At 27.5% G+C, this 121,896-nt stretch overlaps 4 protein-coding genes and 1 long non-coding RNA gene across 8 annotated transcripts; 3 read left to right on the top strand and 2 right to left on the bottom strand.

Annotated features, from left to right (window-relative positions):
• Positions 1-12,653: 12,653 nt before the first annotated feature.
• On the top strand, positions 12,654-71,177 carry LOC119685755 (DNA replication licensing factor REC). Of its 3 annotated transcripts, XM_038100133.1 has the most exons (6): positions 12,654-12,842; positions 41,811-42,673; positions 42,739-43,365; positions 43,434-44,039; positions 47,038-47,149; positions 70,799-71,177. In XM_038100133.1, the coding sequence occupies exons 2-6, from the start codon at positions 41,824-41,826 to the stop codon at positions 71,166-71,168; spliced, it is 2,565 nt and encodes an 854-aa protein (XP_037956061.1). In that variant the 5' UTR covers positions 12,654-12,842; positions 41,811-41,823; the 3' UTR covers positions 71,169-71,177. The 3 variants fall into 3 exon arrangements, with proteins under 3 accessions (XP_037956061.1, XP_037956063.1, XP_037956062.1); XM_038100135.1 differs by lacking the exons at positions 12,654-12,842; positions 70,799-71,177 and adding an exon at positions 47,266-47,358 and having other exon boundaries at positions 41,535-42,673; XM_038100134.1 differs by lacking the exons at positions 12,654-12,842; positions 70,799-71,177 and adding an exon at positions 47,257-47,339 and having other exon boundaries at positions 41,535-42,673.
• LOC119685756 (nose resistant to fluoxetine protein 6) lies at positions 47,168-62,542 on the bottom strand. The gene is made up of 11 exons (XM_038100136.1): positions 62,372-62,542; positions 56,296-56,588; positions 51,713-51,875; positions 50,365-50,514; positions 49,907-50,282; positions 49,372-49,537; positions 49,234-49,313; positions 49,064-49,177; positions 48,668-49,008; positions 47,449-47,591; positions 47,168-47,383 (listed from the first exon to the last, which is right to left on the bottom strand). Exons 1-11 carry the CDS (start codon positions 62,448-62,450, stop codon positions 47,279-47,281), a joined length of 2,010 nt encoding a protein of 669 aa, XP_037956064.1. The 5' UTR covers positions 62,451-62,542; the 3' UTR covers positions 47,168-47,278.
• On the top strand, positions 58,754-59,274 carry LOC119685762. Its single transcript, XR_005252828.1, has 2 exons — positions 58,754-58,937; positions 58,996-59,274. It is a non-coding gene; the product is annotated as an uncharacterized LOC119685762 (long non-coding RNA).
• A 10,938-nt stretch (positions 71,178-82,115) lies between the features above and the next one.
• Positions 82,116-87,919, bottom strand: LOC119685752 (alpha-mannosidase 2). Of its 2 annotated transcripts, XM_038100129.1 has the most exons (7): positions 87,758-87,919; positions 87,149-87,685; positions 86,991-87,083; positions 86,030-86,927; positions 83,688-84,671; positions 83,103-83,631; positions 82,116-83,038 (listed from the first exon to the last, which is right to left on the bottom strand). In XM_038100129.1, exons 2-7 carry the CDS (start codon positions 87,614-87,616, stop codon positions 82,303-82,305), a joined length of 3,708 nt encoding a protein of 1,235 aa, XP_037956057.1. In that variant the 5' UTR covers positions 87,617-87,685; positions 87,758-87,919; the 3' UTR covers positions 82,116-82,302. The 2 variants fall into 2 exon arrangements, with proteins under 2 accessions (XP_037956057.1, XP_037956056.1); XM_038100128.1 differs by having other exon boundaries at positions 87,149-87,919.
• Positions 87,920-90,303: 2,384 nt separating this feature from the next.
• LOC119685760 lies at positions 90,304-91,674 on the top strand. The gene is made up of 3 exons (XM_038100139.1): positions 90,304-90,817; positions 90,924-91,256; positions 91,318-91,674. Exons 1-3 carry the CDS (start codon positions 90,457-90,459, stop codon positions 91,611-91,613), a joined length of 990 nt encoding a protein of 329 aa, XP_037956067.1. The 5' UTR covers positions 90,304-90,456; the 3' UTR covers positions 91,614-91,674.
• The last annotated feature ends 30,222 nt before the right edge of the window (positions 91,675-121,896 follow it).

Genomic DNA, 121,896 nt, shown 5'->3' with positions numbered 1-121,896 from the left:
TGATTAAATCAATTTTGTTGGATGATTATTTTAATAATTATATAGAAATTAAATATAATTTTATAAAAAAAACATTTTTCACTCATTCATAAAACCTTCAAATGAATAAATTTTGATTGTAAATCTTTAACAGACTATATATTATATATTAATAAATTGTTTGTGAATATTATTAATATTTACTCTTGGTTAATATTGGTTTATTGGTTTAATTCGCAATTTTACATAAAAATCTAAGAAAGTATTGCCTATGAGATAAAACTTAAATTATATATAGGTAAGGCAGTATTTCTGAGAAATTATTTTAATTTCAGAAAATTAAAACAATATTTTTTGACATTTATGCGGTGAAGAGAAATTAACTCTATTTTTACTCAATTTTTCTTGAAATGGCAGTAATTTAAATTGAAGTTATTTCGAGTGCTCGTGTGAACACCATATGAGCCCTTCATTTCAATTATGTACAATCCCATGAATGCAGTATATAAACCTATTAAATTAGTATTAGATTAATGTGAAAATATATTTAATCTAATTTAAAACTTGTTTATATTTTAATAATTCTGTTCCTTTACTGCATATTTCACAAAAGATTTTTTATATGAAAAACTAATTAATATAACATGATATTAGTCACAAGAGCCAATTAACCGAGTTCCATTAATAAGAGGCTATATGAATTAAGTATTTATCTATGTTTTGTTAAGAGAAAAAATTAAAAGCAAAATTATGTCAACTTGAGAAGCTGTTATAAAATAAGTTAAATAACAGTAGAAAAAATAATGTGTATTTATGTAGGCAAAAACGTTTACGGATGCCAATCATTACCCATATTGAAAAAAGATTATAAGTATTAGGTTAATTTATAGGAAACCACGAAGTAAGAAGCAAACAAAAAAGAAAAAATTGGCTTGAAAGAAACTAAATGAACTTAACCGGTTCTGCAGAAAATTACAAGAAAAAGATACACGAATTTAAGAAGAAGAAGAAATCATGTGTTTATTTGGTTAGTTTAAGTCAGGCCAGCTGCCGTTTGCGCAAACTCAGAAGTTCTTTTACAACAACAAGAAATTCCTGACTTAAAATAATTTTAAGTTCATAATTTTTATAAAAATTTTATGATGTCATTTACTATAAACATTTCACTTTTGTTCTTTTTTTTTTAAAGATTGAAAAAATTTCTTTTTAAATAAATAGAAACTTGTTTCAAAAGAAAAAACTTGTTTTATTTTAAAAATAGTATAATGTATATTATTAAATATATATTTTTTTTATTTATTAAATAAGTGCAATTTGTATTATGCCTTTCGAACCGTTAGTTGTAGCACGATTTATTTATTTATTTTTTTTTGTAACGAATTAACATAAAAGTTTATTAAAGAAAATATTTCCACACAAATCCACAGAAAAGGCATTAAAAATATCCCCACACATTATTTTTTTTTTTTTTGTTTGTGTTTTTCAACTCACAACACACATTCAAAGAAATATTTTAAACAAAAAAAAACCAGATAAAAAATCACTTGACGGTTTTTTTTGGTTATCACGCCGAGTATTTCATTTACCGCTTACAACCGTCTGCATTAAAGCACGAATTCCATTGAACTGAAGTTTTTGGTTAAAATCGAGCGACGCGCTTTGGTAACACCACGATCAGTGAACGATCTTTCTGAAGCGGGATGTAGTCAAAATGTGCGCTGAGATTGTCTTTGCTTTTGCACAAACAATTTGTAGACTCCAAGCCAAATCATTACGCCGCTTCATTTACTCACCACGCTTTTAGCCGCGAATGCAATGTGCTCTCATTACATTTTGTTTTAAACCGCAATCAGCAGTCACGTAAGACACATATTTTTATTATAACACAAAAAAGACTCATTGCAATAACAAATATTTCTGCTATACAAGTAGACTGAAGCATGTATAGTATGTACAATGACTAACCAACAAACAGCAGCCAGCCAGCGTTTGGTAAAGCAAATCAAGGCAAAGACAAAAAACTAGTTTACCTGTGCTCTTGCAACTGTGGTGAATATAATTCTGACAACTGAGTGTCTGAGTGTTATTTTACCTTGAGAGTGAGAAAAACCCAAATACAGGTGAATAATTTATGAAAAGGTTGTGGGAGAGATTATTTGAATTGTTAACATTTTACTTTTTAGTGTTTTTTGTTTGTGTTTGAATGTGTATTTGTGGCTTTGTTTTTGCATTTGCTTTTACTATTGCTACGGTTTTTGTTTTCAATTTAATTAAATTTTGTTTTATTTTAAAATATTTTGATGTAACAACAATAAAATTATTGAACCATAAATTGAAATGCATATCTACATACTGATATATTACTTAAAAGTATTTCAAGCATACCACAAAAATAATTAATATTACTAAAATAATTATAATTTTATAACAAAAAAAAAGATTAGGTAAAATAAAAATAAAAGCAACTTTTATTAAAATTGATTCTTTCAAATAAGTTTTATTTCAATTTTCAAAAAAAAAATCAAGCAAAAGGAATTTATTAGTAGATTTTGGAATGAAATTGGACACTATCTGATAATAATAATAATGATTATCGAAACTGCAGTGATGAGAAGAAGAAGGAGATTATTAAACAGCTGGAGAGTGCCCAATATATTGCTAATATTTCTTTACCAAAGTTATGACGGTTTGTTACTCCAACACAACAATCCAACAAAAGTTGAATGAGTTTTAGGTCCTACTCTAAATTTACGTGATACTACAACGGGCGAATGTCTTTAAGTGTGTCTACTGCTGAAATATATGTCGGGTCCTGGTAGATATGTGCGTCTCTCAGACGCTAAGCTGGAAGCTAACGACTATACTTTCGAATCTGTCAACGATTATATCTATCTTGGCACTACTGTAACAAACAACAACGATGTTAGCATGGAGATAGACGAACAATAATTAATATCAATAGGTATTGCAATGGGCTCAATAGGCAACTGGAATGTAGCGACTATACTTTCGAGTCTGTCAAGGATTTTATCTGTCTATATTATCCTGGAGATAGGTATAATTAATGATAATAGGTACTGTCATGGGCTCAATAGACAACTGGAATGTAGAACTCTGTCTTGACAGATAAAATTTACGCTGTATAGGTCGTTTTCTTACCGATTCTTCTCTAATTGCATAAACGCTATCAGAGAATGATGAAGCAGCACTAAAAGTTTTCGAGACAATATTTGTTCTGAGAAACATATAGATACAGAAAGGAAAAGAAAGTTTGCTGTCTAAGAGCCGACTAACGTAGAGATCGAATGTACTCGAAGACCAAATAATTACGCGGAAAATAATAAACTAATAGGACTAATAGATTGAAATTCAATGCTCGCAATCGCATATTCTGCATATCCTTAACCTTATTACATGGTTCATTTCTTATTAAAAAAGCCAATATTGGAAAGATAGTCAGTTAGAGGAACTTTATTGTAATCGTCAAAAAATCGATGTCAGACAAATAAAATGGCAGAAGTTCCATAGATAAAGTAAATACTGCTGAGCGTTTGATGCTTGATCCTTGATTATCAATACGGTTTATTTGCAGTTTAACATCTCTTTTATTAGATCAGCAAACTCTTACTGATTGTATTCACAACAATGTGGAGATTATTGGATGTAAATAAATTCGTATATGCAAGTCAATTTTATAAAAATAATGGAAATTGGGAAGCTTAATTAAGAATTCTACATTAAGTCGAGTAGAAGTTTTTGTAACCATTATCAGAATATTCACACAATTCTACAAGTGTATATTCCACTATCTTTCAAGTAGATAAATGCATTAACTTTAACTTCCTTAAAGATTTAAATGCTTTTTACCGCTACAATCGATTTATACTTCAATTTTTTAAATTCATTTAATATATTTATAATTATGACTTATTACTATAGCAATTACAGCAAAGTACTATTTTATTTCTTAACAGTGGTGTTAACAGAAACCATACATTCAGGCAGATGTAGGGATTATTGTCTGATAGTACAATACTCTGTCAAATTTGAGTGTATGAGGTTGTTACAAATAATCTTCTTGAAAATTTCTTTTAGGAGAAAAACTTGAAGTCTGAAATGATAATTAGTATTTATATACATATAATAATATATGTAAATACTATAATAATATTACTAAGTAAATAATTAACATGAAAATGATTCAGAACAGATTTTACTAATAAAATCCGGATTGTTCAATTAACAGTCAAGTTATTTTTTAACTTTTTGTAAGGCTGGAAATAATTCTTATATATTTATATTATATTTCTATATATGTACATTGTTATATTATTTATATTACTATGTTACTATAATCAATAAACTTATATATTAAGTAATATATACGTATTAACTCAAAGCAGCTGTTGCTATTTAATTAACATTATTTAAAAATATTAAAGTCAGTCATTTTCTCAGTTTAAGAAAAAATTAGCATATAATAAATTATAAATTTATTATTATTTTATTTTTATTTTTTCTTTGTTTTTATAAATTGTTTTTTTGTTTTGTTTTTCGTTTCTGGTCACATGAATAAAAAATATTTTTGGCACGTTGTGCTTTGACCATCAACAACCGCCAAAATTTCAATTTTTAAAAATGGCAGCTGCAATTCTCCTTCAACTTTTTGTTTTTTATTTTTTAAATTTAAAGTAAGCCATGTTATATATCTGAAAAAAAAACTGAGGTTTCTACAAAAAGTCATCATACCTTTGTAAAATATTCACTTTTAGCCGCTACTCATTGTTCAGTTTTTTGATATTTTTTTCATATTGCAATGCAGTTTGCGAGTTTTTCCATTGACTTGCAGAATTGTGAAGGCGTTGCGCCATGTTTTGACTTTAAATGCATAAAACTTGAATAGAGTGACTGATGTCTACAACTAGATTAAATTTTATTACGGCACAAATACTTATGTAAAACTTCAAAAAGAATAACAACACCAACAACAAAATCTTACAAACTTTAGATAAAAATGATTTGCAAGCAACCTTAAAAATAATTTCATGCAGCCCATAATGCAACAGAAATAAATAACAATAAAAATAAAGATATAAGATTTAAACGAACGTTTTAAAAATATTTTCATATACAATTCATAATTAAAATAGTATTAAAATTGTATATAACATAAAAAGTATAAAAAGTTTGAAAGAATTAAAATTTGTGAATATTATATATTATACTATGGATTACCAATATCCGCTGAATGGCCGGTATTGGATAATGTATGCTATTTGAGTGGATGTGTTCACACTGATATGAAATTCAATTAAAAAAATAATTAGTGTGATATTTTATGGAGCCACAGATAAGCAACAGATGAGTTTCTTAATAATTGAATAAATCGATTGATATGTTTTAAATACCCTCTATTTGAGTACCAGGTCATTGGTTCATCAAAAAACAAGAAAATCTAATAGTTTAAAAAGGTAGTAGTCGCACTAATATGTATTAGAGAAATTTGAATAGAATCTTATGGGATTAGTAAGATATTTTTTTGTAAAAATAAACAATATTGACAAGTATTCCAACTAGGCATACATAAAACACTTTTCAATCTTGTTCTTTATTGAGGATCCAAGTATTTTTTTAACTAGATTTCTAAAATGAGAACACAGTAATATAATGCACTTGTTTCTGATGTATATTCACGGAATTTAAATACATTTATAAGATTTAAAGTAGATATTGGTTAAATTATGTTAAATCTTAAGTTTCGCAATTAGAGAATACAAAATAACTGAGTATGCTGGAGTACAGATATCTATCTTAGAAATCCCATATATTTAATTCAGGAAAATTCCTGTTAAAGAGAGAACATAAAATTATGGACCAATAAATCCCGAAAATATAGTGGAAAAGATTAGAGCGAATCCAGAGAGCTGACGAACAATAGAGTCATATGTGATTGAAGTCCTTGAAACGAAGAAATTAGACCTAGAAAGGAAAAGCAGAAACTAAAATAATAAAAAATGCAGACACCAACAAAATGCGGTGAAAAACTGAAGGTCTCAACCCAAATAGAAAATCGCTTGAGCATGGTTTCTTGTGAGTTTTTTGTTCCAAGGCGGAATAAGACGCTTCGAAGAGAAGATGATTTAGTCTGTATATAACATATTAATATTAGGGAGTCGGGCACACCATTCCGATGACGGTCGTTTTGATAGTAGGATATGCAATAAAGCATTGCACCTTTTACCACAACAAAAAAATATCTATATTATATAATTAGTTGGTTGATTGTAGTTATTTCCTTTATAATAATTAAGTTACACTCTTGATTAAGCACTTAACGGAATACAGCTAATTTTTTCTAATAATTACATATACTTACACAGCCTTCTATCTATAATTTACCGAGCTAAAGCATAATAGAATAGATTTGTATTATCTGATTCTTAACTCAGGAAGATATCTTTTATATAAAAAAGAAGTTAAGCTTTCAATATTATATGTATGTAATATCATTATATCTCTAAAGCATTTGTAAAGTAAAAATTCTGTGTAAAGTAAAAATTGAAGTGTTCGATTCAAAGCAATTTATTCTCGTGATATGGAAGTATTATATCAAAGCATTTTGCTTCCATTTCACTACACTCTACTCTAATCTTTTTTGATAGTAAAAAAGATTTTAAATATAAAAGATAAATTCTTTCTTCGGTTATAGTTCTAAAGACCACAAATTCTCCTACAACGGTAACTATTAATAGATATACTTTTAATAGTAAATGTTAAAAATTATACTTACACACACTGTATTTTTTTGGGAATGCGGTTTCGATTATGAATCGTTACTTTGGTTCTTAAAATGTGAAAATTTTGCAACAAATATTATCTTAACCCAAAGTTACGAATACAAAATAAAACAAATTATAATGCATATCTTAAAAATGTACAAATAAATAATCTGCTTTATGCAAATCCAACGATGAGTAAATCAGAAAAATACGAAAATGAAGAAGCACCCAGTACTAAGAAACGGAAGATTTAAGCAACAAACTTGTAACAGAATTTTGCAATTCACACAAAAACAGCAAACATTTCAAAGACAAATCTACATTTTTATTGTATTTCGTTTTGTGTGTTTACTTTATTTTTAACAAGAATGAAACAATAAATGTCAAATTTTTATCTATAGTCATTATAAAAATAATAAAGAAAAAAGAATTACTTTAGGTTGCTTGCCTCGTCATTAATATTCAAAGAATAGATCAGTATCTAATGAATTGAGTATCTTAAAGCTCAAAAGGTATGCAGATAAATAATAAAAAGCACAAAATTATTTCTTCATGTAAAAGAAAAAAATGGTCTCTGACTGATGACATCATTTTTGCTGTTAGATTTTAAAAATAATAATTTGAAATATTTTAACTGATTTTGAAAATTAAAATGTTATAAAAAATATTAATTGATCCGGAAAAAGTATATTGCGTACGTTTTCTTTGAAAAGTGTTACTGAAACGTGCGGCTTTTCTTTTTAACTTTAATATTCAAATTTGACATTTCATGTTAATTTATTTCTTAATTCATATTTAATTTTATTTAATTGCTACTTCATGAATACATTTCGAAAATTTCTACATATTTCTGCTGTTCAATCCGCCATTCAATCAATTAGTTTTGCATGTATCTGACAAGAAAGAGCATACGTACATTGACTCATTTTGTATTGACTTTATTTGTTTACAGACGCCTTTACTTTTACTTTCATATGCAACTGGTTTAAAAGCATTTTATATTCACTTTTTATTTCAATCTTTGTTTGTATCTAAAGTTTCAGGAAAGTGCGCCGACATTGTGAACTTAAAACTTTAAAGCATCTTTGTATAAAATGTCAATCAAATGTTGATTTTCAAATGAAAAACATAAAACTACTTTTGGTATGTTTTTTTTATTAGATTGTATCGATGTTTTGTTAACAGTCTGTGAACTCAATATTTTTTAATTAAAAGCTAATGATTTCATTGGAATACATAAGTTGGTTCAACAAAATATTTTGAAATAGAGTGCCTAAAGGTTTCAAAAAAATTAGATTTGCTCATATATTTTACACATAGTTTTAACTATTGATATAAGTATTTTATAATATCTAGATATCTGTTTCGATATTCAAGCTTTCAAGCAATAAAAGTTAAAAATGAAGTATCATTTATGGTTTAATTGCTTTTGCCATATGTGAATTAAAAGATTTATTTTAATTTATGTCTTTGACTTCTGCATATACTATTTTAAATGTAGTTTATGCAGATGACATTAAGTAATTTATGGGCAAATATATTTCTTTTTTGCCAATAATAAAATTTATTTAAGATTCGTTCATTGAAATACCAGGAGCTACTAAATAGATACAAAAATGAAGGCAAAAAGATACACACAGAATTTACTACTGAGTTTAAAGTTGTTGCAATTTTTAGCATTTGGATATATGATAAAGTAAAGATTTTATAGTTCTATTTCGTTTTAGTTTTTTTAATTATATAACCATTAATTTTTAATTAATTGTATTTTAGAAAATATAAATTTTAAATATTTTTTGTCAAATTATTTTGATTTTAGCATCACCTCAAAAGAGTATTAAAGTACTTATATTTAAGGAATCAACTTTTAGTAAACGTAAAAATTGATTACAATAAATATTTTGTTTATACATATAATATTTCAGAAATAAACAAAAACTATAAAACGAAAAATAAAATTTTTAATTATTTTATATAGTTAGATGGATGTTGACATGGTTGATAGGATATGGTATGAAATAAGTAAGATGTGGTATGAACTATTGTCATATTAATTTTTCTCTAAAGTTTTTACATAATTTTTACCTATTTGTTTGGATATTGTTACTAATATCATTTCAATTAATTCAAATTTTACAATTCTAATTTTTTTATTGAATCCGTTTTGAAAGTTCAGATATACATTTCGTAAGCTCACGTGCGAAAATGCATTATGTCTATTATGGTGTCTTATGGTGTCGTACATAATATATATACAATATATATATTTATATATATTTGATATATATATAATATATATATATTATATATATATGTATATATTTTTGATATATATATAATATATATATATTATATATATATATATGAATATATATATTATATATCAAAAAAAGCAAAAAAAGGGGCAGACCTGGATACACTTGGAGAAGGCATTGATATGAAAATATCACACATGCGGAAACGTTGCTAAGAGTTCAAGCTACTAGCCAACAATCATACTGTAGTAATATAAGTATTATTGTAATTAGATTTATATAAGTATTATTGTAATTAGATTTAAGAGATACTAGACTTAAGGGATTGTAAATAGATTTAAGAGAGTGTATGTGTATTTGCTATTTTGTAAGCAGCAAATATAGCTGCAAGCAGATACAAAGAAGTTGAACAAGTCAGTAATAAATTGTGATAAATAATGCGAAGAAGTTTGTAATTACTCCCTACAATACTGAGTGGAAAATCATTTAACACCTAAGAATGAAATGAATATATACATATATATAAATATAAAAATATGTAATAAATATAAAATATAAATATAAAAAAATATATAAAACTTATAAAAAATCTTGATTACTTAAATATATTTCTGCTTTTGACAGCTTCCAGATCGTTTTTATATTTAATATTACATTAAATAATATAAAAAAATATATAAATAAAACCACCTTTTTGTTTTGCTAATTTAAAACAAAAATTATAGTTTATTTCTTATTTTATTAATTCAAATATTGTTTTGATTTTTTTCCAAAAATACGTAAATATTAAAAATTTAATGGAAATATTAAACTTGTTTTTAAATATTAATTACTTAATATCTTTTCATATAGTTAGGCAAAAGTCTGTGCTATTAGCTTTTTTTAGCTAAAAAGCAATGTTAAATTAGCCGTTTTAAGGCCAATGAAGTGAATCAAGAAACCCACTTCATTACTGTTTTGGGTTGAATATATAACCCTAATTTTAATATTCTACATAACTGTAATCTATGTATAAGATGTTGACCTCCTAAAGTAGTAGTAATTTCCATAATGCAATTCGTATAAATCGTTTCAACGTATGGTGTTCACGTTGGATTTTAGTAATATGTTTTCCTAATATCTGATCAGTTTAAGAGTTCATTATTTAGTTTAAAATTATATTTCGGAATACTACTCTTAAGACACTCAATAAACTATTTAAAAACAATATTTGTGATAATAGTACTAAGCTGCTCGTCTTTAATGCTCCAGCAAATACTCATCATTTGAATATACATACTTGCATTCCAATAAGCTTTTACTACTTGCATTATATATGCTTTTACTACAATCAAATAAGTAAATCAAGTTAATTTTAAATGCGTTTAAGATTTCCTATTAAAGCTGTAATACTATGAAAATTATTCAAATTAATTTAATTTAAGCTACTGTAATTTTAATAACAATAAAAAACGAATAAATTTTTACCTTATCTAATGTGTGAGGTTTTCATTGCATACGCACATATATATTACTTATGTATGTATTACTTAATTTTTATTATGTAAGTTGCAACAGTTAAACTTATTATGTTAAGACTTGCACCCACGTAATAATGCTTAAGTTGTTTATATAAAAAAGTAGATCATTATGCAGATATAAGAAGATAGAGCAACTTGAATATTTTTACGTATTTCTCTTATATAAAACCCAAAATATATTAATTAACCCTACATTTTAAAAAAATAGATTAGAGTAAGTGGAATATTTTAAATATTTTGGTTATATATAAAATCTAAAATATATAAAGGGTATTTATTTCCTGATTTCAGTGACAAACAATATATCAAACAGAAGTATCATTCAAGGCATCATATATTTAGTATAAAGTTTGGAATATAGATCCATTAACAATAGTTGAACGTGTTAAAATTGTAAAATTTTATACATTTTGAACTTAAAATTTACTATGAAATATTCAACTATATTGTCTTAAGGACTTCTACCATTAGTTATAGCGATATGCATGCATTTCTATGCATTTTTGTTATAATGCATATCTATCTAGTTGATATATATCCAGTTGATATATCTATCCAATTAAATCAAGAATTTGATTTAACTGAATATCTTATTAACGAAATGATTTGGTACTATAGCATCTACCTAATTTGTGTTAAAACACTAAAACCTACCTATAATCAAATCTATTTGGCCATTGAGTAAACCGATTCTTCGTAAGCAATCGTAACATACGTACATGCAACAAATAATTAATGAAAAATTGAATAACACCAATTTATACATATATATATGTTATTACTAAATTACGATTAAGAGAATACTGACATCAACTTGAAAGAATCAGTAGAAAAATATTAATTGAAATCTTTACTAATTATATCATGTTCTCACTGCAACGAAATTAACTTATATTTATTAAATTTAGATTTGGTCGTTTCTATTGACTGAAATTGAATTACGCATGTGAAAGAGTTTTTATATGTCAGAAATGTTTGTGAAGGTTCTAGGAGAACTTTTATTTGTTTGCTTTTCAGTTGTTATTCAACTAATATGAATATTTTTAGTAAATAATATATGATATTGTATAATAATATTAAATATATATATGATATATAAACTCATTTATATACTTTTATAAATTAATTATATATTTTATTTATAAAAAACTTGACTTGTGTCAAATGTCAAATTTCCCTTTTGGAAAATATATTTTCCAATGTTTCATTCTACATTTTTGATGTCATTATTATTAATTGTTTCGTGTCAAACATCAAATTTCCTTTTTGGAAAATATATTTTGCAGTATTGCATTCTACATTTTTGATTTAATTTCCCTTAATAAATTATTAACTAAGTTGGAAAGCACGAATGCTCTTTGTACTGCTAATCAACTTAATTACTCACCTAAATCTAATAAAGTGCTTTAATTAAGGCAATGGGAACATACTATTATTGTCTACTTGGCAGATATGTTGTCAGTTCAGACTCGTTACTACTTAATACTTAGATATTTCTTATCTAAATCTATAAGTTTAGACATATGTGGTCTAAAGAAATCAACAAAAAACTTAACAAATGATTTAGCAACCTAAAACGAGAATACTGGGCTCATATAATATACTAAAAGACAATTTGCTACAAGTTGTCTCCACATAACCTAACCTATTTCGATATTTGTAAGATAGGTAATGTAAAAAAATCAATTTATTCCAAGCAAAAAATAGTAAAAGTTACTCGTTAAATAACAATATTCAGCAATGGTAGATAATGAAAAGATTACGTAAATATGTTTACTGAAAACTAACTTAAGTTGCAAATTATCGCATTACCCAATACAAATATTCTAATAACATTTATTTGTTTTATAAATTAAATTCAATTATATATTTTTAATTGAAATTTATTAATAATTTGTATTCAACAAATTTTAATCTTCTCTTACTAATTGCTGCAAAATCTGTCATTGCTGGACGACTTTCCCGTCTACAACTCCACCGCGTGCCATTAATTCTGTACTGAGTTGTACCCAACAAATCCAATCTAAGCAAATTTTAGCACGAGCTTATTTCCAAATATATTTCAATCTTTTGTATTTTTTTTTATACTTTTTTCAGTGTAAACGAGTTAACAGAATCAAATTCCAAAGTTGCTGCTAAAGTGACAATTACTCGAAAGCCATTAAAATAAGAAGTGGACTACCTTCAGAGCGGATTCTTGTTTATCGGGTTCTTAAACCGGCTAACCATAAATTATAAACGGCGGCCACAATTACAACAACATATCTCAACACTAATTTCTAAGACACGAAATTTCTAATCTAACTCAAGTGAGTACTGAAATAATCAATTAAAAATTCTTATGTGGGCAAAATATCGTAAAAAGTAACCGAGTTTTATTGAATTTTTTAATTTATTTTATTACTGTTTTTATTGTTTAATTTTAAATACCGTTTAAAGGTAAACAGAACAGTATTTGAAAAAATTTTTAATCTTTTAATTAAATTCATTTGAAGAATTTAAGCGGTACAGACTGCAGTTTTTATTCACAATTAATTCAAAGAATTGTCTTATTTTTCAATGAATTTATTAACTTTTTAATAATAATTGATTTCATTAAACCAACATTATTTTACGTAAATATCCTGTTTGCCTTGAGTAGTAAATAAGTTCCTGCAGTGGGTTGTGCTTAATAATACTTAGCCGATTTAACCGTTCTAATGTGTTCAAAACTATAAAACCACAAATAATGTTAAATACATAATAACACACAAAAGTGATTGTTTATTTTATATAAATATAATGTTTATACTCATATTGTATAATTAACTTATGGCTACTATTTATCAGTGCTTAGTACTTATTTCAGTCACAGTTTAACATACTAGTATGTGTATTACTCTGTTAGACAATTTAATATTAATTTTCTTAATCTTATTAAATAAAAGTTAACCATATATGCGTGGTCTATATATGCGTGGTCTTCAGTGTAGATATATATCACTTGTCTTATAAGTAAACTATGAAATTTAAAAATTTATATGGAGAGGTTTGTAAAAGTGGTTAACTACAACAACAAAAATTCTTTTTATATTATTTTAATCCATTGAATTTTTGACTAATAATACACTACTTTTCGAAACCTGTATACCAACTATGCTAGTTTCTATGAAATATAATAGTCACTTCCGTCAATAAATTACAACTTACCATATGTTAAAAATTTTAATATAAGATAGGAAAAGAGCAATATTTCTGAAATTCACTTTTTTTTGTAATAATGTCTGACATTTATGGTATGTAGGTATAATTTACTGATAATTTTATTATATTTGGAATCCGGCTAGCATAGTATGCATATATTAATACCTTTTATTGAATTAAACTACGTAAGCTCTTATAATATCGCCGCTGAATTCACTGCAAATCTTGTGAATCTGCAGAGAATTTATCGAATGAAAGTTTAACAAATTTCAACTTTTCAAATTTCTTTAATTAAATTTACTGAAGATCCTATAATCTATACAGTACAAGTTATTATCCAGTTCAAATAAATTATTTCCAATACCAGTATTTCACTTAATTTAAGCTCCGAATTATCTTCTAGTTTCAGCTCTAATTAGATTTACTGAATGCCTTGAGATATATATATGAGACGTTGGTAGCTTGTTTGTTCAATTTTATGTTATTTCTTTAAATTATATCTCCTTTCTGCCTTTTGCTGACCAATCGTCACTAATGGTGACTATTATCACTAATATAACTTAGTGAATATATCATCATCTGCTTATGACAAGTTGCCAGTCAGTTTAGCAAGCTATGTGCAATTAGCTTAAATTTATTATCTTTCATACCATTTATTGTATTTTCACCGTTAACTAATTACCTTGAAATTTGCCTAAATCTAAGTTTAATTGTGTCTTCATCAAATCTTTTATTGAATTATATCGCAACAGATCTCTTGACTCAAGCTCAAATTCGATTCACTGAAGATTATGGGACAAGTCGACAGCTTACTTATACAACCCAACATTGTTAGTTCAATTTATTCACAGAAAATTTACTTTTAATTTACTCTTTACTGTGATGAACTGTTATTATCATTTCTTAAAATGTATATCTTACACATTGATTATTCTTCTTATTAACAATATATAATATGTTCGTTGCTTAATGACTCAAGTTCTATTGAGATAATTTCGTTATTAAAAAATCAACTTTAAAACTAATGCAATAGAAATTACCATTTTATGAAATAATATAAATTAATATGTGTTTAATAATCCATTGCTTCCTAAATATATGCTGTGCAAAAAGTGTCCAGTAGTTGTAGTATACATTAAGACCGAAAAGTTTTCGGAAATTCTCATTTAAAATTCGCGCGCTGTATATTTTTCGATATTTTAAGTTTATGTAGTTTGGCAGCAATTAAGGACAATTACTATGCCAAAAATGAGAGCGATCTGTCAGACAGTTAGTTTACGGCAGCTGTTGAAACCAGTTCACCTCAGTAGTGCGTTGCGAAAAAAACAATGGAAAAAAATATTGAACAAAGAGTTTGCATCAAATTTTGTGTTTCGAACGAAATTTCGTGTGCAGAATCGTTGCGAATGCTACAAAAGGCTTATGGGGAATCAGTTTTATCGAAAACTCAAGTTTATGAGTGGTACAAAGCCTTTCAGGACGGTCGTACGACCGTCGGAAGACATTTCGCAACGCACTACTGAGGGTGAACTGGTTTCAACAGCTGCCGTAAACGAACTGTCTGACAGATCGCGCTCATTTTTGGCATAGTAATTAAAGACAGTGCTGCCAAACTACATAAACTTAAAATATCGAAAAATATACAGCGCGCGAATTTTAAATGAGAATTTCCGAAAACTTTTCAGTCTTAATGTAAAACACCCGCGTAAAAACTAACAAGACAATAATAGCACCGTCCACTTCTTTTTCTACATTGAGTCGCTTTTAAGACCAGTTTATCACTGTTCCATTAGTTCTTGCTGTTGTACTCAGGCCACTTAAATTACATTATCACTTGTTTCAATTGGGTTGATCTAGCAAGAATAGTGATTTGGATTTTTTTAAAGTCAGGTCTCCTAACATGATACTCTTCCTTGGATTTGCTAACAATTCTCATATATCGTATAATAAAATTTGAAAATTATTTTATTCCTGATTCCTTGCTTCGGGGTAAAATATTTAACATCTATTATGTGCTTCTTATGTGTCCAATTTTATGGAGTTTTCGATTGGTAATCATGATAAAATCTTGAAGTCTACTTTTTTTTATTTTTGCTAATGATATCTATAACATCTTCATCTGAAGATTCGTCTTCAGATGGCAATGCATTTGCAGTCAAATGACTATTATTTTGATTTTATTTCTTTTTTTAAAAAGACAGCACATGCGGAAACAAATCACATATGTGTTAAATATAAAACAGCTGTTAATTTCAGGGTAATCTTGCTGTTCTGGCAAAAAATCTAGAGTGTTATAAATTAATCTAGAGTGTTATACATTCGTCTCGAGTGTTATACGGATTTACGAATCGAAAATCAAAATTGCATTAAAAGTGAATCTCGATTATAGAAATTACCCAAGATGGACCAGTCGAAAACTTCATTAGAGTATTTGCTCATTCTAGAAAATAGTTCAATACTAAAAAGTAGATGAGGTCGATCGACACTTCGATTTTCGATTGTTTAGTAAAAAGATTAATTATTAATTATTGTAAGACTTTTACCTCATGCATATTTTGTAATATTAAATTGTTCTATTTGTTAAACATACGAATAGTAATTACTTTAATTTAACTAATAACCAATTACCAATAAAGCGAAAGTTTTGATTTCAATTTGCAAAATTTGCAAAAATCTATCAGCCAAAATGACAGGAAGTGAAAAATTGAAAACTGGAAATAAAAACAAATTTTTAAAATTTATTACTTTTACCAAAAATTAAATTATATAAAAAACGTTTACAAGTTTAGCGAGTTGGCAGCTTCGAAATTGTACAAATAAGATAATAGCAAGTGTATGATACAGACAATCTCTAAAACTGCTATTTAAAATAAGATTACATTTTGTGAATAAGGAAGAGTGAGACTGGTAGAAAATGGTGCAATACTCAAAAGTTGGCAGTTTTTTGGTGAGCTGCATTTTAGTGCAACTCAAAGAGCTTAATTAAATCGGTTTACTTTCAATAACTTTACTAAGTGCATACTCGTACTCGCACTGCATTTAAATAGTGATTTATTGTGACTAAACTATGTTTTTAATAATTATGAAGCAGTAAACTTGAAAATCGCCAAAACGATTACTGCATTTTTATTAAATTTTTGGTGACTTAAACAAACCAGATAAGCCAGTAATTATAATGCTTAAAGCATACATACCCACCATTGCTGTCATTGATTTATTTCTAAAATATGGCAAAATGCCTTGTATTTTTCGGGTGTGTAATGACTTAACTTAAAATGACACATTTCCTGCGCTCTAATAAATTATTTATAAACTAGGCTGATCAGGTAAGTGGGAGTTTCAAATAATCTTAATAATCAGTTATAATTGCTCTCTCTTTTCTATAACAATTAAATTAATTAGTATTGTAACTAAATAAAAACGAAAAATTATTTATGTTCGAAAATAGCTGGATTTCAATGTCTCTACCAACAGAATCTGGTATAATTTACATACTATTTAAGCCTTGAATATGAAGCTGAAAATCCATTTACATACAAATAGGAAAAATAGATTAAAATAATTAAACGAAATCATCCCAATGGACATTGGAATCTATATTCCAATTTTCATTCCTCAAATAAATGTTCTCTTTTTTGGCTGACGAAATTCTAGTCCTTTCATTTCTGCAATAAATCTACAAAATCATGAAATCAGTACCTTATCGAATAGTACAGTAGCAACATTCAGTATGGCGCATCGAAATAAACAATAAAAGCTAGTCAAGCAGTCTTTAACTTAACTGAGCTCAGTGAACAATCAATGTAATCAATTAAATTCATTAGTTGTGGTCTTAGACTACTGAAAAAAGGAAGCAAATGTTGTGATTGCAGTAGCCAGACAAAGGTTAACATTCTAAAATGGAACTAATACTGATCTTATTGGGAGATATTTAAAAACAATTTTCAAATCAATTTCATGAATTGAATTAATTCCAATACAATAAAATCAGGAATTGTTTATTTAGATTAATCGCGAAAATTTGAAGACACAGAAAAAGCCAAGACCCTACTACACATACGGAGGTCAGTATTTATATTTTGACCTTTGGCAATAATGATTGTTGTCAAATGTCATCTGACGTTTCCATACCAAATTTAGACAGTAATAAACATAACTTACCTTAGACTTTTTGTCAAAAGAGCGTTATTTGTGCTAGTCATATTTACAGTGATTTGTAAATTGAGCGTTCGCAAAAAAATGGAATTAAGGCTAGAAAATTTTCGGGTGATGATTTATTACGACTTTTGACGTGGATTATCAAGACAAAAGAATATCGATCAACTTGCTTCCACATTTGGCGGTGATGTTCCATCCTTCGCCACTATGAAACACTGGTACAATGATTTTAATCGTGGCCGGAGTTCGCTCACTGACGAAATTCGTGAAGATCGTCCAAAATCAGTTGTTGTGCCAGAAAACATTGATGCTGTGCAAAAACTGATAATGCAAGATCGTCATGAGACATACTGTGATATTGAAGAAACCCTAGTATTTAGTTCCACCAGCACACCAATATATATAAAATATTGCACGATCACTTAGCCATGAGAAAGGTGTGTTAGTTTTTTCTTGTTGGAACCCCCATTATTTGACAAAATCTCGAAACGATGTTTGTGTCAAGAAACACAATGACAGTGCTTCAAAAGACGTATATAAGATTGCAGCAGGCGACGAATCAATTCCGAATGGTAAACAACCATTTGTTATATTGAATACCGGAAGTCTTCAGTGAAATACGGAAAACAAACAAGAGCCGTCGGATCATTCTCCATCTCCATCATGGCAATGCGAGTGCTCACACATCTCGTCTAACAACCGACTACTTGTATTTGAATCTTCGAAAAATCGAATTGATAGGTCAACCGTCACACAGTCCCGATTTGGTGATTTGACACCCAAGACTTGTTCTTGTTCTTGAACGTCAAAAATAAATTGCGAGGACAACGAGTTTTGTCGGCGGAAGAAGACATTGCTGCATTTAAAAGCCTTGTTTTGGATGTGTTTGAAGAAGATTTAAAAAATGCTTTGACGAATGGTTCAAACGCATGCAAAAGTGTATTAATCATAAAGGAGCATACTTCGAGAAACAATAAAGCAATTTTCAACGACAAGTTAGTTTGTCATTATTATGCTGAAAATATAAATAGTGATCCTTATATATAAAATTGCTATTTATTATTATGTCGAAGTTAACAAAACTGCAAACCTTGTAAACCGTTGCAATATATCTTTGCAATGCTCATCGACATGCACTAAGAAGTTACACAAATAATGTTTTATTTGATTAATTATTTGTCTGATTGTTTTGCACAAAAGCAAAATTTATATATAAAAAAATTTATGAGCAAGTTAAGGTATAAACCTTTCAACCTAATGAAAATCGCAAAAATCCATCTACATCCTTTTTTAAATATTTTTAAATCTTTTAGTAATAGTTTTTAATTTTTTGTTTTAAAACTAAATATCTGACCTACTCCCCTTCAACTCCCCACTCAAGCATATTTTCTTTCATCTTATCTTAGCTTTATAATTTGATTTGTACTGTACAGTAGTTTTTTTACTATTTTAAATCTATTATGGATATCATAAAACCAAGTTCATAGTTTCAACACTAATCATTCAAACCCCTCGTAAACCCCCTTTGAAACCCAAATGTAAAGATTTTCATTCATTTCCTAAGTTCCGTTATGAACTTTAATCGCACTTTCAAATACTAGAGACCTTGACTTTCATTTAATTTGCTTTGAATTTGTTTGGTATTCAATTCACTTAAGAGGTATGAGTATTTTAATTACATTTTTTTGGCAATTAAATTTTAAAAATTTTTCATTTTCTATTTTGATACAAAATTTTTATTTTTGTTATTATTTTTTCATCGTTGTTTCTCTTTCACTTTTCGAAACCGCGAAGAAAGTTAATGTTTACCACGCAAAACTTAAAAAAATTAAGTGCGCAAAGCACAAAAAATGAGCCTCAAAAACAAATCGTTTACACAAAACTTATTTTTGTGTAATCATTTTTTTCATTTATATTTATTTTTTTTATTAAGACTAGTCTTTGTTATTTGCTCTGAAGTAAGTTTGTATAAGTTTTTTATATTTTTCTGAATAATTTTTACGTTTTTCTTTGGAAATAAGTCCGACATCTCGGTTGACATTGTGTTTTTTATACAAAACCAAGTATGTACACTACAATGTGTTGTTTGAAGAAGTGTGAGGCCTCACAGGTACTCGTATATAAACCTTAAGTTGAAAAGTTTAAATTTCACTTTTGACAAAGATGAGTCAAAAAATAAATATCAATTATACTAAAAATATATTTCTTCTAAAGATAATATTTATATATGTATTGTTGAATATATATATTGATTTTGTTAATTTTTAAAATTTTACTAGCAAAAATATTAATATATTATTTGTGCAATAATATTGTATTATGGAATACTTTTATAAATTGTTAAAAGTACATTTTAAATAATAATGTACAATAAAATATAATTCTTTAATAAAAATCGTAACAAAAATTAGTAAAACTTATAATATAATTGATACTTTATACCAAGAAGGATCTGACTAATATTTGTAATAACATTAGAAAATATGGCTATTTAATGGAAACTGAATAACCACCGGTTATTTTAAATTTAAGCGTCAATCTATATTGGGTTTACTTTAGAAAAACTTTGTCATGTGTAAAGTAAGTTCTTCAATTCATCAATTAAGCTTTTTTATAACCCGCAAACGATCGGATAAGTCTTCTATCAAGTATTAAATTAAGTTTCAGAAATAAAAAAAAAATTATGTTCGCAATATCAAGTGAGTACAGTACTTAGTCATTGACCGATTCTTGAGAAAATGTTCTTGCAAATTACTATATAAAAGAACATTTGAAATTATAAATTTTAAATACATTTTTCAGGAAATACACACAAACGGTATTTTCTATTTCACATATCTCCTTTAGATTCAACAGTGGTTTTCGAGACAGATATCTGAAATTATTTCATCCTACTTGCCGATTCTTCAGAGTAAAATGTAATGATGCGTACTCAACACTTGAACTAATTAAAGCCGGAGTACCGCAGGAAAGTATAGTTGCCCAAATTCTGTACTTAATTTACATAGCCAACTTACAAGTTCCACCAGAAAGTGTCATTGCAATTTTTGAAGACGATACAGCAATCCTTACTACGGAAAATACCATAAAGAAATCAACAGAAGGAAAATTATTAATCAAATTATAAGTTGAACTAAAAAATGAAAAAATGATCTCAACCAAACGAAATCCGCTCATATAAATTTCACAAACAAAAAAATCAACTATATGCCGAATACCATCTTAAATATAGCTAAATACTTTGTCATAAACTTAAATGCAAAGTTGAAATGAAAAGCACATATAAAAAAACGAGTTAAGCTAGAATCCAAATACAAAAAATTATATTGGCTTCTTGGGAAAAAATCACCTGTCTCTCAAAGCAACAAATTATTGATATACAAGCAAGTCTCAGCTCCGGTATGGACTTATGGTATCCAGTTATGAGGATGTGCACCGAAATTGACCATTCAAATCATTCAAAATTTCCAAAACAAAGTTTTAAGAAATTTAGTCAACGCTCCGTCGTTCATTAAAAATACTGACCTTCAAAAACGGTTACAACAGCACCTACAGAAGCAGCCCACCATCTGTCTAATACATCTGGCCTGCTGAGGAGACTTAAACGAATTAAACCTTTAGATCTACTCCCCAACTAGTAGTCTAATAATAATTTAGATTACTACTACATCAGCACTAAGTCTTTGACAACTTGACAAATGTAAAACGTATTGTAAAATGCAACAAAACCGCTTGATAGTTCTCAGCACTTGAACTAGTCGTAGTTAAATGAAATATGTATTTATATAATATTATTGTACGTATTGTGTTTCAAATAATAAAAACAAAAACATCTTCTTTCTAATTCGCTGGGAAATCATATTTTTGAAAAACAAAGGTCAATATTTATTGCTCAAAGACGACATTTTGTATACTGAATACAAAATTCAAAAATCATATAATTGATAAATGCTATAATAGTTTTTAACTAATAGAGCTATTTTTGTGGTCTCTTTTTATTGTAAAAAAAGATTTTGTTTATCTAAAACTAAAATGAACGGCCCCTTAAAGACGATATATGAAATATATTTTAAATACTCAATCAACTAAAAAAAAGCTTAAAACGCCTTTATCAGATCAGGCGGCTAATCCTGATAATGTAATAACCAGTCATGCGTAATTTTGGTTTCGTCGATTTCGTTCCGGTCCATTCCGTTTCGATGTCGAACTACACCACGCACTAGAAGGCCAATTACCGAAAATATCGATAAAATCGTGAAAATTGTAGAGTTCAACCGTCATATAAGCACTGTTTCGATTCCTCAAGAGCTAAATATTGCACAAAAAGCCGGGACCGTTTAGAACCGTTTGAATAAGGCTGAACACAAAAAGAAGCTCGATGTATGGGTGCCACACGAGTTAACGCAAAAACACCTCATGGATAGAATTTATAACTGCGAATCGCTGCTGAATCACAACAAAATCGAGCCATTTCTGAAGCGGTTGGTGACTAGTGATGAAAAGTGGTGACTGATCATTTACGACAACCGAAAACGGTAATGTTCGTATCGCAGTGAGCGTGCTGAAACAGTAGCCAAGCCAAGAATCATATACTATGAACTACTTCCCTCTGGCAAAACTCTTAACTTGGGAATGTACTATCAATAATTGGACCGTCTGACCGTCTGAAGGAAACAATTGTTTGCAAACGGCCAGCTTTGGACGATAGAAAAGGAATTGTGCTCCATCAGAATAACGCCAGGTCACACACATTGTCAATGACTCGCCAAAATCTTTGGAAGCTTAGTTCGAAAGTTCTTATGAATCTACCTTTCATATAGTCCAAACCTGGCTCCAAGTAATTACCATCTGTTCCTGTCCATGGCGAACAATTTTTCTGGTGAAAAATTCGCTTCAAAAAAGGTTTGTGAAAATCGACTGTTTAAATTTTTTTACCAATAGGAACGACGACTTCTGTAAAAGAGGCATAATGAAATTACCTTAAAAATGGCAATAAGCTATAGAACAAAACGGCGCATATTTGACCTAAATTTGACTTTCAATTTCATGCAAAAATAATGGATTTCTTTTTAGTGCACTTATTATATGCCATAGGGATGGTAATTTAAGCTTCTTGAGTTCAGAATTTGTGAAATATTAAGATAATTAAGATTATATTAAAATTGTTTACATCCATCTGTTTAAACATTCCTTAGATCATAAAATCACTTTTTTCATTTATGCATTATTATTGAAGGGATATTGAGATAATGGATAATGCACTGCGACTTATAAGATCTATTGTGTCCCTTAGTCGGATTAGAGTGTTTTTCCAAGTTCGATTTCTTTTATGAAAAATAGTATAGTTATAGTCGTTTATGTAAGTTTAAAAGGAATTAATTTCTAGACCAACTTATAAACTAATATACCTTTATGTGTTTATAAATATTTTTTTCAGTTTTTCGTTTGTTTCAAAACCAAGATGAATTTTGATAAAATCTATAAGAATAGTAAATAAAAATAACTTCAAATAATTGACTATTTCGTATATATATTTATTATTGGTGAGGTTAAGTTAACACAAATATTTATAGTTTTACTTAAGGTAAACAATTGAAATTGTCCCGAAACGAAATGATAGCAAAATTACGCCACTAGGCCAAGTTCACTCGCGCTTCAAATGTTATGAGGATTTTTCATGCCTGCTTTGATTTGAGCAATTAACTTTGCAATGTTCAATATAAATATACTTATAAAAGATACAAACGAGTATCTATAACAAACAGTAATAAATATGAACATTAACTGAACATTTAAGCCACTAAAGTGTAACTATTTAAGTCAATTTCAGATAACAACAAAATCTTTTCGACACAGTCTCTAAAGAGCCGTGTTAAGCAAATGTTTACTGACTAAACAAATTTTAATTAATAAAAAAAAATTCAAAATTTGTGTGCAGTCATATATATTAAAAAAATAAAATAAAATTAAATACATTATAGAGACGCTAAACAATAAACATTAAAATATTGCTATAAAATCTTTAATAAAAGCAAAAGATACAAAGTCAGTATCTGTGCTTCTTTCACGGATTTTCAAGGTCGAACCGTATGAATATCAAATCGAAAATCAAATAAATTTGATTTGATATTGAAAGGCAGCGACTGCAAATGTGTTACTGTGTGATTATTAAAACGTTTTTAATAACATTAAGAGTCATTCGATTATATCTATACTATATATATATTCATCGCATAATCGCAAGACCACAGTTTAGAAATATCTTTTTATTTATCATTTTTTTATGCAAATTCTTGCTTGGAGAATTCCATTTTCTTTTCATTAAACATTAAGCAGAATGCGAATCACAGTTATTGTGGTTCTTTAAATGAGACTTAAACTTTATTTATGAATTCTTCACTCTCTTATATCACTATAATATAAGTTGTTTTGATTACAACATTTAGTTAACAATAGTATGTATAGCTTCAGATAACCTTTGTAACGGTCAATTGTTTTTCATTTGTAAAATTGAAGTTGGCGTAACAGTTATTGAAATATTTGGTTCCACTAACCAACGCATTTCATTCAAACATATGATGAACAATATCGTAATAAAAAACAACTTTATTAAGTAATTAAAGTTCCATTCAATACATTTTTCAAAATTAATTTTCAACAAATTATAAGTTTAATGAAAAAATTAAATTAATAGCGTAATAAAAAAATTATTTTTTGATCACCAACTGTATCCGCAGTTTCCACATATGTACGATTTTAAAAACTTGATTATTTTTGATTTGATTGCTTTTGCTTTATTTAACACAAAATAAAAACAAAATCAATAACAATCCTACAATTAACTGAGATCTATCTATGACGCATAAAATGAAGTACTATCTAACTAAATTCATGTCCTAAGCAATACCATTACTTTTCTGTAACTTTATTCCGCAAAGACTATAAACTACTAATTTGTGCAAATTTTAGTTCATTACAAAATTAAAACAAAATAAATAATATAAATAAAATAAATTAAATAATTAATATAAATAATTTTATAAAATAAATAAATATAAAATTAAATAGTTCTATGATAAGTTGAGAGCTATCCACAAACAAAATAATGTTTATGCCATACCTATATGCTTTATACTATATATTTGATACTATATTTTATACTATATATTATACTATATATATCACGTTGGAATTTTTACCAATGAAGCTGCAGACGAACTTGCCCAGAAATCGCCAACCTCGCTACTTATAAACAAAGAACCATTCTATGGCTTGGAAAGAGGTGAAATCGCAAATATTGTCTTCAGCCTAAACAGTTTGAGTCTAAGAGTATACATCTAATTAAAAATAATTTAAGAATCATTACAGAAATTCTGACAGAACATTATAACTATTACCTTATAAAACTGAAAATGTAATCTAATGAGACTTGAAGTTTTTGCACACTGGTGCAAAAACGAGATAGTACCTAGGTGAACACCTTATATCGGATGAAGAAATCAAACTCTGTAATGAAGGTTCATTTAAATTGCATTTAAATGTAAGTACACTAATAAATAAGTTACATGATGTTGTTGTTGTTGTAACCCGCCGGGATCTGCTTGTGAAGTCCCTTTGGGAGGTGTTGAACGGTACTTGGTCGTCGTAGGTGACGAGTGGCTCCGGTACGTGGACCCGACCGTTCTTGATCGATGTATGTAGTTTTTTTCTATCTTGAATAATAAATTTAGATGACTTGTCCTGATACTAATATCTCTATTGGATTATATGATCAATTGTATTTATTGAAAAGTGTTTGTTTTAAGCAGACTGTAGTTGCTTTTCTGTTTATTAACGATTATTATTTATTTGTTATATTTTTGTAATTTGTAAACTTCAACATAATTTTATTGGAAAGGTTTGGAATACTTCTAATACACAAGTTTTATCTCGATGAAATAATACGAAGAGAAACAAAAACCTTTCAATTTTACAATAAGTTAATTTAATGACGTTTTCGATTGAATTCAATCTGATTTTAATATAAGTTTACTCTAGATCTGTCAATTTTGATGCCCAATCGAACATTTTTAGAGTAATATAAAATTTTTGTTGTTGTGTTAGTAAATAAATTAATTAAATTATAATGCTTAAACTAACTTCATTTTCTGTGTAGTTATACAGTGTAATTATGACAAAATCTTCTACTCAAATAGTATTAGATTAAAAAATATATATTTATCTGGAGACTCGTCGCGTAAGATAACAATACATTTGCAACAAAATATGCTATTATTTTGATTTTATTCCTTTTTTCAAAACGATAGCTAAATATAAAAATATAGAAAACAGCTATTAATTTCAGGATAATCTTGCTACTCTGGCAAAAAATCTTGTGTGTTATAAATTAATCTCGAGCGTTATACGTTTCATCCCAGGTTTACCAATCGAAATTGAAAATTAGACTAAAAATGAATCTTGATTAAAAATGTTAGATCAGATTTACCAATCGAAAAGGCCATAAGTTAATGTTTTGTACAATATCTTCGATCTTACTCCTATAGACCATCATGGTTTGATTCAAAAACACAAACATTTTCTGTTATTTCTAAATGTTCTCATACCCTATTTTTAAAACTATAATAAAAAAATTTTAAATAGTAAACATTGTAAACACATTCGATTATTAGTTAAACAATCTTCATAGGATTATGATATGTCATACATCAAAACAATTCATATCCAAAAATATTTCGTCACATATGTAAATAAACAACACTTGTTTGTCAAAATAATTTTAATAAAAATTAAAAAACAATTTCTTGAAAAACTGTAAATCAATTCAACTATGATTACGAAGATAACCCCTCTAGCAATTTTGCACATAACGATCTCATTGATGACTGAAGGAGTCACGGTCACTTGTATAACATCAACTCAATTCAAAAAAGTCTCTTTCGATCATTCAAAGCAAAATATTTCTTTCCAAAAATTTTTGATTGCCATTCACATTTTCTGTGAAAAAAAATATCCGTAACTAAATTCAGTAAACGATCAACATTTGACGACAGTCTGTTCCGCTCATTTCCTCAATAAAGCTAAAAGTGCAATATCAAAAGGTAAAAGCACGAAACCAAACTTATTAAAAGTTTTTTGAAGCTATCAAATCTTTAAATTGAACTCGTAATAAAAAATTGCCATCTTTTAATAAGAAAACTAGCCTCAGTTACATTTTAGTACGGGCATTTCATTGAGCCATTGCGCAGCTTCGCGTATCAAATACATAACAAGTTGACGTCACTTTTTATGAACAATAATTTTTTTAAGTGTAGTTGCAAGTTTTTTAATGCATAATGTTCCACTATTTGCCACATATTTTATTACATGACATTGTCTTCAATTTTGTCTCCTATTTGTTTTTGTTTTCTGGTGCGATGATATGCAATATCTGTTAATTCCAGCAATACCGGTGCGGAAACTACCTGTATCGGTAGCTGTAGGTGCATTGACATTTTACCTGATATCTTGGCAGAATTGTTAAGTGTCCGATGCTATGGCGGTAACAATTTAATATTATGGTTTATATAAAACGGTGCATATACATTTTATCTGCATCTAATGTACTTAAAATACATCTTAGTTTTTTTTTAATGCACAAATGACTGCAACTCTGGGTGCATTCACACTTTTTGTGATGTAGAAAGGGAAAGTCATTTTGATGGATATCACTCACATATACGACAAGCAAATGACAAATGTTGTATTAAAGTTTGAACAAATATATTGTTGTTGTATGTTATTATTATTATTATTAATTTTAGAATAATATATCATTCACTTCATCAAGACCAAAACCTCATTAAATGTGAAAACTTTGTGTAGGTATTTCATCATACTAAAACAACAATCGTGATGCTTTATAACTAATCTATTTTACCGCTGACATTACTGATTACAGATTCTGACATTACTTCTATATCCTTAGAATTTAGTTACTAGTATGAAATTAATATTAAAAAAATTCTGCCAGGATTCCCTTTTACATATTTCCTTAATTTAATGGTCAGCTGAATAAGGAGTACTTGTGATACTCACATTAAGCTAATCGATACTCAGCTAAACTCTACGATGAAAATAATAAGTCAAACTCAAAAGACTGTACTTTTAGAGTCGTTACCAATCTTATGCAATACGGTTACCTCGGAATTTAGAATTTAGAAACCGGCCTTTTCTCGATGAAAACAGTATCAAAGCTTTGAATGCTACCTCTTTAAAACGGCTTTTATTTCCTCTTTATGGTTTTTCAAAACCAAAAAGTAAGCAGGCTTTTTTTATTAAAACGATAAGGTGCTTAATATATAAACAATGAATACGTACTTAACCAACTGATTACGTTAAACATTTAAATCTCGAAGCCCTACTAAGCCTCTAGCCAAAAGTCTATATGCAGGTATAGATTCTAAATTAACGAAGAACGACTCGTTAGCGAATCAAACTTTCAGAGGTCTAACTTACTGTTCTCACTAAATGGCGACGAATTTGAGCTTAGAACTAAAAGCATGTTGCAATTCAAATATGTTAGACTGCTTAGATCGACGACAAGTGCCAACAGAGCAATTGTAAAATGGACTCTAAAAAGTGATCTAAAGTCTATCACTCTTAGGATTTAAGATTGATTGCTTTTCAACAAGGGCGCAATGATCGATCTTCATGTTATAACTCTTCCAGCTATATTTAAGTTAAAAACATATTATTTATCTTATATATAAAAATCTCGTGTCACGGTGTTTATGTTTAAACTCCTCCGAAACCGCTTGACCAATTATCATGAAACTTTTTGTGTATATTTGGTAGGTATGAGAATAGGTCGTAAAGTATATTTCATACCGCTAAAGTGATTAGGGTGTCCCTATTCACAAAAATGTCAATTAAATACATTGAATTAAGAAAACGAGTTGTTGGTGTTATTATCGGCGATCATCGCGTACAGAGTTCAATTCCTCTTTCTATCACCCATCCCCACACACCTACAATACATTCATTATCATTTATTTAAAAAAAAAAAAATCAGTAGAAATAATAACGTTTGGCTGGTTATCTAGTATATTATACTATTTTAAGTTTTTAGTAATTCATCATTTTTTTGTTATTCTACAATTGTGCATTCTCAAGATATTATAGTATTATGTTAAAGATGTTAAATGTTTTTGTACAAAATATCTAAAATTTCCTTTAATAAAATTGTTGACCATATAAAAGTATCCAGTTCTTGTGGCTAAACTAAAGCTCACTAGGTTTTAAGTCTATTAAAACCTAGTATACAATTATATATTCATTTTATATATATTTTTGTTCAGATATTAATAATATTTATATAGTCGATGGTAATACGAATGAAACAATTAATTATGAAATTAATATAAACTATGTTGATATAAAAATTAATAATAATGTATTATATATACTCTGCTATGAGTAGTAAGAATCCATAAATGTTTTGACCTTGTGAGTACGTGTTTTTAATTGCAGCTGTATCTTATCGCATTAATTAAAATTTTAAGCAACAAACTTTTGTTCATATTCAATTCATTTTTGATTTTACCAGAAGACAACAGAGCTGACAATATAAATACTAGTTTGCAGATATGCGTAGGTGCACTCGTATTATTGCCGCTTCCTGTACTTCAAAGAACTTCAAATAAACAAGCGTAAATTTTGCGCTAAAGTATCTATAACCATCAATGTTGTTAGATACATTATGATTGTTTGTGGCTTTGGCTTCAGAATTGTGATGAGTACGAATAATTGTGGTTTATGCATATTTTGTTACAATTGAGTGAGCGAGTATTGAAAGTACATAGAATAAGTACATAGTTCATCGGTAGAAACGAAAAACCTATTAATTATCTAAATTCGATGGAATAGATTTAGTTTACATTCTTCTACCTTAGGGGTTCTTGCGAAGATTGTGGTAGCAAAATGGTTGTTGTGGTACACGGAAACTTACCTGATTGCCTGTCACTGCAACCAACCAACATAGTATATATATATTCATTATGGACAGATAATTTAGGGTTGCAGAGTTAAGTTATTGGTTGTTATAAATATAAGATTTCTGCTGCGATAAAGTCTGTCACTCTGATATTATACACCAATGAAAGATTATAAACGTATAATATAATTTTAGAACTGCTGATGTATTGTAGTTCTGATATGAATCAGTGTATTTTTTGTTATTTCATTTTAAAGTGACAGTCATATGAGAAATTTACAGTTAATTTATATTCAGTTAATTTTGTCGTTTACCAGAATACGATGTAATCTACATCAATTACAAAGTAAATCCCTTAGCTTCAGTTATGCATGCAGTTAATGCTTAACTTAAAGGCAAAGCGTTTTTTTTAGAGTTTTATTTTTAAATTGGCATCACTGATTTTACCTATACCCATTTCATGATTAACAGTTAATTAATGTATAATAAATTTCACCATTTTTACACAAAAAGAAAACTAGACATGCTTTATGAGTAGTTGAAATCATTGGTTAATATTTTTTCTATAATATTGCCCATCGAAACATTGCAGTAATTAAAGAGAACCATTGGATCATGATTAATAGCTTTTTTGTTTATTGATGAAACGGTATTAATGTGCAATATCCTTGTTTGAGTGTAATGGTAATGCGAAGTACGCTTCACACTTGTGGGATGTCTGTAGTTCCCTCTGAACTATAATTTATAGGATTAATGAAGTGATCAATTTAGTTAACAATACCGGATACATTGCATCACACGAAAGTCAACATTCGCAGAGTTATTTCAATTTTACTTTAATACTTTTAAATACTTTTAAATATTTTTCAATATTTCAATTGTTGTTATTCTAGAGCTGATGTGCCAATTTTTTCTATTTATGAGACAATTTCAAGATACATTGAAAGACAGGACTGTCTGGTATTATAATTTTTAAGCTATTAGAATTTGCTATTTGAATTATAAATTCTCTCTTATAGAATTCTGTAATTTGGCCATAGAATACAGAGCATGAATTTCATTTTACCAATTTTACTGAATTTCACAGATATATAATTTATATTTACCGGAAATACATCGAACTATATTTTTGATTTTTTCTGAGATCATAATAAGCAAGAGCTTGTCACCAATTGCATATGTATCTCTTTTGAATTTTAAAATACTTGTATCTTATAGCCTGACATATTAAAGATATCAGATTTCATATTAAAATTCACTCCATTTTGGTGCACTTATAAATTTCGTATCACTTTCAGTTACGATATCACCCAAACAAACCTCAAACGCGTGCACAACGCACTGACGCACTTGAACCAGTGCCAAATGTGTAAGTACACTTGTCCGTCCATTAAAACGAGTACGTCTAACTAACTGTCTCCGTAGTTCAGTTTCTCTACAGCAGTTCGTCTGTTACATTGTCTGGTATTTTGCTGTAAATGGCATATTAGTGCGTTTGGTGTCTAATATTTTCCCACTTTGAAGAGTGGTTACACTTCCTAAATTGTCAAGGCAATAAAAATGTTGCATGCTGCATATAACCACTTTGTAAGTATATATACATGTAGATACATATGCTCATTCGGCTTGAGATACTATTTAAATGTCTATGTAAACAAGTTTAAAAAAACACTTTAAGCAAATCGAATTAGGCGACTGTTTATAATTGAAGTGGTTTTCGGTTATTTGGTAAAACAGGTTGTTTTGCTGGTTACGGCTTTGGCTTATTTGCATGGTGGGCAAAGCTTTTGGCCAAATTGGCTAAAACCCATAAGAAAATTTGTTTTGCAGGGAAACTCGATGTATGTAGCAATGTTTTTAAAATAAAAGCAATTTAAAAGAAATTTTATTTTTAATTTACAAGGAGTACTAAAAAGTATATGCAGTCCATAACTATTATCTTCGTTGATGTTAGTTAGTAAATGTATATTCAAAATGTATGTATTATATTTTTTAGTGTAACAATTATATACATAAACGTGTAAAATTTGGTTTAAATAAATTGAAATATAGAAATTAATTTGCATACAATTAAACAGATGAACTGATAAGCAAATTGACGAACAGTCTGACAGCCATAACGACTTATAGCCAGGTAATCATATAGTACAAACAGAGATATGAACTTATGGCACATTCACACTGTCTCATTAAGGCGGTTTTGCTCCTTTCATATAAATGAGCTCATTATCAATAAATCAGCTCATTTAAGGCGAGAAATGTCGAATGCAACCCTTAAAAATTAATTTCCCACAAGAGAAATTACCAAAATTTGATGTGTTTATTATGTAATATGTAAAGAAAAAACAGCAGAGCTGTAAACAGAGTATTGCAGACAGAGTATTGCAGACAGTAAGATACAGATGAAAACGTCACTACTATATACATACATCGATGTATATATATATATACATATATGTTTGCAAGCAGATAAAAGCTTAAAAATCGGAGTCAATGCAACGTTTAAATGATTTATTTTGACTATGATACATTCTTTCTGGCGACGCAAATATTAATCTAAACAGAAAATGTTAACATTATATCTATATGAAGGGTATATAAACAAATTGCTACTAACTACATTTTTTTCAAACAATGTAAATATAAAAAAAATAATTACATAAATCTAGGTACACTTTTTAAACTTATTCTCACTTTTATTCAAAGCACACATACTCTGTCGACCTCTTTTCCACTAACTACTTTGTCATTTTGCTTACTCATTTCAGTTTCTAAATCAATCATTTCGTTATGCCTACACAGAGACATACCTCCGAGCCTATTAAATTCAACATTTAAGCGCATAATGATTTCTTAGTTGCATTGACTCTGATTTGTAGGCTTTTGTCTACTTGCAATTCTCTGAACTTTCGCTTTCGGGTGTACAAAAATGTCAACGTCATCGTAATTAGATCAAAGCAAAAGCTGACAGAGTAGTGGAAAGTCATTCCTATCAAGTGGATCGAAGTATATCGTTGCATTTAAGTATGATTAATTGAATGAATGGAATTGTTTTACAAATATTTTGCAAAAATAATGAAGGTCAGGAAACCATATTACATTCTAATGTAAATACTGGAAATTAAAGTCAATAGTCACTGTATGATTTTGAAAATATAAAATATCTTATATTGAAATGTACAACTTAATTCTGCTAAAATTTTCACTAATTATGTTCCGAAAATTATATTAGAAAACTCAGTAAATTAAAGTAATTTTTAGAAAAGTTAGAATAATAATCGAATAAACATAGAATAAACATTGATGGGTAGTTGAAAAAATAGATCCCAATTACTTAAAAAAAATTGTTATGAAATTGATTTTGCAGAACTGCTTCCATAGAATATAAACATTCATTATTTAATACATGTAGTTCTTAATAATGTGAATAATGTTTCATTCCAGAAAGTTTTATACCCTTTAGACACAAAAAGGTTATAAGGGTATGATATCCCTTATATTAAGTTTGTTGAGGTTTTTGTAATGCTTTAAAGGAAACATCGAAAACCCCTTAATATATATTAAGTATATATATTCTTAATCAACACTATCTGTCTATCTGTTTCAGTTTAAACTAGTCTCTCGGTTTTTTGAGTTTTCACTTTTATTTTTCGGCACTGGAAGTTGATCATTTACACGAAATTGGACCACTATATCAGCTGTCATCTAAACTGAATTATTGAACCTGAGTTTTCTTCTTTTTTAATAAAGATATTCGTGATATATCTTAAATATAACGAATAAAGATATTCGTTACAGAGTTTGTTTTTATCTTAGAAAATATATAAATATTGATTTATATGGGGTCATATATATATATATAGCTGCCATATCAACTACCAATGCAGACACATATTTTTTAAAAAAATTTTTTTTCTGATGTATGTACTTCAAATTTGGAACGTGAGTATTATTAATAGAATTCAATCTGTGTAATAAAAACTGGATTGATGGGTTTAAATTTAAATAAACAAATCGCATATAAAGCGGCGAATTTGGAAAATATTCTTAAAAAAACTTTTTACCAATTTAAAATATAGGTAAAAGAATAAATGTAATAAAAATTATATCGATGGGTTCAGTTGGGATATAGTTGTCATACAAATTGATACTTTACATTCATATTATTTTATATTCTCTATACTGCAATTTACACCAAAAAGTTAGTACCTTCATTTAGTCACAAACCGTTTTTAGTCGTCAGTAAATCATTCGTACGGCATAAATTATTCGCATGCTTTTTGGTAACCAATATGTTCCGGCAAAATTGATGTTTTTTAAACATTAACTCGATCCATGAATTTTGATAAGATTTTATTTGTTCCTTGATGAACTCGTGCTCAGTTTCTAAAAAAAAAATTGGGTGATCGCGAATTTCAGTCCCCATAACACTTTTTTAATCGCATATTCCATTCATGCATTTTGCCATGGAATAATAATCTTCACCATAAACTAGGTGCACGTTAGGTATATATTCAGTACATATATTTTTACAAATAATACAAAAATATACTGAGACTTTAAAATAATAACTCAGCTTCTATTAGTTCAAATATCATAATATTGTGACAGTACATCAGTGAAGATCACTTTATCGACATACGTATGTCATTGATTTCATTGTCAAATGAAAATTTCATTATAAATACCTTTTAAAAATAAATAGGTGCATTTGCACAATTCACATTTAACTTATGTATGGTATAATACAAAAACTTAAAATTGCATAACTATAAGCATTAAATGAATACCATACTTGTTGAAAGAATACTTACACTACGAGTATATTTAGCAATGGAACAAAATCGGTCTATATTTAAAGTTTAGAATAAAAGGTTGTGGAAACTGAAGTACTTGCAATGATATTGTATGAAAACAATCTAAATAATGAAATATAATTAAGCTCCACTCCAATTAATTAATAAATAAATTCATTTAACTCCTAGGAGTAGCATAGGGTCAAAGCTCCATTACAAGCTCCAATAAAATGACAGAATGGATATAACTAAAAGGTATGAAAACATGAAACCGGAATCGAACGAAGAAAAGCTGTTCATGATGGATTCATGAAAATTCATTTTTGTCATCCAGCAAAAATTGTAAGACCTTGTATAGGAAATTTTAATGCATCTATATTGCATTGTCAAATTATAATCTCCGCAAGACTCTCTTGATGGCTAAAAATTGAGCTCAAAAGAACTCTAAAAGATGACTCTAACATACTCAAAAAATAATAAAATGAAGTCGAAAAAATAACAAACTAAATTAACAAAATATATATTTTTTGAAATAAATGGATTTAATTTTGATTAAAGAACGCTAACATATATTTGACTAAGCCAATATTTGAATAAATTCTTCTTGAAATCATGCTTACGATTAATATAGGACTTGACTCTAAATATCTTTCGAGTAACCAAATATTATTATCCTAACTTATTTTGTGATATATGATAAAAGATATTTAAATGTAATTATTATCTGAAATTTTATTTATTTATTTTTATATATATTTGTTATATGAAATAACAAAATTTATTTCCTAGAATTTTTCGATGACATTGTTTTTAGTTTCCTTTTTTTTATTTTCATTTATTATTTGTTTTTAAAATATTTGGAAGCAATTCAACAAGAAACCACTCATTAATATTTATGTCAATTACACTATATAAAAATTGTGTTTATATTACATTTCAATACTAATATATATATTATGTGTGTCACACACTAAATTCACTTTGTTTTAAACGTTTGTGTCCGTATGACAACTGTATGTAAACTAAACTTACAATATCCTTTCCTCAAACAGATTTACTTTCATGCGGAAAAAGTTGCTCAAAAGGACAATAAAAACAGATAGCATTTAAATATTTAAGAAAAAAAATCATAAAATAATTATAGCAAACTAAACAAAAGATGTGTAAATTTAAATGTGACAAAGGTTAGCAAGTACACTGTAAAAATATTTTACTGAACAATTTTGCCAAAAAAAAAAAACTTCACGCGACAAAATTTTTTATTTTCTACAAATTCAGGAATTTAATTTTTCAAATATGCTAAATTTTTATAATTAAATTTCATAATTTTTATAATTTTCTTATATATAATTTATTTATTTAATTACAACATTTTATTTTTTCATATTGTCCTATTATACTATCATAACATTTAAATCATTTAAAGTTAAGATACTGAATACTTCCATAATTCTGAGGGTCATATTATGGTGTCTGACATATATCATATAGTCACATCGGATTAACGTGCAGACAATCAAATCACAATTTTTAATATCATATTGCACATATCTTGATACTTTTCAATTGCTCCTAAATTTCAAATCTTTTATAGTCATTATATCGGTATAGATACCAAAAGATATCTGGAGTATTATTAAGCCCTTCTGAGCTTAGAGTAGATCTTTAAGCCCTGTTGCGTCAATAAAAAGTAGTATGGAACCTACTTTACAGAGTTTTATTGCGTCTTCCGTAAGAATATACATTCCTAGGAACCTATTTCGTATGTGCATTGGTACAAGACATTCTAAGCGCACATGTGTGGCCGACTCCTCATTCTCTTCACAGAATCTACAGTTTGCATCCGTAAGTATACCCAGTTTTGTAAGGTGGTATTTTAGTCTACAGTGCCCTGTAAGGATTCCTGTGATGATTCTAAGTTTTTCTTTTGATAGGTTCATACAATCCTGGTATCTCTTCTTGTTATAGGTACCAATAAGTGATTTGGATTGTTTGAATCCTGGTATATTATTCCAGTAGTTCTTTTTATTCTGGTTCTCTTTTATTTTTATGAGAGAAAGGAGCGTATTATTACAAAAAGATTCCGGCCACATCATCGGTGTGGCTGCTTCTTTTTTGGCTAGATTGTCCGCGTATCTGGAGTATATATAATAAAATAAATTTTACAATCCAATACTATATATTATTCTTACAAACAACTTTACAATAATGCATTTACAAATCGCTATATAAACAGCTTAAGTAGAAAAGAAATTAGATAAAAACTTTCTCATATAGATACTACGGTGCTCTACGTAGTACTAACCCTCGCTATAGTCTTACTTTCTTTTTCATACTCAACAATATATTTAATATTCTCTAGAAGAGACATAAAATTTTGTTCTAGCTTTAAAATAAAAATAAATTGCTTTAATGAATATTGCAATAATAAATTATGTGTCCACTACATACTTAGTATGCTACTTAGTTACTTTAAGATTTACTCGTTTCCATTAACATAAGTTACTTATTGCAAATCAAATAGCTTTTATATGTCAGCAAGTTCTTTGAAAGTTGTAAAAGAGTTCTCATTTAATGTAATAAATTTCTTTCAATAATATATCACACAAAAAATTAAATATATAATTCATATATTAGATCATTTATATATATAAATACTTTATAAATGTATTATATATTCAATGAATAATAACAAAGATTTCATTAAATACTTACTGTGCCTTGCGTGTGTTTAAAGCTCAGTTGTTGTTTGTTTACATTTTACATGTAAAACATATGTATTTCTCTTATGGGAAATTTATTTTTAGGGGTTGCATACGACATTTGTAATCTAATTTTGCTTGCTTTATTTTTAAGTAATTTAAAAAGCACGGAAGCTCTTTGTATGGTTAATGAAATTTACTTGGTAAGTTGCACTTACTAAGTTAGCAGTGGGAACATACTACAATATACTACTACTACAATATACAATCCGGTTACGTTTATTATTACAGAACTCTCTTTTTAAGTTGTTCTTATTTTATGAAATCGATAATAAGATGTTTCAAGGAGTTCTATATTTTTCGACTATATCTTTTTTCTTTTTGTCACGTTTTTCTACTTTAATAATTTTATTAATACTTTCCGGGATTATCAACCGTTTCATATTTCTTTTACTCATGTTTGTGATTACAAATCGACTCCTTCAATGATAATAAGCACAACTCTATCATCACATTAAGGAAATTTACAATAATAAGAGCAGTTGTTAGCTATCTAAGTGTCGCCGAAAGTTAGAATCCAGTAATGTCGCGCAAGTTAAAAAAGTAACTGACTAAAGTATTTGAAAATATAAAGGCAAAACAAAAAATTCGAGTTGTGGAGATAATTTTAAAGGGAAGTGGTGAATTTTTACTTCGAGTTAGGGGAATTCGACTCATGGAGCTGTTGAAAATTCAAAGTTCGTACATAGGAGTTCGAGTTCTGGAATAATTCGACCCTTCTTCGATTTGCAAGTCCCCTACTTGGAGTTAGGGGAATTCCACTATATATTATATATTTTCCTGCTAGAAATCAAGGATAAACCATTTGCTATATTACAGTAATAATTTTAAAAATCTTATTACTTAAACAATCATGGGTAAAGTTATCGGTTCTAATATAATCGCCCAAAATTGTATCTTCTTTTAACTTTTATACTGATTGCTCATAAAGTACACGTCATTAGAATGTGTAAAATTAGAAAAGTTCCTTATATGTAAGTTCAGAATATATTCTTACAAAGCTGACTGAAATCTTTTAAAAAATTTCTCAGTGTATCTTAAAACGAACAACAATAAGTGGCTAAGTGCAGTTCTTGGCCTAAAGTGATTTAGCACTCATGTGCCAGTGTGAGTATTCATGAGTAAATTTATACACAATATTAGGCATGCGTTCAATTCGTAGTCGCAAATGCAAGTGAGACTATATACACATATGTTACGTACAAAAATCTGCATATCTGCTTCAGTTTTTATGTGAGTAGATGTGTAATTTGAGTCTACACTCAGCACTACAAATTGTTTGACTTTTCTGGCTATTGTACTTATTTTTTACGAGATGCTACATATAAGTGCATATAGTACTTACCCGAATGTATTTTACATTAAGTTCACAACATTGAACTAGTTAAGATAATGTACCAGATATTACTACACATTTCATCTATGTATTTTATTAAATAAATTATTACAAATGTATGCTTAGATTTTTAAAAGTTATGTTTTTCTTAATATCTCAACTGACAACATCAAGACTTTGTAGTGTGTTTTAAATTGGAAGTAGACTTCCATTATATCAGGATATCCAAATTCTAAAGTTTATTCAAGTTTATAAGAGTTCATAAACGTAAGATTATATTCCCTGAAACGTAAGAATATATTCGAAAAATATCACCATAAAAAAAGCAGGGTATTATTACAAAGGAACTAATGAAACTATTTAGAATTGAATTTTTATAAATATTGATTGGTATAGAATTCCAAAAATGAAAAATAACAATAACAACTAAAAGATTCGAGAAAAATGTTATAAAACTAATTCTAAAAGGTACAATAACATACATTTTGACTTAACTACTCAAAAGAGAAGCCCAGTATCCAATAATCGAAAATTCGATGGAGTGCAACTCATCCGAACTTATGATGCGCTTTGTCAAAATTATCATCGTCTTCGACCATAAGAGATAAATTGGCACCCTTACTACTTATACGATTGTAATGAATATCACAAACGTTTAACAATACTATAAAGAAAAAAGAAATAAAATAAATGAAAGAAATAAGAAAATGAGAAATAAAAGTTTTTATCAATTACATGTGGCATACATATGACTTTTCCCAACATAATCCGCTAAGTCTTCTACTTTTGTAATAAGATTCGCATCTGCTACTTTTGCGTAACCAGGTTTGCCCAAAAAGAGGGAAATACCAGTATATATTTCTTATATCAGTGCGGTGCAATATTGATTATATACAATATTATACATATATTCAATATATCAGTGGGATGATCTAACTTACAGACTTGATAAAATCAGTATATATTTCTTATATCAGTGCGGTGCAATATTGATTATATACAACATTATACATATATTCAATATATCAGTGGGATGATCTAAATTACAGACTTTATAAAACTCATTTATAAAAGTGACAAACGGATTGTAGGTATGATAGTTTTTTTCTATAACTTTTTCCAGTACGCCATATACCAAAATAGCTTATTGTTCAGACACACCTTAATTTCGTAAAAATCTTAATTTCAACTTCGTTTCAGCGAAATTAAGTTGTTTTTTCCATACAAAATTCAGTTTTGAGGTTAAAACGATATTAAGGAAAATGGCCTTAATTTCGTGAAACGAATGTTGAAATTAAGGGACATTTCAAATGCAACTATGCGTAAGATAAATTCTAAGCAAAAGATAAAATTGAGATAACGAAAAAGCGATATTTTTTTTAAATAAATGTCAATGACCTTTGAATTTAATAAAACTGGAAAATATTTTGAGAGTAGTGTAAATTTTTAAAAAATAAATAATTCCAAATAATAATTCACATACTTGAAATCTACTAAAGCTAATAAAACTACTGAATATCATCCTTTATAGTTATAATAATCAACTTTTAAAATTTCCGAGATACAAATGGAGTTTTCAGCATGTAATTTTTAACATTTCAATTCATTTGTACAAAATTAAGGAAATTAGGCTGTCTGAATATAGTATTAGAGTTCGAGAAATAGTACTCAAAATAATATTTTTACTTTTTAAAATAAAAAACAGAATGTTCGAATTATTTGCGTGTTGTAAACTAAAAGGCCAACAATAATAATTATTTTTAATAAATGTGATATAAACCAAATTTAATTATTATTTTGTGACTTATGTTTTAAAAGGTGAATATATATAAATATAAAGGTGAATATATATATATATGAACAATGAATGTTGTTAAATAATAACTACATCCTTAAATTAAAAATTTAGACAACTTTTTGCTGCTGCTTTTTTTTATTGGAAATGTTTGAAATAAATATTTTTCGTGTCCCGGAATATTCTATATATTAGAACCAACTAGCAAGAACTTTTATCTCATTTATATTAATGAGTGAACGTTCTTATTATTGTGAGCTCATTTATGCAGCTGATAGATAGATTTAAATTAGACTGATAGATTTATAAACTTCACTTAAAAATAAATCCCACACAAAAAAAAAGAATATAATTAATATATTAAATCATTTGTATACATTTTATATATCAATTACATATTCAATTAGCAAAAACGAAGATATTATTAAATACTTACTTTCTAGGTATGTTTGTTTACAGCAGCTCATCTGTTGTGTGTTTCAATTTTACATATAAACCATATGACACATTTCAAATTTGTCTAATTTCCCTTTTGGGAAATTTATTTTTCAGGGTTGCATTTGACATTTTTCGCCTTTTATGAGCTAATTTATAATAATATTAAGTTCATTTATATGAGAGGTCTTTGTATGGTAAATCATCCTCATTAGTGGCTATAATGAGCAAACATAATGAGTGTGAATGTGCTATTACTTGAATTTTATTTCACCACAGAAAAAAAATGCGGTCTATTTCATGTCAACAAATATCTTAATTAAAATTCAATTAACTTTGCATAGAACCAAATGACAAATCGCTTTTAGAAACACAATATCTTTGAAATATTTTATACAGGAATACAAAATAGTCAAATTCAAACAACTGTTTATTATAATTTCATTACAAATACATAAGGGTTCGCATCAAATAAATCAATATTATATATGTTTTCTGACTTATTTGAGTCTATATCTAAATAAATTGTAAATAATTGGATTTTGATATAAAATTATTCCGCTTGTTAAAGATTGAAATTTGTTTACAAAGAATACAGTGAATTGATGTAATACGGCACATTATGTAAATTAAATTAAAAATGAAACTTGGCAACCCTTGTTTATAATACATTTTGATCTTAAAGTGAAGCATACTTTTGTGATTAACAAAAAATAAGAACAAAAACAGCTGTTGTGGGCTGTCAGATAAGACATTTGCTTTTGCGCATTTTGTAAAATTTTAAAACACTGTCTTAAGTAATTATATAAAGTTTAATTATTTGTGTTGATAATATTAATAGAAGCTGTTGTGATATGAACCGACCCAGAGCACCTGGTCTCGGACGTTTTATGCGTGCTCCGTTGCGTGGTCAGTATCGCGGTGGTGGTGCAAATCTCAGTCGTGGTCAATCTCGTGGTGGTAGCCGATATCGACCTTATTTTTATTTTCGTCGCGGCGGGCGAACTATACCAGCTGGTGGTGCCAATCACAACGATGCTGCCGCAAACAATACTACTCGAAATCCAAACGATGCACTCGACTCAACATTTCTACGTCCAGAGCATTATGTGGCACCAGAACATAGTTTGCAAGTGAACAGCTTTAAAATACAAGCACCAAGTGAATGTCCGGGCTGGTGTTTATACTTTTTAAAAGACGAATACTCGCCAAATAGCATCATTGCCAAACGAATAAAAGTACTGGAATTGCATTTCGCACGAGATTCGTCTATATATGATATGAGTGACATACAAAATCAATCATATTTCCATTGCTACTTAAATGTGTTACAGGCTGATAAAGAAGTCAATACAATTTGGCCGAATATAGTACAGGATATGCTGCATAATCCTTTGCAAAGTTTGGCGACGCTTGGTGTAGCCATGCATGCTGCTGTGAACATAGCAGCGATTGATGCTGCTCTCAGTCAACCTTCAACTTCAACAAATAACATTCAACGCATTACACGTATACGTAAAATATATGCGCGTCCAATGGATTTAATAAATCTTACAGAAATGCGTCATATTAGCAACGAACATTTGGATAGCATGCATAGTGTGCGTGGTATAGTAACTGCAATTGGTGACGTAGAAGCCACTGCCACTTGGGTTGCATACAAATGTGAACGTTGTCAACAAGAACAGGTGCTGAAACAAACAGGTGGGTAGTTCATCTATAAACTAATACCACAATATTTATAATACCATGATTTCATGATTTTTAAGGTTTTTATCCGGCGCGTCCATACAGTTGTAAGGGTTCTGGTTGCTTGGCTAAAAAGAATTTTGTTGAGATGCGCAGTTCAGCCTATACGCGCATAGTACCAAAACAAAATATAAGCTTATCTGAAACCAACATTAACACACTCGTTGATTATAAATATGAGTTGCCATCTATACTGGATATTGAGCTACGCCATGATTTAGTAGATTCTGTTGCGCTAGGCGAACTTGTGGTTATTACGGGCGTTTTAAAACTACGACAATTTATTAATGATCAACCTTATGCTGGCAATATTGCTAACAATCAAACAACTGAAAACTCCACACAAATTTATATGAAAGCAATTACCGTAAATAAAATTGGTGTGAAACGGGAAGCATTTACGGAACGCGATTTGGAGGCTATTAATAAAATACATGGTGAACATGACGTCTTTAAACTGTTAGTGCAATCAATGGCGCCAGAAATACATGGACATGAACTAGAAAAAGCTGGACTTTTGCTTTCGTTATTTGGAGGATCTGGTTCACAATTACTGGAAGAAGGTGTTCTTAACGTTCTACTCGTTGGTGATCCAGGCACCGGTAAATCTTATAAGTTGCAAATGTGTGCACAAATATCCGAAAGAGGTACATTGCTTAAGTTATTTTATATTCATTATATTTATTATCAAGAATATTGACTATTATACTCTTAGGTGCACTCATTGATAGTAAAAATTGTTCAAGCAATAGTGGGCAATTGATTATCAACACCAAAGGTCGCAACAAACAAAGCATAGATGCTGGTGCATTAATTTTGTGTAAAGATGGACATTGTGCTATTGATGATGTTGATCAGATACCGGGTACCGTTGAAACATTATTGCAAGCAATGCAATCACTTAGTATAACTGCATCATCTTTTGCTGTGTCTAGTAGAACATCTACACCCACAAGTATTATTGCTACGAGCAATACAAAATGTGGTCACTATGATGAATCTAAGTTGCTACTTGAAAATATACGTTTAGAGCCATCGTTGCTGAGACAATTTGATTTAGTTTTTGTGCTCTTAGACAAACCTGATAAAGGTTTGGATACTACGTTACCAGATCATGTGAAAGCTTTACATGCCGGTATTAAAAAAGGGCCTGCTATAGCAGCACGTTACACTGTACGTCCAAAAACGAATAATTCAATGAATGTTACAGTTAGCGACACCACCGATAACTTTGAGGATTATAATTTAGCGGAACATTTAAAGCTCTACGATGAAAATGATATGGACTTATTACCCACAATTTTGATTAAGAAATACATAGGTAACAAATAGCTGGCATAAGTAGGATATATCTCTTTATATTCAAGTAGTATAGCAATGGTTACATTTTAGTCAATAAAAAGAAGATAAAACTAAATAGACTAACGTTTATATAATGCCTAGGTACGACTTTTTATATATTTATGTATATTTTATATATTTATGTATAATATTTAATATATTTATGTATAATATTTTATATATTTATATATACTTTTTTATATATTTATGACTAGTATTTTATATATTTATGTATAATATTTTATATATTTATGTATAATATTTTATATATATGTATAATATTTTATATATATATAAACATAGCAGAAAAAGTCTACGGATATTCACAAAATTTTTCTTAAATTACGCATAACTTTTTTAATTTTTACTCAATTTGATTTTCGTTTTCTGATTTATTTTAGCTAAAGAAACAACAATAAAGTTCCAATATAAAAAAATACCAGTTATTCTTTAAAAAGAAATTAAACACAATTATATGTAAAAGTAGCAATTTTTGAAGCAGAAAAAGTCTACGGATGTTTCTTAATATTTACATTTACCGTTAATATAAATTCGCTTGCAAGCATAAATGTGTCATTAAATGATATTTAATTATTGAGTTCCTAAAGAGTCTAAAAAGTAATCATTTAATAATATTTTTTTATATAAGCAATAAATTTTTACAATATAAAATAAAAGTCGTGAAATTAGTTTTAGTGAGCGACAAATAACTGTTAAATTTTAGAAAGATGACGTAAGCCAAAGAAAAATTGCTGAAGATATTGGTTGTCAATATTCATCTGTGTAGAGCATTATAAATAACTTCAAAGAGACGAGTACTTACGTTTCTAAAACTCGCACTGGCCGCTCCACAACTCTGTCAAATAGAGAAAGACGTAGCGTAATCAACCAGGTGAAAGTAAATCCAAGAGTAACAGCCTTCAAACTAGCTAAACATATTGCCGAAATACTTGAAAAAAAAAAATATGTCCTGATACTGTGCGGAAAACTTTGAAGAAATGCATGTATTATACCCTGATTGCAGGAAAGAAGCTAAACATATCCAGATATAATAGAATAAAATGATAAAGTTGTGCAAGAAAGCATATAAATAAACGTATAAAGTTCTGAAAATGAGTTATTTTCTCCGATAAGAGTTAATTTTACATATTTTGAGTCAAAGTTAGAAAACTTGTAAGGAGAAAATTATGCACAGCCTATGATAAACAAAACTCAAATCCAACAGTAAAACGTGGTGGTGAAGGCGTAATGATTTAGGGGTGTATAGCAAGTAATGGTGCTGTCAGACTTGAATTTGTACAAGATACAATGGAGAAATATGGCTATCTAAATATTCTAAAAACAAATTTGAAAGAAAATGTCAGAATGTTTGGACTTGAGCTAACCTTTTTGTTTCAGCAGGACAACGACTCTAAGCATACAGCACCCATCGTACGGATTTGGATGCTGTACTATGCTCTCAAGCAACTTCAAACACTACCAGAATCACCAGTCCTTAGTCCTACAGAACATCTGTGGGTTTATTTGGAAAACAAGATTCGCCAGCATATGTTTTCCAGCAAGGATATAGTAAGAAACGTCATCAAGGAAGAATGGCTAGAAATAAACGCACAGGATACTGCAAAGCTAGTTGAGTCCATGCAAAGACGCTTAACAGAGGTTATTAAATGCAAATGTTATCCCACAGGCTATTAAATTTAAGATTTTTGTGAATTTTATTGTTTTAATGTAAATATTAAGAAATATCCGTAGACTTTTTCTGTTTCAAAAATTGCTACTTTTGCATGTAATTGTGTTTAAGTTTTTTTTTAATGAATAACTGTTAATTTCTTATATTAGAACTTTATTGTTGTTTCTTTGGTTAAAATAAATCAGGAAATAAAAATAAATTTGAGTAAAAATTAAAAAAGTTATGCTTAATATAAGAAAAATTTTGTGAATATCCGTAGACTTTTTCTGCTATGTGTATGTATAATATTATATATATTTATGTATAATTTTATATATATATATGTATAATTTTATATATATATATGTATAATTTTATATATATATATGTATAATTTTTTTATGTAATTTTTTATATTTATCTTTATATCTATATTTATTTATATCTATATTTATCTATAATTTTTTATATATAGTTTTTTATATATGTATAACTTTTTACATAATTTTTTATATTTCAAAATATAGTTTTTTATATATATTATATATACATAATTTATTATGTACAATTATATAATATATAATTATGTAATATATGTAATATGTAATATAATTTTTTATATATTTTTAAATACAATTTTTAACTCATTTTTATATATAATTTTTTATATATTTTTATACATAATTTCTTATATATTTTTATATACTATTTTTCATATTTTTTTACATATAATCTTTTATATATTTTTGTATAATTTTTATACTAAATTTGACTTAGTAACTGTTTGACTTAGAGAGGTTCCAAAAAGTAGTTAACTAGAACAAAAAAAATTCTTTATATTATTTTAATTAATTGAATTTCTTGCAGACCATATAGCGACTTCGAGTATTGTCAAATATCCATCATCGCTGGTCTTGGAACTATTTCTAATATTTAGTTATACGTAAATAATTTGTGTATATTACATTTTATATATTTTTTTTCTTATTATTATAATTTATATATTATTTTTTTTATTATATTTTATATATTTTTTTAATATTATATTTTATATATTTTTTTATTATTATATTAGACATATTTTTTTATAATTATATTTTATATATATATTTTTTACTATTATTTTTTATATATTTTTTTGTTATTTTTCTTTTATTGTTCTATATATATTTTATACATATATATTTTTTTATTATTATATTAGCCGAAATTAAATCAAAATATGATATGAGTCCACTAATAATATAATAATATCGATACATTTTTCTAAACTTTAGATAATAAAAATTATAAGAGACTTTTATTTCAGCTTATGCCCGTCAACAAGCGCGACCTTTTCTAAATGATGAAGCTACTGAGGCTATTAAAACTTTTTATATGGACTTAAGAAATAATGATTCAACTGGAGATATAAGTTCTGGGTAAGTTTCGATATTTTTGGTTTTTATTATAAACTTAATACAGAGTGTTAACTTAATCATAATTAATTTAATAAATGTATATAAAATCTTATAAATCTAAGTACAAGTCTTTTAAGATACTAACAATATTTAACGCAATAATTTCAAAAGAGATGAAGTTGGTAATTCCACTAATAGTGCTAATATCAGTGATGCCAAATACGATGCAGTCAGATTGAAGAATATATAAGCGAACTAAAATAGAAATTAGTGTTAGTATTAATTAAGTAATTTTTATGTGAATAAATTTATATACTAACCATCGTTCCTGTACTGAAATAAATTGGTTCTCTTATTGTACCCAACACTATACGTGCCATAAAAACATGTATGAGTAGAACACCATATGTTAAACGTCCCAATATTCGAAATATTGGCAAGCATGCAAATCTACGTAGAATCCCTGAAATAAGAAAATATACGATATTGAAATATTTTTAAGCATTTATAAAAAAGTGAAATCTTTTGCTAATATATATAGTACAAATATGACACCTTGTGTATGTAATAGGGTTAAAAATTACTGGTAAATATGATTTTATCTAATAAAATTAATGTTTATTAGAAAAACAATATAAATTACAGTTTCAAAAAAATTAAAGAATCCAAAATAATTCAGATGAAGCTACAAGCCTCTAAGTTGCATTGGGTCATTAATAGCAGATCTTCCCTTTGTCTAGAGTATAAAGAACTCTTATATAACAGCATCATAAAACCAATATGAACTTATGGCTCAGTCAAAAATACTGAGAACAATCACTGCTGCCCCATGGTATATAAAGAATGAAAGTATTCATCGAGATCTACAAATTCCCCTAGTTAAAACTGAATTTCACAATATAAGAAAAAAATACAATAAAAGGCTGACAGAACATGTTAATCTCCTAGCAAGAAATCTCCCACATCTATCCACTTATAAAACATCTATCCACTGAAACTTTCGAAATATATAAAAAAAAGCTAGAGGCGTTCCATTTAAAGACGCCAGCAGGGAAAAATGCAATTAATGAAGCAAATGAAAAATATTCATTGGTTCCAGAAGCGGCCCAGTCTACGTCCTAGAGCCATTAGTCAACTACGACGACCAAACGCCGTAAACAGTGATCTATAGTTGATTAATTGGAAAATTTTATTTTACTTGTAACTATGTTGAACTGTCACCTTACAAACCTGAAAACTTGCTTTGATAAAACATGTACGTTTTATAGGGAAGAAAATAAGTTTACATAGCAGTTTACATAGCATCTCATAACGGATGAAGAAATAAAACTTTTTATAATGGGTTCAATACTACAATTTTTAGAGCAAATTGAATTTGGACAAATACCAGAAATACATGAAGGGGGTACAATAGACTTCTAGGTCGTAGTGTAAATCCCCCCTCATAATAACAATGATACAACAATGTTACTAAAATTGTGTTGTAATAAATGAAAAATAAATATTCGGTAAGAATATTTTATTAATTTCTATACTTACAGCCTAGTCTCGCTGACATTCCGACAATCATGAATGCCACACCGAATGACCAAGAATTGCGTTGCATAGCTGCATACACACTGCCCCAGAAACGTGGTGGTACCTTATAGTAGTGTTGTATTAATGGATGAGCCGAAAACATCCACAAGACACCAACTGGTATGAGTAAATACCAAAGAATTTGAAATGATTTATATTTAGCTAATTTCAATTGTTGACTGGAAATCTTATCATAAACCAAGGCGGCAACAACTCCACAAAAGTAACAGCCGAAATTCATATGGAATGGCGCATAAAAATTGGCGAATTCTTCATTTTCAATGAAGGAATCTCTTTGTGCTCTAAAAGGAAATGAATAATTATAATCGACTAAATGGTATTTCCATATATACTAACTGTGGCGTTGCTATAAAAATCGGACTATATTTCTTAACATAAGCAACAATGCCAGGTATAACGTAGAAAATTGCCAAGACTACACCGAAAAGAATGTTACGAACTTTAGGCCATCTGTAATAAAACGAAATATAGTAAAAAATAATACTTTTTATGGAAAGTGAACCTACTTATTTGCCAACATAAGTAGGACCAAACTCAGTATGAAAGAATGTGTATCCGCAGCCAAGTACCAACCTTGTAACATACACTAAATATATAAAAATTAGTTTGAATATAATTGATTTATATGATTTAAATAAAATTACCCTTTCATTATTATTAACATAATTGTTAACGTATAACAAATTTGTCCACCAATTCTTGCGACACGATAACTGCTCACGTTCCAAAATGTGACGCCACATAGGTCCACCAGAATTTTCAAAGTAAACACCGCTCAAAAGTAACACGAATCCATATGGCACTGTAAGTCTATAAAATAAGAAATTCTTTTTAAATTAGTTGTTAAGTAATAAAGACTATATAAAACTAGACGATTATTTCATAAGTTTGTAAGTTTAAGTAGAACTAATAAATCAGTTCCTCCATGTGTCAGCAGTTTTCCATTTGTTTTCTGATTAACAAACTCGTAAACAATAGTATTGTTTATTATTGCTATGAAATGATAAAACATTACTAAAAAGTAAACTTAAAGTAAATAATTACTTTTATCATAATATACGTTAAAAATGCTTTAAAGATTAAATATTGATGTGGCTGATCAAGTTAAGTGCAGACATTAGAAATCAAAAATTATATATATATGCTCTATACAGAAGGTCTTAGCATGAAGTATCTTACCGTATATATCTAAATATGTTGAATTTAGTAAATGCCTCTATATATTCCGGTAAACTTAGATCACTCTTAACCTTAGTTAGTGCCAGCCAATTAATTGTCAATAGCAATCCACTAATTACGAAGAAAGTAAGTGTAATTAAGCCGCCAGAAATTAATAAAGTCCCCGATAATGTGTGTAATAGTTGTTCTTCTTCATAAGGATTACCAATTGGTCCCTCAAATATAACCCAATTTGTATGTGCAAAAACAACCAAAAACATGCAAAAAAATTTGAAACAATCCAAAAAGCGTAGGTCACGTCCAATTTTACCGGTTGGTTCTTGTGTTAGGCGATACCAATTTCGTGCTACCGAAAAGGTCACACAAATTTTTTTAACTAAAATTTTTAAATTAAAACACATTAATCATTAACTTCAAACTTAAAAATATGTACATATTAGGAAATTAGCTTAACTTACTTAAACTATTTTGTGGCGCCTTATAGTGGTCTCGATCTGTTAGCACTTTATCGTTACATTTGTGTTTCAGATAAAAGTCGTATGAGCTACTTAATATAACTAAGCAAATCAGCACATAAACCACAATGTAAAATGACAAATTCCAAGAATCTACAAATATAATATAAAATTTTTTTTATTTAAAATGTATGTGTAACTTTTGTGGACTTAGAGAGTTCGGGGTGGTATTTAGTTCATAGTATATATAAAAAAAACATTCTTTTTGCTTTTTGCGTGATAAAAATAAAACAACTAAATTGCCTTTTATTACCGGGAAGGTTTCAAAAATCCTTACAACTACTTTTTCAATATAATATATATTGAAAAATATTTATTTCCATATAATAATATATATTATATATAATAAATACATATGTAATTTCAAAGAGTTTACGAATTATATCACAAAATTTAATATAAAGGTTATAAAAAATCATTGTAGGATATTGGACCTCATTAGGAGCTAAATATTATACCCCTCGCATATATATTAATGTTATAGTGAAAGAGGCATCTGATATCCTATAAAGTATATATCTAATGATATACTATAATGATAACCTTCTTTTATGTATTGTATACAAAAGTAGTGATACACAAAGCAACTTTTTCACATAATTTTTTTCTGGAAAATATTTTAAGGATTTATCAAAATGATCAAATCCTCTAACTGACATATCAACTATGAAACTAAGGCTAGTTTATTATAAATAAAAAAATTTAATTGAAGTTTATATCTTTAAATAAGAAAGCTAATAAATATTGATAAAGCTACTATATAACCTTATATAATTATATAAGCCCGATATAAGTTATTATATGGGAAAGTTATTAATTTACTACTGAATTCCACATAATATATATATAATAATATGTCTTCATGTTTAACTGTTACAAATGTTATATATTCACCATTACTTTATCTCTTTATTATATATATATAATTTGGATATAATTGTTATACATTCGAATTATTTAAAATTATATTACTATGAAAAAATCAATCTGAATTTGTCTATTTTAGTCTAAATTTTAGTCCAAACCATCACTTAACTGCTAACTGGAGCTTTGTCACTGTCATGGATCCATATTCATTTTCATGGTTATCGACTCATGCCCACAAAATGCTTTTAGTAATTTTTTATTTGCTCTCTAAATTTAGAAACTAAAGAAATTTCTTGATTCTAGCGTCAAAGAAAGGAATGAATCTATTTTTAATATTATTCGCAACGCTAACAAAAAATTTCCAAAAGGTGGCATTATTTAATATTTGAAAAGAAACTTAGTTAAGAAATCTTTAGCCACTTACCTTCCTCAATAGTTTTATTATTTGTATTGCAATATTCAATAACACTCTCTGCTTTCAAGCCATAGTTTTTCTGCAGTCTCAAGTTAAGACACTTGTTTAGTAAAATATTGTAATGATCACGATTTGTAGCTTCTGATGAAAATAAGTTCAAATATACATTGACCTATGACAAAAAAAGAATATCAGAACATAAAAATTATATATAAATATTTTATAACATTTAATTTATTATTATGATAACTTTACAATATGTAATATATAAATATATGAAAATTCTACTATGTATAAGTTAATTGCGAATGGGGTTTTATTATCTCAAACTAAATGAAAAATAAATCAATTATTCCAATTTCGTTGTATCAGGATTTAAAATTCATTTTCTATACATAATATATATTATTCACTACTTCTCTCTAACCTAAGAATGAAGAAATCAATTATTGTTTCTGTACACAATATATTTTCTACTTTAATATATCGAATTTAATTTTGCTGTAATAATACTTTTGTTGTTAATCTTGCCTGTAAGAAAAATAATCCAATTCCGATTACCTGGGCATGCCTATTTCTCAACTGATTTTACTATTATTCCGAACAAATTTTTTTACTACGCGATATGTCAAAATATCTTAGTTTTAAAGATAGTAACAATTTTTCGAATAGATTACATATACTGAAAACGCTCATTTTTCGCTAATTGACACAAATTTTCGTATCTGGGACAGTGATAATCCATAGTTAACTATCGAAAAACCATTGCAGCCACAAAAATGCATTGTGTAACATATAATTTGGTTTAGCAGAAAATTGTGTTTCTGCAAACAATTTTCATACTTTCGACGGATTGAAAACAAACATCTGTTAAATGGTAACCGAACTCTTGTCAACTATGTGCAGACAAGACAAAAAAAAGGGATCCAGTATTGTAAGATGTCCCATATTTTTTTCTCCCTCTCAATTTTTTTTCGGGGGCTGTGAAAAAAACATCCAAATTAAAACTTAACTGTTGTCAACTATATGCCGAGAAATCATTGAAAATTACCTTAATACGATGCAATACTATAAGATGTTTCATTGAGAATATTTGAACGATGTTGTATTTCACAACTAGTATTCCGATATTTTGGATTCCAGTATGGAATACAATTGTGGTCAGAATCTTATGCACAAATAAGTTTTTTTTTTATATTTACTTTTGGATCCATAAAATGGATAACCCTGACCAATAAACACCGTGTATATTATCCATATCTTACAAGACACTTCATGGAAAAGGGAGAGTAACATCTAACTTCAGGTCAAGAACTTGTGTACACTCTTTCAAATAAATCTTATGACAATCCTTAAGAATCGAGCATATTATATAAAGTATATCACAAAAGTTAGAGTATGTATGAGCTCTTTAGAAGTAATTTTTGAATCTTCTAAAAGTTTATTTCTTAAGTATCTCGTGTGTTAAAAATACTCATGCTTCATCAAAAAAAATCTTGTTTATATGCGCATATTTTTATTATTATTGTTTACTGTTTTCTAAATACTTACAACAATTTACATCACCTCGATATTACTGTAAAATGTCAGCTGATTATAATTATGTTTTGTTTTGATTTGACAGTAATTTTGTAATTCCCCCCACGAGGAACAGACATAGACAAATTGCGTTTGGATATTTTGAACTAAAATTATTAATTATGGTTTCGGGTGAATAAACTCAAGTTACATAAATTATAAATTCATTAAGTAGTTTTCAAAGAGATTTTCATTCAAATCAAACTTGATGAAATAATTTTTTTTACATGTGTAACTAATTTACATTTACAAATATGCAAATTTTTTTCAATAAATAAAAACAATATCTATAAACTAAATTATCTGGTTTTTAACATTTTACCAAAACTAACCATGACAACGTGCATTTCTACGCGTTCATTTATGTTTATTTAAATATATAAAAAACATATTAGGAAATGATTTAAAATTAATTTTAAAAAAACGATAAATTATTGTATATATATTTTTGTTATATTTTTTTATTATTTTTACATATCCATATATTATATTTTATATTATATTTACATATTAAATAAAATTAATTATTATTAAATATATATTTATTAAATAAATTTTTAATAAATTGTTATTCCAATATTCAATTAGTTTTTATTGTTGTTACTGCGCTTAGGTCATTTATTTAACATATAAATTTATAAAAATGTTTTTTTAAAAAAAAAAAAATAACACTTTTTAAACTGTGTTAAATATTTAATTATATATCAATTTTTATACAAAATTATTTATATTACAAATATCTTCAGTGTATTAAATTTAATAAACTCATTTATTAATTTTTTTAATAATCTTTAATAATAATTTTTTTAATTTTTATTTTATTTAATAGATTTTTGTAAGAATTATATAGAAATTATTATATTTCTATACTTAATTTTATTGTTATTTATTCCTTTAATTTTTAGGTCTTTTATTGTATTTTTATATATTACGTTTAATAATATGCTTGTTTCATTATTATTCTATTTTATTATTATTATTATATTATTATTATTATTTTTTTGTTTTATATTTTATTATTGTCATATTTTATTTACTTGCAGTGTTCCGCTCTCTGGGAGTTAAAATCCCATTTATTATCTATTCTATTCTATTTCCTCTGAGTGCATAATTCTAAAAATTTCTTTATAATATTATAAGGAAATATATACAAAATAGATATTTATATTATATATATTTTTTTATTGTTTTTATATGTATATATATATATGTATATATATTATTGTATATATATAATATAATAATATTAATTTATTATTTTTTAAAAATATTTTATTATAATTATTTTTTTTATTTTATTTATTGTATATTTTTAATATGATGTAGAACTTTTCTCATTTTCTCACATTTTTGCAATTATATATTTTTTTTAAAATATTACACAAAATGCAAACATTTTAAGATTGAAATAGTTTTCGTATGTTTTGTAGTAAAATTGCAAATCAGTAAATAATTGCAAACAATTTGTTTACTTTAAGTTTTAAAATTTGTTTATTTTGCTTTACAAACAATTTCCGGAAATAAATTCAATGTTTTTAAATGCATCTGCCTAGAGAATACAAATAGAGACATCATTTTTATTTAAATTGCTGTGTTCTGAGCTACTTTTTAAGGTGTCACATTTTATTTATTTTAATGGAGAGAGTTTCTTGATAATGTGAATACAGTTTTTTGTATATCTTTCACAGACAATGTACTACTAATTTTTAGTACGTAGTACTAAAATGTATGGTCTAAAGTACATTGTATTACATTGCTTTTTGATTTTTTAAAATAGTTTGTAAAGTTTTACCAGATTAAATATCAAACTATAATATATAGTTCAATATTATTTTTAAACATTTATTTTAAATTACCAGTTAAAAAAATTAAATATTTTCAATTTCGGTCTTATTTAAAACTTATTATCATAAAGTAGGATAAGTCAAGTAAAATACTTCAATTAATAGAATGAGTAGAATATATACAATATTTAGCTATAGCTAATAGAAATCTCATGTACGAAGTCAAACAGAAGAGATCGCTTCCGTATAAATATAGAGCATCACAAAATCGAATGTCGTTTCCAGAAAGACGGACTTTGTACCACATATTCTAACATATTTTATATTTTCATAGCAATATTGGCAGATTTTCTCATTTATTATTTATCGACTTATTATCCAATTATTGTAGTAAATATAGTTCGCCATAAAAGAAATTAAGAAATGTCTTTCAATTATTAACATTAACAATATAGAAATATATATATATGGAAAAAAAAAAATTATATATATATATATACCACCAAAATTTTGAAACCCTTTTTCAAATTTTTTTTTTCTTTTATGTTGCTTATTTCTAAGCAATTTTGAATTATTTTTAATTTCATATTTTTTTATTAATATTTTTTAATGCATTAATTCACTAATAATAAATAATTTATAAACGTAATTTATAAACTTTTAAATGAAATTTTACGTATAGTATAAATATATATATAGTATAGATATATAAGTTACACATTATAAATAATAGAGATAGATATATTATATGTATATGTATAAATTTGCTATATATAGTTTTATCTTAGCAGTTGGTTTATTGTCTAGAATTTCAAATATATGCGATTGTTATGTATATTAATTATTTAAAAATTGAATCAAAATTTATTCGTTTTATTCTTTATTTCTTTCTTTCTCAATCGTCATTTTTAACGTTTCCTCAATATACGAAATTTCTTTCTTTCTTTATTCTTTAAGAACAATTCTATGGTCTAGCAATATCCAAATCACTTAAATAACCCTCAATTTCCATTATAGGCTGCATTGCTTTTAATTCATTTAAACCAAAATTAACAACAAAATTTATGAAATTCAAATAATTTTATTTCAATTTTTTTCTCTTTCTGCAATATTTTTCTAAAAATCTTGTCCTCTGACCAAAATATATATTATGGATTTTTAAATTACTTGGCAAAAACTTTTTTTTTTCTCTAAATTAATATAATTATAGGGTTTTCAATTTGCACTTACCTTTGTGTTATTAGTTAATATGCCAGCAAAAAGTTCATCGGTCCCATTTTCCTGGAACTGTGATAAAGCATCTTCACACCATTTCACGCATAAACCAAAGTACAGATGACGATGATTGAAATGATGCTTATTATACTTTGATATCTCGGTGATAACCCGCCAAGACACTGAATCATTTTTGGGTATAACGTCAGCCCGTACAAAGCAATAAGTCGATAGATTATTGAACTCCGTCAAACAGCGATCATAATCGTCAAAATCATATAAGCTGGGCATTTTGTAGTAATCAGTCACTGCAAAGTAAACAAATGAAATATAAATAACCATTAAAGCATGAATTAAATAATTTGAGAAAAATTAAAAAAACAAACAAAAAGTCACTTGATTTCGAATATGGATTAGTAATAAAAAATTTACACATTTGTATGTACCATTATACTTGAACTTAAATTTAATTGACACTTTATTGCTAGATATCCAATGAAAAATAAATCTAAGAATAAACAAGCCCATAACATCTACTTAAAAAGATTTAATATAGATCCATGTGATTTTTTTTTGTTTAAGGCAATGAAGATTGTAACATTTTTAAATGAGCGATCTAGTGCTACTCGTTAGTAATAACTATTTGCACCTTCACTATTTGTAGAATATTATATTTTAAAGATAGGAACTACAAATTATATTGATTTTTTAAGGATATCTTCAAGTTTACTTAATATACTTAAGAAGTGCAACGGTAGAGAAAGTGTTTAAATTTCAACATCTTAAGTACTACATAAATGAAAGTTAGGACAACAAATGTTTAATAAATTTCAATACACTTGTCGATATAGCTTACTTCTCAAGATATCGAGACCGAATGTTATTAACTTTTGCATTAATTACACCAATGAAAACTATAAACACAATCTAACATTGTGTTTATAATGTTCTAATCTATTAGAATCAGGTGAATACTACAAGGCTTATTGTAGTTCTCTCTGGTTACTGGTGTATAGGAATCCACGCAGAGAAACTGCACATGCCTTATAATACTCATTGCACAAGTATTATGCAATGCATAATACAGAAGTTGGGTTGTTGCAGTTGGGTTACTGCACGATTTTATCTATATCTTAATCTATGATCAACTCTGATTAAGGCAGACAAAAAGCTAAAAACAATTTTTTTGATAGTACCCTAAGGTATTGATAATTAAGAAATATGCTAAATTTCAAAAAAAAAATTAATTGCTTAAAATTGTTGTTTTAATTTTAATTCTTAATACATTAAACAAATTTAAGTGATTTGTTTTTTCAAAAAAAAAAATGACTAAAAACTTCAACTAAAAACCCTTGGCATTGACCATAAACCGCAAAGACGGCATAAAAAACGGCAGATGCTTCCTACTCATTTTTTGTGAAGGTGAATGGGAACTTGTTTTCTTTATGTCGTTAATGTCGTTAAGTTGATAAGGCAATCCTTTTGCAATATTACTGAATAAAATATTTATTTTTGCAGTATTCACATTGCAAAATCTTCGGGTACCGCAAGAATTTGTTTAATTAAGAGATTGCAGCAAAAGTTATGAAGTAAAAACCATGCCCTTCATCAACAAGAATTGTAAAAGTAAAACCACTAAAGTAATGTTTAACATGACATTGAATTTTGTTTATTCATGATTAAAACGAACAGGTTGTCTTCTCCTTCTAACCGACCGTCTTAATTGAACTGGCAACTGATCAGTGTGTGTGGACCCATATCTGTCGTCGGACTCCGCTTTGTCGTCTTTCTCTCTTTGATTTTGTTTCAAGTCAGATCCAGTAGTGATTATTGTTTCATCGGTCCCCATTTTGTCGTCTTTCTCTGTTTGACTATGTTCCGGGTCGGATCCAGTAGTAATTGTTGTTTCCTCAACCGGTGGTGTCCGAATACCGAAATCTAAATCAATATCAATATTATCTGCCCTAAGCTGATTTGAATGCGATGACGATAAATTTCGACGTATTTGATTTTGATGTCGTTTTATGTAACCATTTTCAGTTTGAATAAAATACATTTTATTTCTCAGCAATTTCTGTATCACGCCTCTGATCCATTTATGCGATCCCGAATAATTACGAGCTAACACTTTCTCTCCAACTCCGAATTTACTTCTATTTTGAGTTTTCATAGTCTCCATAACTTTCGGGAACAACGCCGATAAAATGGTTCTTGGTTGCCGCCCATGTAACAACTCTGCTGGCGATTGCGGAGTCCGACGACAGATATGGGTCCACACACACTGATCAGTTGCCAGTTCAATTAAGACGGTCGGTTAGAAGGAGAAGACAACCTGTTCGTTTTAATCTAGAATAAACAAAATTCAATGTCATGTTAAACATTACTTTAGTGGTTTCAAAAATTAGGTCCAAGAGAATGTTGGAAATGTATAATCATAATTGAATAGTAAGCTATTCTTATTTGATTAACTGTATTTAACATTTTGTAAAAATATAGAAATAGATTAACTTTTGACTTCCGATAAGAATAAAGTTAAATTGTAAAAACACAAATTAACAAAAGTTAACAGGAAATACATCAGGTTTTCTTGGTGAGCACGAAGGAGTATTCAATTCTTTTCTGCAATAAACCGTTTTTGGTTTTATTACAAAAAAAAAGTAAGAACGTTCTAGAATTGTATTTATTTAAAAAATTATAATGATTTTATCTTACTAGAATACACTATAACCGAAACCTGAGTCAATTTATTGAGGTACTCCTTGAAGCTGTCCACATTATTCAATTCACATATGCATAATTGGAAGTGACTTTAGCAAAAATGTTTCCGATCAAATTACATTTGCAGTTGAATTTATATTTTGTTAAAAATAAAAACGCAGAGCAATAAACAGACTGGAAGACAAAGAACAAATAAAAAGCTACTACATAGATTTATTTCAAAAATGTTAAAATAAATCAAATCAAAGAAACATAAATATCACCATGGGACAAAAATGCTTATGTATTTTTTAATAATAAGTCTTTTATAAAATCTTGCTAGAGTGAACTGGGAGTCTAATACAAATAGATCATAGTATTTACTGCAGTACCAGTTAGAAATACAGCCAGGCACGTATTAAGTGGAGGGCTTAAGAAGCTGATGTTCCTCGAAATTAATCGGAAGACTATATTAAACATTTCTATACACATTATTTATGAATCATGACTGTTTAATAATATAAAATTTTTTTTTTTCAAATAACTGATACTATCTGAAATCTCTTCCGAAGTAAATTTCTAGCTCCGTGCTTAAGTAAACTTCAAAAGTCGCAGTAGTTTTAGCATAAGCTCCTATTTCGACTCTGAAAGAGAGAGAGAGAGAGAACTGTGAACAGAGAACTATTGTTACAAGCACGGTTGCCACTTGAAAATTTTTTCCTGTACCAAAATTGGTTTAAAATGGTACCATTTCTGTAAAAAAAAGGTCCAACATTTTTTTGGACCTTTTTATTTTTTTGTTCTGTGTTTTTCATAGTGTTATAAATGAACAAAATATAAAATAGTACAAAGTTCCATTTATAAAAAAAATTATTTGGAAATATCCACAATAAAGTTGGGTCGTCAAAAATGTACCATTTTATAAACATGAGTACCAAAAACGAAAAAACGAAAAAAAAAGTACCAATTTTGGTACTAAAGTACCATAAGTGGCAACCGTGGTTACAAGATTATCTTATAGATTAGGCTCGCCATTAAAGTTTGGTAGACTTAACATTGTTTTATAGATACTTCTACAGTACAAAATATTATTATGTCAGTTATATTATATTTATATATTATATTATATTATATATGTTATATTATTATCAGTATTATATGTATTATGTCAGTATTATACTATGTCAGTTTCTGTTTTCATCAATTTTCACTAATTTTATAAATTTTTATAACATTCTGCTACGATTGCATAAAGCTGTCTGGATATTTTTATTTTGAATATATTTATGCTTATAGATGACGCAAATTAACGGAAAAGTTGCTATAAAAAAATTTATAAACATTAAAGTGTTAAAAATATGAAATTTCTGTTAATTACTTTTAGTATTTTTTTGTCACCTTAATGAAGTTTTAATTAGGAGAAAAACATGGAAAAATGTATTCTTATAAATCTATTCAAAGTGCCTAAAACGCACTTAAACTAACTAATGGAAATAAGTTTAACAATTATCTATTAAAAATACTATGCTCTTGATATAGTTGAAGTTGTTCACAATTTTTATATAAGCGGTAAATTATGGTTTAACTTAAATATAAGTTAGATATGTAAGATCTAAAAAAACCATAAAATATATTTAAGATATCAGCAAACGTGTAGTTTGTTACCTACTGTTATTTCAGTTGAATTTACAGAAGTATGTTTAAGTATATTCCACCAGGAACGTAAGCTGAGCTTCAAACTATACTACTGTAATTTATCAATGATTTGTATACCTTATTTTGAGGGCATCACAAAAGGCAGTAGTTGAGTGGAAGTATTGATATATGTTTAACCTAGGCTTCTCTTAACATTGCCTCATTTTATTTATTTATCCTGCTCATAAAAAATGCAAAACGTAGAAAAAATCTTTTTTTACCTAATGGGAAATCTATGAGTTTGTTGTCATCTATACGTAAAATGCTGTGATTAAATTTCGGCTGAGATCTAATGACGAATGTTTCAAAAAGCTAGGAGAACTAGCAATAAGGATTAGACCAAAACTAACGCATAGCATAGATAACCCAACAAAAAAAAAATATTTTAATATGCACTAGTATAAAGAACAAAAAGTGGGTGTCCGCGTTTATGCTCGATAGACAATGTGGATCAAACAGTGCAACAAAATGGAAGAAGAAACTGAAGAATGACAACAAACGACAAAAATACGCAGAGGAATTTTCAAAGGGAGGCCAAGATTCAACTAGGATAGTTGCGCCATTAATGATGATAATGAGAGGTTAAATGCAGAAAAAAGAGTATTGGCAGCACTCAAAAATATAGTAATAGACAAAATACTTGTTATTTTTTACATCATAAATACTCAATATCTGATTGGAACACATATTACTATTAATCAATCAAATGATATAATTAGTAACTGTGTACATTATTCGAATATACGGCAATCTACAGTTCAAATTAATATTCCGATATTTAAATATATATTTTCTAAAACCATGTTGTTTTTCAAATTTTAATCAAAACTAAACTGAAATTCATTCAAATGACAAGATACTTAACGATTTCAATTAGAAAACAACTTCATAAACTGTAATAAAAATTCTGATTCAGTTATCTAATATATTTGGTTCATTCTAGAAACAATGGACTTTTTTAAAAACAATAATAATAATAATAAAAATGTCATATGTCATCTTTTCTTCTTAAAGAATTTTATTTAATGTTGATATTTTCACAATTTGTTTAAAAGTAACGCAATAAATATTATTTTAAATATGATGTGATTACGTATATAAATCTTCTTTATAATTGAATAATAGTTTAAAAATTAAAAAAATTATTTTTATTTTCACATACAAAAAAAATTTAAATGAAACAAATGTAAGTACTATTTGTTTTTATGCAGTAATTAATTATTAATTTATTTTTTTATTAATTTTTTTAAATATAATTCAGTCATTTTAATATAAATATATTTTAGTATTTCTAATACATATCATATATCAAAACAGTCAATATATAAAAACAATATTTTTATTCAATATATAATTTGTTACAGATACACGTGTGTAAATATATTTTTATTTTTAAAATCAAGCAAATTTTTAATATAACACAAAATTTATTACGTATAGTTTTTTTTTTTAAACTATATACTATATAACACCTTTTTTATTATTTCTCTAACACCTAATATTTACTCTCTTTTTTATAGTTTTGCATAAAATTGCAATCAAGAATATTGCATTAATTTTTGTTTTCATTTTTATTAACACAATTTTTTTCAGTTTTCTACTATTTGTTCTAATAATTAGAAGCATTCTAGAGATATGAATATGTATGTTTTTTAGTATATATAAATATTGTTAAACTATTTATGTGAAGAGCACTTACTATTCATCTCAAAGCAATTCGTTTGTGTAGAAAAATACGCGGTTATGGCAAAGAGCCACATTAGAATTTTAAAAAACATTTTTATTTACTTTTTTTTATTTGTTTTTGTTGCGATAATTAATTTTTTAAATATTATAAAATATTGCAAGTTTATATTTTAAAAGTTTTTCACTGTAAATATAAAACAACAATTTGTAAAAAGTAATCCTTTTTGCTTTTGAAATTTTAATTTATGATTTTTAAAAGATTTAAATAAAAATTATACAATTTTTTAATTATCGCATTGTATATCATTTCGGATAAAGTTCTCTCACTTTTTATAAATAATATTTCAAATACATATATAAGCTTTTTAATTAATTAGTATTAATTTAATTAGTAAAAAATTCATTTAGTTTATTTAATTAAATATAAATCAGTTTAGTTAAATCTAGTTTACACAGTTATGTTTATTTGTAAATTAGAATTCTAATTTCTATTTATTAAATTTTATATAATTTAGCATATTTTATTTTAATATAATTTAATATTGTTTAAGGTAATCATATATAACTCAATTTAATTTATTTTAATGTTGATTAGTTTTTACATTATTTAATTTGAATTTAGTTAAATTTCACTTCACCTAATTTAATTAAAAAATTTATTAATTTAATAATAACTGATTCAATTTTGGTTTAATTAGTTTTTTATTTTTTTTTTACTTTTTCCAATTCCAAGTTCCAATTAGTTCCATATAGCTATAATATTAAGTTCAATAGAATTGAGTTAAATTTAAAAGGAATTAAATTAATTTATTTTAATAAAATTGAATTTAATTAGATATAAAGTTTAACATTATTTAATATAATATGATCGAATATATTTTATTGTGATTTAATTTATGTATATATTATTATAATTTCTATTTATATCAATTTAATTAAATTTAAAATAATTTGTCAATATTTGTTTTAATTTATTTGATAATAAAATAATGTGAATACTAAATAATTTATTTTATTTTAATATTATTTTATTTTTTTTTATTTAGATTTTCAATTAAATTTCATTTGATTTTATTTTAATTTAATATTTATTTATTTATTCATTTATTGTCAATATTTATTTAATTTATTTAATTCTAAATTAATTTAGTTCATTTGAATCTAAAATAATTTAATCTATATTATTTTAATGTTTTTTGAGTTTTTATTTTTTGGTTATTTTTTAATATATTTCAATAAAATGTCATTTGATTTTATTTTATTTCATAATTATTTGTTGTTAGTTCAATTTAACTACATATAATTCTTTCTTTCAGGTTCGTTCAAATTAATATTTAAATTATTTTATTTAAATAAAGTTTAATTTTTTTAATATAAATTTAAAATAATTTAATTAGTTTTAAAACATCTTAGTTTGTTTTGTTTTAGTATATTATGATTAATATAAATAAATATTTATTTATTTATATTTATAATATAAATATAAATAAAATATATAAAAATGATTTTTGGATTTAATTTTTTATTATATTTATGATATAAATATAAATAAAATATATGAATAAGATTTGATATAAATCACAATGTCTATTAAATGTCATTTTATCATTTATTATTTTATTTGATTTTGTCATTTTTATTTTATTTTTTTTAAATTAAATTTAATATATTTTTTTTATTTATGTATTTATATTCTATGTCTTTTCAATTTTTTATTATAGTTATTTCTTCTAAATATATATATCTTGTAAGATTATTATTATTCAAATTTTAAATAATAATTTCACTTAACTAAATTCAATTTTCTAAGATTTGATTTAATTTAATATACATATTTTTTAATTTTTTTTTTTACTAATACGTAAGTAACATATGTATTTGATATATATATACATATATATATAATATATATTATAATATTATAATATGTATATTTGAATATATATATGTGTTAAATGAGAGAAAATTAATATGAAATATACAAAAAAAAAAAATGTATAAATATATAAATTAAATTAACTCTCAAAAAATTGAATTAATTTTTGAAATTAAATTATAAAATTAATTATTATAAATTATTAGTTGAAAATTTCCTCAAAAAAATAAATAAAACAATAATAATAAATTTTTATTAGCCAAATATTTGTTGTTTCAAAAAATTTTTAATTTAAAAGATTTTTTTGTATAAACAAATTTATAAAATATTAAAATTCGCTTCACAACATATTTTTTTAGTAATTTAATGTGGTTATTATAATTTATATATAATATTTTATTTTTTAATTTATTATATAAATAATTTATTTAATACATAATTTATTTTAATGTTAATTATTTTTTTTTTTGGTTTTTGAATAATTGGATGATTATCCTGAAAATGGTTTTTTTTTGTTTGAAATATAAATTTTTCACAACACTTTTAGTTTCACTTTGGGTTTTTTTTTAATTTCACAAAATAATTTAATTTCTCTGAAACCTTTGAAAAAATATTTTTTGTTCGAAATCTGATATTAAACCGTTCACGTCGACAGTTACAATAAGAATAAATGCGCACGGCCAGACGAAAATCGTTGTAAGTTAACAAATTCAGAAATGAAAAACATCGATCGATTCTTTACGGGTTCGCAAATTGAACAAAGAATCGAACTAGTTGCTCTCTGCTTTCAATATTGTGGTTGTTGTTGTTTTTGCGAACATCGTATATCTTAAGCGATTTCAAATATATCACAAGATGTTTCAATATTTTTCGCTAACAACATCATTATTATCATCCATGTCGACAAATATATCTGCTAATTTAATTAATCTTAAATGATCTAAGAAAAGTAAATAAAAATTTTGTTTTGGAATTTCTTGTTAATATAGATTTACTATTTAGATATAAATATATATATAATTGTATATATCTATACATATAAATATGTGTATGTTTATATATGTAAATGTAAATGTATATTATGTGATTGCGTAGTCACGGCTCGTTGTTTTTTTAATTATGTTGTAATACAGGATTTACAAATAAAATTAGCATAAATTTTTACAAGAAGATGAGTAATATTTGGTAAAATTTGGTAAATAGAAGATTTTGACATTTTGGGATGACTTGTGTTTTTTTTTTTGACAAAGCCTGAGTGCTTTGTAAATATGTGAAATATAAAAAAAGTGTCTTATATCCGCTATTAATTCTTAAATATTAAACCATATAAGGTGCATTAGCTTACTTTTAATGATATTTGATAGTTTCGTTTTTCAAATGAAACGAATTCAAAAAACTATCAGTCTTCAGTCTTTAAAAGCAATTTCTTCAATAAAAACCTTTTTGGAAAAAAATAAAATTTTGCTCCAATTAAAAAATCTATTTATTTGCTTTTTTGTAAGCATTTATTGCTTATAGAACAAAATATTTTTTATAATTATGAAGTTGTAAAATTCATTACATAAATATTTCTAACGTAAACTCTTAAACATTGAATTTTAATAAAGGAAATATTAAGTTTAAAAAAAAAATCAAATCACTTATGTAAAATAACAGATAATATTATTGTTGTTTAAATTTTAATTGCAGTCAAATGTAAATCCAATAAGGAATATGAAAACACAGATCTTATCCTTTGACTATAATTATTTATGCATAATATTTAACTCTAATGATAAGCTTATTTTTGCTGTTACTTTATCTAAAACTTACATTATGTTATTTATAACATAAGGTAGGTTCAGTAATATCTTATGGATTTCATTAAACGAAATAAGGTTTTGGATCTTCAATGAATATATATTGTGTGTTTTGCTTACATTCTTAATTTACCCAAGATTGAATAACTCTTTTCAAGAATAGATACTATTTAACGCGTGTTCGTCAAATAATAATTACGTATAATTTTTATAAAGAATTTATAGGTATATACGTATACATTTAACTTCTACATATCTCATTTTTAATTTTTAGCAGAATCCAAAAGAATGAACAACATAGGTTGGTTATGATGTTCATTGAGTGCGTTTTTAAATTATAAATTCCGGATACTTTGTACATATCTTTATATAAGAGTTATAGCGAAATCTAAATTTGCTATCTCTCTAAAATCTATGTTCCGTGTTATCCGAATCAAAGTAATAAATATAAAATACATTAAGTGCCATGTTATGTAGTGTCATGGGCTTGCCATAAGCAAAATTGTTGTTTTTAAAGCAAGTTATAAAATTGAGAGTGAGAGAAAAAGCAATATGTCGGTTCAAATTTGGTAATGAGAGCCGAGCCTATATGTAGCTCGTCACTTAGACAAAACAATGTCATTTGAATCTTTTAGAAGTAAATTATTACAATTTCTGTGACACTGTACATAACATGCATTTTCGTCAAAGCCCAAAAGAGGTAATTTTGACGAGCCCATTACACTCTACATAACATGGCCCTAACAAAATTATTGAACAAATTTTTTCTAACTCTAATTTCATTTTTTTCTAAATTTATTAGTAGAGTAACTAAATATTGTTACTATCACTGAATACTAATTAAATATTTTTTATAATAAAAAAAAACCCTTCAATTTGAAATAATTGAAAATGTTGCCAAAAATTAATCAATCCATTAATTAATATATTAATAAGGCTATATTAGACAAAAACAGTTTACTGATCCCAATAGAGCAGAGCACTGAGATCATGGCTTATCTTTTGTGATACTAACCAACCACAACTGGTTAAAAGTTAGGGTAACCAACCCTAACTGATTAAAAGTTATTCTGACTCAGCAATATCTTCCTGGCCAATATATAAACGGGCAGTCACAGAGAATGTGACCAGATGTCTTATCTACTTTATGTGGATGAATTCATATTGTTAAGCACATGCTATAGTAGTGCGTTATATATCCTGCCAGAAATTTTAGCGCATTTCTACTTAGAAAGACACCTTGCAGCAGCTACACTCCAGTTTAATAAGGACAGATTAATTATATAAAGCACTCGTTTCAATAATATTAAGTTTTCGATAAGAAATACCATTAAGGATCACGTGGATTATACTTAACAACATACCAATGCGCTCAACGTCTTCTTCCCTATTCTCAATTATGCGCAGAAATAATATATATATTTTTTTCAATTATATGTAAATTATATTTTTTAAATACAGAACAGATTAAATGTCAAATCTTTTTTTAAATCTAATCATTTTGTGGCTTAAAAATAATAAGTAAAGAAACATTACTGAAAAATATTGCGAATAATATATAAAAATAATTAAAAAAACAAACAAGTACATACGTACTTAAAAATTAATAATAAGAAAACTAAAAACAAAATCAACAAATAATTTTAATTAAAATGCCATACATTTATTTATGTGAATATGTAAAATTTGCATAATTATTTTTATTTAAAATGTAAACCGAAACATTTGTAAACCGAAGACGTATCATCTTCTGGGGAAACTACACCACGCAAAAGCATAAAAAATTAACCAGTTTCATTTATTCGCAGATCAGATCAGATACTTCAAACGTTCTTAACGTTAACTTTGATTTTGCCTTATTTTAAATAATTATTTGCTTAGTTTATTTTCACCAATTCGGCAATCGAAACATTATTTTCATATTGTCTTAGAACTGCAAGTCACGTCTAGAAGTACTTGAAAAGAACACATTTCGGCATTCAGCAAATTTTTGGGGGTTACCACATAAAAGTGTCTGTTTTCGAAGTGGCAACATATGTCGCACATAAGATTTCGGCTACTAATTAACAAATCACGGGTTTCTCGAAATACGTTAATTTCTGCAGTTATTAAATAATTAAATTTTAAGTATAAATTAAGTTTTAAATATAATTTAAGTTGTCAACAAATTTACGTTCTATTAATTTATTTTCCAAATGTTGCATATCAAGATTTGATTCATCAAGATCATTGATTGACTGACCTTAGGAAAAGTGTGTGATCTATTAATTTGTAGATCCAGAATATTTCCTACGCTTTAAAAATAAAAAAGAATTATAATTAACAATAAACAGGTGTCATATTATACGAACCATTCTGACCATGAATGAAAATGAAATTATTTTTATTTATAACATTTACGACATTTGCAGAGGCTTGGTATATAGATTTTCATTTATTGCTAATTATCTCGGTAAAACCGAGACATTAAACATTAACTGTGATAAAATAGTAAGGCTGTCATCGTTGTACAACAACTTAACTTTAAGTAAGGTCATTCACCTTTATTTGATAGTGAAAATTGTAATTTCACTACCGATTATTATAAAGTTGAATTGAGGCGGTTTAATAAATAATTTTGTTGATATCGGAAGTCAACTGAATACTTATACTTATAAACCTTCTCTGATGGTATTGATTAGAGAATAATATTTTCTACCTACTTTTTTTATTTAATTAAAAGATAATTAAGATATTCCCGATTCAATCCATAGCTTCTATAGTATTGGGTTCGGAAAAAACTATTCGCTCCTATTTTTATCGGTTGAAATGCAATTACTTTGAGACAGCTTCCTGACAAGCGTTCATGACCTATAACCGAAAGGCAATGAAATACAAAAGTAAAGTTCAAGACCTACATCATGTTGGTAGTCACAGTATCGCTAAAAAACTGAAGATAGATCTTAAAAGAAATTGCACTTATTTTGATGGCTACGGTAATATAAATTTTATATTATATTATAAATTATTGTATAAAAGAAAATAACCTATGACAATGTTATACGAAATTAGTTTAAATTACAAAAAGATTATTACAAACCGTAAAGGAGGCTGGGTCTGACGATAAAAAAGAGTGAGTGAGTGGTCGTAAATAATTATAAGGTTTAGAACAAGACATTGAAGATGGTTGGAAAAAAAACTTTCGAAGTTCATGTAATGTTTATAAACATTGACCATAAAGTTTGGGTGATTTTTTAAACAGAACACTGGTTTATAGAACGGCATGAGGTAAAACTCAGTCTACTGTTAATGTCTCCTGTAGTACATGTATACCGGCACCCGGTTCTGATTTGTCCAGAACCAGGCTTAATCTTTTGGGTGCCCTCTCCTTTAACACACTCGCTGATATTTCCAGCATTAGTATTGGTCATACACTCGCATTTATCAATGGTTGCAGTTGGTTCTAATATAACCATTCTTCTACATACTATAAGGAGAAATTGTGAAATAAAAGCGATTTCTTAGCAAACTGAGGAAGATTTTTTATATCCTCAACTTCACCTAATCTGACCTAATCTTGACGGTATTCAATGTATAGTTCTGGTATTGTAGCGTCAGACTAATTTATGTTGCCATCTGTAGAATACTATTGCGTAAAAAAACCTCAAAAAAACTACAAAATGCACTTACACTCCGAAAGCACTCCGAAATTCTACAACCAATCTGAAATAGTTCGAACCAAAATTAATATTAAAAACTCTTTAAAATTAAAAATATCAATTCTTAAAAATGAATAAAAAACGCCAACTTTCTCCCCAAGCCCATACTATATATAATCGTTACTTCTAAACAAAAAACACAAAGCAAATATTTGAGATATTGTTGTAAGTTAATGAAATCATATATAATTTTAATGAAATCAGATTATAAATGCTGATTTAAGTTTATCAAACTTTGCACAAGTATATGGAAAATATATATAATATCGGGTTAACTATTTGTGATTCCGAAAGTAGGCAAATATAGAACACATCAAGAACCGAAATTTCGAAAAAATTTTGATGTTAATGTATTGTTTGCACCTCATAGGTAGTTGTGAAAGATTACATTTTTCTAATATTCTCAATAGGACATCTTACAGTACGGGATCCAATTAAGGTAAATTTATGTGACTTATCGGCAAATTGTGGACAATAGTTCGGTCAAGAACTTGATGATGGGTCATCCGCTTTACAGTCCCGACTTAGAACTCAATGACTTCTTCTTTTTCTCAAACATTAAGAAAAAAAATGCGTTGACACATTCAAAACCCCGGAGATTCGAACTTCAGAGTAGTCTCGAAAATGTCTCGAAAATTGGTTCAATCGAATGTATTGATCATCATGGAAAATACCTCAAAAAAAAATCGATTTTCACTGATTAACCACTGTGCTTTTATTTTTAGGCGCAAAACTTAAAAGGCAGGTGTCGTATATATTACTACAACTATTGTGCTAAGTTAGAACCATGAAATAGATAGTCTTTCATATTGAGAAACTTAGCTGACAAAATATTTTAACTAATTTCTTTTTATATAATTTAGTTTGTGTTCTTGACTTTATCTTTAAGATATCAAGTGGAAGAAGTCTCTATTAGTAGATATTACATACCATCTTGTTTATAATTAATGATATAGATTTTATTCATTAATTAAATTCTTATAAATATGTTATGCCCTCAAAGCACTTCAATTATTTTTCACCCTGTATTATATTTTTTAATCACTTTTTTCTTTAACACTTTTCAGCAAACTCAAAGGACTTATTGGCTTAGCACAGGCACGTGCCCGACTGGACTTCTCACATCAAGTTAACAAATCACATGTACGTGATGTTTTCTGTATAGTGAAACATAGTTTGGCTAGCACTGAAGCTGGTGAAAGCATTCACACTACACCTGGACAAGGCAGTAAATCTGCCATGATTAAGACGTTTTTGCAACTACTGAGAATGCGTTCCGATGCTGTGGGGCGCCGCGTATTCGAATTTGAGGAACTGAAAGAAATAGCCAAGCGTGTGGGCATCAATGATGGAATTAAAAATATAATTGACACTATGAACTATCAGGGTTTTCTTTTAATAAAAGGACCTAACGTTTATGAACTAATAAGTGATTAAGTGATTATAACGCAAAAAAATATATGTACATATATAAATTAAATATGTAAATATTTAAATTTTTGTTAAGTCTATTTATTTTTAATTTTAGACTTAATTTTAAAATATTATCATTATTAACAATATTTAATAAATTGACTGTTATTAAGCATAATATTATATATAAAACTTAATATTGTATATGTATAACATAATAATATTAATAATAATAATATTAATAATATTAATAATATGATATAGTAATATGATACAATTTATAAAACTCTGATGTGTTATTATATGGTATATATATACAAAGAATATCGAATTTAATATTAAATCATAGTTAAATGATTAAACTTACTTAAATAATATTTTACCTAATAGTAATAGATATATAATCTTCCAGTATATATTTATTAATAATACGCGTAATTTTTAAACTAATTTATGTAAATATTATTGCTAATAATAAACATTCCTCACATTTGTTTATATTTTAATTTACAGATTACGTATATTTTATTGTATTTATTTTTAAAACTCATTATAAATTTAATAGTATATATGAGAAATTCTCGTTATTATTCAATATTAATTAAACGATTTCAATTCAATTCTTGTACTATTTTGTTTACTATAGAGTAAATACTGTTGTATAAATAAATAAGCGTATTTATTTTGAGATGTAATTTAATTGAAATATTGTCATTTAAATTCTGATTTCATATGTCAATTTCGTGAAAATAACAACACTTAACAGACTGGCTTTAATGTACAAATATTAGAAAATTCTGGGTGGGCAGTTCTGTTAATTGGAATAATAAAAATTCCATCTCATCAAACAATGTATTCCATCTAACGAACTCCATTTCATATCTACCTAGAATTATTCATGTATACACCCTACGATCAAGAATTTAGGATAATACTCTATACAGACAATATAACATAATAAGCATTTAGTAATATATTTTCTTGAAGTATTAAAGATAAAACTTAATTAATTTTTGTTTATACAATGAATCTATTAATAATTCACAAATAATACATTACGTTTTTATAGCAATAAAGAAACTTAATGAGTTTAATAAAATTAATAAATTAATTTAATTTTAATGAATTGATTATAAAAAAAAATGTTCTCTAATTTTGAGATTGGGAATCTCGTTGTTAAGTTGAGAAAAAATTATTTTTTGGACCTAGATTATAATATATAAATAATAAAAAAATTAATTAATTTCCTTTCATATTGATAAATTGATAAATATTTTATTGAGTATAAATAAACCAACATACAAATAACAATAGACTATATGTTCTTTGTATAGCCTACCTACAGCAATACGAAGTCTCACACTTCTGTTATGATTTTAACTCTCCTAGCTTTTAGTGTATGGAAATGCAATCATATGCAAGTCAATAAAAATTTAATAAAATTCTATATTAAAGATTATATCCGATTTAATAAACCTTTTTAATTTGTTTTCTGTCCATTTTTGACCTTTTGTATATAACAAAACCATGACGAAAAGAATTCCGTTAATTTGTGCGCCACACCATATATTCATTGAGCTTTAAATTTAAAATAGATGAGAATTAAAAAATTGCAAGTTATATTGTATAAATACATATTTAATATACAATTAGTACAATAACACAAATATATATAATTTTTCCAGCTAAAAAAAATATATAATATATATAAATACGAGTACATAAAATTTAAGTATCGAAGATCGAGTTAAACTGAGAACTGTACTGAAGAACGCTGAAGTTTACTGAAGAGAGCAAAAACGTCAATAAACGTGTACCGAAATGCAATTCATAGCTTTTAGTAATATGTTATATGTATAAACCTGACACAGAATTTGCAGGGTCAAACTAAAGTCAAATATATTAAATAAAAAGTATAAGTAGACATAAGTAGTCGCAGTTCCCGACTTCCATACAATAATTCAAGTTAAATCACTCTTCATTTAATAAACTAATAAATCATATGTGGTAAACTATCTGAGAGAGAGTTAATGTGTGCTGTGAATATTCTATATCTTACATTTAACCAATTCATATCTTAAATTAAATCCAACTTATATGTGCAGACATATGCGGTATTATCCAAATAAAAAAAATCTTAGAAGCGTATATTGTTTGCAATTCCTTAATTTCAATACTCGGAGTTTTTGCTTTACATTATCTTCTTTGAGAGTCGGTACCTAGTTAATTTCTATGAAAAGTCTTTTATATCATATTATTAAATGATATAAAAAGAATCGACAATATTTTGGTTCATATTTAAACAAAAATGTTTAATGGAAGTCAATTTTACTTAAGTATATATAGGCCATTATTTATGACCTCTTACCATTTTTCGGGTATCTACATAATTCCATCGGTGAAGAACTTTTATGGTTTATCAGCGAAAATCTTGTCAAGTCATTTCGGTTCTTCAGTATGCCAATATTTTACCATTAAGAGAAGTTTGCAGAAGACCACATAAACATTACAAGGTCACAAGATCCGGGCTATATAGTAGATGCATTAAATCTTCTTTTCGTCAATTTGTTCCGAGTCATCAAAGATGTTTTGGTGATTTATTTTAACATATTATTATGATAATCTACTGAGAAAACTTTCATTTAATTATATTATTTAAAATTTTATAACTAAAAAATTGTGTTGTCTATAATTTAAGAAATCCCGATACTTTTTTAAATTATAATAATTATGTACTACAAACTCAACTTATTGAAAATACTCTTTTTCGCAAAGAATATATAGACTCAGTTATTTGAAAAGTTTTGATATTAAAACTAGTTGAACCAAAAAATAAAGAGTGGGATTGGACTGTGATTTCTCTGGAGCAACCTTCTATTATAAACAACCTTTTCCAAAGCACTATTTGTCAATATAGCTTAACATTTTTTCATGAATACTATCAATAACATATGGATGGGTATATATATATACTTTATACATATTTTGGATATATAATATTGAACGCAAAATTGCTTTCCTTCTACTTCTGGCAAGCATTTACAATTTTTTTACAGCAAACACTTGGTTGTTATTTTAAGATTAGAAAAATATCCTTAAAATTATAAACAAAATAATATTTTAAATAAATAATTTTATTAATAATAAGCCTAACACTATAAGTGTTATAGTGTTTCTTGCAAAATATCATCTTGTTAGTTATTATCCATAACTGTTTTGTTAATTAAAGTATATATCGCCATTCTTTATATTTTATTTTCGATTGCCAAAACGAACTTATTTTACGTTTAATTTCAAATAATTAATATATTTAATAATAAATAATTAAAATTTATTATAATTTTGATTGCAAACAATTTATTTGTAACAAAAACTAATTCACAAATATCGAATTTACCAAATTGTCCAGCTGTCAAATTATATATTAGAAGTCTATCGATAATACTTACTTACTTACTTACTCCCTTGCAAATTGTCATCAAAAATCTCATCAGAATCATTTAAAATCATCAAAATTATTAAATATCGGTGTAAATATCGTGTTAACAGGAGCCCATGCGTCTGTAGTAGGCAAATTGTCTGAGAAAAATTTAGCAAATCATTTGCTCATATAAGCACTCATAAGATTAACTACCCACTTGGAATTATTCTAAATTATATTTGAGTTAAATGAGTTGACCCAGCAGTAAATGTCAGTAATGGCAAATGATTAAAACAATTTGTAATCGTAATTGCTATATATAGTTTGCTTGTTGTTAATTATATACTATAACAATTTTATTATGATTTTTATAAAATAATTTTATAATTTTAGTAATAATTACATTTAATTTTGAATTTGTTTTTCGAATAAATTATGTTTTTCTTATATTTTATTTTCCGGTACAGGTCACCTTTTATAATTTTTTTATATTTAAAAAATTTTAAGCATATATAAGTATTAATCGCAGAGAAGAACTATAAAAAGACAATGACAATAGTCTTCGTAGTAGGTCCTGAAGAAGACTTACTACCGAGGATAGTCTAAATATCGGAAATGATTTTTAATAAAAAAAAACATTTAAAAAAATAAACTAAAATAAAATATGCCACAGTAATATAAATATCTAGCCCGTTTCATAATCTACATGTTTTCTAACTAAAATCCCAAGGAATGAAATTGTGTCGCGTCAATTTTGAAGTCCAGAGTCAGTGTTAATTAGCCAAAAGACCCAAAGTCATATTTGACTCGTATGTTCGCACATTTTTCTGGAGTTTTGTTAATTTGCAGTGAAAGTTCATTAACGATTTCACTTGCTGTATTATATTAGAACAAAATCATAAAACAGCTGTAAAATAATTGAATCATTTAATTATATTTTGATTTTTAATTGTTAAATTTTTATTTTATATGTTTCATATAATTTAATTGTTTATAAACGTTGTAGAAAACATTGTTTTAATTAAACAATTAAAACACATATTATATGTATATATATTTTTAATGAATCAAATTATTATAAAATACAATCAATAGATTAAAATGACGGTCGTGTTATTTCATATTCGTATAAAACTTTTAAATTGTATGTTACTGTGTATAAATTGTATATAATATAAAATGTAATATAATAGGGTTAAAAATTTTGCCATGCTTTTTCTGATTACAAATACAAGCTGTTTTAATTGATCTTTGCATAATGTACCAGTGGGTTAATAACACTTATAGAGCACTGAAAGTTTGTGCTGCCTTGGCTATTTCTGGATAAACACGATTAGTCATCGATTCTAATTTGACAGGCACGAGTTCTAAGCCTGGAACTTCCAGTACAAACAATTTATATATGGACTATAGACTCATTGAATATTTCCTAAGATCACCGATGATTTCTACGTAGCAATACTCGCAACAGCGTTGTATGGTCAGCCAAATTTCAATAAATTAACTAAATTTTTGTGTTTGTCTTTTCTTTCTTTGCTATTTGAAATCCCTCTAAATTTTAAAAAAATAGCTTTTTTGTCATTATAAGAAAGCGTAACTATTTCGGCAATACTAATAAAAATTTTAATAACAATTAATGTGTAGTAATGTAGCATATAACAACAATTATATATCTGGCATTACTTGTGCATATTTTATTAATTTCGTACTGGGTCATTTATTGATTTAATCAGTATGTGTACAAATGCACTCATTTTTACACACATACTTGGACACTGCATTAAATTGCAAAATTCTGTGTATTTGAGTAAATTAGTTTCATTCTCATGCTACTCTTTCAGCCGGTTCTTACAGTTTCTTACATATGCAAAATGTTATGCGTAGACAGCAATGCGGCAAATTATTCCCTTCAACTAACCTGTTCGACTGAAAGAGTAGTGTGCATTTTATTCATTTCACTCAGGTTTTTCTCCGTTTTGTGTGAAGAAAACAGATAACATTTATTGTTGCTTGGTAGTATTGTTGTGCTGCTGGCGTTTCTGTGCGCCTATTCCTTAGCAGTGCTTTTGTGATTCGATGAATGTGAAGAATTTGTTGTCGTTCACAATCAGAGTCCACACGCAGTCAAAGCGAACGAGCGAGCAGCCGCTCAATGTTTTTATAATCGCTTTTAGTAACGATAATTTTCTGTAGCAAACAAAAATCGCCGCCGCCTCCTAGACTTTATCGAATCTGGCACATTCTTTATGGGAGTGTCAATTAATTAAATTGATAAAGTAAATAATAATCAAAAATAAATAAATAAAATAATAAGCGAATTTATGAAATAAAAAAATGCTTTTAAATTTTGTGCATTATTTATTTTGATGTGTAGAATTATTTAGCGGTCGGCCATGGTGTATATGCGATGTTACATTTTTTATCACTTCAGATATGAATTTTTGGTAGAAAAAGCAAAAATATTCGATTTATATTGATAGAAAAAATTAGAAGAGACTTGGCAAAAAATTAAGTAGCATTTTAGCAATTTACAAATTTTGTGATAGAAAGAAAAAATACATTAACTAAATTAAAAAATAACCTTTTTGTTAATAAGTCGTTAGAAGAAGGCGTATTCTGTATTCACATACACACATTTCACATACACTCACTGGAAAATGTGAAGCAATCTAATTGATTTCTTTAATATTTTTATTTCTAACTCAAATATTTATTCCATTAATCATACCAACTAACTTATTTTTAGATTGTTTTGCTCGTTGTTAATATAACCCGAAATTGAACTCGTATTACAAAGAGTATACCTTGAACCTGCAGATAATCTCTTTTACACCGTATCACTACCCTACGTCCGAATCCATGTACACATATTTTGTGAGTTACCACAAAAACAACGCAACAAACTCATATGGGTGATTTAGGTTGACTTTGTCACAAACTCGTCCTTAAAATTAAACTTGCCTGTACTTGTTTTTTTACTTACCGATTTCACTTCTATGGATCCTCATCAATACAATTTTATAATCTTTTGTGTAATGTTTAAAATTTACATATATAATATCTGAAATAGTTATAAAGAAGACTATTTGTATGACTTTGCATGACAACAAAATAGTCCTCTCTCTAGTCGATCTCAATTTTTAGCAACAATTTTAATAATTATAATTCATAATTCATTCCATCGCTTTCTTCGTTAATTATACCTTAAGGGATTTGTAAGGTAATGTATGCTATATCAGTTGCAAGCCAGCCAGCTCTTACCACATCTTAGGGTGTACTCCTAAGCTGAAACTGTGACGTTTAATGTATCATTTACATGTACTTCAGTTGTGGTCAGCTACCACGTACATCGCATGTGGTACAATTATTTTTTCGAACTCAAGTTATTGTATTGCCATCTAATCCATTGAATATATCGAAACTATATGCATTCATCAACTAAGAATAATTTACCTATATTGAAATAGCATAGAATAGAAATGGCCATTTTTGAGGTCAATATCAATATTCATGCCTTATTAGTATATTATAGCGAATACAAGTTTAAGGTAGTACATATTAAAATATCGTGACTCAATGAATCATAATGAAATATTGAGACTATTGGAACTCAAGGACACAATCTCCTGTCAATTCTTTGGTACGTCAATTTGACAATAGATTTCAGTAGAACCAACCAGCTAGTACCTCTACTTATTGTGTGATGTGATTTTCTAACCAAAATTTTTAACTTCAAGCATCTGTATCTAAGCCTATGTTGATATATGGTGAAGTGGAAAAAAATGTTCAAAATAGCTGTTGGTGGTACTAAAATCCAATTCAAGGATCCATTTAATCAATGATATGCTCTTGATCTATTAAGTGATGAAATCTTTATTATTGCTTGTCCAGCTAAGACTTAACTCTATTAAAGATATCCATTAGCAATCAATTTTTTTTGTATATTCCAGTTTCTCTTAGTAATAATCAAAAGTGGTAAGAAGAGAAAGCCAGTTCCAACCAACTGCTACATTTGTAGTTGTTAAATAACGTCAAAACATCGAATTTAAGTGTTTGTGTATTTGGAAACTGACAAATATTTCAAACTTGTAGAATCAAAAAATTTGCTACCTAAGATTGAAAAGGATGAAGAAGCTAATAATTTAATAAATGTAAACTTTGCATGACTGTATTAAATTTAAAAAATAGTTTATATATGTTATATAATATAATTTACTAAATTAAATAATTTAACACACAAGTTGCAAAATTCGTACCGTCACTGTTTATATATATATACTTATTATATATTTCATTCGTAAAAAGTTTCACATTATATATTTTAATTGTTCTTTAAAAAAACAATGAATTTAAATAACTTTTTCGTTTCATATTTTATTAATGCAAATACATTTTCAAAGTACAATATCAACTAATTTTCATCTATGTTTTTCATTTTTTTCATTCTTTACAATAATTATTACTTATATATATAATCAAATACTAAAAATGTCTTTTACGAGGTGATGCTAATTTTTTTAGGCTTCTATTATTAGTAACTATATTTTATTTATTTTAACTATTTATAAAACATTACAATTTTCTATATCATATAATTTTATTATTAATATAATAAATAAAATAACTATTTACAAATAATTTGTTGCTAAAATTATAAAAACATTATTAGATGTTCACCTAATTTTTTTATATTTTTATTAAATTGAAAACATAAAATAGTAACAAAATGATATGAAATAAGTAATAATAAACATTTACAAATTCTTCTCATTAATAAATATTTTAAAATTTTTATTAAAAACTTATTATTTAAAAAATGTATTTGGCTCGTATATTTTTGTTAAATATATATGTTTTCAAAATTGCTAAAATATATTTAGGCTAAGTTTTAAAATAAAAATTTTACAATTTGTTTTTTAATTTAAAGTGGGAGATTCATTACAGTTTTTGAAAGCTATAACCTTTATTTATAATAATACAAAACAAAAATATATATATGACTATTTCTTAAAAAAAATTTAAATTTTTATTTAAGAAATAATATTTAATTGTATATTCTTTGAGAGAATATTTTTATATTTATTATTTTACGAAATAAATAAATATTTGATTTATTACAAAATTTATTATAATATTTTTTTTAAATAATTGAAAAGAACATAGATATTTTATGTAAAAAACCTTAAACATTTTTAAATTAAAAGAAATCTGTTTTAATATTATTGTTTAAAATAGAAAATAAATGTTTTAATTATTATAAAAAAGATACAAAAAATATTCAAATTTGTGTTAATTAAAAAACCAAAAACACTTTTAAGTATTAAACAATATATAAAATAAAAAAATTATATAAGTTAATTTAACAAATAAAATATTCAAACTCTTAATAAATATTTTAATACTTGATTAAAAAAATAAAATATATATTTGATTATTTCTTTATATTAAGAATGTGTTAGTTTAAAACAAAAATAAATATTTAGCTATTAAAAAAAAATAGAATATTTTATATAAATAATATCTTTTCAATATAGAGTAGGACATAAAAGCTCATAATTATCTAAAAATATTTATAGGCAAGTAAAACAGATATTTTAATAACTAAATATTTTTATTTAAATATTTAATCTAATCAGTCTAAAGCAATCATTGTAGCATAAGTATAAACCAATTTTTTTATATATATCAAAACAAAATAATTTGAATAGTTTTATTCATACTTTTAAACAAAGCGTGTATAATTTTAAAATGAATTATTCCGTTCGTAGTCTAATATCAAGTGCGAACTACAATTTCATTTAAAAATATTTTTTGTTAACTAAAAGTTTTTTATTTTTGATTTTATTAACTTCAGATTATTATTTATTATTTTTTTTGTTGGATAAATTTAAATCTAATTCAGTATGTACAAAGTTTTTCTGTAATTGTATATAAAGTTCTATAATGTGGAACAAATATTAAAATTATGTGCTATAGTTGAAGTTAAAAAAATTAGGTACACAATTACTACCAATTGGACTAAAGTTTAAATATATATAATATTGATATTAACGGTTTTTGTTTTATTTAATATTTTTTTAATATATAAATTTAAAGCATGTTCTAAAAAATACAATATTTTTAAATATACAAGTGCATTAAGTTTAAAATAATATAATAATGTTGCAAACAACGGAGGGCTGCCTTGACTTTGTAAAAAAGTTTCTTAATATATTTGTAAGAACACAACTGATATTTTCTATTTTTTCTTTTTTTTTTTTGAATATTTTGGAGAATATATTTATGAGCAAAAGTTTGAAAGGTTTAGAAAATCAGATCTGATTATATACTTTTATTTTAATAAATTTTTTAAATGAATAATGATAACTTTCAAATAAGTAATCAGTATTTTTGTTATATTGTTTTAAAAAACAATATAAATAGTAATTTCTCCGATTTAATAACAGTTAAAATAGTTTCCCAAAAAATTAAATAGAACAATATAATTATTTCTTTGATTTGATCGCAGTTAAAATACTGTACTCGATACTGTACGATACTCAACTCGATACTTTAAATTAATTAAACGAGCTTATTTATTTAAAAATTTAAAATATATTGGTTTTCACGATTATGCATTAATGTAATTTAATTTAAATTTAAATCAAATAAATATTAATTGATAAATGCAAAAAAGCAACGAATGTTATACAAAATAGAACTAATGTTGGAAAATTGTATTTGCAATTGAACTATGTCATATTTATGGGTAGATAATGAATGAGCTGATACTTTTTTACCTCCCTGAATGAAATCCCTCCATCTCTCTAAGAAAATGTTTATGGCTTGTTTAAAGCTTGACATATTTCTCCAACACATAATAAACTAATAGGAAGTATTTTAAAAGTATTACGGAGGCCTGTCGGCTTAAAATAACTACTATATTTAGATTAGATACAATGATAAGTAGACATAATGCAGACATATAATTTCCCAGATATTATTCGATATATAACTAATAGAAACAAATTGTATCTTGAAAGATATTCAATATAATCAGTTAATATACTATACTCTTTGTTTTAAATTACAAAGAAAGCAGTGGGGGATATTAAATCAAGTATTTAAATTGCAATATATAAATGTTTTCTAAATGTTTTAAGTGCATAATACTTAAGCCCATAAATAATTAATTTTTCATTTAAATTTGTAATTTACAGAAGCTAATTTTGGAAAGTTTAATAAAGTTTATACGGAATGCTTGCCATGATGTCTGTAGGAAAGTAGAGAGTGTTATATTTAAGAAATTAAATAAGCATCTATTCCAATTTCAGTTACTTTACAATTTGATTAATTGTATAAACATAACTTGTCATGCGTTAATTTTTATATAATAAAAATATTCGAGATTCAATAAAAATTATTTTTTAAATCATAATATATAAGTGCATCAAAATAAAAATAAATTGAGGCATGTCAATAATCTGTTGAATCAGTCATTGTCTATAAATGGTGTAATACAACGTTAAACCTTGAAAGAAAATATAATTTACTTATATTATAAAGTTAATATTACAATATATATAATACAAACAAATATACAACAATTGTTAAACAAAGCGTTTATCAACATGAAATTAATAAATAAATTCGAACACATAAATATAGCTAAGCACACATACCTAAATACACACAAACATATAAACACAAATAAAGCTACCTACAAGAACACAACAATAGAACAATAGAAGGATGTATCTAAACTTTGAAAGTGGCATTAAAGGTACGCAACTCCATTGGCTCTAAATTAATTTCAGCAAATGAATTCAAACGCTTTCTCTCTTTTGCACGTAACATTCCGGTTAACGTAGTAGTTTCCAAACGGGCTATGTTGAGATGTTTAAATTTCAATTGTCCCAAACCTTTTGTTGAGAAATTACATATTGCACTCGTATCTATATCTTGACCAACTGCACAATCATAACCCTGACGCTGTAAGATTAACAATGCTGATGAAGTTGGGAATAGTTGCAACTGTTCCTCAGATAGCGTGCGGAAATTAAGTAAATGAACATCACATGGAAGTACGCCTTGTTCGAATAGCAAAGCTTTTGGTTTTAGCTGCGTTGACGGTGTGTCAAAAGTTTCAACGAAATAAACATTCGGCACATAACGCAAACCATTTGCCAATTGTGTAGCCAACAAACTGGGCACTTGATATTTATTTTGTGGTTGCGCAGGCATATCTTCTATAAGCACCCAAAATTTATGACGTGTTAGGCGACTGTCTACGATACCTTCACCCATGCCACGATAGTCATCGTAAAGTGTGCGACGATCTAACATTACTTCAAGTTGACCAGGTTCGTAACTCGCTGCACCTTGTGCATGTGTTGTGAGTAAAGTAAGGCGGACACGACTATCCTGCATAAAGGCGCCAGTAGTAATGGGAAAGTAATTGCCTTCGATGCCGATTGTGGGTACTTTAACGCGTCTGGAAAGAAATAAAAGAAAATTATTTTATATATGATTTTGTTGTAAAAAATTAGATCTCTCACTTATGATACTGAAAACCATTTTGATCGGTATAGAATTCCGGTAATTCTTGTACTGTATCGCCATCTTTTAAAATATCCTTTTTGGCCGGTGCTATATTATCAATATCAGTCACAAATCTCATAAACAACTCTGTTTCACGATTTTTCGGTGGTGGTTCAAAATCAATATCATTTTCAATATAAATAGCAGCATCCAAGTAAGTTTGCGTATTTAAAATGCGCACTGTATGAGCTAGGAATGGACCATAAATCACATTGACATCGCTAGCAATTGGTCCAGATGTTATAATAATTCGTATGTCTTCATATTGTTCAAGTACATCCTTTTCACTTTCGCTTTGTTCTGGATCGGTTTTGAAGAGATAAGCGCCAGAATGAAATTGTGCACTGCGATAAGCAGCAAATTTAATCGCACATTGCATGGGTTGCAACAGTTTTTGATCCTTATTTTTACGTGTAACAGTTTTTAAAAACCCAGTTTTCTCATCAAAAAGTAAGCGCATGTGATTATTTTCCAATTGTACATCACCTTAAAAAAGAAATAATAATTATTAATCTGAAAACAACTAATAAATTCTGTCATACCTGCAGGTTTAGATTTCACAGTGAACTCTCCGTTAGTTGCTACACTGGGTGGTGTGGTTGTATCGGTACATTCGTCACAATAAATTGTAGCCATTGCGTGTTTATAATTCACTTCATCTATTTCAACTCGATAAGTATTAAGTGATAATGCATCAAGTTGAGCCACAAACATTACTTCGTATTGACGTGTGGAGACTCGTATACGACCCGCACTGCTGCTACCAGTATTTATTCCCAAGTCATATGGATCAGTTATATTCCAAACAGGATTTATTTGTAAATGATGCAGTTCTGCTCCAAGCTCATTATATACCTTAATATTCGGCACTAACGTACGTAACGTAATGACTTCCAAACGTTTCTGTGCCAATGAATTATAAATCACAAATGATGTGGATTTTGCTTTTTCACCATTTAAGCCTAAATTAATATCTACAAAATCACTACCAATGCTATTTATACCCAGCGGTATTAGAGTTTTTCTAGGCAATTTACTAAAATTATCACGTTCCAGTTCGCTTAATAAGAAATTATGATGCGATGTACCATTCTGTATGAGTAATTCAATAGTGGATTCTTGCATTTTCATCACATCCTGTGTGCTCTCGAAGAGACGCATAGCATAGTCACGCATCACTGCTGCTTTTGAAGTTCCAGTTATGGCATCGTGATGTTGAAACAAAGCAAGATTACGGCGTGCATTTATCATTTTTTCATAATTCTTTTCAAATATTTTAATTGCGTTCTCATGGTGGAATTTCAAAGCATTGTTATAAGCTATTGTAAATAAAATTTCAGCAGCTCGTAAATTGTGTTCTAAATCCGCGCTCATTATTTTATAAAATGGACGAGTTGTATAATAACCGGACCAATAAGCAGGGCGTCCTTCAGAGAATATATCGGAATACACGAAAAAGTCACCTTTGAATGTAGGAAATGATTCAGATCTCTTACGAATTTCATTGAAATAATCTTTTGGAGTTCCTAAAATGAAGATAAGGCATTATTTAATTGTATATATTGAAGTCGTATAAAGAAATATGTTTACATATATAAATTGGAAAAATAAGTATTACACATATTTTAATCGTAAAAATAGATCGCTTAACTAAGTATTATAATTATTCAATGCCCAATATATAATATAAAATATGTATAAAATATTTTCTATAACATATCAACCATGTCGAGTAGAGTTTTAACGTTCAACTATGCTAGAGTTGATTGATTGATTGATGGAATACATTGTTTTCACACAATACACAATGGCTTTAACCTCCTGAAAGGTGTTTACCTTGAACGCTACTGTTGGTTTATGACAACAATTGGAAATCAATCTTTTCTTGCTTTAGCTGAAAACTGAATTATTTACGATCATGAATTAGAATTTATTTAATACTTATTAAAGGCTTCATGGCGCCTCTCTGAGGCTAATTATTGCCAAAATAAATATTTAATAAAAGTTGAATAAAAGAAATTAATAAGTAATGCTATTAATGGGATCATGGAGCCTCTGTCGCAGTAATGATAACCAAAATAAATACCAAATAAAATTTGTAAAAAAAAATATATTAAAAAGTACTGTTGCTAAAATAAATTTCAGGACGAAGCACTTTACGAAGTATTTTAGTGTTAACTCAAATAAATAAATAAATAAATAATAAACAAATAAATCTCTAGCATTTTTGCTGACCGACGTTTTAGTAATCTAAGAAGGCTTATATTTATTAAAAGCTTAGAAGTAGTATCTCTTTCTTTACATTAAAAAGAGAAAAATAACTCAGTTAATAGATTATAGTTATATAAAGGGAACAATATAAGGTAAAGTTGTGATGAACAGATAAAAATGTATATACATATAAGACGATGTAATGGGTGCTGAAATTGAAATTAGCATAATTATCTTTCTAAAAACGTATCATTCTAATAAATTGGAGATACAAACAGTCGTTATGGGAATAAAAAAAATGACAAATGATAGTCTATATTAGGACACGAAGTAAATAAATATAATAACAATTATTTAAAATTTAAGATAAGCATATAGGAAATAGGCTGATCATAACAGATGAAAAAAAATATGCGAATACTACATTTGTGATGGTGGAAAATAGTAAATAGTAAAACTACTCATATAATTAGTTAGCACTTGATTGTGTTTAAAGAAATAATCATATGCGTTTGTGACTACATTTTGTATCTAGTCGGTCACAATATACTAATTGGTCCGTGAAGTACAGGCTGATTTAAAAAAAATATACTTAAATGTTATCTTTAAACTATTTAAAAAGCTTTTTTTTAGCAGAATATTACAATTCCAAAATGTATTTCTCTTAACTTACCGAAAGATATATCTACATTATATAACCGCTTATTGTCCATAATATGATCAATTAGTTTTTTATAATTGATATATTGCTGATCAACTTCTCGTTCTTTATTATAACGAAAATCGTCTCCAACAGGTATTAGAGCCACATTATGTGGAAATAATGACGCGGTGCGCGCATATTGCTCCAGTAATAATTGTGCCTTTTTCTCAATATTTTCATCAGTAATAAATTCTGCTTTCACAGAATATTCTGTATATTCTCCAGGTATTTTACGAAAATCGAAATTTAAACATATATAGGGATGTGGTCCACAAGAACCTTTTATCGAATATATATCAAAAGGCATATTATGCATTAGTAGTTGACCTTGTTTGTTTGATTGAGTGCCGCCTTGTTTCTCCCAATACGGAGTCCATATAAAATCACCATTTTGTTGTCTAGCAAACCATTGCTTCCAAGCATAGTGTATACGTTGTATAATTGCACCCTCGAAATTACTACCAGACAATAAGTAAGGCACTGTGCTACCATGTCCGAATGGATCAATAGACCAACCGACAGTGGGCGTAACATTCAAATTATTACGTAACCATTGATGACCTTCAATTAATTGATCCAACATAGCATATATGTGTACATTAGCTTCATCAGTCATAACCCAACCACCGGTAGTGATTTCTAAACGTCCCGAGTTAATAAGACGTTTAAGCGCACGTTGTTTAGTGGGATGCGCTTGATCCCACCACAATTGTAGAAAACTTATTTCAGACCAAATAAAGGTCATTTCCTTGTACTCCTGCATTTTGGTGACCATCAAATTGAGTATTTGACGTGAATCAGCTTGAAAGTAGTTAACAAATGTCTTTAGCCAGCCGGGATCATTGTGAGAGTGAGGTACCACAATTATCTGTAAGGTATATTGAAGGAATCACAAATTTCCAAGTTTTTAAGTATATAACCTAGTAATTACCTTTAAAGATGGTCGCTCTTTATCACTTTTTTGTGCTTCGAAACGCTCCTCAAAGCCACGATCCCAATACTCTTTCGTGCGTATCCATTCCGGCTGTTAAAAAATTAAAATACAATTAAAAAAACCAAAAAAAAAAATAAAAAACAATAAATAAATACCTGAAAATCAAATTTTGGATATTCATCACCTGCGGTTATATTCGTTACGCTCTCATTTAAAATATAACATTTACCGTCCCAGTTTGGATTATCGACCACCATGCCAGTCTCATCATCATTACTCACTGCTATTGACCCAACAGCACTGGACAATTGTTGCTGTTGTTTTTGTTGTAATATGGCATATTTATGTTTCTCTAATGTTTCCTGATCATTAATTTTAATTTTATGCGGACTATTTTTATTAAAATGTTGCAGTGGCAAATGTAACAAGGCACCATTAGCATTGCCAGCGTTGCTGCTGGTACTTCCACTGCCACCAATTATTGTTATAGTCGCTGTTGTGTCTTTCGGTTGTAAGGTTGGCTGTCCCATGGAAATGTAGTAAAGACATAACAATATTGTGACAAATGCTGACAGTAAACCAAGGCAGCGCGCTGAACCGCGTCGAAACAATTTAAGCGACATCGTGTTGCTGCTCTATTACGGCTCTTTCTGTTGTTGCTGTTGTTGATTATGCTGTTGCTTTTGCTGTTGCTGTTGATATTGCAGAAGAATACTTCAGTTGCTGTTTTTACTTTTGTCTTGGGACTTAACATAAAACCATACCTTTGTGTGACTTTTGTTGGCAATCGCCTGAATTTCGATTAAATATTTGCTTCTTTTATTCGATTTTCTGCACTCCCAAATTTATTCGTCATTTATTTTTATTCGAGATTTCTTTGTATTTCGTTTATTCGTTGTTGTTTTTGATTTTGATTTTGGTATTATTTTTTGCTTTAAATTGCCATTTTTTGTTTCTTTAATGTTGGCTTTTAGTGGTTTTTACATTTTATTTGTGTTTGTCCTGCAATTATATCTAACTGCTCTATAGCATTATCGCTTGACATTAACAAATGAATCCGATTTTGATCCAGAATAGTTTGGATTTTATCACAATATAGTTGGCTTAGCTACCGCATTTTACCTAAAGTAGACAAAAAAAAGCTATATTAAACTATATAAAAAATAAATAGGTATAAAAAAATCTATTAAACTAAGTAGTAGTTAAGTAAAAATCATGTGGTACTGTTTTAAGTTAATAAATATTTATTTTATATAATTTGTTTTATAAAACACATAATTTATTTCGTTTACTAATTCACATTCTTTCCATTGACTCTAGATTTCTGATACACTCGTCTAGTTTTTCTTTAAAGTAAAAAGAATTATTATTCAATAATTGAAAAAAAAAACAAATAATATATTATTGATAGTTAGAAATTACACAAAGTCAGGCTCTGAGAAGACTTTTCAAGGTACCATGGTACAATAGGACGATTGATCCGATCAAATAATACTTAAAGGATAGTGCCCTGAAATTATTTACAAAAAATGACTGGCTTACCAACACCGCGTTATTGAATCTCAGAATGGTTACAGGCTCCTCGGGGAGGTATGCAGATCTGAGGTCAATTATTGCTTAGTTTGATAAAGTGGTAAACAATAATTCAGTCAAGGCGTAGAGAGGGGTTATGACTCAACTAGCCTCAACATAATAATAATAATATATTATTGAAAAATCATTCTCTACTTGATAGTACTTAGATACAACAGAGATGTGCAACCTTAGAAATATGATTTTAAAGTATGTGCATCCACTAATCAATATCATCGAAAATAGTTTTACTATCAGAAGTTATAATCCATTTTTTTGTATACTCCTACCTAATATAGTTTTCATTATATTAGAACATATGTATTTGTTTCACCCATAAAATAGTTTTGAATTGTTAATTAACAAACAAACTCAATCAATTATCTGTAATTCTTCGAATATTTCTATTAGCTACTACTCCTATTAAAAATTAATCAATTAATATAGCGGTTTCGAATAGTAGCAAACTATAACAACAAAAATTATTTTATTATTATTTATTATTATTTTAATTAAATTTTGGCTAACCATATAGCTGTTTCGAGTATTGCCAAATATTGACGTTAAAATCGAATTTAATTAATCAATTAATAATAAAAAAAGTTAATAATATTATTAAAAGCATTCAAATGTTGTGAGAGGAACAGATCTTTATTTTTTTTTCATCCTGGGTCTCAAAAATAATATTTTATTTAAAAAAAATTAGTTAAACATATGCAAAAATATTTTGAAACATTTGTAAAAAATTTATAAAATGTTTGACGTTTTACAAAAATATGATATATTATTTGGTCGATGACTAAAATCTGTATATAGTCCCATTAGGCGTCTAGTTCTAGAATATAAACCCAGTCACTTTTATAACCTAAAATAAGTTGATTTTTAAAATTATTATAGTAGTCAACTAATTACATTCAATTAGCTCTGTCAACCGATAAATAAATTGTCAACGAATTCATTCCATGACGCCCATAAATAATTAATATCATTCATTCGTCCCTAAACAGTCCCTCACACGTACTGGGTACAGTCGCTTACACGCATTGGCTACAGTCCCTCCGCTCAACACACATTATATTGTCAGTTTATTATATGTTATACTTTCTTTGAACATTTTTGAAACAAATGATCTTAACATATATTGTATAATGTATAAACGAATCTATAAATATATAAAATGTATAAACAACGTATGTTGTTTTCAGAAAAACTTATTAAGTGGTAACAGTGCTAATAAAATAAGGTTAAATAATCAATTCTAAATGGTATACCACCATTTGTTTGCCAGTAGTGCTCAGAAGAATAAGAAAGTTCACTCGCCAAAGATGGATACTTCAACACCACAACAATGGAAGTAATTATACATCCGCTCATTTAATTGACTTTGCTTAAGGCAATCAACTAACAGATAATCCACTGTACAGTCCTAAATTAGGATAACCAATGATTTCTATGCGTAAGTCAAAGATAAACTGATTGGAGAACAACTTTTGTTAATCTAATAGTATCATCTATAGTATCATGTTCGGGAGGTATCTTAAGCCGTAACAGAAAAAATGAAAAACAATAAATTATGACCCTTCTATAATCACATATTGTGGTGCAATTTCATGTTTATTTGTTTAACTATACACATCAAACTTAGTTAAGAAAGGATTTATTTTTAATTTACATTTTTGACAAATTTAATTTTTTAATTCAAATCAACTCTATCATATTTTATAAAATTGTCTAACTTAACATATTTTGCTATAGTGAACGTTTAATTTGTTAAGAGAATAAATTAACAATGAAATTTAAAAAGTAATTATACATAAACCGCCGTATACCTCCTAAGCAAATAACTAATAATAAAAATTTAAGCAATAAAATCAAAAAGTGTAAGTTTAAAATGGATGAACTGACAAGAGCGTACAGTCAATTAAATATAAATACTAACGTTATAGAAGAAGATACATCAGGTAGAACATGTCAAAACTACAATAACGGGAACCTGGAGATATCTAAACTAGGTACTATACCAGAGTATTCAATAGCACCAACGAGCTATGCAAATACACCGTCAAGCTGTACTGATCAAGATTGTAATATACAATGTTCACAACAAACTTATAAAGATATCACAGGAGTTGTTTCTTCCGCTGTGCAAAACAAAATCCCAATTGAAACCCTAGGACTAATGGATAACAATTTTCCTGAGCTTGACAAAGTAGTTGCTGTAAGGAAAACACAAATACAATCCGGATTATTAGGTATTAAAAAAATCACATAAATTAGTTGAGTCAACTAAAGCTAAAACATATTTTTAATGAATCTAGAAATAATTTTCCACGGATAATAAATATACTATCATTGTAGAGAAATCTGTTGATGGGATAGATATTTCGGAAGAAAAGCCAACATGCTCAATTTATACAAAACAATCAAAATATAATTATCTACAAGAAATGCCTCACTCTGACGGAACACGAAATGTCTTTACAGCGCCAGAAACTTCCCCGCTCCATATAAGTAGCACAGGTGATGGTGACGGACCTGGACCTGGACCTATTACAATTCGCAACCGATCGGGCACCAATTCATTACGCCGAAACAGTACTTCAAAAGCGTGTGCAAATTATAGTGAAATCTTTTATGGGTTTGTTACACTATTTAAGATGGACCGACGTTTTAAGAAATGGAAAACTATTTGTAATTTTTGATAAAAAATTATGGTATTGTGAATAATATAATTCTTTTATGTTTGTTCCAGGTAAGGGTATTCTTAAAATAGTTGAAGATCCATGCAATAAAATGAGAAAATTAATAATGCGTAATCCTAATACGATGGTAATCGTTGTAAATCATAGAATAGATCAGGGCGTCATATTCAAAAACATCGACACAAATGATAAACGTATAATTTGGAGTGCATTAAATTATGTGAATAATACATTTGGATTGCGGGATATGTTGGGAATTGAATTTCATTCTTCGTACGCATATAAGAGATTTAAACAATGTATACGGACCATTTTCAAAGAGATTGATGAAGAGGATTCTGATTGAATAAAATTATAAACCAAATTTTATTTACAATATTTATTTTGGATGTAACCGTTTTAGTAAAACTAAAAAAAATAAAAATATGGTATTACAAAGGTAAATTTTTTTTTAACAACAAAACTTGTAAAACCAATATAATAAAACTTTGTAAGAAGTAATAGGAAAATATTAATATCGACTGCTTAAATTATAAGGCAGTTATGACATACATATATTTATAGGTCGTTTGAAAAACGTTTGTTTTGTATTTTATTTATATAGCTAAAAAACGATGGTATATCAATGGTTGCATTGATATATACATAATGTTAAAAAAACAGTTAAATCAATTAATCTTATCTAATAATCGCAATCATTATACAACATTATCCGTCAAAATTGAAGCAATGAACTGATTTCTTGGTTTATTATAAATATTAATTGACATAAAGGTTGCTTAAAATTTTTTTCCCCAAGAAGATTTTTAAACCATGAAAAATTGAATATAACTTTATCCAAAAATCCTACATTAGTCACAAATTTTTCATTAGTTATATACTCTTAAACTTGATATAAAATAAATCTTTTTATCTTTTATCGTAATAACACTTAACATTATTTGGAGCATATATCTTCATATTAATCGATAAACAGGTATTTTAAAATATTCTACCCAAAGATAATTTTCAAATTATGGGATAATTTAATATATCAAAATGATTTTTCTAAAAATCTTCCATTATTCACAAATTTTTATCCATTTTTATCCCTTTTATCCCTTGCCTCCCTGCTTTAACTATACAGGAATTTATATCGTTTATTGTTTGAATATAATTTAATATGTCATAAATTTTTATCTTACTGGGTTTAAAAATTCTGTATATTTGTTCATATAACACTATTTGGAGCAAAAGACGGAGAGAATCTGGAGATATAGATTAGTGGTATGTGGACCCCGGGAAACATAGTTCCTTTACTTCTGGCAAGTGAGAACCACTAGTTCGTGGTGGTGAGGCACGTGGAGGAAATACACCGTGTAAAAAAGAGGCACCTAGATGCAGGCCCTAGAGCAGCGTCGTACGATTTAATCTTATAATCAGTATGAGCATGATCTGAAGCAATATCTAGTGGCGGTTCCGGATGATGTACTTCATCCTGGAAAGGGGGATTTTTAGTGGGTGAACGATTTACGTGAACCTCGCATAAACCACAGGAAGATGTTTCTGAAGATATGTGTAAGCATTTTTTATTCCCCAGCCTCGAAAAAATAATTATTTTTATTACTATTAAAATTATTAATTTTATTATTATTATTATTAATTGTATTATTATTATTAATTTTATTATTATTATTAATTGTATTATTATTATTATTTTTATTATTATTATTAATTTTATTATTATTATTATTGTATTATTATTATTAATTTTATTATTATTATCAATTTTATTCTTATTATAAATTTTATTATTATTATTAATTATATTATTATTTTTAATTTTATCATTATTATTAATTTTATTATTATTATTAATTTTATTATTACTATTAATTTTATTATTATTATAAATTTTCTTGTTATTATTATTAATTTCATTGTTATTATTAATTTAATTATTATTATTAATTATATTATTATTTTTAATTCTATCATTATTATTAATTTTATTATTATTATTAATTGTATTATTATTACTAATTTTATTATTACTATTTATTTTATTATTATTATTAATTTTATTATTTAGGAGAATTTTATTAGGAAAAGTGTTTCCAACAAAGTAAAAATTATTCTATTTATTTTTTTTTTTCACTAAAAACATTTTACATACTTTATAGGTTTTCTGATATCTGCTGCACTACTTCGCGAACATCTTGACAGTGTTAATAAAGCCTTTTTCCTACTACGTGAGTAAAGGGTTATAAGAGATTTGCTCTGAAATATTCATTGCTAAGAGTTGAAGACCTGCATGCAAAGTTCAAGAACTCGAAGATTTGCCCCAAGTGCTATACACTCTTCACGGTCATTTTGTAAAAATTAAATGTTTAACAAGGAGGCTTTCTAAATGCTTAATGGTTAAAAATGACTTCTTTAGTAATTGACTACTTCTTATTAATAACCAGAAAAAATTACTATTTAATTGTTTTGCTCCACTTACTACAGCATTCTCCTTTTAAGACATTTCAATAAAAATGAGTAAATCGCTTTAAATGGATTACTTGCTATCACTAATACTTTTCTGAACAACTTAATGGATTGGCTTGATGTGCTAATGGCTTACTGGCTTTTGACTTAATAAATTAAAAAGTAAAACTGCAGTATTACTTTCAAGAGTCATCGGCGTTTTTGTACATAAGCTGGAGCGGTAATTGAAATCTTAATGAGTTTTTACCAATTCTGCAATTATTTTCGGTATTGCACTACATTGTACGTAATGAGCGAACGTTTCATAGATAGCAATTATATATAATGTCTGTGTGTAATGAGCATTAAGGAATTATTTATTTAATTATTATTAAAATAAGGCAAATTACTCATTTCCCACACTTAAATGATTTTATATGACACAGTTTTGCCACAATAAAAGTAAAAGAAAAAACTCATTATTCCAAAATGAGATTGACAGCAATAAAAACAATACAGCCTCATACAATATAAACCGGGGTTCAATGCACGTACAATTGCCCCATTGACTTACTGCTTCAGCAAAGTAGAATACTTTTTATTATGTATATTTTGTGTCTGTGAGTAGTTAAGTCTATTAACACTTAAATGCTAATTACAATGGACTTAAGCGCAGATCCACACAGTTGAGCCAACCAAATTGAAAGTAATTTAAATATGTTTTTTTTTTTCAATTCTACGAGAAGTGAAAATTTGTTCAAACCATTTTTGGTCTTTGCATGGTTAATGCCATTCACTTCACTTCACTCCAGTTCCCTTCACTTGACTTTCTATGCCGGTAATTGTTTTTGGTGCAATTGTTAGTGCTATTGTTGCTGATGATATTGCTTCTGTTGCTGTTGTTGTTTGAAAACATTTTGTATTGTTGTTCTTGCTGTCGCTGACAGTTTGAAGTTCTTTCAGCAACGCAACTCATATTTCAGTTGCCAACTTTAACAATGAGTGCCTCCACGTACACTTGTCTCGTCCGAACCCATTATTGCGGTTAAGCGCGACTCTTATACAAAACGGTTTTCCACCCCATTTATGCTCCTAACGGTAGAGAGACACGGGTTCTACAGACTTTGTATTGCATATTTCAGTTTTCAAACCACAAACAGTTTTGGCACTTGACGAACTCGTGTGCAGTAATAGCAGACCAATAACAGACCAGAAACATGCAAGTTTTTATGCAAATTTCGTTTCAACTGCATTTCTATGAACTTGGGGAAATGTAAAAGTTGGCTGAAATAAATTAAACTAAACAAAAACTGAAATATATAACAATGCCCGCTAAATTATTGTCTTACTTTTGGAAAAAAAAAATTAAATAAGAACGAAGTAGAATTTTAAGTATAGTTTTTTGAAACTAAATATCATTTTGTTCTGACAAGACTATAATTTCATTGCAGAAATCTATCATATTGAAAATACGATAATTCAATCAATGAAATATGCACAAAAACTAAATGGTAATATTGCACTTAAAAGGTTAAAGGCAATTTCGAGTTGTAGCCTATATAATTTTTTTGTTTGCAATAGTTTAAACCAAAATTAGTCAAAAATTGCTCCATTTAACAGTTAGCTTATCTTCTACCCAGATTCTGTTGTTTGTTAACTATTCCTTAAGTTATAGACCTTTTTCAAAAAGGTCTTTTTTTGTTATGCTGGTACACCCTTTCTTGACATATGGTACAAATTTGAGCGCCTTCTGTCAATTGGTTTGTTTACAGCAGCTGTTAATGTGAAACTACCTCAAGTGCATTTACCGATTTTTATTATGGAAAATTCTTGTTGTATGCGATTTTTTGACAAAACACGGCACCACTGTCATCGCTTAGGCACCATATTCGCCAGATCTGGATCCGTGCGACTTTTTCCTGTTCCCGAAACTCAAATTGCCCCCCCGTGGTAAGCGTTTTGAGTCGATTGAATCGGTAAAAGAAAATTTGCTGAAGGAACTAAAAGCCATACCTTCACGGGCCTACGAAAAGTGTATGGAAGATTGGATTAAGCGTTGGTATAGTGTATCGCTTCAGAAGGAGCATGTTTTGAAGATGATAAAATAAATTTGAAATAAAATTTAAATTTGTTTTATATACAAAATCCGAGTACTTTTTGAGCACTTTAAGTACTCTGATCAGATGAGTACTTAAAATAATAATATAAGTCGGAAATATTGTTAGAATAAATTTTTTTTTTATTTCATTGTATTTATTTTTTAAATATGATTTCCGGCATATGTCCGCCGCGGCGACCTGTTATATGGTCCATTCGATCAGTTCAATTTTTGACTATTTTTTACAATAAATGTGACCGTATGGCGTCAATGGTGACATGAACGTTGGTCTCCAATGCTTCAAGACGTGCTGATTTCTCAGGATAAGCCAATGACTTAACATAGCCCCATAAAAAGTAATCGAGAGGTGTTACATCACACGAACGAGGGGGCCAGCTAACAGGACCACTTATGGAAATAAAAGTCCTGTTGTTAACAAATTGATTTCGCAATAAATCGATTGTTAAAACCGCTGTATGACAAGTTGCTCCGTCTTGTTGGAATTAAACATCGACATCATTAATTCAGTCAACATGGTTCGATAGTGGTAGTGCTCGCTATTCACCGTAACGTTCGTGTTTTATATATAAGATATTATTTATGACAAAATTTTATTTCATTAAGATGCGTGGAGAAAATAAAACAACCAAAAAACAATTTAAAAATATTTAATAATTATTTTTATTAATAGAAATTTTCCTCAAAGAATTGAAGAAAATAATGTGTACGGAAAGCTACAAAACTTGTAGGTAAATAACCAAAAAATTCTATAAGTAAATTAAACTCTAGAAACTTAATATGTACATTCTAAAAATAATTCTTTAGAAACTGTAAAAATAGTAAATAAAGCTGTAAGAAAATCTTTTCCATTAGAAAGAATAAAATAAATTAAGTGCACTTGTAGTACAAAACTTTTTAAGAAGTTGTAAGTACATGACAACATATGACAAGTTTGTAAAAGTTTCTATGAATAAAAATACAAATATAGTGAAATACTGGATGTGTCCAAAATGTTTATTAGAAACTTCAGGCAGTAAATATTTTCGTCTGAACTTTGCGACAAAAAAAAACTTGTTCATGTAAAATTATTTTGGCATTTCTCAACAAATTTTAAACGGATATGCCAGTAAGACTGCCATAAAACTTCAGTTTTAGTCTAACATAGTGGAGGCATAAAAACCGTGTAGAAAGGAAGTAGTGCATGTTGAGCGGAAAAAGAACAGTAATGGTTTCAATCATTATAGTGTTTGCTTACATTACTCTTAATGCAGTCTCAGCGGCATTGAAATGGCAAAACTGAGATGGAATGGAGGTTAAGCTGGGGCTATTAAAACTGAATTTGCAAGGTACCATATCTATAACATGCATGGCGTGTGTCGATTGCATTTTAACGACATTTTTCAATCTGCCAGCAATTTTTATATTTTATTTTTTATTTTTCTTGCTTTATTATCACTTAATTGCAGCGCATGCAACAGACATGCTATTGCCATTACTCTACACCTCGTATTTATATTGCACTAAAAGCGGCGGCGTATGGAATAGAATTAATAAATTCAGCACGCGAACGAACAACTCCTCTTCGCACTTATTGAACTAGAAAATTGCAGATTTAAATGAATTTTTCCCTGATATTTAGCCAAATTGTTGACATGAAACATTTTACTTAATTACTATTGTCAATTCACCCCTGCTTGGCTTTGAGGTTTTATTACCATTTTGGCAAAGTTGTTAGCACTTGCAAATGCTGTAAAAATGAAATATCTCTTCATTGCATCATCATCAGACGAAATTTCAAAATCAGAGTTGATATTTTATTTATTTCAATTTTTGTTTTAAATTAACGAAATAACATTAATTATTTGCTCAATTGTGTTTTCGTGATTTGTTAGATGATGAATCTCACGCAATCCTAGGTAAGTTCAACTAATTCAGATGCAATAATTCAACATTTTGCGAATTTCCACCGCAAAAAGTACAAAGCAATGCTGGAAATTCAATGTGAACTATCAGCGCCATCGACATGGCATATTATTTAGATTTTTACTATTTTACAGTCAATACAGTGGAACCAGATATCTACTTCCACTGCATTTGTGTAGGTGCAATCAAATCCATACCAACTTGTAATGCCAAACTGGAACAAGTGCATTTATTACGTGCATGCCTGGAATGGATAAAGTTCGTACGTTTTCGTACATGCGAATGCAACGTGAATTGGCGGATATTCAAGATAATTATGGAGTACAGCGTTTAAAGTTAAAGTATTGTGGGAAAAATTAAAATTTTTTTTAATTAATAGTAAATTAAATTGTATATACAGTAAAATAGAAATAATTATCATTTCATTAATTGAAAAAATGTGATATTGTTGCAGCGAAACTAATAAGGAACTCAACTTATTTCTAAGAAATCATTTTTAATAATCCAATTACGGAATAATCTGTCCTCAAAATAAAAATAATTTTTTTTATTTATTTATTAATTACTATATACAATTTATAATTAAAATTATACTATGCAACAGCTTCAAAAAAATTTTATTGGATATCTATGCCACAATAAGCCTGACCAAGCAGCAGGCAGCTTCATTTAATACGTTTATTATTTTGTTCTAAAGTCCAGTGAGTTTTATCTATTTTACCCAACTTTCAGATTTTATAATATCTAATAAATGAAAGATAAAATATTGTATTTAAATGAAGTCGAAGTTTAAGGTCTATCATTGACGAATACGTGACTTTTCGGGAATTTATTGAAGTACTAAAAATCATAATAATATAAATATGTTTCTTAAGTAATGAATCAATCAGAACTATAACCTGATCCTTTTGAAAGCTCTTATGTGCATGATACTAAACACATAACAGCCATTAAAAATATTAAAATTATAACCTTACTAAAAAAAAAGGTAGGAACTATCTGGATCAAATTTTCTCTAATGATGAGGATCTTTATTCGCTTGGTGGATATGTTAACAAACAAAATTACGACTTCGGGGGTGGTAAAAATTCAAACTTACTGTCCAACGATCACTGTGTATTGCGATATTTAGCCTGAAGTGATTTTTAATAATGACGAAAAAGTGAACCGTCAATTCTGACCAGGCACTTGGTCATTCATTTTTAAATTATATGTAAATTATATGTGTCATGTTTTAGATTAATTGTGCTAAACATTTCCTGGAATTTCACGTTTATTGAATTGTATATTGATTGTCTATCAATATCATGCACTTTGTCAATATTGGACTTATTTTGAACTAGTGTATGTATAATTTTAGTGAAAGAATTGTATTTAATTAGGGCCATGTTAGGGTCATGTTATGCAGAGTGTCTCGGGCACGGCATGAGTACAATTGTTGTTGTTTTCAATTTTAAATTTGAGAATGAGAGAAAAAACAATATGGCCGTTCGAACTCCGGCATGAGAGCCGGCGTATTTGTGCCCCGGCACTAAGGCAAAACAGTGTTGTTTAGTAATAAATTTCAAAATTTGCGCCTTTTAGGAGCAAACTACTACAATTCTAGTACGTTTTGGAGAAAAAATGGCAGTAAGCAACACCGCATTTTTTTTATAAATCGCTAATAAAATAATTATTACACTTTCCGATTTTAAAGAAACGCGTAAGTACTGTTAACAATTATTACAAGATAATATAATAATAAATTAACATTATTACAGCCTCTATGAGTTTTTTCATGCGAGTTATTTTTGGTGGCAAATTGAAAGTGAGCATATCTAAATTTCCTTTTAAATTTAGGCAAAACCAAGAAGTAGTAAAAATACAAAATTGGCAATACTGATGTGACACTCTGCATAACATGCATTTTCGGCATAGCTCGAAAGAGCGTAATTTGGCGTGCCCGAGACACTCTGCATAACATGGCCCTTACAGAAGGTAGAAGCTGTCAAGAGCAACAGGAAATAGCAGAACGTCTATCTATCTAAACAGTGAAATTTTGAGCCCTACACACATAGCTAAAACAGTGGACACAAAATTCTTTAAAAGTTTGGGATTGAACTAGTTTGACGGGAGGCTGCGCAAAAGATCTTTCGCAATGCATGTACAGCCTATCTACAATATAATAATAATAATAATAGAAGCTAAAATAGAGAATATTATAGAATAATACATAACACATAATTTTGAAGTCAACTACGAACTAATGGTTTCTCACCACAGGAAAAAAGAAAAATATATATAATATATAACAAATAATAATCAAATATAAATGCGTAAGTATTAACTGAATAACCCATTCAAGATCGGTTATGAATCTTTAATAGGGGTTCCTACTTAAAAAAATATAGTTGATTTATAAAAACTAAAATTTATACAGCATTAATATAAATGTACTAAAGTATTAGCAAAAATTACTCCATTAGTCAAAAAACATATTCTGACCGAAATTGAATTCCAAATTTCAACATAAAAAATCCAGTAAAATACAATATATAATAGTTGCAATTAATATATAATATTCCGATCACATTAAGAAATCATTTACTATAATATTGAATAGAGCTTCACAAGTATCTTATGCTAGAAAGATAAACTGGAAATCGAAGTCTAATTTAAAATAAATAAACTAATTAAAGCTATAATCCAAACAAAATCAATAAATCTAATAAAAGAAAAACTAATAACTGAATTTAATCCTTTAAGCTTTAGATATTTGCATTAATATTGGGATTGAAATCTAGTTAGTTAGTTTGTAAAATTATTAAATAAAATGTTAAAATTTTATATAAATAAAATCATGAATATGTAATAAAAATATTATTAAAATAAATTTCACTTTTCAGGTTTAATTAAAATTTTAATGTAAGTAAGCTCAAAACCATTCAACAATAAATTTCACATGTTAATGGGTGAAGTTCTTACTTTATATACTTGATTTACGAAACCACTAAATTTCAAAAATTATGCTTTAGATTTTCAAAAGGAACGGATTTCGCTAATAATATATAAAAATATTTTACAATAATAATAATTAAATCCAAAAGTTAATGTGATCTTAGTATATTAATATTTATATATTTCAAAAAATTATATAGATTTATACTAAATTATATATTTTTAATATTTTTTTACACATATATTTTTCTTAAAAAAAAAATCTAATATATATTACGGTGATTAACTTTCTTAATATTCTTTGATTTCTGAAATAAGTTTGTTATAAAATATTTTTAACTTTAGGTTTTTATAATCTGCTTTACTATCCAAATTTTTTAAATTATTATCTGTACAATTTTTTCGAACAATAAAATTTGATTAGTCGTGATGATACCAAACGAAATCATCGAGGAAGATGACAAATTGCAGTCACCAGAACTAAAGACTTTCTTTTGTTGTTCATTTGTTCTTCTTTCCGACTTTTGGGTGTTATTAATAAACTTGGATTGTTTCTAATCAGTAGTGCTATATAAGAGGAATAATCCTACGAAATTCTTTTGAAGTATTATCAATACAATACAATTTGGCTCATATGATGTCCAAAAAACGGAAGATACAACAAACCTTTTGTAATCATGAGATACAAAATTATTGAAACACCTTCGCTTTAGTCATACCGGATAGTAATGTCTAATTATAGAAACAAAAAAACAAGAGATTTTGGTTTTGAAGTTAATAGGCCATCTTTTGGTTAATAGAATCAAACAAAAAAAAAAAATGATGATCATAGTTTGTATGTCTTCAAAATTAACCAGAACAAAAAATTATTTTTAAGATATGCTTTATTTTACATTTCAGAAAGCAGACTTTAAAAACTAATTTTAATCATAGTAGACTTATAATTTAAATTGCTAGTCTATTTTACTTTTTGTATACCTCTATTAGTGGTATGCAGATTTTTTGAATTAAGTCATGAAATACATTTATCAAAAGTACTAAAAAAATTTGATAGTTTAAGATCTATTTTAAATTTAATGAACTTTAAGTTATACAAATAAAACTTTATAATTCCCAAAAAAAATTAACAGATTCCATAGAGTAGATTAGATTACGTCTTACATTAAAATTTTAATTAAACCTAAAAAATGCCAAGGTTTGCACTACAATCATCGTGGAGCGCCACTAAAATGATTTTCAAACTATATGGGTGTCATTGACTTAAAGTAAATGATACATAGAATTTTATAACTGCTAATAAGAACACTTTGAATCTATTCTACTACAATTCAATTCCTCACCGTTATATGATATTATATGATATTTTTTCTAATTTAATTTCTTTACAACTTTATTAACAAATGGTGTGTGATATTTATAACTAACAATTTTATAATATAATTTTATAGGTATATGTAGGTAAGCTCAAAACCACTCAGAAATAAACTGTACTTGCTAGTGGGTGAAGTTCTTACCTTGCGATGTTGATCTACGAAACCATAAAATTTCAAAAGTTAAGCTTTACACTTTTAAAAGGAACTGATTTCGCTATTTATTTATGTATGTATATATATATGTATATATATACAAACATATTATAAATCTAAATATATTAATATAATATAAAATCTGATATAATATATGCAATATTACAATATATTATGTAACACAACACAATATGAATAATAATATAACATAAAATATATTATATAAAAAAATATTATATAGTATTATAAATGAATGAATGGCAGACCACACTCCTACTTGTTTTTGTCGACTACAACACTGCATTTGACAGCATAAACCGCGACAGTATTTGAGAGGTACTCAGATCCAAAGAAGCGTCTGACAAGTTATTATCATTAATCAAAGGACAATATGCTGACTTCATATGCAGAGTGCTTTATAATGGTTAACTTCAGACAACATCGCAACCAGCGCAGGATTACGACAAGAATGCTTATTTTCGCCTATCCTCTTTCTCATCGTCATCGATGGTATTCTGCAAATGTCTATTATGGAAAACGAACAGACATTTATTGGAACTTTACTGAACAACTTAAAGACCTGGCTGCAGAGAACATCTGCTTAATGTCAGTGAAGCACTCCGCCATGCAAACAATACTAGATGAACTATAAAATACAACAATACATGGTAATCGAGCAAGTCGGAGATTTTAACTACCTAGATAGTGTAATATCCGCAGAAGAGAGCACAAGAAAAGATAACCTGATGTTATCAGATGTCAGATGTCTTCGACGTATTTTCAAGGAGTGGTGACCAAATGTTATCAGTTACTTCGATTTATATGAAAAATGTAAATTGGAACCAATGGTAAATTACATAAAACTACGAAAATCGCGGTAGCTAGGTCACATATTGTGAAAAGACACCACGGAAATTTGTCGACAAGGTCTTGGAACTTCCAAGGCAGTCGTAAGAGACGTTCTAAAAACACATGGAGAAGAACATTGTAAAACGAAATCGAGGTGTCCGGCAAAAAATTTGAAAAGAGCTGTAGATTTTGGCGAAAAACAGAATACTTTATACAATACTTTATATTTCTAAAATATATTTTTTTAATATGCATTTCAAACGTCATATTAAATTAGTTGTCAGTCTCCCACAAGGGAGACGCCAATAATAGGGAAAGTTATTGCAATTCAAGAGTTATCAAAGAACTTATCTAAGTGAAGATAAGTTTTAAAATTGTGGATAATGCTTGTCTTTTATTATACTATACATTGTTATGTTGTTGTTGTTGTGGTTGGAATTAGTGCTATTGCGCACTTTTACTCTTTTATGGTTGGGGACTTATCCCTGCCCCACACTAAGCTTTAACTATACTAGAATTATTATCATTTATTTATCTTTTAACTGATGACGTACCATAGATCAGCATATCTTCCTGTGTGCGTATTGGACTATTTTGATTCATTGTCAGCACATAGATTGTAATAACTCGATTATAACTAAACGATTTTTCGCATAAGCTCAATCATACATTCAGACCAAATGCCACACAATACCGTTGATGCAGTGATCTTTCGTCAAACTCTTACGGATTTTTATGCTTTGGCGATTATTTTTTTTTTATTATTTCTTGAAACACTATTGATCTTCAACACTATGATAAATTTGGTGCGAAAAATTATCATCCATACGCTGTTGTTTAAACATCCACTCACTATATTTTCGACGTATTGCACAACCCTTATTATAAAATGGCAAGATAATACCTTGAATGACAGTTCTGTTTGACATATGTCTCTGAAACAGTGCTGCGTAATCAGGACTTGCAATTGTATAACGTTTCTTAATAATAGTTTATTATAGACCTATCAATTTAATAAATAAAATACACAACTCATCACTACATGTTAATACGAAAATATTTGTATAACTAAATAATATATCAATAGTTTAAAAATATCCATAATTTAATTAAAATTTTATTATTTCAAATTTTTTAATCCAAATTGATAGTTAAATCATTTTTGACAGTCGTTAAGCAGTTTCAAAAAATGTTAACACCACAAAGTGCTTGACTTGTCAATTGCAAAGCGCGGGTTTTGACAAACCAAACTACTTTTTTATTTGAATCAAAAAACAAAAAATCAATGCGTGGAAATATCAAATGGCTCTATGAATCGGAATGGCTCTATGATTTTTATGTACATAACGACAATTTATGGGATTTTGGTTTTTATGTGGACTTTAAAAATTGATTCCAAATTTATGCAAACTTTAACCGCACGTGTAAACTTGAACTGAGCAGTTTTTCAGCCAGAAAGTGTAAATTTTTTTCAAGTTAATTTACTTTTTTGTTTACACTTCAAACGCAGAAGCACTAAAATTAAAATTGTTTATTTTTCATTAAAAACATAAAATTCGTAAATTTACGGACCGAAAGCCCAGCTGCGTACAACGCACAAATGTTGAGGAAAGCTGAACTGCAAGTAAATTGTGGTAAAATTGCTGCACTCAAATCCCACACACGTTCGGCTGGACATGCTTTTGGATCTGCGGAAAAATTAATTTAACAGCATCCACCATTCCAGACGTGGCTCCATCTTCTCTCCCAACTGTCATAGAAAAATGTTGTTTGATTTCATAACAAGGAAAACAATTATTTTAAAATGAAAATGGCAATGTTGTGTAAGAAATTGTGGCATAATTTAAACACAGAAAATAAAAAACAAAAAATAAAAAACAGAATCTGAAATGCAAGTAATGTTTGCACAAAAATGTATCTGAAACGTGCACTACTTTCACAGCACTCCTCTCTGCAAGATCGTGGGAAACAGCAGTAGTTAGCTCAAAATTCGAAATTGTAGATAATAGCATTAAAGTTCCATTTCGGTAAAGCCATCACTGAACTGATATTTGAAACATTTTAGATATTTTTGCAAAATTTATGCTTTGACAGCTGAGAATATCAAAGTATATTGACATTTCTGTTCAGTAAGATTTGGCAATTCATTATGAATCGTTTAACGCTACAATAACGCTTGTGGAAATTAACTTTTACAAAAACAAATCTGTTCGTAGAGCACTTCATCATAATCAGCTCTTAGGTGGTTATGTGAATACGCAAAATTACCGTATATGGAGCGAAGATAATCCTTAAGCCGTTAAAGAGTCACCATAACATTCATTAAAATTGACTGTTTGGCGCGGTTTACACGCTGTAGGCATCATCGGTCCTTATTTCTTTCGAAATGAGGAAAGAGCTGTCGTTACGGTGAATGGGGAGCACTATTGAGCAATGCTGACTGAATTTTTGTTTTCAAAATCATATCTAATCAGTTAAACATCGTCGATATTTGGTTCCAACAAGATGGCGCAACTGGCCATACAGCTAAACGATTCTTTGTGAAATCAACTTAATTTGTTAACAATAGGACCATTATTTCCAGAAGTGATCTTGTTAACTGGCCCCTCATACGTGGGATTTAATGGCTCTCGACACCTTTTATGGGTCTATTTTACGTTATTGGTTTATGCCGACAAACCCCAGAAACTCTGGAAGTATTAAAAGCGAATGTTCATGCCATCATTGACGCTATACGGCCACATTTATTGCAAAAAATAGTCAAAAATTGTACTGATCGAAAAAATAAATGCCATAAAATTATCTACCAGATTCCAACAATATATCTGTCTTGTCTTATCATTTTAAGCTGTCATGATATATTGGCCAATAGATGGCATAATGATGTCAGGCAATAATACCTACGAATTGCTGTCAAACAACACTGACCAACCACGATAACCTTATTTTACTGCTAGATCCGTATTAATTTCTTCATGTCTAATACTCTTAGAATAATTTGCATTTTTACTAGGCATCATCATCTTACTATTAATAAGATAGCATTTATAGTTATATATTCTATAAATTAAATTAAATTTTGAATTATTAAATATTCTTTCTGCTAAAATACGTAATTATGTATGTACTAGTTAAAAATAATAGCTAATTTTTCAAAAAAATTAGTTTTCCGAGGAAATACATACATTTTATTCACTAGAATTTAAAGAAATTATATATCACACCCATTTCTTTAGGGAATTTGTGTTGCCATATCAATTCCAAATAATATTTTGTCTCATAATAAATTACTAGTACTCGTACTACCACTGAGGTACTTTTGTGTTAGTTCAATGTACATCTATCTAACACAAAAAAAATTAAGATATTTTTAAAAATTGTTGTGAAATCAGGTTTCAGTTATTGCACAGTTAATCATTTGGAAAAAAATTAAATACATTCAACCGAATAAATTAAATAAATTATAATCATTAACTTGATTCATTAAACATATTTGTAATTAATTCGTGGTATTGTTTATAATTAAATGCAAAAAAAAAAGCTATTGTTTTAAGTGATTTTGGGAATTTAATTTAATGAGTGTATAATTATTTCACAAAATATTTTCTTTTTTACATTTTCTATGTATATTATTTTAAAATTATTCATTATTTAGAACATTTATTTTAAATTTAGAAAACGAAATTTCTACAGAGTAATGCTTGCTGGAACTCCCAATTAATATAATTGGATTATTTACATACGACAATACTATCTCTAAAAGGCAGTAAATGTGCTGAGAACTGAATTCGAGTCAGAACTAAAGACAATGTAATCATATCTGTTAAATAATAGTGTATATTGTGCAGTAATAGTCGTTTTCTCGTAGATATTAAGTTGCCAAATTCACATTTCAAATGAATTGAATGGATAAATACATTGAAATAAATATGTAGTATATAGTATATAACATAGTACAGTACTACATTGCGTACATTGAAATAATTACGAACATTTTATTTTTAATAAAAAAAGGTAATATCTTTGTCAAATTATTTTAAATTTCATTTATTTATTATACAATATATTTATTTATAACATAATATAGCTATAAAAGCAATACTATATCTGAGGGATAAGAAATAAATGGATGCAGACACCTTCGACTTTTTGTTAAAAAAAATGTTTGAATTAAAAAGTTGATGATGTTGACTCATAAAAATTAAAATTTATATCTGTAAGAATTATAATACGAGGGCGGTTTGATAAGTCAGTGACTTTTTGAATTTCCCGCGCAGTTACTCCAAATGCAACAGTGCTGCCGTCAGCTGTAATCTACCAGTGGGCCACTTTTTAATTTTGAGCAATCTACGTCGTTCAGTAGGTGTTTGATAGCCGTTTAAAGCAGACAATTTCGTATTTTGAGAGCTTTGAGAAAATATATTATTTGGAGGGAATAAGAAAATTAGAAAAACGCTGGACTAAATGTATGAAGCTAAAAGGTGATTGTGTAGAAAAATAAAATATTTATTTGCCGAAAAAAATTTGTTTTATTCAAAAAGTCACTGACTTATCAAACCGCCCTCGTGAAGTGAAGTTTTGATATCAAAATATACCAAAAATTTGCAAAAGGATTTGATATTTATGGGAATAGATTGAACCAAATGAATGGGAACTGACTTCAAAATAACGCTGACTTTGACTTAGACAAAAGTAAAAGTTAAGGATGTAAATAATTCATATGGGTGCACTGCCGAAGTTAGAGGATTCTTAAGATTTGTCATTTAGTAGCTGTTTCTAGAACACAAAAGATTTGTTTATTTTTAGACTCAAGAGTATCGTGAATAGTTTCTACGGAATTGATCCGGAAAATGTAGCTTTGTGCTATTAGAAGTAAAGCAATGAAAACAGTGTTATAATTCTTCCAAAATTGAGCACTGATTATTTGCGTACTTAGAGAATAATTGACAGGATTTTAATTTAATAGGAGTACTCATATTAGTTTCAAATTTTTGAAATTATATTTGTAAATTATGTTTAGGACTTTTTAGCAATTTATGGCATAATAAAAACATAAATATTAAAAATTGTTTGTGTATAGTTAAGTAGTACACTTAATGTCATACATATACATAAGTAAAAAATTTAGAAATATATTTTAAATAATTTATAATATTGTGCTTATTTTTTATAATTGCAAGTTTATAATAACAATATAAATATTATTAAATCTGTATCTAAATTTCACAATATTTTTAATTGTTTGAACTACACGATATCCAATATATTTAAGAAAGTATAACTTTAATCGAAAGTACAAATTGAAATACCATTCAACCGTAATTATTGAAGTTCATAATCATTAAAATAAAATTTTTTTTAATGCAAAAAAGTAAAATAGTAAAATCGTGATAATAAAAGTAAAGTACATCAAGTTTAATAATCGAAACAAGTTATTATTAACAACAATATTATGGTATTGAGTAAATATGAGCTGAAAGTATTTTGTCTAGTCATCCTATATGGAAAGCTGATAATATAACTAAGAGTCCACCATCAATGTAAAATGTTATTGAACTATAATCATAATTTAAGCTTATTTATATGTGTATTTAGTTCAATTTTAAAAGTAGAATAACCATTATTTAAACTACATTAAAAATTATAATTACAATAAATTTATTTTTTATATATAATTATATTTAAATATAATAATATAGAAGAATTTTTTGCCTGATTAACACTACTTATATCAGCCTCATTAAGTGAATTGAGGTGTAGCAATCAAAAAGTATTTCAAATATTTAGAGCAAATGTAACGAAAAGGTTAAAAAAACCCATCATCATTACAGAAATCTCAAATTTAATCATATTTTAACAATGTTTTAATCATTCACAAAAGAAAACCATCAACGAATCATTGAAAACATTTTACCGAGTCATATTTATATGCTCTATTAGAGCAGGTAAAAAGCATTTTTTCGAATAAAAGAAATATCTTGTTTAGATCTACATGAAATAAAAAAAGTATTGCAGATACAAATGTAGATATATAATACACGTAATACAATACATTTTAGAAGTACATTGAAGCAAGTACCTATAAATTGTTTATGAACTTATATAAAAGCCACCAACAGAGCGGAAAATTGACGGCACGCAATGGTGACACAACAGGCACCAACAACCAACAAGAGCGGTAGAGGCCAATTGGTTCCATTTATTTTTATTTTTATTTTATTATTAGTTATAATGGTAAATCAATAAAAACATAAAGAATATAAAATATGATGAACTAAAAACGCATAAATAAAAGCACAAAGTGGAAATAATACAGAGTGAAGTTCACACATGACATTTCTTTCTTGCAGAAAATGCTTTCAGGTTTATCTGCCTTACTTTTACGTAGTTTGTGAAACGAAAAAGGGTTTAAGGATATTGACAGGTTCAATAAAGAAATGATGTTCTTTTGAAAATCTGCAAGCCGACAACAGGCAGCTGTACAGGCAATATATTACACATAAGCGGATGTGAAGACGTTAAAACTTATACGTAGGCTGCCTTTTAAGTCTTGCGATTAAGCAACAATAAGTATTACCAAATGAATTTTTACATTTCTGTTCGAAATTGACATTTTCAAGCATAAATGTCATTACAGCCCTATAGTTTACTCGCGCTAATTGTGTTGTTTACGTGAATTCTGAATTGTATCTGCGAAAAAATGGAAATAAATAACCTACATTGTTGTGCGATGAGTTTTTATAATTATTGACGCGAACTAACTATAACTTATCTATAGTTCGATATATGGTAAACATTATTTCAAATCCGACAGTTCGAAAACTTGACTAGGTCCCTAATATTACAGGATGATAGCTCGGTCAGGTCGAAAAATGTCCCCGAAGATTTCTGATCTCCTAGCAAAAGAAGGGCACTGACACATGAGATGGAACACGGTCTCCTCTTCATCCTCAGAGCCACATTTCGCATTGGCCCGTCAGCACAGAAACCGTGGTGTTGAGCAGGTTTCGCCTTAGTTGAAGTAGCTGACTAGCGAGTTTCTTGTACTAATTAGACCAAGTCAACCTAGATATCTGCCAATGGTGTTCATAAGCCCAGTATTGCTTGGCTACGCTCAGGTGTTGCAGCAGCATGTCTGCCCTGCATTTGCCTGAAATAACCCTATGACCAGGAAATGAATTGAACCTTAACACACCTAAGTAGGTCATTAAGGGAAGCACGACAGTTTTGAGTTATGATTGATGCAAAGAAATAGAAAAAATAATATGACCAAGGTGGCTTAAAACATGTCTACGAAATCGTGACAGGTGACGAAGCATGGAGCTACGCTTATGAGCCCGAAACAAAACAGAAATTCACTAAACAGAATCCGACAGAAGTTGTCCGCGGACGAAACAAATTCTAACAAATCGTTCGCAAGTTTTCTAAAAAAAAAACGATAATGTTGCAACTGTACTACTTGAACAACGAACAATGTTCAATGCTGTATAGTAGACACCACTTGTTTATTGTTTACCGGAACTCTTCGGAGAAATGAAAAAAGCAACCGCTTTGATCATCCTTCTCCACCACGGCAATGCTAGCTCCTAGATACCAGCTCAAACAAAAGAGTTTTTCAGCACTCAAAACGTCAAATTGATGATGACCCAACAACATTTTCTTGTTCCCAAACATTAAAAGAAAAAATATATGGGGAGCGTTTGTCTACGTTTAATCAAGTCGTTGAAACATTTAATACTTTCATATTGGTAATACCAGTTTCAGAGTGACCAAACTTTTTCAAAAATTGGTTCAATCGAATGCAAACATGTATGTTATTGACCATTATAGAGAATATTTTGAAAAACAATATAATCATTTTCACTAATTTTCACTGTGTTTTCATTGTTAGTCGCAAGACTTAAAAGGCAGCCCTCGTATAAAAAATACAGATAAGAAAAGAAACAAAAACAGGAAAAATAGTTAGTTATGGCTTTATATATATTTGAATACCCTTTACACAGACAGTTTTATTAAAATTATATTTTTTATTACTTAAAAACTAAAATTTTTATTACTGACTGCATGTGTTTTCAAATTCACCTGCTTAGTTCCACATCAAGTCCTTCATCAAATGTAATTTAAATAGTAATTTGCAAGTAATATAATAAATATGAGAGACAGACATATGGACATTGCTAAGCTGATTTGTTTTAAACAGTTCGTTCTCTAAGTTAATCTATATATTTACGGCGCTACAAGCATTTTGACAAATGAATATAATTTACATTTGCAATAGTGTGAAGTTTCATAACAAAGCTATTAGAAGATGAAGAAATAATTAAAACCCGAAATACGAAAGAGATTCAGTATGCTTTAGATAGAGACTTAAAAAGTTTGTCGTGAACTAAAACACTAATGCACTTGAGAAGTGCAACATATGAAATTTAGAATTGTCATAAGCGACATAAAGAATTCAGGTTTGGTACCAATATTATGCTTGGCACTCGCCTAAAGGCGTATATTGATTCTGTTGTTAATACGGCTTAAAATTGTGGTACTGCTAAAGTATTGATACTTTAACTTCTTCTCTTGTCAGACAGGCTGCCACTGTCATCCATAATATGTTGTCTACTATACGGCGTAGAATATAGTAAAAAATAGTAAATCTTTGGGAAATAGTAATTTTTACAATTTTTGGAAAATAGTAAATAGAAAGAGAGTTTTATATTACAATAATTTATAGATGTATGTTATACCAAGTCTTTCATTATTGGCATCTGTATTTAACATGTCAATGAATTTAATGTCAATTTTCAAATACTACTCATTCCCATAAATTATTACCAATTATATATTTTGTACAAAAAACTTATGATAAAATAAAAGATACATTATTGCCAACATCTTTCTTTATTTCGGATTTATCGAATAGTTTTTTTTTTAGACTAAAAACTCTAAAAGCAGTTAGAATTTAAAAACTATTAGATAATACTTCCACTAACCGTAACCAACCTTGATGATAATTCTTATTTGTGTTACCCTACATTATTTGGATAGATAATGCATTTTTATGCTCAATTTTTGCGAAATTTAACTTTATGCAGTTCGTTATTGTCTTCCAAATTTTCTATGGATTAAATTTTTTTTTTTATTAAGTTAAAAGATAATCCAGTTTACCAGAAAATTGACTTTATTCAATTCGTTATTGTCTTTCAAGTCTTCTATGGACACATTTTATTCAATGTAACTATAAAATATTGAAATACAGACAAACTTCCATAACTCGAAGTACTATTTTGCAAAGAAAAGGTTCGACTTATGGAGACTTCGAGTTAGAGAATATTTTTATTTTTTTTTATTATTTTTGAAAAAAACTAGAATCACATTTTAAGATATTTATTTGAAATAAAATATAGCTCAGAAGTTACAGTGAAGTTAAATATTCAGAAATTAGGGTTTAGTACTTCAATTTTTTTCCTATTTTCAATAACAAGAGATTCCACTTAATGCAAACTGTTATAGTGATAATCAGTTGTAGTATTATTCGTTTGCAAATTAAACTTCAGAATTTTGAATGAGTCTTCTACTTCATTCTTGGAAGGCTGATGAATAATTTCATCCTCTGAACCCTCATCATCATTTTCCGTTGCACTTAGATTCGCATCCACTATAATGAGATATATATATAGAACAATAATGCTTAATAATATCGTAATCTGTAGCAAAGCTTGATTTACAAATTTTATTGTCAAGCTCAATATAATATAATTGTTAAGAGTAGCATTGGATGTTATTTTATTTATTTTACTTTTACTTCACTTTTACATAATTCACGGTCTTCATCAATGTTATTCAAAAAAATTAAAGAAATGTCCTGTTCATCCCATGTAGAAAATTGGTCAAATCCAGCTTTTTTGAAGCAGTGCATGTTTGTCAGTCTTTGTCAGCGACTGGAATTTGCACAAAGAAGCAACATAAGATAAAATTCGACTTATAGAATACACATTCCCATATTCCTATTGGCACGTGACAATGTTTTTATTTGAGTTATGGAGAAATTGATGGAGTTATAGAAGTTCGACTTATGGAATTAGAATTGTATGTAATTTGCTCTCTAAAACCCTGTTGCATTTTTTTTAGTTCGAGTTATAGAAGTTCGAGTTGTGGAAGTTTGACTGTATATGAAATATAAGTAGAAGAAACATTTTATTCTATTTAGAGTGATCATTTTTGGTTTTTTCGTCAATAAATGCATGTAGTTGATCGTTCTTTACTTAGAAAGTTCATTATATCTAGTATTTGATATCTGTTATCTCGTTTTTTCTTATTATTTTAGGTTTCCTATTGTATTCATTAATCATTTTTAACTTATTTTTAAGTTTGTATTTCATTATTTATTTAATAAAAATATCTATGATTACAAACAAAGCACAAAGTGCTTAACTTCCATTTACAAAATCCTTCATAAACTCTATTTCAGAAAACAGAGAAGATTTTGTTCTTAAGAAAATAATTATTTGTTTTGAAATAAAAACTTTTAAAAAGAAAAACAACTGCAAAAAATACTATAAATTTTAATTTAAGAGAAGAGGAATTTTTCACACTTTTCATAAACGAAAATGTTTTTCCCCTGGTTAAATGCAAGGGAATTTCAAAAAAATGCAGTAAATACAAATTAAATGGGATAAAAATGGTAAGAACAAAGAAAACTCTTCCATGGTGTAAGGACAAAAAGCATATGAAAGAGGGTTTAAAAAAATATTAAAAACGAGTAAAGAAAATAAACAAATAAAAAAGAAAAAAAAACAAAAAAAATAAAGAAAACCGAGAATGGAATTACAAAAATTTAATGTAAAAAAAAAAAAATAATGGAAAAAAATTCAAATGTTCAGTGAAAAAGCGAAATGACGTACCTTGCACACGAATTTATAATCCCAAAAGCACTGTTGCAGTGATCCTGTTTTTTTTTTGGTTTTGTGTTTTTTTTTTTTGCACTTTTTCAATGTAATTTTTTGCACTCTGCTTTGTTTTTAATTGTTTTCATATGAAGTAAGAAAAAAAAAATACGGAAAAAAGGATGCAGAAACGTCAAGAAAATTACAGAACTTTTTATGGTAAAAACGCCAGCGAAATCATTCTACAAAAGTAAATAAAAACACAAATTAAATATAAAACTCGGCTTTACGTAAAGGGGCACACTAAATTCTTTACACAAAACAAAAACAAAAAAAAATTAAATAATCAAAAAATAAAAATTGTGAAAAAAATTCTGTTAAACGAGCACCAACCACGTCGGTGCAACTATATTTTGTATCTCGCAATCTTTGGATATGTTTTTTAATTTTTTGCTGCTCTTTACATTTCGTATATAGCTTTATTTTGGTATATTCAATTGTAGATTCTGTTTTATAACGAAACCCGAAACACACACAACCAGCGCAACGTAGCACCGGGCACTTAACTTTGTTTACCACCGACGCGTTCAACGCTCAAAACAGAACTGAGTGCAACTCAATAGACCTGAACCGCTTCATGGCTCGACTGGCAACGAAGCACACACATTACAGCTGTTGATGATGTTGATGATGATGATGATGTCGATGCTTATGATGTTTATAATAATGATGAGAATAATAATGTTAATGTCGATGTCGATGTTGATGTTGATGTTGACGACGTAGTAGGTGAATAGTTGGGTCTTAAATTAGTTTAAAAAGTAAAGGGTACACGACGACTCCAACATAAAAATAAGCAAATAAATTGTTGAGCGTGACACTGTAAACAAAAAATCTGTACATGAAATTCACAGGGGAGTTTTGGATGGGAAATTTGTGAAAAGAATCTCAATGGAAATTGTGGGTTGTTTATAGTGAAGGTGTATTTGTAGTTTTCTGATTTCACAAAATAAGTCAAATTTAGATAGATGAATATAGGATACCCATACAGATATACGCATTTCAACTAAATATAATCACAATGTTTACATTTCATTAAAGTTTGATTGATTGAATAAGTACACAAAATGTGCACTTATTTCCTGTTAATAGATAGACAGAGTGGTATATTAAGGATAGTTATTAGGAAAACGTAGACGAAAAGTAAAAATTCTAAAATTATAACTTGCCGATCTGATATTAAAAAGCCTTCAACACGAGATGTATTCTGACATTTATTTTGGAAGAGCTGAAGTTTTTCGTTCAGTTAGAATCAGATATTAACTATGATAATAGTAATGGTTTATGGGTTAGGGTAAAGCCTTTATGCACTGCAAGACCGCTTGATCTATTGTGCACTTCTTTGTATTGAGACATTCATTATATTAAGGAATCAACCCAGCTCCTTCGGAGGGACTTTTTGAAGATCTTCAGCCACTAATTGGTATGCACATAAAATTTTTTGTCGTCTGTGGCCTAGTGCACCACAGTTGGTGATTTGATGTTCCATAGACGCTCATCACAGGAGAATAATATTAACTATAGTCTATATTAATAATATGAACTATAGTAGAGGCTGTATAGAATCCTCTAAATGAAAGGATTAAAATAAAAGAGGTTGGCCAAATCAGTAAAATTAAATTTTGTATGGTAGTTGAACAGATGTACGATATCGTGCGGAATAAAAAGATACTTTAGGTATACATTACCGAAATAACATCACTAAGGCAACCATAAAGCAGACAATACCGTGACTTCAGTTTGACCAGAGTCGTTGGTTATACACAAAGAAGTCGTCTTCTTTCCGAAAAAACGCTAAGAAGAGACATATTAAGATCTAAGTTACATTGCATATGTAGTTTCGACTAAAAACTATGTAAAACCTGTATTAGTTGTGTCATAAGCAGTTAGATGACTTATTTTGGACCTTATTTAAAACATGCATTTTTTGTGCTGAAGTACAAAGGGAGAAACGTAGGAATCAATTGAATTTTTATTTTCTACGTAAAGATAATATAAATTTTATTTTAACTGAGTAAATTTTTAACATTTCTTCATGTGCCAGTTGTTCGGTATTCGGGTTGAAGGTCTGTTATTAAACATTATACATTATTTTGAGTTGTGTATACTTTATCGTAACTTATCATTTAATAATAAAATAACTAATAATTTCTTCGTTTAGTCGTCTATATTTTATTCTCTTAAAGGGTTGATAGTCTCGCCAGTATTAAACTTTACTTATTTCTTAATAATTTAATTTATAAGTATATAAATAAAAATGTGAGTACAAGATCAGGGTAATTTATTTGCAATAGAATAAAGAAATAAAAAGGAAGAAGGTAAACGTAGCAAAACATGTGATAGAAATATTGCAATTTCGTCGAAATAGCAAATGAATACTGCACATCAAACAATCAAACTCAATATTTGGCTTTAATTCATTATAACCAGAAACGCAATGCATATATAAATTCCACAACTTGGTCAAAATACATTATTAGCCTACGCTTAGATATTTAATGATCTAGATTGGCCCGCGATCGCATCTGGTCTGGACAGTCCTGATCTAGATTAAATATAATTTCAATACTTATTTCAGTCTTCTAGTGGAGAATAAGATTTCATATTACCATTAATATGGTTAAGGAATTATTTTTTAACTATTCTTATATATAGGAAATAAAAGCAAAAGGAACATATACTAAAAACAGAATAATTAAATATTAAAAATATTCCTAGTTAATGAATAACAGTATTATTACCAGTATTAGGTGACATACGTAAGCACAGGGACTAAAATACAAAATTCTATGTATTAATTATTCTGCTTGGAAAGCCGATAAATATGGTTACATATATCTGCATATAGATTGGCTGATCTTTCATCCCTTTGTTATATATTTTAGTCTTTTTGATTAAAATAAAATCATTTAAAAAATAACTTGATTTTTAATAAAAGTTTTTGTCGTGTATGTAATAGTTACAATAAAAATTTATTATAATAATTCGAATTGTTAAAAATAAATGTTCAATTTAAATAAATTAATTAAATTGTATATACATATATATTGTAATTCACATAACTGTGACATTAATTTTTCGAATGACAAAGATAAGAGCTTTTGGTAATAAAAATCATTTTTTAAGCAGATCATAAATAAATATTGATAAAAAGCTTGTAAAATTGATATGTATAGAAATTGAAATTATTTAATATGAGTGAAATTGAATGTTTACAGTAATTACCTTAATTAAGTGTGCTTTAACGGCATAATTAAGTTGTTTAATTGGAAAATGAAGTGTGTGGTGTTGAATTAATAAAAAATTTTACTTATCACGAAGTATTTTTCGTTGTTATGCTTACAGTTTCTCATTTCCATTACCAGAGTATTTCGGGAAGATCTAAAAACTTTATAAAAAAAAATTAAATTTAATTAACAATAGTAATAATTTGCATTATAAAAAATGTTAAATGTGAGTTAATAGTGATAATGTTCGGTCAATTAAAAAAATAAGACAAAATAATAATAAATTTCTGTATTAAAATTTTATTTTATTAAATTATTAATATAATTTTATTAAATTATTGAACAAGAATAACAATATCAGGTAAGCCAAAGGTCAGAGAGTTTCAATTTAAATCCACTACAAGAATAACAGATTGAACCAGTCACATATAATTCCGACTCTAGTTGTTCGGGTTTATAGAACAGAGCAGAATTCGAACTGATACACAATGCTGGTATACCTATCAATCTAGAATGAGTGATAGAGCTGGTGATTCGTCGCAGGTTGAGAAAATATGCAAATCAAATTTGTCAAATGATATCTATGGCTTTTCAAAACTAGACGCAAATAGTATCATTATTAGATACATCACGGCATAAAATTATTCATATTTGTCTAAAAACGAGAAGCAAAAATTTTATCACTAATGGAATATATTAAGAAATCATTCGTATATCATAATTACTAATAATTATAAAAGTATTTCTAAAGAAACCATCATCAAGTTCATAAAGGTTAGAATACATACATATTTCAGCAAAATATATCGTTATCCCTATAATACTTAGATCAGCTTAAAAGAATTTAAGAAAGAGAAAAAGAAATTTACCGATATCCTTTCTGTCATATTTTAAACAAAATCTGCTTTTACAATAAAAGTAATATAGATAACCGGGTTTTCCCAGAGTCAACCAAATGAGATGCACCCAGAGTAATGAATAAGGCGTTAGTTGCTTCTAACTTCATCAAATCAATAGAAGTGTTATACAAATTCTACGGGAAGTTCACACGAGGCACTAAATCTGCAACTATCACACAAATTAGGTGTTCTATGAATTCGATGATTGCAAATTGTATTATGATATTTTTCTTAATTATTCTTAATTATTAATTAGTTATTATTAATTAATTATTTCTTAGTTATTAAAAAATATATAAGTACTAGTTTTATTGTAGAAAAGTTCTTGAACGTTTAACTACAGCTTTATATTATAATCATATACTTTTAATAGTAAACGTGGAAATCTATTCATATTTTATATACGAAACCAATCATCAAAGTAGTACTAATTACATTAGAGTAAAACTTTGTCAGCCATTAAAGATTTCGATTTTTTAAATTCTTATTTATTATTAAAGTTAATAATTATCTTATAAATGTATATATGACAGTATAAGACAACTTAATTAATATTTAAACCAAAATATTTAAATAATAAATTTAATTAACTAAGTCATTATATTCACATGGAATAAAATTTTATATAAATAAATTTTCATAATATGAAAACTTTTCGAAAAACATATGCCAGCGTAATTTTAATTCTTAAACTTTAACAAATAAATAATTTAGCAGGATAAGTAGGATAATATTTTTAATGCAGCAATCTGGCAAGCTCAACCATTAAGGCGATTATAACCAACGAACTTAAGATTAAAAGCTTTTTAAAATAAAATAGAATGCATTTAATAAAATAAGTGCAAAAAAATAATAAAAAGTGAACATTAAGACAAAAATAAAATAAAAAAAAATAATTTTAACAAAAAAAAATTCTTAACAAAAATTAAAAACTTAAGAAAATAAAAATGAATAATGTAAATTACATGGCGCAAAAAATCTGTAAGGTCGCAATTTATTGATTTTAAACCTGAACAGAACATGTGTAAAACATATTTTATGCTAAAATAATATAGAAGCAATTATGAAGTGGGTCTAATGAACTGTTAAAGTACCGGTACATAAAGGAAATTCTTTTCAATGTTAGTCACGAAGTTCTTATTAAAATTGTTATTAAAATAGACCTATTTCTATTAAAATAGAAAATAGTATATTCTTTTAATTAAAAAAATTAAATAATATTTATGATTATACAAAATAGGTGTAGTGCCATTTTTGTCTCTATATAATTTTTATAGGTATAAGTTTTGTAAAATATACACTTTTACTTTATTTTTATTTTAATTATAGAAACATTATAGTTGGAGAAAAAATAAAACTAAATGTCCTAGCTTTCTGTCAGCTATAAAGTTTTTGTTTTTGTGAAGTCATGAGGAAAAGACAAGGGTTTAAGAGAACCCAAACAGTTCATTACCGTCAACAACAAAAATAGTTGACAAATATCATAGTTTAAATAAACTATTCAAATGAACTGAAATTATTTACTGCTTATCAATCTATAACATAGTGCAAAATAAATTATCTACCTATCTCTCCTACTGGTCATGTGCATTTAACGATAAAAGATTCCAGTACCGTTTCCTGGGTTTTCAAAAAAGATCTACATAAGTAAATCATATTGTATGACTTATCAATAGTATCAATATAGGCTCGGGTAAAATATAAAACTTTCCGGAAAAAACTGTATTTCAAGGATAATATTGTAGTCTCATTTAGGCTCATTTATATTAATGAGTGAACGTTCATATTAAATGAGCTCATTTATGCAGTTGATATAACTTTTATAAACTTCACTTACGAATATATCACAAAACAAAAAAAAAAAAATTAAATATATAATTGGTATATAAAATCATTTATATACATTTCATATATCAATTACATATTCAATTAATAAAAACAAAGATTTTATTGCTTAATGTGTAGTGTCACCTTATATTTGAGTACGACTGTGTAGGTATTTCGGGCTTAATGCATGAAATCAAATATTTTGTTATGAGCAAAATGCAGAAGTTTATAGTAAGTAGGAATAGTAAAACAACAGCAACAATTACTACGAGTATAAAACTGAAATGAATCATTAGTTTTAGGAAAAGGAAATATATAATATATAATACATAATACATAAGAAACACGGTAAAAAAACTTGTACAGCATAATATTTAAAAATATATAATAATAAATTTAAATTTTGGTGATTTTCCTGGTGGGAAATTTATTTTTAAGGGTTGCATTGAACATTTTTCACCTTAAATGAGCTGATTTATTGATAACGAGTTCATTTATATGAAAGCTCTTTATATGGCAAATCATCCTCATTAGTAGCTACAATGACCAAAACAGCCTAGTTAAGACAGTGTGAATGTGCTATAAGATGATCAGAAAAATGACATGAAGACGGAATAATCAGTTTTAATTTTTGTTGTATCATGCATTATTAGACAAAAATCTAATATGCTCATTTTTAATTTAAAATTTTTCGATATTTGTATATTTTAATATATAAAAAAAATTTTTTCGAAATTATAAAGTGCTATAACTTTTATTTACCATAAAATGAAAATTAAATCAGTGTTTTCATCAACGAAATATTCTTTTATCTGTATAACTTTAGCGCAAAATTATAATTTAAATATCGTAAAGCATTCATAACTTTTAGACGTTTATACTATATATGTATATCATAGTATCTGTTTAGTGAAAAATAAAGCTGTAACAAGTCATTCAATGAAGTCAAAACCTACACGCCTCGTTAAGGCAATAAACTCAAAACGTTTTGTGTCTTAAAATGGTAAAAACAATACTATAAAAAAAAAGAATATACCAAAACAAAATAAAAAATATTTCAGAAATCCAGATTGTTTTGTTTCTTGTAAACCGTTTTGTTTCGGAACAACTTCAGTGTTGTTGTTATTCGTTTATTTATCTGCAGTAGTTATGCTGTTCGGTTTACAGATACTTTAATGGCCATTATTTAGCGGTTCAAAGAATTCGTAAACAAAAATATATCTGCTGTTAACAAAGAATAACAAAAGCATAAATAAACGTAAATATTATTTTGAAAAAAGAAACTGACAGCAAAAATTGTCAAATATATAACAGAAATCTCATCTCACAAAAGAAAATATATTTGGAATAAGAAATATGTACGAGATAAATAATTGCTTAATGTGCTTCAATACTACAGAAGCTTGAGATTAGCATATTCTTTGTATGTAAAAAGTAAACAAAAACTAACAAAAAGTAATAAAGTTTTTCATATCGAAAGTACAAAGGGTTTGAGGATTAAAGTTAATATTTTACTCAATAAAGTTTGGATATAAAAAACTGTAAAAATGATATTTCAAATGATTAAGTTATAGTTTGGAATACAATTTTAATGTGATGAAGATTTATACTTGACAAACAAATATAAGACTCTACATAATTATTTTAAAATGTAGTAGTAATTTGTGATTTAAAAAGTTTACGCAAATGATTTGCTTAATTACTATTTCAAACCGATATGTTTAGAGCACCTTATTGAATCAGTCTACTTAGTAATGAATTCATCTTTAATTTCATATTTCGAACGGAAGACAAATTTTACCGACTAACAAATAGAATACTTGCGTTCATGTCGGATCGAAATTAGTGCTGTTCACATTAGTCGAAGTTTTTAAAAATTCGAAGTTCTTCGATTATTCGAATATTCGCATTTCAACGAAGTCTTCGAAGTTGGAAAAAACCCTCAAATAATTTGTGTG

This window comes from Teleopsis dalmanni, chromosome 2, assembly GCF_002237135.1.
Source record: "Teleopsis dalmanni isolate 2A chromosome 2, ASM223713v2, whole genome shotgun sequence".
Taxonomy (NCBI): domain Eukaryota; kingdom Metazoa; phylum Arthropoda; class Insecta; order Diptera; family Diopsidae; genus Teleopsis; species Teleopsis dalmanni.
Note: the sequence above shows the minus strand (reverse complement) of the source record. Positions and strands in the feature narration are given on the sequence as shown.

Coding starts and splice junctions, on each gene's coding strand:
- LOC119685755 (XM_038100133.1), top strand. CDS start 41,824: ATGAACCGACCCAGAGCACCTGGTCTCGGACGTTTTATGCGTGCTCCG. Junction 43,366..43,433: donor TGCACAAATATCCGAAAGAG/GTACATTGCTTA, acceptor TTATACTCTTAG/GTGCACTCATTGATAGTAAA. Junction 44,040..47,037: donor TTTGATTAAGAAATACATAG/GTAACAAATAGC, acceptor CTTTTATTTCAG/CTTATGCCCGTCAACAAGCG.
- LOC119685752 (XM_038100128.1), bottom strand. CDS start 87,616: ATGTCGCTTAAATTGTTTCGACGCGGTTCAGCGCGCTGCCTTGGTTTA. Junction 87,084..87,148: donor ATCCAAAATTTGATTTTCAG/GTATTTATTTAT, acceptor ATTTTTTAACAG/CCGGAATGGATACGCACGAA. Junction 84,672..86,029: donor TAATGTAGATATATCTTTCG/GTAAGTTAAGAG, acceptor TCTTCATTTTAG/GAACTCCAAAAGATTATTTC.
- LOC119685760 (XM_038100139.1), top strand. CDS start 90,457: ATGGATGAACTGACAAGAGCGTACAGTCAATTAAATATAAATACTAAC. Junction 90,818..90,923: donor AATACAATCCGGATTATTAG/GTATTAAAAAAA, acceptor CTATCATTGTAG/AGAAATCTGTTGATGGGATA. Junction 91,257..91,317: donor TAAGAAATGGAAAACTATTT/GTAATTTTTGAT, acceptor TGTTTGTTCCAG/GTAAGGGTATTCTTAAAATA.
- LOC119685756 (XM_038100136.1), bottom strand. CDS start 62,450: ATGTTTTTTAAAATTCTAATGTGGCTCTTTGCCATAACCGCGTATTTT. Junction 49,538..49,906: donor AACATATTTAGATATATACG/GTAAGATACTTC, acceptor CTTATTTTATAG/ACTTACAGTGCCATATGGAT. Junction 49,009..49,063: donor ATTTTTATAGCAACGCCACA/GTTAGTATATAT, acceptor ATTTCCTTTTAG/AGCACAAAGAGATTCCTTCA.